Source organism: Heterodontus francisci, unplaced genomic scaffold, assembly GCF_036365525.1.
Source record: "Heterodontus francisci isolate sHetFra1 unplaced genomic scaffold, sHetFra1.hap1 HAP1_SCAFFOLD_683, whole genome shotgun sequence".
Taxonomy (NCBI): domain Eukaryota; kingdom Metazoa; phylum Chordata; class Chondrichthyes; order Heterodontiformes; family Heterodontidae; genus Heterodontus; species Heterodontus francisci.
Genome location: NW_027140515.1, coordinates 78,286 through 222,464, shown reverse-complemented (window position 1 = coordinate 222,464; position 144,179 = coordinate 78,286).

Here is a 144,179-nt window from a genome sequence, read left to right as displayed (position 1 = left end):
AACCTCTGTAAGTATCTGTAAAATCACTAAACACTGTAAGTATCTGTAAAATCACTAACCACTGTAAGTATCTGTAAAATTACTAACCTCTGTAAGTATCTGTAAAATTACTAACCACTGTAAGTATCTGTAAAATCACGAACCTCTGGAAGTATCTGTAAAATCACTAACCTCTTTAAGTATCTGTAAAATCACTAACCTCTGTAAGTATCTGTAAAATCACTAACCACTGTAAGTATCTGTAAAATTACTAACCTCTGTAAGTATCTGTAAAATCACTAACCTCTTTAAGTATCAGTAAAATCACTAACCTCTTGAAGTATCTGTAAAATCACTAACCACTGTAAGTATCTGTAAAATCACTAACCACAGTAAGTATCTGTAAAATCACTAACCTCTGTAAGTATCAGTAAAATCACTAACCTCTGTAAGTATCTGTAAAATCACTAACCTCTGTAAGTATCTGTAAAATTACTAACCTCAGTATGTATCTGTAAAATCACTAACCTCTGTAAGTATCTGTAATATCACTAACATCTGTAAGTATCTGGAAATTTACTAACCTCTGTAAGTATCTGTAAAATCACTAACCTCTGTAAGTATCAGTAAAATCACTAACGTCTGTAAGTATCTGTAAAATTACTAACCTCTGTATGTATCTGGAAAATCACTAACCTCTGTAAGTATCTGTAAAATTACTAACCTCTGTATGTATCTGTAAAATCACTAACCTCTGTAAGTATCTGTAAAATTACTAACCTCTGTATGTATCTGTAAAATCACTAACCTCTGTAAGTATCTGCAAAATTACTAACCTCTTTAAGTATCTGTAAAATCACTAACCTCTGTCAGTATCTGTAAAATTACTAAACTCTTTAAGTATCTGTAAAATTACTAACCTCTTTAAGTATCTGTAAAATCACTAACCTCTGTAAGTATCTGCAAAATTACTAACCTCTTTAAGTATCTGTAAAATCACTAACCTCTGTCAGTATCTGTAAAATTACTAAACTCTTTAAGTATCTGTAAAATTACTAAACTCTTTAAGTATCTGTAAAATTACTAACCTCTTTAAGTATCTGTAAAATCACTAACCTCTGTAAGTATCTGTAAAATTACTAACCTCTGTATGTATCTGTAAAATCACTAACCTCTGTAAGTATCTGCAAAATTACTAACCTCTTTAAGTATCTGTAAAATCACTAACCTCTGTCAGTATCTGTAAAATTACTAAACTCTTTAAGTATCTGTAAAATTACTAACCTCTTTAAGTATCTGTAAAATCACTAACCTCTGTCAGTATCTGTAAAATTACTAAACTCTTTAAGTATCTGTAAAATTACTAACCTCTGTAAGTATCTGTAATATCACTAACCTCTGTAAGTATCTGTAAAATTACTGACCTCTTTAAGTTTCTGTAAAATCACTAACCTCTGTAAGTATCTGTAAAATCACTAACCTCTGTAAGTATCTGTAATATCACTAACCTCTGTAAGTATCTGTAAAATTACTAACCTCTTTAAGTATCTGTAAAATCACTAACCACTGTAAGTATCTGTAAAATCACTAACCTCTTTAAGTATCTGTAAAATCACTAACCTCTTTAAGTATCTGTAAAATCACAAACCACTGTAAGGATCTGTAAAATCACTAACCTATTTAAGTATCTGTAAAACCACTAACCTCTGTAAGTATCTGTAAAATCACTAACCTCTTTAAGTATCTGTAAAATCACTAACCACTGTAAGTATCTGTAAAATCACTAACCTCTTTAAGTATCTGTAAAATCACTAACCACTGTAAGTATCTGTAAAATCACTAACCTCTTTAAGTATCTGTAAAATCACGAACCTCTGTAAGTATCTGTAAAATCACTAACCACTGTAAGTATCTGTAAAATCACTAACCTCTTTAAGTATCTGTAAAATCACTAACCTCTGTAAGTATCTGTAAAATCACAAACCTCTTTAAGTATCTGTAAAATCACTAACCACTGTAAGTATCTGTAAAATCACAACCTCTGTAAGTATCTGTAAAATCACTAACCTCTGTAAGTATCTGTAAAATCACTAACCTCTGTAAGTATCTGTAAAATCACTAACCTCTGTAAGTATCTGTAAAATCACTAACCACTGTAAGTATCTGTAAAATCACTAACCTCTGTAAGTATCTGTAAAATCACTAACCTCTGTAAGTATCTGTAAAATCACTAACCTCTGTAAGTATCTGTAAAATCACTAACCTCTGTATGTATCTGTAAAATCACTAACCTCTTTAAGTATCTGTAAAATCACTAACCTCTGTAAGTATCTGTAAAATCACTAACCTCTGTAAGTATCTGTAAAATCACTAACCACTGTAAGTATCTGTAAAATCACTAACCACTGTAAGTATCTGTAAAATTACTAACCTCTGTAAGTATCTGTAAAATTACTAACCTCTGTAAGTATCTGTAATATCACTAACCTCTGTAAGTATCTGTAAAATTACTAACCTCTTTAAGTATCTGTAAAATCACTAACCTCTGTCAGTATCTGTAAAATTACTAACCTCTTTAAGTATCTGTAAAATCACTAACCTCTGTAAGTATCTGTAAAATTACTAACCTCTTTAAGTATCTGTAAAATCACTAACCTCTGTCAGTATCTGTAAAATTACCAACCTCTTTAAGTATCTGTAAAATTACTAACCTCTTTAAGTATCTGTAAAATCACTAACCTCTGTCAGTATCTGTAAAATTACCAACCTCTTTAAGTATCTGTAAAATTACTAACCTCTTTAAGTATCTGTAAAATTACTAACCTCTGTAAGTATCTGTAAAATCACTAACCTCTGTAAGTATCTGTAATATCACTAACATCTGTAAGTATCTGTAAAATTACTAACCTCTTTAAGTATCTGTAAAATCACTAACCACTGTAAGTATCTGTAAAATCACTAACCTCTGTAAGTATCTGTAAAATCACTAACCTCTGTAAGTATCTGTAAAATCACTAACCTCTTTAAGTATCTGTAAAATCACTAACCTCTGTAAGTATCTGTAATATCACTAACGTCTGTAAGTATCTGTAAAATTACTAACCTCTGCAAGTATCTGTAAAATCACTAACCTCTGTAAGTATCTGTAAAATCACTAACCTCTTTAAGTATCTGTAAAATCACTAACCTCTGTAAGTATCTGTAAAATCACTAACCTCTGTAAGTATCTGTAAAATCACTAACCTCTTTAAGTATCTGTAATATCACTAACCTCTGTAAGTATCTGTAAAATCACTAACCTCTTTAAGTATCTGTAATATCACTAACCTCTGTAAGTATCTGTAAAATCACTAACCTCTTTAAGTATCTGTAAAATCACTAACCTCTTTAAGTATCCGTAAAATCACTAACCTCTTTAAGTATCTGTAAAATCACTAACCTCTTTAAGTATCTGTAAAATCACTAACCTCTTTAAGTATCCGTAAAATCACTAACCTCTTTAAGTATCTGTAATATCACTAACCTCTGTAAGTATCTGTAAAATCACTAACCTCTTTAAGTATCTGTAAAATCACTAACCTCTTTAAGTATCCGTAAAATCACTAACCTCTGTAAGTATCTGTAAAATCACTAACCTCTTTAAGTATCTGTAATATCACTAACCTCTGTAAGTATCTGTAAAATCACTAACCTCTTTAAGTATCTGTAAAATCACTAACCTCTTTAAGTATCCGTAAAATCACTAACCTCTTTAAGTATCTGTAAAATCACTAACCTCTGTAAGTATCTGTAAAATCACTAAACACTGTAAGTATCTGTAAAATCACTAACCACTGTAAGTATCTGTAAAATTACTAACCTCTGTAAGTATCTGTAAAATTACTAACCACTGTAAGTATCTGTAAAATCACGAACCTCTGGAAGTATCTGTAAAATCACTAACCTCTTTAAGTATCTGTAAAATCACTAACCTCTGTAAGTATCTGTAAAATCACTAAACACTGTAAGTATCTGTAAAATCACTAACCACTGTAAGTATCTGTAAAATTACTAACCTCTGTAAGTATCTGTAAAATCACTAACCTCTTTAAGTATCAGTAAAATCACTAACCTCTTTAAGTATCTGTAAAATCACTAACCACTGTAAGTATCTGTAAAATCACTAACCACAGTAAGTATCTGTAAAATCACTAACCTCTGTAAGTATCAGTAAAATCACTAACCTCTGTAAGTATCTGTAAAATCACTAACCTCTGTAAGTATCTGTAAAATTACTAACCTCAGTATGTATCTGTAAAATCACTAACCTCTGTAAGTATCTGTAATATCACTAACATCTGTAAGTATCTGGAAATTTACTAACCTCTGTAAGTATCTGTAAAATCACTAACCTCTGTAAGTATCAGTAAAATCACTAACGTCTGTAAGTATCTGTAAAATTACTAACCTCTGTATGTATCTGGAAAATCACTAACCTCTGTAAGTATCTGTAAAATTACTAACCTCTGTATGTATCTGTAAAATCACTAACCTCTGTAAGTATCTGTAAAATTACTAACCTCTGTATGTATCTGTAAAATCACTAACCTCTGTAAGTATCTGCAAAATTACTAACCTCTTTAAGTATCTGTAAAATCACTAACCTCTGTCAGTATCTGTAAAATTACTAAACTCTTTAAGTATCTGTAAAATTACTAACCTCTTTAAGTATCTGTAAAATCAGTAACCTCTGTAAGTATCTGTAATATCACTAACCTCTGTAAGTATCTGTAAAATTACTGACCTCTTTAAGTTTCTGTAAAATCACTAACCTCTGTAAGTATCTGTAAAATCACTAACCTCTGTAAGTATCTGTAATATCACTAACCTCTGTAAGTATCTGTAAAATTACTAACCTCTTTAAGTATCTGTAAAATCACTAACCACTGTAAGTATCTGTAAAATCACTAACCTCTTTAAGTATCTGTAAAATCACTAACCTCTTTAAGTATCTGTAAAATCACAAACCACTGTAAGGATCTGTAAAATCACTAACCTATTTAAGTATCTGTAAAACCACTAACCTCTGTAAGTATCTGTAAAATCACTAACCTCTTTAAGTATCTGTAAAATCACTAACCACTGTAAGTATCTGTAAAATCACTAACCTCTTTAAGTATCTGTAAAATCACTAACCACTGTAAGTATCTGTAAAATCACTAACCTCTTTAAGTATCTGTAAAATCACGAACCTCTGTAAGTATCTGTAAAATCACTAACCACTGTAAGTATCTGTAAAATCACTAACCTCTTTAAGTATCTGTAAAATCACTAACCTCTGTAAGTATCTGTAAAATCACAAACCTCTTTAAGTATCTGTAAAATCACTAACCACTGTAAGTATCTGTAAAATCACAACCTCTGTAAGTATCTGTAAAATCACTAACCTCTGTAAGTATCTGTAAAATCACTAACCTCTGTAAGTATCTGTAAAATCACTAACCTCTGTAAGTATCTGTAAAATCACTAACCACTGTAAGTATCTGTAAAATCACTAACCTCTGTAAGTATCTGTAAAATCACTAACCTCTGTAAGTATCTGTAAAATCACTAACCTCTGTAAGTATCTGTAAAATCACTAACCTCTGTATGTATCTGTAAAATCACTAACCTCTTTAAGTATCTGTAAAATCACTAACCTCTGTAAGTATCTGTAAAATCACTAACCTCTGTAAGTATCTGTAAAATCACTAACCACTGTAAGTATCTGTAAAATCACTAACCACTGTAAGTATCTGTAAAATTACTAACCTCTGTAAGTATCTGTAAAATTACTAACCACTGTAAGTATCTGTAAAATCACTAACCTCTGGAAGTATCTGTAATATCACTAACCTCTGTAAGTATCTGTAAAATTACTAACCTCTGTAAGTATCTGTAAAATCACTAACCTCTGTAAGTATCTGTAAAATCACTAACCTCTGTAAGTATCTGTAATATCACTAACCTCTGTAAGTATCTGTAAAATTACTAACCTCTGCAAGTATCTGTAAAATCACTAACCTCTGTAAGTATCTGTAAAATCACTAACCTCTTTAAGTATCTGTAAAATCACTAACCTCTGTAAGTATCTGTAAAATCACTAACCTCTGTAAGTATCTGTAATATCACTAACCTCTGTAAGTATCTGTAATATCACTAACCTCTGTAAGTATCTGTAAAATTACTAACCTCTGTAAGTATCTGTAAAATCACTAACCTCTGTAAGTATCTGTAAAATCACTAACCTCTTTAAGTATCTGTAAAATCACTAACCTCTGTCAGTATCTGTAAAATTACCAACCTCTTTAAGTATCTGTAAAATTACTAACCTCTTTAAGTATCTGTAAAATCACTAACCTCTGTAAGTATCTGTAATATCACTAACCTCTGTAAGTATCTGTAAAATTATTAACCTCTTTAAGTTTCTGTAAAATCACTAACCTCTGTAAGTATCTGTAAAATCACTAACCTCTGTAAGTATCTGTAATATCACTAACATCTGTAAGTATCTGTAAAATTACTAACCTCTTTAAGTATCTGTAAAATCACTAACCACTGTAAGTATCTGTAAAATCACTAACCTCTGTAAGTATCTGTAAAATCACTAACCTCTGTAAGTATCTGTAAAATCACTAACCTCTGCAAGTATCTGTAAAATCACTAACCACTGTAAGTATCTGTAAAATCACTAACCTCTTTAAGTCTCTGTAAAATCACTAACCTCTTTAAGTATCTGTAAAATCACTAACCACTGTAAGTATCTGTAAAATCACTAACCTCTGTAAGTATCTGTAATATCACTAACATCTGTAAGTATCTGGAAAATTACTAACCTCTGTAAGTATCTGTAAAATCACTAACCTCTGTAAGTATCAGTAAAATCACTAACGTCTGTAAGTATCTGTCAAATTACTAACCTCTGTATGTATCTGGAAAATCACTAACCTCTGTAAGTATCTGTAAAATTACTAACCTCTGTATGTATCTGTAAAATCACTAACCTCTGTAAGTATCTGTAAAATTACTAACCTCTGTATGTATCTGTAAAATCACTAACCTCTGTAAGTATCTGCAAAATTACTAACCTCTTTAAGTATCTGTAAAATCACTAACCTCTGTCAGTATCTGTAAAATTACTAAACTCTTTAAGTATCTGTAAAATTACTAACCTCTGTAAGTATCTGTAATATCACTAACCTCTGTAAGTATCTGTAATATCACTAACCTCTGTAAGTATCTGTAAAATCACTAACCACTGTTAGTATCTGTAAAATCACTAACCAGTGTAAGTATCTGTAAAATTACTAACCTCTGTAAGTATCTGTAAAATTACTAACCACTGTAAGTATCTGTAAAATCACTAACCTCTGTAAGTATCTGTAATATCACTAACCTCTGTAAGTATCTGTAAAATTACTAACCTCTGTAAGTATCTGTAAAATCACTAACCTCTGTAAGTATCTGTAAAATCACTAACCTCTGTAAGTATCTGTAATATCACTAACGTCTGTAAGTATCTGTAAAATTACTAACCTCTGCAAGTATCTGTAAAATCACTAACCTCTGTAAGTATCTGTAAAATCACTAACCTCTTTAAGTATCTGTAAAATCACTAACCTCTGTAAGTATCTGTAAAATCACTAACCTCTTTCAGTATCCGTAAAATCACTAACCTCTTTAAGTATCTGTAAAATCACTAACCTCTGTAAGTATCTGTAAAATCACTAAACACTGTAAGTATCTGTAAAATCACTAACCACTGTAAGTATCTGTAAAATTACTAACCTCTGTAAGTATCTGTAAAATTACTAACCACTGTAAGTATCTGTAAAATCACGAACCTCTGGAAGTATCTGTAAAATCACTAACCTCTTTAAGTATCTGTAAAATCACTAACCTCTGTAAGTATCTGTAAAATCACTAAACACTGTAAGTATCTGTAAAATCACTAACCACTGTAAGTATCTGTAAAATTACTAACCTCTGTAAGTATCTGTAAAATCACTAACCTCTTTAAGTATCAGTAAAATCACTAACCTCTTTAAGTATCTGTAAAATCACTAACCACTGTAAGTATCTGTAAAATCACTAACCACTGTAAGTATCTGTAAAATCACTAACCTCTGTAAGTATCAGTAAAATCACTAACCTCTGTAAGTATCTGTAAAATCACTAACCTCTGTAAGTATCTGTAAAATTACTAACCTCAGTATGTATCTGTAAAATCACTAACCTCTGTAAGTATCTGTAATATCACTAACATCTGTAAGTATCTGGAAATTTACTAACCTCTGTAAGTATCTGTAAAATCACTAACCTCTGTAAGTATCAGTAAAATCACTAACGTCTGTAAGCATCTGTAAAATTACTAACCTCTGTATGTATCTGGAAAATCACTAACCTCTGTAAGTATCTGTAAAATTACTAACCTCTGTATGTATCTGTAAAATCACTAACCTCTGTAAGTATCTGTAAAATTACTAACCTCTGTATGTATCTGTAAAATCACTAACCTCTGTAAGTATCTGCAAAATTACTAACCTCTTTAAGTATCTGTAAAATCACTAACCTCTGTCAGTATCTGTAAAATTACTAAACTCTTTAAGTATCTGTAAAATTACTAACCTCTTTAAGTATCTGTAAAATCAGTAACCTCTGTAAGTATCTGTAATATCACTAACCTCTGTAAGTATCTGTAAAATTACTGACCTCTTTAAGTTTCTGTAAAATCACTAACCTCTGTAAGTATCTGTAAAATCACTAACCTCTGTAAGTATCTGTAATATCACTAACCTCTGTAAGTATCTGTAAAATTACTAACCTCTTTAAGTATCTGTAAAATCACTAACCACTGTAAGTATCTGTAAAATCACTAACCTCTTTAAGTATCTGTAAAATCACTAACCTCTTTAAGTATCTGTAAAATCACAAACCACTGTAAGGATCTGTAAAATCACTAACCTATTTAAGTATCTGTAAAACCACTAACCTCTGTAAGTATCTGTAAAATCACTAACCTCTTTAAGTATCTGTAAAATCACTAACCACTGTAAGTATCTGTAAAATCACTAACCTCTTTAAGTATCTGTAAAATCACTAACCACTGTAAGTATCTGTAAAATCACTAACCTCTTTAAGTATCTGTAGATTCACGAACCTCTGTAAGTATCTGTAAAATCACTAACCACTGTAAGTATCTGTAAAATCACTAACCTCTTTAAGTATCTGTAAAATCACTAACCTCTGTAAGTATCTGTAAAATCACAAACCTCTTTAAGTATCTGTAAAATCACTAACCACTGTAAGTATCTGTAAAATCACAACCTCTGTAAGTATCTGTAAAATCACTAACCTCTGTAAGTATCTGTAAAATCACTAACCTCTTTAAGTATCTGTAAAATCACTAACCTCTGTAAGTATCTGTAAAATCACTAACCTCTGTAAGTATCTGTAAAATCACTAACCACTGTAAGTATCTGTAAAATCACTAACCACTGTAAGTATCTGTAAAATTACTAACCTCTGTAAGTATCTGTAAAATTACTAACCACTGTAAGTATCTGTAAAATCACTAACCTCTGGAAGTATCTGTAATATCACTAACCTCTGTAAGTATCTGTAAAATTACTAACCTCTGTAAGTATCTGTAAAATCACTAACCTCTGTAAGTATCTGTAATATCACTAACCTCTGTAAGTATCTGTAAAATTACTAACCTCTGCAAGTATCTGTAAAATCACTAACCTCTGTAAGTATCTGTAAAATCACTAACCTCTTTAAGTATCTGTAAAATCACTAACCTCTGTAAGTATCTGTAAAATCACTAACCTCTGTAAGTATCTGTAATATCACTAACCTCTGTAAGTATCTGTAATATCACTAACCTCTGTAAGTATCTGTAAAATCACTAACCTCTGTAAGTATCTGTAAAATTACTAACCTCTTTAAGTATCTGTAAAATCACTAACCTCTGTCAGTATCTGTAAAATTACCAACCTCTTTAAGTATCTGTAAAATTACTAACCTCTTTAAGTATCTGTAAAATCACTAACCTCTGTAAGTATCTGTAAAATCACTAACCTCTGTAAGTATCTGTAAAATTACTAACCTCTTTAAGTATCTGTAAAATCACTAACCTCTGTCAGTATCTGTAAAATCACTAACCTCTGTAAGTATCTGTAAAATTACCAACCTCTTTAAGTATCTGTAAAATTACTAACCTCTTTAAGTATCTGTAAAATCACTAACCTCTGTAAGTATCTGTAATATCACTAACCTCTGTAAGTATCTGTAAAATTACTAACCTCTTTAAGTTTCTGTAAAATCACTAACCTCTGTAAGTATCTGTAAAATCACTAACCTCTGTAAGTATCTGTAATATCACTAACATCTGTAAGTATCTGTAAAATTACTAACCTCTTTAAGTTTCTGTAAAATCACTAACCTCTGTAAGTATCTGTAAAATCACTAACCTCTGTAAGTATCTGTAAAATCACTAACCTCTGTAAGTATCTGTAATATCACTAACCTCTGTAAGTATCTGTAAAATCACTAACCACTGTAAGTATCTGTAAAATCACTAACCTCTGTAAGTATCTGTAAAATCACTAACCTCTGTAAGTATCTGTAAAATCACTAACCTCTTTAAGTATCTGTAAAATCACTAACCTCTGTAAGTATCTGTAATATCACTAACGTCTGTAAGTATCTGTAAAATTACTAACCTCTGCAAGTATCTGTAAAATCACTAACCTCTGTAAGTATCTGTAAAATCACTAACCTCTTTAAGTATCTGTAAAATCACTAACCTCTGTAAGTATCTGTAAAATCACTAACCTCTTTAAGTATCCGTAAAATCACTAACCTCTTTAAGTATCTGTAAAATCACTAACCTCTGTAAGTATCTGTAAAATCACTAAACACTGTAAGTATCTGTAAAATCACTAACCACTGTAAGTATCTGTAAAATTACTAACCTATGTAAGTATCTGTAAAATTACTAACCACTGTAAGTATCTGTAAAATCACGAACCTCTGGAAGTATCTGTAAAATCACTAACCTCTTTAAGTATCTGTAAAATCACTAACCTCTGTAAGTATCTGTAAAATCACTAAACACTGTAAGTATCTGTAAAATCACTAACCACTGTAAGTATCTGTAAAATTACTAACCTCTGTAAGTATCTGTAAAATCACTAACCTCTTTAAGTATCAGTAAAATCACTAACCTCTTTAAGTATCTGTAAAATCACTAACCACTGTAAGTATCTGTAAAATCACTAACCACAGTAAGTATCTGTAAAATCACTAACCTCTGTAAGTATCAGTAAAATCACTAACCTCTGTAAGTATCTGTAAAATCACTAACCTCTGTAAGTATCTGTAAAATTACTAACCTCAGTATGTATCTGTAAAATCACTAACCTCTGTAAGTATCTGTAATATCACTAACATCTGTAAGTATCTGGAAATTTACTAACCTCTGTAAGTATCTGTAAAATCACTAACCTCTGTAAGTATCAGTAAAATCACTAACGTCTGTAAGTATCTGTAAAATTACTAACCTCTGTATGTATCTGGAAAATCACTAACCTCTGTAAGTATCTGTAAAATTACTAACCTCTGTATGTATCTGTAAAATCACTAACCTCTGTAAGTATCTGTAAAATTACTAACCTCTGTATGTATCTGTAAAATCACTAACCTCTGTAAGTATCTGCAAAATTACTAACCTCTTTAAGTATCTGTAAAATCACTAACCTCTGTCAGTATCTGTAAAATTACTAAACTCTTTAAGTATCTGTAAAATTACTAACCTCTTTAAGTATCTGTAAAATCAGTAACCTCTGTAAGTATCTGTAATATCACTAACCTCTGTAAGTATCTGTAAAATTACTGACCTCTTTAAGTTTCTGTAAAATCACTAACCTCTGTAAGTATCTGTAAAATCACTAACCTCTGTAAGTATCTGTAATATCACTAACCTCTGTAAGTATCTGTAAAATTACTAACCTCTTTAAGTATCTGTAAAATCACTAACCACTGTAAGTATCTGTAAAATTACTAACCTCTGTAAGTATCTGTAATATCACTAACCTCTGTAAGTATCTGTAAAATTACTAACCTCTTTAAGTATCTGTAAAATCACTAACCACTGTAAGTATCTGTAAAATTACTAACCTCTTTAAGTATCTGTAAAATTACTAACCTCTGTAAGTATCTGTAAAATCACAAACCACTGTAAGGATCTGTAAAATCACTAACCTATTTAAGTATCTGTAAAACCACTAACCACTGTAAGGATCTGTAAAATCACTAACCTATTTAAGTATCTGTAAAACCACTAACCTCTGTAAGTATCTGTAAAATCACTAACCTCTTTAAGTATCTGTAAAATCACTAACCACTGTAAGTATCTGTAAAATCACTAACCTCTTTAAGTATCTGTAAAATCACTAACCACTGTAAGTATCTGTAAAATTACTAACCTCTTTAAGTATCTGTAAAATCACTAACCTCTTTAAGTATCTGTAAAATCACAAACCACTGTAAGGATCTGTAAAATCACTAACCTATTTAAGTATCTGTAAAACCACTAACCTCTGTAAGTATCTGTAAAATCACTAACCTCTTTAAGTATCTGTAAAATCACTAACCACTGTAAGTATCTGTAAAATCACTAACCTCTTTAAGTATCTGTAAAATCACTAACCACTGTAAGTATCTGTAAAATCACTAACCTCTTTAAGTATCTGTAAAATCACGAACCTCTGTAAGTATCTGTAAAATCACTAACCACTGTAAGTATCTGTAAAATCACTAACCTCTTTAAGTATCTGTAAAATCACGAACCTCTGTAAGTATCTGTAAAATTACTAACCTCTGTAAGTATCTGTAAAATCACTAACCTCTTTAAGTATCTGTAAAATCACGAACCTCTGTAAGTATCTGTAAAATCACTAACCACTGTAAGTATCTGTAAAATCACTAACCTCTTTAAGTATCTGTAAAATCACTAACCTCTGTAAGTATCTGTAAAATCACAAACCTCTTTAAGTATCTGTAAAATCAATAACCACTGTAAGTATCTGTAAAATCACAACCTCTGTAAGTATCTTTAAAATCAGTAACCTCTGTAAGTATCTGTAAAATCACTAACCTCTTTAAGTATCTGTAAAATCACTAACCTCTGTAAGTATCTGTAAAATCACTAACCTCTGTAAGTATCTGTAAAATCACTAACCACTGTAAGTATCTGTAAAATCACAAACCACTGTAAGTATCTGTAAAATTACTAACCTCTGTAAGTATCTGTAAAATTACTAACCACTGTAAGTATCTGTAAAATCACTAACCTCTGGAAGTATCTGTAATATCACTAACCTCTGTAAGTATCTGTAAAATTACTAACCTCTGTAAGTATCTGTAAAATCACTAACCTCTGTAAGTATCTGTAAAATCACTAACCTCTGTAAGTATCTGTAATATCACTAACCTCTGTAAGTATCTGTAAAATTACTAACCTCTGCAAGTATCTGTAAAATCACTAACCTCTGTAAGTATCTGTAAAATCACTAACCTCTTTAAGTATCTGTAAAATCACTAACCTCTGTAAGTATCTGTAAAATCACTAACCTCTGTAAGTATCTGTAATATCACTAACCTCTGTAAGTATCTGTAATATCACTAACCTCTGTAAGTATCTGTAAAATTACTAACCTCTTTAAGTATCTGTAAAATCACTAACCTCTGTAAGTATCTGTAAAATCACTAACCTCTGTAAGTATCTGTAATATCACTAACCTCTGTAAGTATCTGTAAAATTACTAAACTCTTTAAGTTTCTGTAAAATCACTAACCTCTGTAAGTATCTGTAAAATCACTAACCTCTGTAAGTATCTGTAATATCACTAACATCTGTAAGTATCTGTAAAATTACTAACCTCTTTAAGTATCTGTAAAATCACTAACCACTGTAAGTATCTGTAAAATCACTAACCTCTTTAAGTATCTGTAAAATTACCAACCTCTTTAAGTATCTGTAAAATTACTAACCTCTTTAAGTATCTGTAAAATCACTAACCTCTGTAAGTATCTGTAATATCACTAACCTCTGTAAGTATCTGTAAAATTACTAAACTCTTTAAGTTTCTGTAAAATCACTAACCTCTGTAAGTATCTGTAAAATCACTAACCTCTGTAAGTATCTGTAATATCACTAACATCTGTAAGTATCTGTAAAATTACTAACCTCTTTAAGTATCTGTAAAATCACTAACCACTGTAAGTATCTGTAAAATCACTAACCTCTGTAAGTATCTGTAAAATCACTAACCTCTGTAAGTATCTGTAAAATCACTAACCTCTTTAAGTATCTGTAAAATCACTAACCACTGTAAGTATCTGTAAAATCACTAACCTCTGTAAGTATCTGTAAAATCACTAACCACTGTAAGTATCTGTAAAATCACTAACCTCTTTAAGTCTCTGTAAAATCACTAACCTCTTTAAGTATCTGTAAAATCACTAACCACTGTAAGTATCTGTAAAATCACTAACCTCTGTAAGTATCTGTAATATCACTAACATCTGTAAGTATCTGGAAAATTACTAACCTCTGTAAGTATCTGTAAAATCACTAACCTCTGTAAGTATCAGTAAAATCACTAACGTCTGTAAGTATCTGTCAAATTACTAACCTCTGTATGTATCTGGAAAATCACTAACCTCTGTAAGTATCTGTAAAATTACTAACCTCTGTATGTATCTGTAAAATCACTAACCTCTGTAAGTATCTGTAAAATTACTAACCTCTGTATGTATCTGTAAAATCACTAACCTCTGTAAGTATCTGCAAAATTACTAACCTCTTTAAGTATCTGTAAAATCACTAACCTCTGTAAGTATCTGTAATATCACTAACCTCTGTAAGTATCTGTAATATCACTAACCTCTGTAAGTATCTGTAATATCACTAACCTCTGTAAGTATCTGTAAAATTACTGACCTCTTTAAGTTTCTGTAAAATCACTAACCTCTGTAAGTATCTGTAAAATCACTAACCTCTGTAAGTATCTGTAATATCACTAACCTCTGTAAGTATCTGTAAAATTACTAACCTCTTTAAGTATCTGTAAAATCACTAACCACTGTAAGTATCTGTAAAATCACTAACCTCTTTAAGTATCTGTAAAATAACTAACCTCTTTAAGTATCTGTAAAATCACAAACCACTGTAAGGATCTGTAAAATCACTAACCTATTTAAGTATCTGTAAAACCACTAACCTCTGTAAGTATCTGTAAAATCACTAACCTCTTTAAGTATCTGTAAAATCACTAACCACTGTAAGTATCTGTAAAATCACTAACCTCTTTAAGTATCTGTAAAATCACTAACCTCTGTAAGTATCTGTAAAATCACTAACCTCTTTAAGTATCTGTAAAATCACTAACCACTGTAAGTATCTGTAAAATCACTAACCTCTTTAAGTATCTGTAAAATCACTAACCACTGTAAGTATCTGTAAAATCACTAACCTCTTTAAGTATCTGTAAAATCACGAACCTCTGTAAGTATCTGTAAAATCACTAACCACTGTAAGTATCTGTAAAATCACTAACCACTTTAAGTATCTGTAAAATCACTAACCTCTGTAAGTATCTGTAAAATCACAAACCTCTTTAAGTATCTGTAAAATCACTAACCACTGTAAGTATCTGTAAAATCACTAACCTCTGTAAGTATCTGTAAAATCACTAACCTCTGTAAGTATCTGTAAAATCACTAACCTCTTTAAGTATCTGTAAAATCACTAACCTCTGTAAGTATCTGTAAAATCACTAACCTCTGTAAGTATCTGTAAAATTACTAACCTCTGTAAGTATCTGCAAAATCACTAACCACTGTAAGTATCTGTAAAATCACTAACCTCTGGAAGTATCTGTAATATCACTAACCTCTGTAAGTATCTGTAAAATTACTAACCACTGTAAGTATCTGTAAAATTACTAACCTCTGTAAGTATCTGTAAAATTACTAACCACTGTAAGTATCTGTAAAATCACTAACCTCTGTAAGTATCTGTAAAATTACTAACCACTGTAAGTATCTGTAAAATCACTAACCACTGTAAGTATCTGTAAAATCACTAACCACTGTAAGTATCTGTAAAATTACTAACCTCTGTAAGTATCTGTAAAATTACTAACCACTGTAAGTATCTGTAAAATCACTAACCTCTGTAAGTATCTGTAAAATTACTAACCACTGTAAGTATCTGTAAAATTACTAACCTCTGTAAGTATCTGTAAAATTACTAACCACTGTAAGTATCTGTAAAATCACTAACCACTGTAAGTATCTGTAAAATCACTAACCACTGTAAGTATCTGTAAAATTACTAACCTCTGTAAGTATCTGTAAAATTACTAACCACTGTAAGTATCTGTAAAATCACTAACCTCTGGAAGTATCTGTAATATCACTAACCTCTGTAAGTATCTGTAAAATTACTAACCTCTGTAAGTATCTGTAAAATCACTAACCTCTGTAAGTATCTGTAAAATCACTAACCTCTGTAAGTATCTGTAATATCACTAACCTCTGTAAGTATCTGTAAAATTACTAACCTCTGCAAGTATCTGTAAAATCACTAACCTCTGTAAGTATCTGTAAAATCACTAACCTCTTTAAGTATCTGTAAAATCACTAACCTCTGTAAGTATCTGTAAAATCACTAACCTCTGTAAGTATCTGTAATATCACTAACCTCTGTAAGTATCTGTAATATCACTAACCTCTGTAAGTATCTGTAAAATTACTAACCTCTTTAAGTATCTGTAAAATCACTAACCTCTGACAGTATCTCTAAAATTACCAACCTCTTTAAGTATCTGTAAAATTACTAACCTCTTTAAGTATCTGTAAAATCACTAACCTCTGTAAGTATCTGTAATATCACTAACCTCTGTAAGTATCTGTAAAATTACTAACCTCTTTAAGTTTCTGTAAAATCACTAACCTCTGCAAGTATCTGTAAAATCACTAACCTCTGTAAGTATCTGTAATATCACTAACCTCTGTAAGTATCTGTAAAATTACTAACCTCTTTAAGTATCTGTAAAATCACTAACCACTGTAAGTATCTGTAAAATCACTAACCTCTGTAAGTATCTGTAAAATCACTAACCTCTGTAAGTATCTGTAAAATCACTAACCTCTTTAAGTATCTGTAAAATCACTAACCACTGTAAGTATCTGTAAAATCACTAACCTCTTTAAGTCTCTGTAAAATCACTAACCTCTTTAAGTATCTGTAAAATCACTAACCACTGTAAATATCTGTAAAATCACTAACCTCTTTAAGTATCTGTAAAATCACTAACCTCTTTAAGTATCTGTAAAATCAGTAACCTCTGTAAGTATCTGTAAAATCACTAAACACTGTAAGTATCTGTAAAATCACTAACCACTGTAAGTATCTGTAAAATTACTAACCTCTGTAAGTATCTGTAATATCACTAACCTCTGTAAGTATCTGTAAAATCACTAACCTCTGTAGGTATCTGTAAAATCACTAACCTCTGTAAGTATCTGTAAAATCACTAACCACTGTAAGTATCTGTAAAATCACTAACCTCTTTAAGTATCTGTAAAATCACTAACCTCTGTAAGTATCTGTAAAATCACTAACCACTGTAAGTATCTGTAAAATCACTAACCTCTTTAAGTATCTGTAAAATCACTAACCTCATTAAGTATCTGTAAAATCACTAACCTCTGTAAGTATCTGTAAAATCACTAACCTCTTTAAGTATCTGTAAAATCACTAACCACTGTAAGTATCTGTAAAATCACTAACCTCTTTAAGTATCCGTAAAATCACTAACCTCTTTAAGTATCTGTAAAATCACTAACCTCTGTAAGTATCTGTAAAATCACTAAACACTGTAAGTATCTGTAAAATCACTAACCACTGTAAGTATCTGTAAAATTACTAACCTCTGTAAGTATCTGTAAAATTACTAACCACTGTAAGTATCTGTAAAATCACGAACCTCTGGAAGTATCTGTAAAATCACTAACCTCTTTAAGTATCTGTAAAATCACTAACCTCTGTAAGTATCTGTAAAATCATTAAACACTGTAAGTATCTGTAAAATCACTAACCACTGTAAGTATCTGTAAAATTACTTACCTCTGTAAGTATCTGTAAAATCACTAACCTCTTTAAGTATCAGTAAAATCACTAACCTCTTTAAGTATCTGTAAAATCACTAACCACTGTAAGTATCTGTAAAATCACTAACCACTGTAAGTATCTGTAAAATCACTAACCTCTGTAAGTATCTGTAAAATCACTAACCTCTGTAAGTATCAGTAAAATCACTAACCTCTGTAAGTATCTGTAAAATCACTAACCTCTGTAAGTATCTGTAAAATTATTAACCTCAGTATGTATCTGTAAAATCACTAACCTCTGTAAGTATCTGTAAAATCACTAACCTCTGTAAGTATCTGTAATATCACTAACATCTGTAAGTATCTGTAAAATTACTAACCTCTGTAAGTATCTGTAAAATCACTAACCTCTGTAAGTATCAGTAAAATCACTAACGTCTGTAAGTATCTGTAAAATTACTAACCTCTGTATGTATCTGGAAAATCACTAACCTCTGTAAGTATCTGTAAAATTACTAACCTCTGTATGTATCTGTAAAATCACTAACCTCTGTAAGTATCTGTAAAATTACTAACCTCTGTATGTATCTGTAAAATCACTAACCTCTGTAAGTATCTGTAAAATTACTAACCTCTGTATGTATCTGTAAAATCACTAACCTCTTTAAGTATCAGTAAAATCACTAACCTCTGTCAGTATCTGTAAAATTACTAACCTCTTTACGTATCTGTAAAATTACTAACCTCTTTAAGTATCTGTAAAATCACTAACCTCTGTAAGTATCTGTAATATCACTAACCTCTGTAAGTATCTGTAAAATTACTAACCTCTTTAAGTTTCTGTAAAATCACTAACCTCTGTAAGTATCTGTAAAATCACTAACCTCTGTAAGTATCTGTAATATCACTAACCTCTGTAAGTATCTGTAAAATTACTAACCTCTTTAAGTATCTGTAAAATCACTAACCACTGTAAGTATCTGTAAAATCACTAACCTCTTTAAGTATCTGTAAAATCACTAACCACTGTAAGTATCTGTAAAATCACTAACCTCTTTAAGTATCTGTAAAATCACTAACCACTGTATGTATCTGTAAAATCACTAACCTCTTTAAGTATCTGTAAAATCACTAACCTCTTTAAGTATCTGTAAAATCACTAACCACTGTAAGTATCTGTAAAATCACTAACCTCTTTAAGTATCTGTAAAATCACTAACCTCTGTAAGTATCTGTAAAATCACTAACCACTGTAAGTATCTGTAAAATTACTAACCTCTGTAAGTATCTGTAATATCACTAACCTCTGTAAGTATCTGTAAAATCACTAACCTCTGTAGGTATCTGTAAAATCACTAACCTCTGTAAGTATCTGTAAAATCACTAACCACTGTAAGTATCTGTAAAATCACTAACCTCTGTAAGTATCTGTAAAATCACTAACCACTGTAAGTATCTGTAAAATCACTAACCTCTTTAAGTATCTGTAAAATCACTAACCTCTTTAAGTATCTGTAAAATCACTAACCTCTGTAAGTATCTGTAAAATCACTAACCTCTTTAAGTATCTGTAAAATCACTAACCACTGTAAGTATCTGTAAAATCACTAACCTCTTTAAGTATCCGTAAAATCACTAACCTCTTTAAGTATCTGTAAAATCACTAACCTTTGTAAGTATCTGTAAAATCACTAAACACTGTAAGTATCTGTAAAATCACTAACCACTGTAAGTATCTGTAAAATTACTAACCTCTGTAAGTATCTGTAAAATTACTAACCACTGTAAGTATCTGTAAAATCACGAACCTCTGGAAGTATCTGTAAAATCACTAACCTCTTTAAGTATCTGTAAAATCACTAACCTCTGTAAGTATCTGTAAAATCATTAAACACTGTAAGTATCTGTAAAATCACTAACCACTGTAAGTATCTGTAAAATTACTTACCTCTGTAAGTATCTGTAAAATCACTAACCTCTTTAAGTATCAGTAAAATCACTAACCTCTTTAAGTATCTGTAAAATCACTAACCACTGTAAGTATCTGTAAAATCACTAACCACTGTAAGTATCTGTAAAATCACTAACCTCTGTAAGTATCTGTAAAATCACTAACCTCTGTAAGTATCAGTAAAATCACTAACCTCTGTAAGTATCTGTAAAATCACTAACCTCTGTAAGTATCTGTAAAATTATTAACCTCAGTATGTATCTGTAAAATCACTAACCTCTGTAAGTATCTGTAAAATCACTAACCTCTGTAAGTATCTGTAATATCACTAACATCTGTAAGTATCTGTAAAATTACTAACCTCTGTAAGTATCTGTAAAATCACTAACCTCTGTAAGTATCAGTAAAATCACTAACGTCTGTAAGTATCTGTAAAATTACTAACCTCTGTATGTATCTGGAAAATCACTAACCTCTGTAAGTATCTGTAAAATTACTAACCTCTGTATGTATCTGTAAAATCACTAACCTCTGTAAGTATCTGTAAAATTACTAACCTCTGTATGTATCTGTAAAATCACTAACCTCTGTAAGTATCTGCAAAATTACTAACCTCTTTAAGTATCTGTAAAATCACTAACCTCTGTAAGTATCTGTAAAATCACTAACATCTGTATGTATCTGTAAAATTACTAACCTCTGTAAGTATCTGTAAAATCACTAACCTCTGTAAGTATCTGAAAAATTACTAACCTCTTTACGTATCTGTAAAATTACTAACCTCTTTAAGTATCTGTAAAATCACTAACCTCTGTAAGTATCTGTAATATCACTAACCTCTGTAAGTATCTGTAAAATTACTAACCTCTTTAAGTTTCTGTAAAATCACTAACCTCTGTAAGTATCTGTAAAATCACTAACCTCTGTAAGTATCTGTAATATCACTAACCTCTGTAAGTATCTGTAAAATTACTAACCTCTTTAAGTATCTGTATAATCACTAACCACTGTAAGTATCTGTAAAATCACTAACCTCTTTAAGTATCTGTAAAATCACTAACCACTGTAAGTATCTGTAAAATCACTAACCTCTTTAAGTATCTGTAAAATCACTAACCTCTGTAAGTATCTGTAAAATCACTAACCTCTTTAAGTATCTGTAAAATCACTAACCACTGTAAGTATCTGTAAAATCACTAACCTCTTTAAGTATCTGTAAAATCACTAACCACTGTAAGTATCTGTAAAATCACTAACCTCTTTAAGTATCTGTAAAATCACTAACCTCTTTAAGTATCTGTAAAATCACTAACCTCTGTAAGTATCTGTAAAATCACTAACCACTGTAAGTATCTGTAAAATCACTAACCTCTGTAAGTATCTGTAAAATTACTAACCTCTGTAAGTATCTGTAAAATTACTAACCACTGTAAGTATCTGTAAAATCACTAACCTCTGGAAGTATCTGTAATATCACTAACCACTGTAAGTATCTGTAAAATTACTAACCTCTGTAAGTATCTGTAAAATTACTAACCTCTGTAAGTATCTGTAAAATCACTAACCTCTTTAAGTATCAGTAAAATCACTAACCTCTGTAAGTATCTGTAAAATCACTAACCACTGTAAGTATCTGTAAAATCACTAACTTCTGTAAGTATCTGTAAAATCACTAACCTCTGTAAGTATCTGTAAAATTAATAACCTCTGTAAGTTTCTGTAAAATCACTAACCTCTGTAAGTATCTGTAATATCACTAACCACTGTAAGTATCTGTAAAATCACTAACCTCTGTAAGTATCAGTAAAATCACTAACGTCTGTAAGTATCTGTAATATCACTAACCACTGTAAGTATCTGTAAAATCACTAACCTCTGTAAGTATCAGTAAAATCACTAACGTCTGTAAGTATCTGTAATATCACTAACCACTGTAAGTATCTGTAAAATCACTAACCTCTGTAAGCATCTGTAAAATTACTAACCTCTGTATGTATCTGTAAAATCACTAACCTCTGTAAGTATCTGTAAAATCACTAACCACTGTAAGTATCTGTAAAATCACTAACCTCTGTAAGTATCAGTAAAATCACTAACGTCTGTAAGTATCTGTAATATCACTAACCACTGTAAGTATCTGTAAAATCACTAACCTCTGTAAGTATCTGTAAAATTACTAACCTCTGTATGTATCTGTAAAATCACTAACCTCTGTAAGTATCAGTAAAATCACTAACCACTGTAAGTATCAGTAAAATCACTAACCTCTGTAAGTATCTGTAAAATTACTAACCTCTGTATGTATCTGTAAAATCACTAACATCTGTAAATATCTGTAAAATCACTAACCTCTGTAAGTATCAGTAAAATCACTAACCTCTGTAAGTATCTGTAATATCACTAACCACTGTAAGTATCTGTAAAATCACTAACCTCTGTAAGTATCTGTAAAATCATTAACATCTGTAAGTATCAGTAAAATCACTAACCTCTGTAAGTATCTGTAAAATCACTAACCTCTGTAAGTATCAGTAAAATCACTAGCCTCTGTAAGTATCTGTAAAATCACTAACCTCTGTAAGTATCTGTAAAATTACTAACCTCTGTAAGTATCTGTAAAATCACTAACCCCTTTAAGTATCTGTAAAATTACTAACATCTGTTTGTATCTGTAAAATCACTAACCTCTTTAAGTATCTGTAAAATTACTAACCTCTGTATGTATCTGTAAAATCACTAACCTCTGTAAGTATCTGTAAAATTACTAACCTCTGTATGTATCTGTAAAATCACTAACCTCTTTAAGTATCTGAAATATCACTAACCACTGTAAGTATCTGTAAAATCACTAACCTCTGTAAGTATCTGTAAAATCACTAACCACTGTAAGTATCTGTAAAATCACTAACCTCTGTAAGTATCTGTAAAATCACTAACCTCTGTAAGTATCTGTAAAATTACTAACCTCTGTAAGTATCTGTAAAATCACTAACCTCTGAAAGTATCTGTAAAATCACTAACCTCTGTAAGTATCTGTAAAATCACTAACCTCTGTAAGTATCTGTAATATCACTAACCTCTGTAAGTATCTGTAAAATTACTAACCTCTGTAAGTATCAGTAAAATCACTAACCTCTGTAAGTATCTGTAAAATTACTAACCGCTGTAAGTATCTGTAAAATCACTAACCTCTGTCAGTATCTGTAAAATCACTAACCTCTGTAAGTATCTGTAATATCACTAACCTCTGTAAGTATCTGTAAAATTACTAACCTCTGTAAGTATCTGTAAAATCACTAACCTCTTTAAGTATCTGTAAAATCACTAACCTCTGTAAGTATCTGTAATATCACTAACCTCTGTAAGTATCTGTAAAATTTCTTACCTCTTTAAGTATCTGTAAAATCACTAACCACTGTAAGTATCTGTAAAATCACTAACCTCTTTAAGTATCTGTAAAATCACTAACCTCTTTAAGTATCTGTAAAATCACTAACCTCTGTAAGTATCTGTAAAATCACTAACCACTGTAAGTATCTGTAAAATCACTAACCTCTGTAAGTATCTGTAAAATTACTAAGCTCTTTAAGTATCTGCAAAATTACTAACCTCTTTAAGTATCTGTAAAATTACTAACCTCTTTAAGTATCTGTAATATCAATAACCTCTTTAAGTATCTGTAAAATCACTAACCTCTGTAAGTATCTGTAAAATCACTAACCTCTTTAAGTATCTGTAAAATCACTAACCACTGTAAGTATCTGTAAAATCACTAACCTCTGTAAGTATCTGTAAAATCACTAACCTCTGTAAGTATCTGTAAAATTACTAACCTCTGTAAGTATCTGTAAAATCACTAACCTCTTTAAGTATCTGTAAAATCACTAACCTCTGTCAGTATCTGTAAAATTACCAACCTCTTTAAGTATCTGTAAAATTACTAACCTCTTTAAGTATCTGTAAAATCACTAACCTCTGTAAGTATCTGTAATATCACTAACCTCTGTAAGTATCTGTAAAATTACTAACGTCTTTAAGTTTCTGTAAAATCACTAACCTCTGTAAGTATCTGTAAAATCACTTATCTCTGTAAGTATCTGTAATATCACTAACCTCTGTAAGTATCTGTAAAATCACTAACCTCTGTCAGTATCTGTAAAATTACCAACCTCTTTAAGTATCTGTAAAATTACTAACCTCTTTAAGTATCTGTAAAATCACTAACCTCTGTAAGTATCTGTAAAATCACTAACCTCTGTAAGTATCTGTAAAATTACTAACCTCTTTAAGTATCTGTAAAATCACTAACCTCTGTCAGTATCTGTAAAATCACTAACCTCTGTAAGTATCTGTAAAATTACCAACCTCTTTAAGTATCTGTAAAATTACTAACCTCTTTAAGTATCTGTAAAATCACTAACCTCTGTAAGTATCTGTAATATCACTAACCTCTGTAAGTATCTGTAAAATTACTAACCTCTTTAAGTTTCTGTAAAATCACTAACCTCTGTAAGTATCTGTAAAATCACTAACCTCTGTAAGTATCTGTAATATCACTAACATCTGTAAGTATCTGTAAAATTACTAACCTCTTTAAGTTTCTGTAAAATCACTAACCTCTGTAAGTATCTGTAAAATCACTAACCTCTGTAAGTATCTGTAAAATCACTAACCTCTGTAAGTATCTGTAATATCACTAACCTCTGTAAGTATCTGTAAAATCACTAACCACTGTAAGTATCTGTAAAATCACTAACCTCTGTAAGTATCTGTAAAATCACTAACCTCTGTAAGTATCTGTAAAATCACTAACCTCTTTAAGTATCTGTAAAATCACTAACCTCTGTAAGTATCTGTAATATCACTAACGTCTGTAAGTATCTGTAAAATTACTAACCTCTGCAAGTATCTGTAAAATCACTAACCTCTGTAAGTATCTGTAAAATCACTAACCTCTTTAAGTATCTGTAAAATCACTAACCTCTGTAAGTATCTGTAAAATCACTAACCTCTTTAAGTATCCGTAAAATCACTAACCTCTTTAAGTATCTGTATAATCACTAACCTCTGTAAGTATCTGTAAAATCACTAAACACTGTAAGTATCTGTAAAATCACTAACCACTGTAAGTATCTGTAAAATTACTAACCTATGTAAGTATCTGTAAAATTACTAACCACTGTAAGTATCTGTAAAATCACGAACCTCTGGAAGTATCTGTAAAATCACTAACCTCTTTAAGTATCTGTAAAATCACTAACCTCTGTAAGTATCTGTAAAATCACTAAACACTGTAAGTATCTGTAAAATCACTAACCACTGTAAGTATCTGTAAAATTACTAACCTCTGTAAGTATCTGTAAAATCACTAACCTCTTTAAGTATCAGTAAAATCACTAACCTCTTTAAGTATCTGTAAAATCACTAACCACTGTAAGTATCTGTAAAATCACTAACCACAGTAAGTATCTGTAAAATCACTAACCTCTGTAAGTATCAGTAAAATCACTAACCTCTGTAAGTATCTGTAAAATCACTAACCTCTGTAAGTATCTGTAAAATTACTAACCTCAGTATGTATCTGTAAAATCACTAACCTCTGTAAGTATCTGTAATATCACTAACATCTGTAAGTATCTGGAAATTTACTAACCTCTGTAAGTATCTGTAAAATCACTAACCTCTGTAAGTATCAGTAAAATCACTAACGTCTGTAAGTATCTGTAAAATTACTAACCTCTGTATGTATCTGGAAAATCACTAACCTCTGTAAGTATCTGTAAAATTACTAACCTCTGTATGTATCTGTAAAATCACTAACCTCTGTAAGTATCTGTAAAATTACTAACCTCTGTATGTATCTGTAAAATCACTAACCTCTGTAAGTATCTGCAAAATTACTAACCTCTTTAAGTATCTGTAAAATCACTAACCTCTGTCAGTATCTGTAAAATTACTAAACTCTTTAAGTATCTGTAAAATTACTAACCTCTTTAAGTATCTGTAAAATCAGTAACCTCTGTAAGTATCTGTAATATCACTAACCTCTGTAAGTATCTGTAAAATTACTGACCTCTTTAAGTTTCTGTAAAATCACTAACCTCTGTAAGTATCTGTAAAATCACTAACCTCTGTAAGTATCTGTAATATCACTAACCTCTGTAAGTATCTGTAAAATTACTAACCTCTTTAAGTATCTGTAAAATCACTAACCACTGTAAGTATCTGTAAAATTACTAACCTCTGTAAGTATCTGTAATATCACTAACCTCTGTAAGTATCTGTAAAATTACTAACCTCTTTAAGTATCTGTAAAATCACTAACCACTGTAAGTATCTGTAAAATTACTAACCTCTTTAAGTATCTGTAAAATTACTAACCTCTGTAAGTATCTGTAAAATCACAAACCACTGTAAGGATCTGTAAAATCACTAACCTATTTAAGTATCTGTAAAACCACTAACCACTGTAAGGATCTGTAAAATCACTAACCTATTTAAGTATCTGTAAAACCACTAACCTCTGTAAGTATCTGTAAAATCACTAACCACTGTAAGTATCTGTAAAATCACTAACCTCTTTAAGTATCTGTAAAATCACTAACCACTGTAAGTATCTGTAAAATCACTAACCTCTTTAAGTATCTGTAAAATCACTAACCACTGTAAGTATCTGTAAAATTACTAACCTCTTTAAGTATCTGTAAAATCACTAACCTCTTTAAGTATCTGTAAAATCACAAACCACTGTAAGGATCTGTAAAATCACTAACCTATTTAAGTATCTGTAAAACCACTAACCTCTGTAAGTATCTGTAAAATCACTAACCTCTTTAAGTATCTGTAAAATCACTAACCACTGTAAGTATCTGTAAAATCACTAACCTCTTTAAGTATCTGTAAAATCACTAACCACTGTAAGTATCTGTAAAATCACTAACCTCTTTAAGTATCTGTAAAATCACGAACCTCTGTAAGTATCTGTAAAATCACTAACCACTGTAAGTATCTGTAAAATCACTAACCTCTTTAAGTATCTGTAAAATCACGAACCTCTGTAAGTATCTGTAAAATTACTAACCTCTGTAAGTATCTGTAAAATCACTAACCTCTTTAAGTATCTGTAAAATCACGAACCTCTGTAAGTATCTGTAAAATCACTAACCACTGTAAGTATCTGTAAAATCACTAACCTCTTTAAGTATCTGTAAAATCACTAACCTCTGTAAGTATCTGTAAAATCACAAACCTCTTTAAGTATCTGTAAAATCAATAACCACTGTAAGTATCTGTAAAATCACAACCTCTGTAAGTATCTTTAAAATCAGTAACCTCTGTAAGTATCTGTAAAATCACTAACCTCTTTAAGTATCTGTAAAATCACTAACCTCTGTAAGTATCTGTAAAATCACTAACCTCTGTAAGTATCTGTAAAATCACTAACCACTGTAAGTATCTGTAAAATCACAAACCACTGTAAGTATCTGTAAAATTACTAACCTCTGTAAGTATCTGTAAAATTACTAACCACTGTAAGTATCTGTAAAATCACTAACCTCTGGAAGTATCTGTAATATCACTAACCTCTGTAAGTATCTGTAAAATTACTAACCTCTGTAAGTATCTGTAAAATCACTAACCTCTGTAAGTATCTGTAAAATCACTAACCTCTGTAAGTATCTGTAATATCACTAACCTCTGTAAGTATCTGTAAAATTACTAACCTCTGCAAGTATCTGTAAAATCACTAACCTCTGTAAGTATCTGTAAAATCACTAACCTCTTTAAGTATCTGTAAAATCACTAACCTCTGTAAGTATCTGTAAAATCACTAACCTCTGTAAGTATCTGTAATATCACTAACCTCTGTAAGTATCTGTAATATCACTAACCTCTGTAAGTATCTGTAAAATTACTAACCTCTTTAAGTATCTGTAAAATCACTAACCTCTGTAAGTATCTGTAAAATCACTAACCTCTGTAAGTATCTGTAATATCACTAACCTCTGTAAGTATCTGTAAAATTACTAAACTCTTTAAGTTTCTGTAAAATCACTAACCTCTGTAAGTATCTGTAAAATCACTAACCTCTGTAAGTATCTGTAATATCACTAACATCTGTAAGTATCTGTAAAATTACTAACCTCTTTAAGTATCTGTAAAATCACTAACCACTGTAAGTATCTGTAAAATCACTAACCTCTTTAAGTATCTGTAAAATTACCAACCTCTTTAAGTATCTGTAAAATTACTAACCTCTTTAAGTATCTGTAAAATCACTAACCTCTGTAAGTATCTGTAATATCACTAACCTCTGTAAGTATCTGTAAAATTACTAAACTCTTTAAGTTTCTGTAAAATCACTAACCTCTGTAAGTATCTGTAAAATCACTAACCTCTGTAAGTATCTGTAATATCACTAACATCTGTAAGTATCTGTAAAATTACTAACCTCTTTAAGTATCTGTAAAATCACTAACCACTGTAAGTATCTGTAAAATCACTAACCTCTGTAAGTATCTGTAAAATCACTAACCTCTGTAAGTATCTGTAAAATCACTAACCTCTTTAAGTATCTGTAAAATCACTAACCACTGTAAGTATCTGTAAAATCACTAACCTCTGTAAGTATCTGTAAAATCACTAACCACTGTAAGTATCTGTAAAATCACTAACCTCTTTAAGTCTCTGTAAAATCACTAACCTCTTTAAGTATCTGTAAAATCACTAACCACTGTAAGTATCTGTAAAATCACTAACCTCTGTAAGTATCTGTAATATCACTAACATCTGTAAGTATCTGGAAAATTACTAACCTCTGTAAGTATCTGTAAAATCACTAACCTCTGTAAGTATCAGTAAAATCACTAACGTCTGTAAGTATCTGTCAAATTACTAACCTCTGTATGTATCTGGAAAATCACTAACCTCTGTAAGTATCTGTAAAATTACTAACCTCTGTATGTATCTGTAAAATCACTAATCTCTGTAAGTATCTGTAAAATTACTAACCTCTGTATGTATCTGTAAAATCACTAACCTCTGTAAGTATCTGCAAAATTACTAACCTCTTTAAGTATCTGTAAAATCACTAACCTCTGTAAGTATCTGTAATATCACTAACCTCTGTAAGTATCTTTAATATCACTAACCTCTGTAAGTATCTGTAATATCACTAACCTCTGTAAGTATCTGTAAAATTACTGACCTCTTTAAGTTTCTGTAAAATCACTAACCTCTGTAAGTATCTGTAAAATCACTAACCTCTGTAAGTATCTGTAATATCACTAACCTCTGTAAGTATCTGTAAAATTACTAACCTCTTTAAGTATCTGTAAAATCACTAACCACTGTAAGTATCTGTAAAATCACTAACCTCTTTAAGTATCTGTAAAATAACTAACCTCTTTAAGTATCTGTAAAATCACAAACCACTGTAAGGATCTGTAAAATCACTAACCTATTTAAGTATCTGTAAAACCACTAACCTCTGTAAGTATCTGTAAAATCACTAACCTCTTTAAGTATCTGTAAAATCACTAACCACTGTAAGTATCTGTAAAATCACTAACCTCTTTAAGTATCTGTAAAATCACTAACCTCTGTAAGTATCTGTAAAATCACTAACCTCTTTAAGTATCTGTAAAATCACTAACCACTGTAAGTATCTGTAAAATCACTAACCTCTTTAAGTATCTGTAAAATCACTAACCACTGTAAGTATCTGTAAAATCACTAACCTCTTTAAGTATCTGTAAAATCACGAACCTCTGTAAGTATCTGTAAAATCACTAACCACTGTAAGTATCTGTAAAATCACTAACCACTTTAAGTATCTGTAAAATCACTAACCTCTGTAAGTATCTGTAAAATCACAAACCTCTTTAAGTATCTGTAAAATCACTAACCACTGTAAGTATCTGTAAAATCACTAACCTCTGTAAGTATCTGTAAAATCACTAACCTCTGTAAGTATCTGTAAAATCACTAACCTCTTTAAGTATCTGTAAAATCACTAACCTCTGTAAGTATCTGTAAAATCACTAACCTCTGTAAGTATCTGTAAAATTACTAACCTCTGTAAGTATCTGCAAAATCACTAACCACTGTAAGTATCTGTAAAATCACTAACCTCTGGAAGTATCTGTAATATCACTAACCTCTGTAAGTATCTGTAAAATTACTAACCACTGTAAGTATCTGTAAAATTACTAACCTCTGTAAGTATCTGTAAAATTACTAACCACTGTAAGTATCTGTAAAATCACTAACCTCTGTAAGTATCTGTAAAATTACTAACCACTGTAAGTATCTGTAAAATCACTAACCACTGTAAGTATCTGTAAAATCACTAACCACTGTAAGTATCTGTAAAATTACTAACCTCTGTAAGTATCTGTAAAATTACTAACCACTGTAAGTATCTGTAAAATCACTAACCTCTGTAAGTATCTGTAAAATTACTAACCACTGTAAGTATCTGTAAAATTACTAACCTCTGTAAGTATCTGTAAAATTACTAACCACTGTAAGTATCTGTAAAATCACTAACCACTGTAAGTATCTGTAAAATCACTAACCACTGTAAGTATCTGTAAAATTACTAACCTCTGTAAGTATCTGTAAAATTACTAACCACTGTAAGTATCTGTAAAATCACTAACCTCTGGAAGTATCTGTAATATCACTAACCTCTGTAAGTATCTGTAAAATCACTAACCTCTGTAAGTATCTGTAAAATCACTAACCTCTGTAAGTATCTGTAATATCACTAACCTCTGTAAGTATCTGTAAAATTACTAACCTCTGCAAGTATCTGTAAAATCACTAACCTCTGTAAGTATCTGTAAAATCACTAACCTCTTTAAGTATCTGTAAAATCACTAACCTCTGTAAGTATCTGTAAAATCACTAACCTCTGTAAGTATCTGTAATATCACTAACCTCTGTAAGTATCTGTAATATCACTAACCTCTGTAAGTATCTGTAAAATTACTAACCTCTTTAAGTATCTGTAAAATCACTAACCTCTGACAGTATCTCTAAAATTACCAACCTCTTTAAGTATCTGTAAAATTACTAACCTCTTTAAGTATCTGTAAAATCACTAACCTCTGTAAGTATCTGTAATATCACTAACCTCTGTAAGTATCTGTAAAATTACTAACCTCTTTAAGTTTCTGTAAAATCACTAACCTCTGCAAGTATCTGTAAAATCACTAACCTCTGTAAGTATCTGTAATATCACTAACCTCTGTAAGTATCTGTAAAATTACTAACCTCTTTAAGTATCTGTAAAATCACTAACCACTGTAAGTATCTGTAAAATCACTAACCTCTGTAAGTATCTGTAAAATCACTAACCTCTGTAAGTATCTGTAAAATCACTAACCTCTTTAAGTATCTGTAAAATCACTAACCACTGTAAGTATCTGTAAAATCACTAACCTCTTTAAGTCTCTGTAAAATCACTAACCTCTTTAAGTATCTGTAAAATCACTAACCACTGTAAATATCTGTAAAATCACTAACCTCTTTAAGTATCTGTAAAATCACTAACCTCTTTAAGTATCTGTAAAATCAGTAACCTCTGTAAGTATCTGTAAAATCACTAAACACTGTAAGTATCTGTAAAATCACTAACCACTGTAAGTATCTGTAAAATTACTAACCTCTGTAAGTATCTGTAATATCACTAACCTCTGTAAGTATCTGTAAAATCACTAACCTCTGTAGGTATCTGTAAAATCACTAACCTCTGTAAGTATCTGTAAAATCACTAACCACTATAAGTATCTGTAAAATCACTAACCTCTTTAAGTATCTGTAAAATCACTAACCTCTGTAAGTATCTGTAAAATCACTAACCACTGTAAGTATCTGTAAAATCACTAACCTCTTTAAGTATCTGTAAAATCACTAACCTCATTAAGTATCTGTAAAATCACTAACCTCTGTAAGTATCTGTAAAATCACTAACCTCTTTAAGTATCTGTAAAATCACTAACCACTGTAAGTATCTGTAAAATCACTAACCTCTTTAAGTATCCGTAAAATCACTAACCTCTTTAAGTATCTGTAAAATCACTAACCTCTGTAAGTATCTGTAAAATCACTAAACACTGTAAGTATCTGTAAAATCACTAACCACTGTAAGTATCTGTAAAATTACTAACCTCTGTAAGTATCTGTAAAATTACTAACCACTGTAAGTATCTGTAAAATCACGAACCTCTGGAAGTATCTGTAAAATCACTAACCTCTTTAAGTATCTGTAAAATCACTAACCTCTGTAAGTATCTGTAAAATCATTAAACACTGTAAGTATCTGTAAAATCACTAACCACTGTAAGTATCTGTAAAATTACTTACCTCTGTAAGTATCTGTAAAATCACTAACCTCTTTAAGTATCAGTAAAATCACTAACCTCTTTAAGTATCTGTAAAATCACTAACCACTGTAAGTATCTGTAAAATCACTAACCACTGTAAGTATCTGTAAAATCACTAACCTCTGTAAGTATCTGTAAAATCACTAACCTCTGTAAGTATCAGTAAAATCACTAACCTCTGTAAGTATCTGTAAAATCACTAACCTCTGTAAGTATCTGTAAAATTATTAACCTCAGTATGTATCTGTAAAATCACTAACCTCTGTAAGTATCTGTAAAATCACTAACCTCTGTAAGTATCTGTAATATCACTAACATCTGTAAGTATCTGTAAAATTACTAACCTCTGTAAGTATCTGTAAAATCACTAACCTCTGTAAGTATCAGTAAAATCACTAACGTCTGTAAGTATCTGTAAAATTACTAACCTCTGTATGTATCTGGAAAATCACTAACCTCTGTAAGTATCTGTAAAATTACTAACCTCTGTATGTATCTGTAAAATCACTAACCTCTGTAAGTATCTGTAAAATTACTAACCTCTGTATGTATCTGTAAAATCACTAACCTCTGTAAGTATCTGTAAAATTACTAACCTCTGTATGTATCTGTAAAATCACTAACCTCTTTAAGTATCAGTAAAATCACTAACCTCTGTCAGTATCTGTAAAATTACTAACCTCTTTACGTATCTGTAAAATTACTAACCTCTTTAAGTATCTGTAAAATCACTAACCTCTGTAAGTATCTGTAATATCACTAACCTCTGTAAGTATCTGTAAAATTACTAACCTCTTTAAGTTTCTGTAAAATCACTAACCTCTGTAAGTATCTGTAAAATCACTAACCTCTGTAAGTATCTGTAATATCACTAACCTCTGTAAGTATCTGTAAAATTACTAACCTCTTTAAGTATCTGTAAAATCACTAACCACTGTAAGTATCTGTAAAATCACTAACCTCTTTAAGTATCTGTAAAATCACTAACCACTGTAAGTATCTGTAAAATCACTAACCTCTTTAAGTATCTGTAAAATCACTAACCACTGTATGTATCTGTAAAATCACTAACCTCTTTAAGTATCTGTAAAATCACTAACCTCTTTAAGTATCTGTAAAATCACTAACCACTGTAAGTATCTGTAAAATCACTAACCTCTTTAAGTATCTGTAAAATCACTAACCTCTGTAAGTATCTGTAAAATCACTAACCACTGTAAGTATCTGTAAAATTACTAACCTCTGTAAGTATCTGTAATATCACTAACCTCTGTAAGTATCTGTAAAATCACTAACCTCTGTAGGTATCTGTAAAATCACTAACCTCTGTAAGTATCTGTAAAATCACTAACCACTGTAAGTATCTGTAAAATCACTAACCTCTGTAAGTATCTGTAAAATCACTAACCACTGTAAGTATCTGTAAAATCACTAACCTCTTTAAGTATCTGTAAAATCACTAACCTCTTTAAGTATCTGTAAAATCACTAACCTCTGTAAGTATCTGTAAAATCACTAACCTCTTTAAGTATCTGTAAAATCACTAACCACTGTAAGTATCTGTAAAATCACTAACCTCTTTAAGTATCCGTAAAATCACTAACCTCTTTAAGTATCTGTAAAATCACTAACCTTTGTAAGTATCTGTAAAATCACTAAACACTGTAAGTATCTGTAAAATCACTAACCACTGTAAGTATCTGTAAAATTACTAACCTCTGTAAGTATCTGTAAAATTACTAACCACTGTAAGTATCTGTAAAATCACGAACCTCTGGAAGTATCTGTAAAATCACTAACCTCTTTAAGTATCTGTAAAATCACTAACCTCTGTAAGTATCTGTAAAATCATTAAACACTGTAAGTATCTGTAAAATCACTAACCACTGTAAGTATCTGTAAAATTACTTACCTCTGTAAGTATCTGTAAAATCACTAACCTCTTTAAGTATCAGTAAAATCACTAACCTCTTTAAGTATCTGTAAAATCACTAACCACTGTAAGTATCTGTAAAATCACTAACCACTGTAAGTATCTGTAAAATCACTAACCTCTGTAAGTATCTGTAAAATCACTAACCTCTGTAAGTATCAGTAAAATCACTAACCTCTGTAAGTATCTGTAAAATCACTAACCTCTGTAAGTATCTGTAAAATTATTAACCTCAGTATGTATCTGTAAAATCACTAACCTCTGTAAGTATCTGTAAAATCACTAACCTCTGTAAGTATCTGTAATATCACTAACATCTGTAAGTATCTGTAAAATTACTAACCTCTGTAAGTATCTGTAAAATCACTAACCTCTGTAAGTATCAGTAAAATCACTAACGTCTGTAAGTATCTGTAAAATTACTAACCTCTGTATGTATCTGGAAAATCACTAACCTCTGTAAGTATCTGTAAAATTACTAACCTCTGTATGTATCTGTAAAATCACTAACCTCTGTAAGTATCTGTAAAATTACTAACCTCTGTATGTATCTGTAAAATCACTAACCTCTGTAAGTATCTGCAAAATTACTAACCTCTTTAAGTATCTGTAAAATCACTAACCTCTGTAAGTATCTGTAAAATCACTAACATCTGTATGTATCTGTAAAATTACTAACCTCTGTAAGTATCTGTAAAATCACTAACCTCTGTAAGTATCTGAAAAATTACTAACCTCTTTACGTATCTGTAAAATTACTAACCTCTTTAAGTATCTGTAAAATCACTAACCTCTGTAAGTATCTGTAATATCACTAACCTCTGTAAGTATCTGTAAAATTACTAACCTCTTTAAGTTTCTGTAAAATCACTAACCTCTGTAAGTATCTGTAAAATCACTAACCTCTGTAAGTATCTGTAATATCACTAACCTCTGTAAGTATCTGTAAAATTACTAACCTCTTTAAGTATCTGTATAATCACTAACCACTGTAAGTATCTGTAAAATCACTAACCTCTTTAAGTATCTGTAAAATCACTAACCACTGTAAGTATCTGTAAAATCACTAACCTCTTTAAGTATCTGTAAAATCACTAACCTCTGTAAGTATCTGTAAAATCACTAACCTCTTTAAGTATCTGTAAAATCACTAACCACTGTAAGTATCTGTAAAATCACTAACCTCTTTAAGTATCTGTAAAATCACTAACCACTGTAAGTATCTGTAAAATCACTAACCTCTTTAAGTATCTGTAAAATCACTAACCTCTTTAAGTATCTGTAAAATCACTAACCTCTGTAAGTATCTGTAAAATCACTAACCACTGTAAGTATCTGTAAAATCACTAACCTCTGTAAGTATCTGTAAAATTACTAACCTCTGTAAGTATCTGTAAAATTACTAACCACTGTAAGTATCTGTAAAATCACTAACCTCTGGAAGTATCTGTAATATCACTAACCACTGTAAGTATCTGTAAAATTACTAACCTCTGTAAGTATCTGTAAAATTACTAACCTCTGTAAGTATCTGTAAAATCACTAACCTCTTTAAGTATCAGTAAAATCACTAACCTCTGTAAGTATCTGTAAAATCACTAACCACTGTAAGTATCTGTAAAATCACTAACTTCTGTAAGTATCTGTAAAATCACTAACCTCTGTAAGTATCTGTAAAATTAATAACCTCTGTAAGTTTCTGTAAAATCACTAACCTCTGTAAGTATCTGTAATATCACTAACCACTGTAAGTATCTGTAAAATCACTAACCTCTGTAAGTATCAGTAAAATCACTAACGTCTGTAAGTATCTGTAATATCACTAACCACTGTAAGTATCTGTAAAATCACTAACCTCTGTAAGTATCAGTAAAATCACTAACGTCTGTAAGTATCTGTAATATCACTAACCACTGTAAGTATCTGTAAAATCACTAACCTCTGTAAGCATCTGTAAAATTACTAACCTCTGTATGTATCTGTAAAATCACTAACCTCTGTAAGTATCTGTAAAATCACTAACCACTGTAAGTATCTGTAAAATCACTAACCTCTGTAAGTATCAGTAAAATCACTAACGTCTGTAAGTATCTGTAATATCACTAACCACTGTAAGTATCTGTAAAATCACTAACCTCTGTAAGTATCTGTAAAATTACTAACCTCTGTATGTATCTGTAAAATCACTAACCTCTGTAAGTATCAGTAAAATCACTAACCACTGTAAGTATCAGTAAAATCACTAACCTCTGTAAGTATCTGTAAAATTACTAACCTCTGTATGTATCTGTAAAATCACTAACATCTGTAAATATCTGTAAAATCACTAACCTCTGTAAGTATCAGTAAAATCACTAACCTCTGTAAGTATCTGTAATATCACTAACCACTGTAAGTATCTGTAAAATCACTAACCTCTGTAAGTATCTGTAAAATCATTAACATCTGTAAGTATCAGTAAAATCACTAACCTCTGTAAGTATCTGTAAAATCACTAACCTCTGTAAGTATCAGTAAAATCACTAGCCTCTGTAAGTATCTGTAAAATCACTAACCTCTGTAAGTATCTGTAAAATTACTAACCTCTGTAAGTATCTGTAAAATCACTAACCCCTTTAAGTATCTGTAAAATTACTAACATCTGTTTGTATCTGTAAAATCACTAACCTCTTTAAGTATCTGTAAAATTACTAACCTCTGTATGTATCTGTAAAATCACTAACCTCTGTAAGTATCTGTAAAATTACTAACCTCTGTATGTATCTGTAAAATCACTAACCTCTTTAAGTATCTGAAATATCACTAACCACTGTAAGTATCTGTAAAATCACTAACCTCTGTAAGTATCTGTAAAATCACTAACCACTGTAAGTATCTGTAAAATCACTAACCTCTGTAAGTATCTGTAAAATCACTAACCTCTGTAAGTATCTGTAAAATTACTAACCTCTGTAAGTATCTGTAAAATCACTAACCTCTGAAAGTATCTGTAAAATCACTAACCTCTGTAAGTATCTGTAAAATCACTAACCTCTGTAAGTATCTGTAATATCACTAACCTCTGTAAGTATCTGTAAAATTACTAACCTCTGTAAGTATCAGTAAAATCACTAACCTCTGTAAGTATCTGTAAAATTACTAACCGCTGTAAGTATCTGTAAAATCACTAACCTCTGTCAGTATCTGTAAAATCACTAACCTCTGTAAGTATCTGTAATATCACTAACCTCTGTAAGTATCTGTAAAATTACTAACCTCTGTAAGTATCTGTAAAATCACTAACCTCTTTAAGTATCTGTAAAATCACTAACCTCTGTAAGTATCTGTAATATCACTAACCTCTGTAAGTATCTGTAAAATTTCTTACCTCTTTAAGTATCTGTAAAATCACTAACCACTGTAAGTATCTGTAAAATCACTAACCTCTTTAAGTATCTGTAAAATCACTAACCTCTTTAAGTATCTGTAAAATCACTAACCTCTGTAAGTATCTGTAAAATCACTAACCACTGTAAGTATCTGTAAAATCACTAACCTCTGTAAGTATCTGTAAAATTACTAAGCTCTTTAAGTATCTGCAAAATTACTAACCTCTTTAAGTATCTGTAAAATTACTAACCTCTTTAAGTATCTGTAAAATCACTAACCTCTGTAAGTATCTGTAATATCACTAACCTCTGTAAGTATCTGTAAAATTACTAACGTCTTTAAGTTTCTGTAAAATCACTAACCTCTGTAAGTATCTGTAAAATTACTAAGCTCTTTAAGTATCTGCAAAATTACTAACCTCTGTAAGTATCTGTAAAATCACTAACCTCTGTAAGTATCTGTAAAATTACTAACCTCTTTAAGTATCTGTAAAATCACTAACCTCTGTAAGTATCTGTAAAATCACTAACCTCTTTAAGTATCTGTAAAATCACTAACCACTGTAAGTATCTGTAAAATCACTAACCTCTGTAAGTATCTGTAAAATCACTAACCTCTGTAAGTATCTGTAAAATTACTAACCTCTGTAAGTATCTGTAAAATCACTAACCTCTTTAAGTATCTGTAAAATCACTAACCTCTGTCAGTATCTGTAAAATTACCAACCTCTTTAAGTATCTGTAAAATTACTAACCTCTTTAAGTATCTGTAAAATCACTAACCTCTGTAAGTATCTGTAATATCACTAACCTCTGTAAGTATCTGTAAAATTACTAACGTCTTTAAGTTTCTGTAAAATCACTAACCTCTGTAAGTATCTGTAAAATCACTTATCTCTGTAAGTATCTGTAATATCACTAACCTCTGTAAGTATCTGTAAAATCACTAACCACTGTAAGTATCTGTAAAATTACTAACCTCTTTAAGTATCTGTAAAATTACTAACATCTGTAAGTATCTGTAAAATTACTAACCTCTTTAAGTATCTGTAAAATTACTAACCTCTTTAAGTATCTGTAAAATTACTAACATCTGTAAGTATCTGTAAAGTCACTAACCTCTGTAAGTATCTGTAAAATTACTAACCTCTTTAAGTATCTGTAAAATCACTAACCACTGTAAGTATCTGTAAAATTACTAACCTCTTTAAGTATCTGTAAAATTACTAACATCTGTAAGTATCTGTAAAATTACTAACCTCTTTAAGTATCTGTAAAATTACTAACATCTGTAAGTATCTGTAAAATTACTAACCTCTGTAAGTATCTGTAAAATTACTAACCTCTTTAAGTATCTGTAAAATCACTAACCACTGTAAGTATCTGTAAAATTACTAACCTCTTTAAGTATCTGTAAAATTACTAACATCTGTAAGTATCTGTAAAATTACTAACCTCTTTAAGTATCTGTAAAATTACTAACCTCTTTAAGTATCTGTAAAATTACTAACATCTGTAAGTATCTGTAAAGTCACTAACCTCTGTAAGTATCTGTAAAATCACTAACCTCTGTAAGTATCAGTAAAATCACTAACCTCTTTAAGTATCTGTAAAATCACTAACCTCTGTAAGTATCTGTAAAATCACTAACCTCTGTAAGTATCTGTAAAATCACTAACCTCTTTAAGTATCTGTAAAATTACTAACATCTGTAAGTATCTGTAAAGTCACTAACCTCTGTAAGTATCTGTAAAATTACTAACCTCTTTAAGTATCTGTAAAATCACTAACCTCTGTAAGTATCTGTAAAGTCACTAACCTCTGTAAGTATCTGTAAAATCACTAACCTCTGTAAGTATCTGTAAAATCACTAACCTCTGTAAGTATCTGTAAAATCACTAACCTCTTTAAGTATCTGTAAAATCGCTAACCACTGTAAGTATCTGTAAAATCACTAACCTCTTTAAGTATCTGTAAAATCACTAACCTCTGTAAGTATCAGTAAAATCACTAACCTCTTTAAGTATCTGTAAAATCACTAACCTCTGTAAGTATCTGTAAAATCACTAACCTCTGTAAGTATCTGTAAAATCACTAACCTCTGTAAGTATCTGTAAAATTACTAAGCTCTTTAAGTATCTGCAAAATTACTAACCTCTGTAAGTATCTGTAAAATCACTAACCTCTTTAAGTATCTGTAAAATCACTAACCTCTGTATGTATCTGTAAAATCACTAACCTCTGTAAGTATCTGTAATATCACTAACCTCTGTAAGTATCTGTAAAATTACTAAGCTCTTTAAGTATCTGCAAAATCACTAACCTCTGTAAGTATCTGTAAAATTACTAACCTCTTTAAGTATCTGTAAAATTACTAAGCTCTTTAAGTATCTGTAAAATCACTAACCTCTGTAAGTATCTGTAAAATCACTAACCTCTGTATGTATCTGTAAAATCACTAACCTCTGTAAGTATCTGTAAAATCACTAACCTCTGTAAGTATCTGTAAAATTACTAAGCTCTTTAAGTATCTGCAAAATTACTAACCTCTTTAAGTATCTGTAAAATTACAAACCTCTGTAAGTATCTGTAAAATCACTAACCTCTGTAAGTATCTGTAAAATTACTAAGCTCTTTAAGTATCTGCAAAATTACTAACCTCTTTAAGTATCTGTAAAATCACTAACCTCTGTATGTATCTGTAATATCACTAACCTCTGTAAGTATCTGTAAAATTACTAACCTCTTTAAGTATCTGTAAAATCACTAACCTCTGTAAGTATCTGTAATATCACTAACCTCTGTAAGTATCTGTAAAATTACTGACCTCTTTAAGTTTCTGTAAAATCACTAACCTCTGTAAGTATCTGTAAAATCACTAACCACTGTAAGTATCTGTAAAATCACTAACCTCTTTAAGTATCTGTAAAATCACTAACCTCTGTAAGTATCTGTAAAATCACTAACCTCTTTAAGTATCTGTAAAATCACTAACCTCTGTAAGTATCTGTAAAATCACTAACCTCTTTAAGTATCTGTAAAATCACTAACCTCTGTAAGTATCTGTAAAATCACTAACCTCTTTAAGTATCTGTAATATCACTAACCTCTGTAAGTATCTGTAAAATCACTAACCTCTGTAAGTATCTGTAAAATCACTAACCTCTTTAAGTATCTGTAAAATCACTAACCTCTGTAAGTATCTGTAAAATCACTAACCTCTGTAAGTATCTGTAAAATCACTAACCTCTTTAAGTATCTGTAAAATCACTAACCTCTGTAAGTATCTGTAAAATCACTAACCTCTTTAAGTATCTGTAAAATCACTAACCTCTTTAAGTATCTGTAAAATCACTAACCTCTGTAAGTATCTGTAAAATCACTAACCTCTTTAAGTATCTGTAAAATCACTAACCTCTGTAAGTATCTGTAAAATCACTAACCTCTTTAAGTATCTGTAAAATCACTAACCTCTGTAAGTATCTGTAAAATCACTAACCTCTTTAAGTATCTGTAAAATCACTAACCTCTGTAAGTATCTGTAAAATCACTAACCTCTTTAAGTATCTGTAAAATCACTAACCTCTGTAAGTATCTGTAAAATCACTAACCTCTTTAAGTATCTGTAAAATCACTAACCTCTGTATGTATCTGTAAAATCACTAACCTCTGTAAGTATCTGTAATATCACTAACCTCTGTAAGTATCTGTAAAATTACTAAGCTCTTTAAGTATCTGCAAAATCACTAACCTCTGTAAGTATCTGTAAAATCACTAACCTCTGTATGTATCTGTAAAATCACTAACCTCTGTAAGTATCTGTAATATCACTAACCTCTGTAAGTATCTGTAAAATCACTAACCTCTTTAAGTATCTGTAAAATCACTAACCTCTGTAAGTATCTGTAAAATCACTAACCTCTGTAAGTATCTGTAAAATCACTAACCTCTTTAAGTATCTGTAAAATCACTAACCTCTGTAAGTATCTGTAAAATCACTAACCTCTTTAAGTATCTGTAAAATCACTAACCTCTGTAAGTATCTGTAAAATCACTAACCTCTGTAAGTATCTGTAAAATCACTAACCTCTTTAAGTATCTGTAAAATCACTAACCTCTGTAAGTATCTGTAAAATCACTAACCTCTTTAAGTATCTGTAAAATCACTAACCTCTGTAAGTATCTGTAAAATCACTAACCTCTGTAAGTATCTGTAAAATCACTAACCTCTTTAAGTATCTGTAAAATCACTAACCTCTGTAAGTATCTGTAAAATCACTAACCTCTTTAAGTATCTGTAAAATCACTAACCTCTGTAAGTATCTGTAAAATCACTAACCTCTGTAAGTATCTGTAAAATCACTAACCTCTTTAAGTATCTGTAAAATCACTAACCTCTGTAAGTATCTGTAAAATCACTAACCTCTGTATGTATCTGTAAAATCACTAACCTCTGTAAGTATCTGTAAAATCACTAACCTCTTTAAGTATCTGTAAAATCACTAACCTCTGTATGTATCTGTAAAATCACTAACCTCTGTAAGTATCTGTAATATCACTAACCTCTGTAAGTATCTGTAAAATCACTAACCTCTTTAAGTATCTGTAAAATCACTAACCTCTGTAAGTATCTGTAAAATCACTAACCTCTTTAAGTATCTGTAAAATCACTAACCTCTGTAAGTATCTGTAAAATCACTAACCTCTGTAAGTATCTGTAAAATCACTAACCTCTGTAAGTATCTGTAAAATCACTAACCTCTTTAAGTATCTGTAAAATCACTAACCTCTGTAAGTATCTGTAAAATCACTAACCTCTGTAAGTATCTGTAATATCACTAACCTCTGTAAGTATCTGTAAAATTACTAAGCTCTTTAAGTATCTGCAAAATCACTAACCTCTGTAAGTATCTGTAAAATTACAAACCTCTTTAAGTATCTGTAAAATCACTAACCTCTGTATGTATCTGTAAAATCACTAACCTCTTTAAGTATCTGTAAAATCACTAACCTCTGTAAGTATCTGTAAAATCACTAACCTCTTTAAGTATCTGTAAAATCACTAACCTCTGTAAGTATCTGTAATATCACTAACCTCTGTAAGTATCTGTAAAATTACTAAGCTCTTTAAGTATCTGCAAAATCACTAACCTCTGTAAGTATCTGTAAAATTACAAACCTCTTTAAGTATCTGTAAAATTACTAACCACTGTAAGTATCTGTAAAATTACTAACCTCTGTAAGTATCTGTAATATCACTAACCTCTGTAAGTATCTGTAAAATTACTAAGCTCTTTAAGTATCTGTAAAATCACTAACCTCTGTAAGTATCTGTAATATCACTAACCTCTGTAAGTATCTGTAAAATTACTAAGCTCTTTAAGTATCTGTAAAATCACTAACCTCTGTAAGTATCTGTAATATCACTAACCTCTGTAAGTATCTGTAAAATTACTAAGCTCTTTAAGTATCTGCAAAATCACTAACCTCTGTAAGTATCTGTAAAATCACTAACCTCTGTAAGTATCTGTAATATCACTAACCTCTGTAAGTATCTGTAAAATTACTAAGCTCTTTAAGTATCTGTAAAATCACTAACCTCTTTAAGTATCTGTAAAATCACTAACCTCTGTAAGTATCTGTAATATCACTAACCTCTGTAAGTATCTGTAAAATTACTAAGCTCTTTAAGTATCTGCAAAATCACTAACCTCTGTAAGTATCTGTAAAATTACAAACCTCTTTAAGTATCTGTAAAATCACTAACCTCTGTATGTATCTGTAAAATCACTAACTTCTGTAAGTATCTGTAAAATCACTAACCTCTTTAAGTATCTGTAAAATCACTAACCTCTGTAAGTATCTGTAAAATCACTAACCTCTTTAAGTATCTGTAAAATCACTAACCTCTGTAAGTATCTGTAAAATCACTAACCTCTGTAAGTATCTGTAAAATCACTAACCTCTGTAAGTATCTGTAAAATCACTAACCTCTGTAAGTATCTGTAAAATCACTAACCTCTGTAAGTATCTGTAAAATCACTAACCTCTTTAAGTATCTGTAAAATCACTAACTTCTGTAAGTATCTGTAAAATCACTAACCTCTTTAAGTATCTGTAAAATCACTAACCTCTGTAAGTATCTGTAATATCACTAACCTCTGTAAGTATCTGTAAAATTACTAAGCTCTTTAAGTATCTGCAAAATCACTAACCTCTGTAAGTATCTGTAAAATTACAAACCTCTTTAAGTATCTGTAAAATCACTAACCTCTGTATGTATCTGTAAAATCACTAACCTCTGTAAGTATCTGTAAAATCACTAACCTCTTTAAGTATCTGTAAAATCACTAACCTCTGTAAGTATCTGTAAAATCACTAACCTCTTTAAGTATCTGTAAAATCACTAACCTCTGTAAGTATCTGTAAAATCACTAACCTCTGTAAGTATCTGTAAAATCACTAACCTCTGTAAGTATCTGTAAAATCACTAACCTCTGTAAGTATCTGTAAAATCACTAACCTCTGTAAGTATCTGTAAAATCACTAACCTCTTTAAGTATCTGTAAAATCACTAACTTCTGTAAGTATCTGTAAAATCACTAACCTCTTTAAGTATCTGTAAAATCACTAACCTCTGTAAGTATCTGTAAAATCACTAACCTCTGTAAGTATCTGTAAAATCACTAACCTCTTTAAGTATCTGTAAAATCACTAACCTCTGTAAGTATCTGTAAAATCACTAACCTCTTTAAGTATCTGTAAAATCACTAACCTCTGTAAGTATCTGTAAAATTACTAACCTCTTTAAGTATCTGTAAAATCACTAACCTCTGTAAGTATCTGTAAAATCACTAACCTCTTTAAGTATCTGTAAAATCACTAACCTCTGTAAGTATCTGTAAAATTACTAACCTCTTTAAGTATCTGTAAAATCACTAACCTCTTTAAGTATCTGTAAAATCACTAACTTCTGTAAGTATCTGTAAAATTACAAACCTCTTTAAGTATCTGTAAAATCACTAACCTCTGTAAGTATCTGTAAAATCACTAACCTCTTTAAGTATCTGTAAAATTACTAACCTCTTTAAGTATCTGTAAAATTACAAACCTCTTTAAGTATCTGTAAAATCACTAACTTCTGTAAGTATCTGTAAAATTACAAACCTCTTTAAGTATCTGTAAAATCACTAACTTCTGTAAGTATCTGTAAAATTACAAACCTCTTTAAGTATCTGTAAAATCACTAACCTCTGTATGTATCTGTAAAATCACTAACCTCTGTAAGTATCTGTAAAATTACAAACCTCTTTAAGTATCTGTAAAATCACTAACCTCTGTAAGTATCTGTAAAATCACTAACCTCTGTATGTATCTGTAAAATCACTAACCTCTTTAAGTATCTGTAAAATCACTAACTTCTGTAAGTATCTGTAAAATCACTAACCTCTTTAAGTATCTGTAAAATCACTAACCTCTGTAAGTATCTGTAATATCACTAACCTCTGTAAGTATCTGTAAAATTACTAAGCTCTTTAAGTATCTGCAAAATCACTAACCTCTGTAAGTATCTGTAAAATTACTAACCTCTTTAAGTATCTGTAAAATTACAAACCTCTTTAAGTATCTGTAAAATCACTAACCTCTTTAAGTATCTGTAAAATCACTAACCTCTGTAAGTATCTGTAATATCACTAACCTCTGTAAGTATCTGTAAAATTACTAAGCTCTTTAAGTATCTGCAAAATCACTAACCTCTGTAAGTATCTGTAAAATTACTAACCTCTTTAAGTATCTGTAAAATTACTAACCTCTGTAAGTATCTGTAAAATCACTAACCTCTGTATGTATCTGTAAAATCACTAACCTCTTTAAGTATCTGTAAAATCACTAACTTCTGTAAGTATCTGTAAAATCACTAACCTCTTTAAGTATCTGTAAAATCACTAACCTCTGTAAGTATCTGTAATATCACTAACCTCTGTAAGTATCTGTAAAATTACTAAGCTCTTTAAGTATCTGCAAAATCACTAACCTCTGTAAGTATCTGTAAAATTACAAACCTCTTTAAGTATCTGTAAAATTACTAACCACTGTAAGTATCTGTAAAATTACTAACCTCTGTAAGTATCTGTAAAATCACTAACCTCTGTAAGTATCTGTAATATCACTAACCTCTGTAAGTATCTGTAAAATTACTAAGCTCTTTAAGTATCTGCAAAATCACTAACCTCTGTAAGTATCTGTAAAATTACAAACCTCTTTAAGTATCTGTAAAATTACTAACCACTGTAAGTATCTGTAAAATTACTAACCTCTTTAAGTATCTGTAAAATTACAAACCTCTTTAAGTATCTGTAAAATCACTAACCTCTTTAAGTATCTGTAAAATCACTAACCTCTGTATGTATCTGTAAAATCACTAACCTCTTTAAGTATCTGTAAAATCACTAACTTCTGTAAGTATCTGTAAAATCACTAACCTCTTTAAGTATCTGTAAAATCACTAACCTCTGTAAGTATCTGTAATATCACTAACCTCTGTAAGTATCTGTAAAATTACAAACCTCTTTAAGTATCTGTAAAATTACTAACCACTGTAAGTATCTGTAAAATTACTAAGCTCTTTAAGTATCTGCAAAATCACTAACCTCTGTAAGTATCTGTAAAATTACAAACCTCTTTAAGTATCTGCAAAATCACTAACCTCTGTAAGTATCTGTAAAATTACTAACCACTGTAAGTATCTGTAAAATTACAAACCTCTTTAAGTATCTGCAAAATCACTAACCTCTGTATGTATCTGTAAAATTACAAACCTCTGTAAGTATCTGTAATATCACTAACCTCTGTAAGTATCTGTAAAATTACTAACCACTGTAAGTATCTGTAAAATTACAAACCTCTTTAAGTATCTGTAATATCACTAACCTCTGTATGTATCTGTAAAATTACAAACCTCTTTAAGTATCTGCAAAATCACTAACCTCTGTATGTATCTGTAAAATTACAAACCTCTGTAAGTATCTGTAATATCACTAACCTCTGTAAGTATCTGTAAAATTACTAACCACTGTAAGTATCTGTAAAATTACAAACCTCTTTAAGTATCTGTAATATCACTAACCTCTGTATGTATCTGTAAAATTACAAACCTCTTTAAGTATCTGTAAAATTACTAACCACTGTAAGTATCTGTAAAATTACTAAGCTCTTTAAGTATCTGCAAAATCACTAACCTCTGTAAGTATCTGTAAAATTACAAACCTCTTTAAGTATCTGTAAAATTACTAACCACTGTAAGTATCTGTAAAATTACTAAGCTCTTTAAGTATCTGCAAAATCACTAACCTCTGTATGTATCTGTAAAATTACAAACCTCTGTAAGTATCTGTAATATCACTAACCTCTGTAAGTATCTGTAAAATTACTAACCACTGTAAGTATCTGTAAAATTACAAACCTCTTTAAGTATCTGTAATATCACTAACCTCTGTATGTATCTGTAAAATTACAAACCTCTTTAAGTATCTGTAAAATTACTAACCACTGTAAGTATCTGTAAAATTACTAAGCTCTTTAAGTATCTGCAAAATCACTAACCTCTGTAAGTATCTGTAAAATTACTAACCACTGTAAGTATCTGTAAAATTACAAACCTCTTTAAGTATCTGTAATATCACTAACCTCTGTAAGTATCTGTAAAATTACTAAGCTCTTTAAGTATCTGCAAAATCACTAACCTCTGTAAGTATCTGTAAAATTACAAACCTCTTTAAGTATCTGCAAAATCACTAACCTCTGTATGTATCTGTAAAATTACAAACCTCTGTAAGTATCTGTAATATCACTAACCTCTGTAAGTATCTGTAAAATTACTAACCACTGTAAGTATCTGTAAAATTACAAACCTCTTTAAGTATCTGTAATATCACTAACCTCTGTATGTATCTGTAAAATTACAAACCTCTTTAAGTATCTGTAAAATTACTAACCACTGTAAGTATCTGTAAAATTACTAAGCTCTTTAAGTATCTGCAAAATCACTAACCTCTGTAAGTATCTGTAAAATTACAAACCTCTTTAAGTATCTGCAAAATCACTAACCTCTGTATGTATCTGTAAAATTACAAACCTCTGTAAGTATCTGTAATATCACTAACCTCTGTAAGTATCTGTAAAATTACTAACCACTGTAAGTATCTGTAAAATTACAAACCTCTTTAAGTATCTGTAATATCACTAACCTCTGTATGTATCTGTAAAATTACAAACCTCTTTAAGTATCTGTAAAATTACTAACCACTGTAAGTATCTGTAAAATTACTAAGCTCTTTAAGTATCTGCAAAATCACTAACCTCTGTAAGTATCTGTAAAATTACAAACCTCTTTAAGTATCTGTAATATCACTAACCTCTGTATGTATCTGTAAAATTACAAACCTCTTTAAGTATCTGTAAAATTACTAACCACTGTAAGTATCTGTAAAATTACTAAGCTCTTTAAGTATCTGCAAAATCACTAACCTCTGTAAGTATCTGTAAAATCACTAACCTCTTTATGTATCTGTAATATCACTAACCTCTGTATGTATCTGTAAAATTACAAACCTCTTTAAGTATCTGTAAAATTACTAACCACTGTAAGTATCTGTAAAATTACTAAGCTCTTTAAGTATCTGCAAAATCACTAACCTCTGTAAGTATCTGTAAAATTACTAACCTCTTTAAGTATCTGTAAAATCACTAACCTCTTTAAGTATCTGTAAAATCACTAACCTCTGTAAGTATCTGTAATATCACTAACCTCTGTAAGTATCTGTAAAATTACTAACCTCTTTAAGTATCTGTAATATCACTAACCTCTTTAAGTATCTGTAAAATCACTAACCTCTGTAAGTATCTGTAAAATCACTAACCACTGTAAGTATCTGTAAAATCACTAACCTCTGTAAGTATCTGTAAAATCACTAACCTATTTAAGTATCTGTAAAACCACTAACCTCTGTAAGTATCTGTAAAATCACTAACCTCTTTAAGTATCTGTAATATCACTAACCTCTGTAAGTATCTGTAAAATTACTAACCTCTTTAAGTATCTGTAAAATCACTAACCTCTTTAAGTATCTGTAAAATCACTAACCTCTGTAAGTATCTGTAATATCACTAACCTCTGTAAGTATCTGTAAAATTACTAACCTCTTTAAGTATCTGTAATATCACTAACCTCTTTAAGTATCTGTAAAATCACTAACCTCTGTAAGTATCTGTAAAATCACTAACCACTGTAAGTATCTGTAAAATCACTAACCTCTGTAAGTATCTGTAAAATCACTAACCTATTTAAGTATCTGTAAAACCACTAACCTCTGTAAGTATCTGTAAAATCACTAACCTCTTTAAGTATCTGTAATATCACTAACCTCTGTAAGTATCTGTAAAATCACTAACCTCTGTAAGTATCTGTAAAATCACTAACCTCTTTAAGTATCTGTAAAATTACTAACCTCTGTAAGTATCTGTAATATCACTAACCACTGTAAGTATCTGTAAAATCACTAACCTCTGTAAGTATCTGTAATATCACTAACCTCTGTAAGTATCTGTAAAATTACTAACCTCTTTAAGTATCTGTAAAATCACTAACCTCTGTAAGTATCTGTAAAATTACTAACCTCTTTAAGTATCTGTAAAATCACTAACCTCTGAAAGTATCTGTAAAATCACTAACCTCTGTAAGTATCTGTAAAATCACTAACCTCTGTAAGTATCTGTAAAATTACTAACCTCTTTAAGTATCTGTAAAGTCACTAACCTCTGAAAGTATCTGTAAAATCACTAACCTCTGTAAGTATCTGTAAAATCACTAACCTCTGTAAGTATCTGTAAAATCACTAACCTCTTTAAGTATCTGTAAAATTACTAACCTCTGTAAGTATCTGTAATATCACTAACCACTGTAAGTATCTGTAAAATCACTAACCTCTGTAAGTATCTGTAATATCACTAACCTCTGTAAGTATCTGTAAAATTACTAACCTCTTTAAGTATCTGTAAAATCACTAACCTCTGTAAGTATCTGTAAAATTACTAACCTCTTTAAGTATCTGTAAAATCACTAACCTCTGTAAGTATCTGTAATATCACTAACCTCTGTAAGTATCTGTAAAATTACTAACCTCTTTAAGTATCTGTAAAATCACTAACCTCTGTAAGTATCTGTAAAATCACTAACCTCTTTAAGTATCTGTAAAATCACTAACCTCTGTAAGTATCTGTAAAATCACTAACCTCTTTAAGTATCTGTAAAATCACTAACCTCTTTAAGTATCTGTAAAATTACTAACCTCTGTAAGTATCTGTAAAATCACTAACCTCTTTAAGTATCTGTAAAATTACTAACCTCTTTAAGTATCTGTAATATCACTAACCTCTGTAAGTATCTGTAAAATCACAACCTCTGTAAGTATCTGTAAAATCACTAACCTCTTTAAGTATCTGTAAAATCACTAACCTCTGTAAGTATCTGTAAAATCACTAACCTCTGTAAGTATCTGTAATATCACTAACCTCTGTAAGTATCTGTAAAATCACAACCTCTGTAAGTATCTGTAAAATCACTAACCTCTTTAAGTATCTGTAAAATCACTAACCTCTGTAAGTATCAGTAAAATCACAACCTCTGTAAGTATCTGTAAAATCACTAACCTCTTTAAGTATCTGTAAAATCACTAACCTCTGTAAGTATCTGTAAAATCACTAACCTCTTTAAGTATCTGTAAAATCACTAACCTCTTTAAGTATCTGTAAAATCACTAACCTCTTTAAGTATCTGTAAAATTACTAACCTCTGTAAGTATCTGTAAAATCACTAACCTCTTTAAGTATCTGTAAAATCACTAACCTCTGTAAGTATCTGTAAAATCACTAACCTCTTTAAGTATCTGTAATATCACTAACCTCTTTAAGTATCTGTAAAATCACTAACCTCTGTAAGTATCTGTAAAATCACAACCTCTGTAAGTATCTGTAAAATCACTAACCTCTTTAAGTATCTGTAAAATCACAACCTCTGTAAGTATCTGTAAAATCACTAACCTCTTTAAGTATCTGTAAAATCACTAACCTCTGTAAGTATCTGTAAAATCACTAACCTCTTTAAGTATCTGTAAAATCACTAACCTCTTTAAGTATCTGTAAAATTACTAACCTCTGTAAGTATCTGTAAAATCACTAACCTCTTTAAGTATCTGTAAAATCACTAACCTCTGTAAGTATCTGTAAAATCACTAACCTCTTTAAGTATCTGTAATATCACTAACCTCTTTAAGTATCTGTAAAATCACTAACCTCTGTAAGTATCTGTAAAATCACTAACCTCTTTAAGTATCTGTAAAATCACTAACCTCTGTAAGTATCTGTAAAATCACTAACCTCTTTAAGTATCTGTAATATCACTAACCTCTTTAAGTATCTGTAAAATCACTAACCTCTGTAAGTATCTGTAAAATCACTAACCTCTGTAAGTATCTGTAAAATCACTAACCTCTTTAAGTATCTGTAAAATCACTAACCTCTGTAAGTATCTGTAAAATCACTAACCTCTGTAAGTATCTGTAAAATTACTAACCTCTTTAAGTATGTGTAAAATCACTAACCTCTGTAAGTATCTGTAAAATCACTAACCTCTGTAAGTATCTGTAAAATTACTAACCTCTTTAAGTATCTGTAAAATCACTAACCTCTGTCAGTATCTGTGAAATTACCAACCTCTTTAAGTATCTGTAAAATCACTAACCTCTGTAAGTATCTGTAAAATTACGAACCTCTTTAAGTATCTGTAATATCACTAACCTCTGTAAGTATCTGTAAAATTACTAACCTCTGTAAGTATCTGTAAAATTACTAACCTCTTTAAGTATCTGTAATATCACTAACCTCTGTAAGTATCTGTAAAATTACTAACCTCTGTAAGTATCTGTAAAATTACTAACCTCTGTAAGTATCTGTAAAATCACTAACCACTGTAAGTATCTGTAAAATCACTAACCTCTTTAAGTATCTGTAAAATCACTAACCACTGTAAGTATCTGTAAAATCACTAACCTCTTTAAGTATCTGTAAAATCACTAACCACTGTAAGTATCTGTAAAATCACTAACCTCTGTAAGTATCTGTAAAATTACTAACCTCTGTAAGTATCTGTAAAATCACTAACCTCTTTAAGTATCTGTAAAATCACTAACCACTGTAAGTATCTGTAAAATCACTAACCTCTGTAAGTATCAGTAAAATCACTAACCTCTTTAAGTATCTGTAAAATCACTAACCTCTGTATGTATCTGTAAAATCACTAACCTCTGTAAGTATCTGTAAAATTACTAACCTCTGCATGTATCTGTAAAATCACTAACCTCTTTAAGTATCTGTAAAATCACTAACCTCTTTAAGTATCTGTAAAATCACTAACCTCTGTAAGTATCTGTAAAATCACTAACCACTGTAAGTATCTGTAAAATCACTAACCTCTGTAAGTATCTGTAAAATCACTAACCTCTGTAAGTATCTGTAAAATCACTAACCTCTTTAAGTATCTGTAAAATCGCTAACCACTGTAAGTAACTGTAAAATCACTAACCTCTGTAAGTATCTGTAAAATCACTAACCTCTGTAAGTATCTGTAAAATCACTAACCTCTGTAAGTATCTGTAAAATCACTAACCACTGTAAGTATCTGTAAAATCACTAACCTCTGTAAGTATCTGTAAAATCACTAACCTCTGTAAGTATCTGTAAAATCACTAACCTCTTTAAGTATCTGTAAAATCGCTAACCACTGTAAGTAACTGTAAAATCACTAACCTCTGTAAGTATCTGTAAAATCACTAACCTCTTTAAGTATCTGTAAAATCGCTAACCACTGTAAGTAACTGTAAAATCACTAACCTCTGTAAGTATCAGTAAAATCACTAACCTCTTTAAGTATCTGTAAAATCACTAACCTCTGTATGTATCTGTAAAATCACTAACCTCTGTAAGTATCTGTAAAATTACTAACCTCTGCATGTATCTGTAAAATCACTAACCTCTTTAAGTATCTGTAAAATCACTAACCTCTTTAAGTATCTGTAAAATCACTAACCTCTGTAAGTATCTGTAAAATCACTAACCACTGTAAGTATCTGTAAAATCACTAACCTCTGTAAGTATCTGTAAAATCACTAACCTCTGTAAGTATCTGTAAAATCACTAACCTCTTTAAGTATCTGTAAAATCGCTAACCACTGTAAGTAACTGTAAAATCACTAACCTCTTTAAGTATCTGTAAAATCACTAACCTCTGTAAGTATCAGTAAAATCACTAACCTCTTTAAGTATCTGTAAAATCACTAACCTCTGTATGTATCTGTAAAATCACTAACCTCTGTAAGTATCTGTAAAATTACTAACCTCTGCATGTATCTGTAAAATCACTAACCTCTGTAAGTAACTGTAAAATTACTAACCTCTGTATGTATCTGTAAAATCACTAACCTCTGTAAGTATCTGCAAAATTACTAACCTCTTTAAGTATCTGTAAAATTACTAACCTCTTTAAGTATCTGTAAAATCACTAACCTCTGTCAGTATCTGTAAAATTACTAACCTCTTTAAGTATCTGTAAAATTACTAACCTCTTTAAGTATCTGTAAAATCACTAACCTCTGTAAGTATCTGTAAAATCACTAACCTCTGTAAGTATCTGTAATATCACTAACCTCTGTAAGTATCTGTAAAATTACTAACCTCTGTAAGTATCTGTAAAATCACTAACCTCTGTCAGTATCTGTAAAATTACTAACCTCTTTAAGTATCTGTAAAATCACTAACCTCTGTCAGTATCTGTAAAATTACTAACCTCTTTAAGTATCTGTAAAATTACTAACCTCTTTAAGTATCTGTAAAATCACTAACCTCTGTCAGTATCTGTAAAATTACTAACCTCTTTAAGTATCTGTAAAATTACTAACCTCTTTAAGTATCTGTAAAATCACTAACCTCTGTAAGTATCTGTAAAATCACTAACCTCTGTAAGTATCTGTAATATCACTAACCTCTGTAAGTATCTGTAAAATTACTAACCTCTGTAAGTATCTGTAAAATCACTTATCTCTGTAAGTATCTGCAAAATTACTAACCTCTTTAAGTATCTGTAAAATTACTAACCTCTTTAAGTATCTGTAAAATCACTAACCTCTGTCAGTATCTGTAAAATTACTAACCTCTTTAAGTATCTGTAAAATTACTAACCTCTTTAAGTAACTGTAAAATCACTAACCTCTGTAAGTATCTGTAATATCACTAACCTCTGTAAGTATCTGTAAAATCACTAACCTCTTTAAGTATCTGTAAAATCACTAACCTCTTTAAGTATCTGTAAAATCACTAACCACTGTAAGTATCTGTAAAATCACTTATCTCTGTAAGTATCTGTAATATCACTAACCTCTGTAAGTATCTGTAAAATCACTTATCTCTGTAAGTATCTGTAATATCACTAACCTCTGTAAGTATCTGTAAAATTACTAACCTCTTTAAGTATCTGTAAAATCACTAACCACTGTAAGTATCTGTAAAATCACTAACCTCTGTAAGTATCTGTAAAATCACTAACCTCTGTAAGTATCTGTAAAATCACTAACCTCTGTAAGTATCTGTAAAATTACTAACCTCTGTAAGTATCTGTAAAATCGCTAACCACTGTAAGTATCTGTAAAATCACTAACCTCTTTAAGTATCTGTAAAATTACTAACCTCTTTAAGTATCTGTAAAATCACTAACCACTGTAAGTATCTGTAAAATCACTAACCTCTGTAAGTATCTGTAAAATCACTAACCTCTGTAAGTATCTGTAAAATCACTAACCTCTGTAAGTATCTGTAAAATTACTAACCTCTGTAAGTATCTGTAAAATCGCTAACCACTGTAAGTATCTGTAAAATCACTAACCTCTTTAAGTATCTGTAAAATCACTAACCTCTTTAAGTATCTGTAAAATCACTAACCTCTTTAAGTATCTGTAAAATCACTAACCTCTGTAAGTATCTGTAAAATCACTAACCTCTTTAAGTATCTGTAAAATCACTAACCACTGTAAGTATCTGTAAAATCACTAACCTCTTTAAGTATCTGTAAAATCACTAACCACTGTAAGTATCAGTAAAATCACTAACCTCTTTAAGTATCTGTAAAATCACTAACCTCTGTATGTATCTGTAAAATCACTAACCTCTGTAAGTATCTGTAAAATTACTAACCTCTGCATGTATCTGTAAAATCACTAACCTCTGTAAGTAACTGTAAAATTACTAACCTGTGTATGTATCTGGAAAAACACTAACCTCTGTAAGTATCTGCAAAATTACTAACCTCTTTAAGTATCTGTAAAATTACTAACCTCTTTAAGTATCTGTAAAATTACTAACCTCTTTAAGTAACTGTAAAATCACTAACCTCTGTAAGTATCTGTAATATCACTAACCTCTGTAAGTATCTGTAATATCACTAACCTCTGTAAGTATCTGTAAAATTACTAACCTCTTTAAGTATCTGTAAAATCGCTAACCACTGTAAGTATCTGTAAAATCACTAACCTCTTTAAGTATCTGTAAAATCACTAACCTCTTTAAGTATCTGTAAAATCACTAACCTCTGTAAGTTTCTGTAAAATCACTAACCACTGTAAGTATCTGTAAAATCACTAACCTCTGTAAGTATCTGTAAAATTACTAACCTCTGTAAGTATCTGTAAAATTACTAACCACTGTAAGTATCTGTAAAATCACTAACCTCTGGAAGTATGTGTAATATCACTAACCTCTGTAAGTATCTGTAAAATTACTAACCACTGTAAGTATCTGTAAAATCACTAACCTCTGGAAGTATCTGTAATATCACTAACCTCTGTAAGTATCTGTAAAATTACTAACCTCTGTAAGTATCAGTAAAATCACTAACCTCTGTAAGTATCTGTAAAATCACTAACCACTGTAAGTATCTGTAAAATCACTAACTTCTGTAAGTATCTGTAAAATCACTAACCTCTGTAAGTATCTGTAAAATTAATAACCTCTGTAAGTTTCTGTAAAATCACTAACCTCTGTAAGTATCAGTAAAATCACTAACGTCTGTAAGTATCTGTAATATCACTAACCACTGTAAGTATCTGTAAAATCACTAACCTCTGTAAGTATCTGTAAAATTACTAACCTCTGTATGTATCTGTAAAATCACTAACCTCTGTAAGTATCAGTAAAATCACTAACCACTGTAAGTATCAGTAAAATCACTAACCTCTGTAAGTATCTGTAAAATTACTAACCTCTGTATGTATCTGTAAAATCACTAACCTCTGTAAGTATCTGTAAAATCACTAACCTCTGTAAGTATCAGTAAAATCACTAACCTCTGTAAGTATCAGTAAAATCACTAACGTCTGTAAGTATCTGTAATATCACTGACCACTGTAAGTATCTGTAAAATCACTAACCTCTGTAAGTATCTGTTAAATCATTAACCTCTTTAAGTATCTGTAAAATTACTAACCACTGTAAGTATCTGTAAAATTACTAAGCTCTTTAAGTATCTGCAAAATCACTAACCTCTGTAAGTATCTGTAAAATTACTAACCTCTTTAAGTATCTGTAAAATCACTAACCTCTTTAAGTATCTGTAAAATCACTAACCTCTGTAAGTATCTGTAATATCACTAACCTCTTTAAGTATCTGTAAAATCACTAACCTCTTTAAGTATCTGTAAAATCACTAACCTCTGTAAGTATCTGTAATATCACTAACCTCTGTAAGTATCTGTAAAATTACTAACCTCTTTAAGTATCTGTAATATCACTAACCTCTTTAAGTATCTGTAAAATCACTAACCTCTGTAAGTATCTGTAAAATCACTAACCACTGTAAGTATCTGTAAAATCACTAACCTCTGTAAGTATCTGTAAAATCACTAACCTATTTAAGTATCTGTAAAACCACTAACCTCTGTAAGTATCTGTAAAATCACTAACCTCTTTAAGTATCTGTAATATCACTAACCTCTGTAAGTATCTGTAAAATTACTAACCTCTTTAAGTATCTGTAAAATCACTAACCTCTTTAAGTATCTGTAAAATCACTAACCTCTGTAAGTATCTGTAATATCACTAACCTCTGTAAGTATCTGTAAAATTACTAACCTCTTTAAGTATCTGTAATATCACTAACCTCTTTAAGTATCTGTAAAATCACTAACCTCTGTAAGTATCTGTAAAATCACTAACCACTGTAAGTATCTGTAAAATCACTAACCTCTGTAAGTATCTGTAAAATCACTAACCTCTGTAAGTATCTGTAAAATCACTAACCACTGTAAGTATCTGTAATATCACTAACCTCTTTAAGTATCTGTAAAATCACTAACCTCTGTAAGTATCTGTAAAATCACTAACCACTGTAAGTATCTGTAATATCACTAACCTCTGTAAGTATCTGTAAAATTACTAACCTCTTTAAGTATCTGTAAAATCACTAACCTCTTTAAGTATCTGTAAAATCACTAACCTCTGTAAGTATCTGTAATATCACTAACCTCTGTAAGTATCTGTAAAATTACTAACCTCTTTAAGTATCTGTAATATCACTAACCTCTTTAAGTATCTGTAAAATCACTAACCTCTGTAAGTATCTGTAAAATCACTAACCACTGTAAGTATCTGTAAAATCACTAACCTCTGTAAGTATCTGTAAAATCACTAACCTCTGTAAGTATCTGTAAAATCACTAACCTCTTTAAGTATCTGTAAAATCACTAACCTCTTTAAGTATCTGTAAAATTACTAACCTCTGTAAGTATCTGTAATATCACTAACCACTGTAAGTATCTGTAAAATCACTAACCTCTGTAAGTATCTGTAATATCACTAACCTCTGTAAGTATCTGTAAAATTACTAACCTCTTTAAGTATCTGTAAAATCACTAACCTCTGTAAGTATCTGTAAAATTACTAACCTCTTTAAGTATCTGTAAAATCACTAACCTCTGTAAGTATCTGTAATATCACTAACCTCTGTAAGTATCTGTAAAATTACTAACCTCTTTAAGTATCTGTAAAATCACTAACCTCTGTAAGTATCTGTAAAATCACTAACCTCTTTAAGTATCTGTAAAATCACTAACCTCTGTAAGTATCTGTAAAATCACTAACCTCTTTAAGTATCTGTAAAATCACTAACCTCTTTAAGTATCTGTAAAATTACTAACCTCTGTAAGTATCTGTAAAATCACTAACCTCTTTAAGTATCTGTAAAATTACTAACCTCTTTAAGTATCTGTAATATCACTAACCTCTGTAAGTATCTGTAAAATCACAACCTCTGTAAGTATCTGTAAAATCACTAACCTCTTTAAGTATCTGTAAAATCACTAACCTCTGTAAGTATCTGTAAAATCACTAACCTCTGTAAGTATCTGTAATATCACTAACCTCTGTAAGTATCTGTAAAATCACAACCTCTGTAAGTATCTGTAAAATCACTAACCTCTTTAAGTATCTGTAAAATCACTAACCTCTGTAAGTATCAGTAAAATCACAACCTCTGTAAGTATCTGTAAAATCACTAACCTCTTTAAGTATCTGTAAAATCACTAACCTCTGTAAGTATCTGTAAAATCACTAACCTCTTTAAGTATCTGTAAAATCACTAACCTCTTTAAGTATCTGTAAAATCACTAACCTCTTTAAGTATCTGTAAAATTACTAACCTCTGTAAGTATCTGTAAAATCACTAACCTCTTTAAGTATCTGTAAAATCACTAACCTCTGTAAGTATCTGTAAAATCACTAACCTCTTTAAGTATCTGTAATATCACTAACCTCTTTAAGTATCTGTAAAATCACTAACCTCTGTAAGTATCTGTAAAATCACTAACCTCTTTAAGTATCTGTAAAATCACTAACCTCTGTAAGTATCTGTAAAATCACTAACCTCTGTAAGTATCTGTAAAATCACTAACCTCTGTAAGTATCTGTAATATCACTAACCTCTGTAAGTATCTGTAAAATCACAACCTCTGTAAGTATCTGTAAAATCACTAACCTCTTTAAGTATCTGTAAAATCACTAACCTCTGTAAGTATCAGTAAAATCACAACCTCTGTAAGTATCTGTAAAATCACTAACCTCTTTAAGTATCTGTAAAATCACTAACCTCTGTAAGTATCTGTAAAATCACTAACCTCTTTAAGTATCTGTAAAATCACTAACCTCTTTAAGTATCTGTAAAATCACTAACCTCTTTAAGTATCTGTAAAATTACTAACCTCTGTAAGTATCTGTAAAATCACTAACCTCTTTAAGTATCTGTAAAATCACTAACCTCTGTAAGTATCTGTAAAATCACTAACCTCTGTAAGTATCTGTAAAATCACAACCTCTGTAAGTATCTGTAAAATCACTAACCTCTTTAAGTATCTGTAAAATCACAACCTCTGTAAGTATCTGTAAAATCACTAACCTCTTTAAGTATCTGTAAAATCACTAACCTCTGTAAGTATCTGTAAAATCACTAACCTCTGTAAGTATCTGTAAAATCACTAACCTCTTTAAGTATCTGTAAAATCACTAACCTCTGTATGTATCTGTAAAATCACTAACCTCTTTAAGTATCTGTAAAATCACTAACCTCTTTAAGTATCTGTAAAATTACTAACCTCTGTAAGTATCTGTAAAATCACTAACCTCTTTAAGTATCTGTAAAATCACTAACCTCTGTAAGTATCTGTAAAATCACTAACCTCTTTAAGTATCTGTAATATCACTAACCTCTTTAAGTATCTGTAAAATCACTAACCTCTGTAAGTATCTGTAAAATCACTAACCTCTTTAAGTATCTGTAAAATCACTAACCTCTGTAAGTATCTGTAAAATCACTAACCTCTTTAAGTATCTGTAATATCACTAACCTCTTTAAGTATCTGTAAAATCACTAACCTCTGTAAGTATCTGTAAAATCACTAACCTCTGTAAGTATCTGTAAAATCACTAACCTCTTTAAGTATCTGTAAAATCACTAACCTCTGTAAGTATCTGTAAAATCACTAACCTCTGTAAGTATCTGTAAAATTACTAACCTCTTTAAGTATGTGTAAAATCACTAACCTCTGTAAGTATCTGTAAAATCACTAACCTCTGTAAGTATCTGTAAAATTACTAACCTCTTTAAGTATCTGTAAAATCACTAACCTCTGTCAGTATCTGTGAAATTACCAACCTCTTTAAGTATCTGTAAAATCACTAACCTCTGTAAGTATCTGTAAAATTACGAACCTCTTTAAGTATCTGTAATATCACTAACCTCTGTAAGTATCTGTAAAATTACTAACCTCTGTAAGTATCTGTAAAATTACTAACCTCTTTAAGTATCTGTAATATCACTAACCTCTGTAAGTATCTGTAAAATTACTAACCTCTGTAAGTATCTGTAAAATTACTAACCTCTGTAAGTATCTGTAAAATCACTAACCACTGTAAGTATCTGTAAAATCACTAACCTCTTTAAGTATCTGTAAAATCACTAACCACTGTAAGTATCTGTAAAATCACTAACCTCTTTAAGTATCTGTAAAATCACTAACCACTGTAAGTATCTGTAAAATCACTAACCTCTGTAAGTATCTGTAAAATTACTAACCTCTGTAAGTATCTGTAAAATCACTAACCTCTTTAAGTATCTGTAAAATCACTAACCACTGTAAGTATCTGTAAAATCACTAACCTCTGTAAGTATCAGTAAAATCACTAACCTCTTTAAGTATCTGTAAAATCACTAACCTCTGTATGTATCTGTAAAATCACTAACCTCTGTAAGTATCTGTAAAATTACTAACCTCTGCATGTATCTGTAAAATCACTAACCTCTTTAAGTATCTGTAAAATCACTAACCTCTTTAAGTATCTGTAAAATCACTAACCTCTGTAAGTATCTGTAAAATCACTAACCACTGTAAGTATCTGTAAAATCACTAACCTCTGTAAGTATCTGTAAAATCACTAACCTCTGTAAGTATCTGTAAAATCACTAACCTCTTTAAGTATCTGTAAAATCGCTAACCACTGTAAGTAACTGTAAAATCACTAACCTCTGTAAGTATCTGTAAAATCACTAACCTCTGTAAGTATCTGTAAAATCACTAACCTCTGTAAGTATCTGTAAAATCACTAACCACTGTAAGTATCTGTAAAATCACTAACCTCTGTAAGTATCTGTAAAATCACTAACCTCTGTAAGTATCTGTAAAATCACTAACCTCTTTAAGTATCTGTAAAATCGCTAACCACTGTAAGTAACTGTAAAATCACTAACCTCTGTAAGTATCTGTAAAATCACTAACCTCTTTAAGTATCTGTAAAATCGCTAACCACTGTAAGTAACTGTAAAATCACTAACCTCTGTAAGTATCAGTAAAATCACTAACCTCTTTAAGTATCTGTAAAATCACTAACCTCTGTATGTATATGTAAAATCACTAACCTCTGTAAGTATCTGTAAAATTACTAACCTCTGCATGTATCTGTAAAATCACTAACCTCTTTAAGTATCTGTAAAATCACTAACCTCTTTAAGTATCTGTAAAATCACTAACCTCTGTAAGTATCTGTAAAATCACTAACCACTGTAAGTATCTGTAAAATCACTAACCTCTGTAAGTATCTGTAAAATCACTAACCTCTGTAAGTATCTGTAAAATCACTAACCTCTTTAAGTATCTGTAAAATCGCTAACCACTGTAAGTAACTGTAAAATCACTAACCTCTTTAAGTATCTGTAAAATCACTAACCTCTGTAAGTATCAGTAAAATCACTAACCTCTTTAAGTATCTGTAAAATCACTAACCTCTGTATGTATCTGTAAAATCACTAACCTCTGTAAGTATCTGTAAAATTACTAACCTCTGCATGTATCTGTAAAATCACTAACCTCTGTAAGTAACTGTAAAATTACTAACCTCTGTATGTATCTGTAAAATCACTAACCTCTGTAAGTATCTGCAAAATTACTAACCTCTTTAAGTATCTGTAAAATTACTAACCTCTTTAAGTATCTGTAAAATCACTAACCTCTGTCAGTATCTGTAAAATTACTAACCTCTTTAAGTATCTGTAAAATTACTAACCTCTTTAAGTATCTGTAAAATCACTAACCTCTGTAAGTATCTGTAAAATCACTAACCTCTGTAAGTATCTGTAATATCACTAACCTCTGTAAGTATCTGTAAAATTACTAACCTCTGTAAGTATCTGTAAAATCACTAACCTCTGTCAGTATCTGTAAAATTACTAACCTCTTTAAGTATCTGTAAAATCACTAACCTCTGTCAGTATCTGTAAAATTACTAACCTCTTTAAGTATCTGTAAAATTACTAACCTCTTTAAGTATCTGTAAAATCACTAACCTCTGTCAGTATCTGTAAAATTACTAACCTCTTTAAGTATCTGTAAAATTACTAACCTCTTTAAGTATCTGTAAAATCACTAACCTCTGTAAGTATCTGTAAAATCACTAACCTCTGTAAGTATCTGTAATATCACTAACCTCTGTAAGTATCTGTAAAATTACTAACCTCTGTAAGTATCTGTAAAATCACTTATCTCTGTAAGTATCTGCAAAATTACTAACCTCTTTAAGTATCTGTAAAATTACTAACCTCTTTAAGTATCTGTAAAATCACTAACCTCTGTCAGTATCTGTAAAATTACTAACCTCTTTAAGTATCTGTAAAATCACTAACCTCTGTAAGTATCTGTAAAATTACTAACCTCTTTAAGTAACTGTAAAATCACTAACCTCTGTAAGTATCTGTAATATCACTAACCTCTGTAAGTATCTGTAAAATCACTAACCTCTTTAAGTATCTGTAAAATCACTAACCTCTTTAAGTATCTGTAAAATCACTAACCACTGTAAGTATCTGTAAAATCACTTATCTCTGTAAGTATCTGTAATATCACTAACCTCTGTAAGTATCTGTAAAATCACTTATCTCTGTAAGTATCTGTAATATCACTAACCTCTGTAAGTATCTGTAAAATTACTAACCTCTTTAAGTATCTGTAAAATCACTAACCACTGTAAGTATCTGTAAAATCACTAACCTCTGTAAGTATCTGTAAAATCACTAACCTCTGTAAGTATCTGTAAAATCACTAACCTCTGTAAGTATCTGTAAAATTACTAACCTCTGTAAGTATCTGTAAAATCGCTAACCACTGTAAGTATCTGTAAAATCACTAACCTCTTTAAGTATCTGTAAAATTACTAACCTCTTTAAGTATCTGTAAAATCACTAACCACTGTAAGTATCTGTAAAATCACTAACCTCTGTAAGTATCTGTAAAATCACTAACCTCTGTAAGTATCTGTAAAATCACTAACCTCTGTAAGTATCTGTAAAATTACTAACCTCTGTAAGTATCTGTAAAATCGCTAACCACTGTAAGTATCTGTAAAATCACTAACCTCTTTAAGTATCTGTAAAATCACTAACCTCTTTAAGTATCTGTAAAATCACTAACCTCTTTAAGTATCTGTAAAATCACTAACCTCTGTAAGTATCTGTAAAATCACTAACCTCTTTAAGTATCTGTAAAATCACTAACCACTGTAAGTATCTGTAAAATCACTAACCTCTTTAAGTATCTGTAAAATCACTAACCACTGTAAGTATCAGTAAAATCACTAACCTCTTTAAGTATCTGTAAAATCACTAACCTCTGTATGTATCTGTAAAATCACTAACCTCTGTAAGTATCTGTAAAATTACTAACCTCTGCATGTATCTGTAAAATCACTAACCTCTGTAAGTAACTGTAAAATTACTAACCTGTGTATGTATCTGGAAAAACACTAACCTCTGTAAGTATCTGCAAAATTACTAACCTCTTTAAGTATCTGTAAAATTACTAACCTCTTTAAGTATCTGTAAAATTACTAACCTCTTTAAGTAACTGTAAAATCACTAACCTCTGTAAGTATCTGTAATATCACTAACCTCTGTAAGTATCTGTAATATCACTAACCTCTGTAAGTATCTGTAAAATTACTAACCTCTTTAAGTATCTGTAAAATCGCTAACCACTGTAAGTATCTGTAAAATCACTAACCTCTTTAAGTATCTGTAAAATCACTAACCTCTTTAAGTATCTGTAAAATCACTAACCTCTGTAAGTTTCTGTAAAATCACTAACCACTGTAAGTATCTGTAAAATCACTAACCTCTGTAAGTATCTGTAAAATTACTAACCTCTGTAAGTATCTGTAAAATTACTAACCACTGTAAGTATCTGTAAAATCACTAACCTCTGGAAGTATGTGTAATATCACTAACCTCTGTAAGTATCTGTAAAATTACTAACCACTGTAAGTATCTGTAAAATCACTAACCTCTGGAAGTATCTGTAATATCACTAACCTCTGTAAGTATCTGTAAAATTACTAACCTCTGTAAGTATCAGTAAAATCACTAACCTCTGTAAGTATCTGTAAAATCACTAACCACTGTAAGTATCTGTAAAATCACTAACTTCTGTAAGTATCTGTAAAATCACTAACCTCTGTAAGTATCTGTAAAATTAATAACCTCTGTAAGTTTCTGTAAAATCACTAACCTCTGTAAGTATCAGTAAAATCACTAACGTCTGTAAGTATCTGTAATATCACTAACCACTGTAAGTATCTGTAAAATCACTAACCTCTGTAAGTATCTGTAAAATTACTAACCTCTGTATGTATCTGTAAAATCACTAACCTCTGTAAGTATCAGTAAAATCACTAACCACTGTAAGTATCAGTAAAATCACTAACCTCTGTAAGTATCTGTAAAATTACTAACCTCTGTATGTATCTGTAAAATCACTAACCTCTGTAAGTATCTGTAAAATCACTAACCTCTGTAAGTATCAGTAAAATCACTAACCTCTGTAAGTATCAGTAAAATCACTAACGTCTGTAAGTATCTGTAATATCACTGACCACTGTAAGTATCTGTAAAATCACTAACCTCTGTAAGTATCTGTTAAATCATTAACCTCTGTAAGTATCAGTAAAATCACTAACCTCTGTAAGTATCTGTAAAATCACTAACCTCTGTAAGTATCAGTAAAATCACTAGCCTCTGTAAGTATCTGTAAAATCACTAACCTCTGTAAGTATCTGTAAAATTACTAACCTCTGTAAGTATCTGTAAAATCACTAACCTCTGTAAGTATCTGTAAAATCACTAACCTCTGTCAGCACCTGTAAAATCACTAACCTCTTTAAGTATCTGTAAAATCACTAACCTCTGTATGTATCTGTAAAATCACTAACCTCTTTAAGTATCTGTAAAATTACTAACCTCTGTATGTATCTGTAAAATCACTAACCTATTTAAGTATCTGTAAAATTACTAACCTCTTTAAGTATCTGTAAAATTACTAACCTCTGTAAGTATCTGTAAAATCACTAACCTCTTTAAGTATCTGTAAAATTACTAACCTCTGTATGTATCTGTAAAATCACTAACCTCTGTAAGTATCTGTAAAATTACAAACCTCTGTATGTATCTGTAATATCACTAACCTCTGTATGTATCTGTAAAATCACTAACCTCTTTAAGTATCTGTAAAATCACTAACCTCTTTAAGTATCTGTAAAATCACTAACCTCTTTAAGTATCTGTAAAATTACTAACCTCTGTATGTATCTGTAAAATCACTAACCTCTTTAAGTATCTGTAAAATCACTAACCTCTTTAAGTATCTGTAAAATTACTAACCTCTGTATGTATCTGTAAAATCACTAACCTCTTTAAGTATCTGTAAAATTACTAACCTCTGTATGTATCTGTAAAATCACTAACCTCTTTAAGTATCTGTAAAATCACTAACCTCTTTAAGTATCTGTAAAATTACTAACCTCTTTAAGTATCTGTAAAATCACTAACCTCTTTAAGTATCTGTAAAATCACTAACCTCTTTAAGTATCTGTAAAATTACTAACCTCTGTATGTATCTGTAAAATCACTAACCTCTTTAAGTATCTGTAAAATTACTAACCTCTGTATGTATCTGTAAAATCACTAACCTCTTTAAGTATCTGTAAAATTACTAACCTCTGTATGTATCTGTAAAATCACTAACCTCTTTAAGTATCTGTAAAATCACTAACCTCTTTAAGTATCTGTAAAATCACTAACCTCTTTAAGTATCTGTAAAATTACTAACCTCTGTATGTATCTGTAAAATCACTAACCTCTTTAAGTATCTGTAAAATTACTAACCTCTGTATGTATCTGTAAAATCACTAACCTCTTTAAGTATCTGTAAAATCACTAACCTCTTTAAGTATCTGTAAAATTACTAACCTCTGTATGTATCTGTAAAATCACTAACCTCTTTAAGTATCTGTAAAATCACTAACCTCTTTAAGTATCTGTAAAATCACTAACCTCTTTAAGTATCTGAAAAATCACTAACCTCTTTAAGTATCTGTAAAATTACTAACCTCTGTATGTATCTGTAAAATCACTAACCTCTTTAAGTATCTGTAAAATCACTAACCTCTTTAAGTATCTGTAAAATTACTAACCTCTGTATGTATCTGTAAAATCACTAACCTATTTAAGTATCTGTAAAATTACAAACCTCTGTAAGTATCTGTAAAATCACTAACCTCTTTAAGTATCTGTAAAATTACTAACCTCTGTATGTATCTGTAAAATCACTAACCTCTGTAAGTATCTGTAAAATTACAAACCTCTGTATGTATCTGTAAAATCACTAACCTCTTTAAGTATCTGTAAAATTACAAACCTCTGTATGTATCTGTAAAATCACTAACCTCTTTAAGTATCTGTAAAATTACTAACCTCTGTATATATCTGTAAAATCACTAACCTCTTTAAGTATCTGTAAAATCACTAACCTCTTTAAGTATCTGTAAAATTGCTAACCTCTGTATGTATCTGTAAAATCACTAACCTCTGTAAGTATCTGTAAAATTACAAACCTCTGTAAGTATCTGTAAAATTACTAACCTCTTTAAGTATCTGTAAAATCACTAACCTCTGTATGTATCTGTAAAATCACTAACCTCTTTAAGTATCTGTAAAATCACTAACCTCTTTAAGTATCTGTAAAATTACTAACCTCTGTATGTATCTGTAAAATCACTAACCTCTTTAAGTATCTGTAAAATTACTAACCTCTGTATGTATCTGTAAAATCACTAACCTCTGTAAGTATCTGTAAAATTACAAACCTCTGTAAGTATCTGTAAAATCACTAACCTCTTTAAGTATCTGTAAAATTACTAACCTCTGTATGTATCTGTAAAATCACTAACCTCTTTAAGTATCTGTAAAATTACTAACCTCTGTATGTATCTGTAAAATCACTAACCTCTGTAAGTATCTGTAAAATTACTAACCTCTGTATGTATCTGTAAAATCACTAACCTCTTTAAGTATCTGTAATATCACTAACCACTGTAAGTATCTGTAAAATCACTAACCTCTGTAAGTATCTGTAAAATCACTAACCTCTGTAAGTATCTGTAAAATCACTAACCACTGTAAGTATCTGTAAAATCACTAACCTCTGTAAGTATCTGTAAAATTACTAACCTCTGTAAGTATCTGTAAAATCAGTAACCTCTGAAAGTATCTGTAAAATCACTAACCTCTGTAAGTATCTGTAAAATCACTAACCTCTGTAAGTATCTGTAATATCACTAACCTCTGTAAGTATCAGTAAAATCACTAACCTCTGTAAGTATCTGTAAAATTACTAACCTCTGTAAGTATCTGTAAAATCACTAACCTCTGTCAGTATCTGTAAAATCACTAACCTCTGTAAGTATCTGTAAAATCACTAACCTCTGTCAGTATCTGTAAAATCACTAACCTCTGTTAGTATCTGTAATATCACTAACCTCTGTAAGTATCTGTAAAATTACTAACCTCTGTAAGTATCTGTAAAATTACTAACCTCTGTATGTATCTGTAAAATCACTAACCTCTTTAAGTATCTGTAAAATCACTAACCTCTTTAAGTATCCGTAAAATTGCTAACCTCTGTCAGTATCTGTAAAATCACTAACCTCTTTAAGTATCTGTAAAATCACTAACCTCTTTAAGTGTCTGTAAAATTACTAACCTCTGTATGTATCTGTAAAATCACTAACCTCTTTAAGTATCTGTAAAATTACTAACCTCTGTATGTATCTGTAAAATCACTAACCTCTGTAAGTATCTGTAAAATTACAAACCTCTGTATGTATCTGTAAAATCACTAACCTCTTTAAGTATCTGTAAAATTACTAACCTCTGTATGTATCTGTAAAATCACTAACCTCTGTAAGTATCTGTAAAATTACAAACCTCTGTATGTATCTGTAAAATCACTAACCTCTTTAAGTATCTGTAAAATTACAAACCTCTGTAAGTATCTGTAAAATCACTAACCTCTTTAAGTATCTGTAAAATTACTAACCTCTGTATGTATCTGTAAAATCACTAACCTCTGTAAGTATCTGTAAAATTACAAACCTCTGTATGTATCTGTAAAATCACTAACCTCTTTAAGTATCTGTAAAATTACTAACCTCTGTATATATCTGTAAAATCACTAACCTCTTTAAGTATCTGTAAAATCACTAACATCTTTAAGTATCTGTAAAATTGCTAACCTCTGTATGTATCTGTAAAATCACTAACCTCTGTAAGTATCTGTAAAATTACAAACCTCTGTATGTATCTGTAAAATTACTAACCTCTTTAAGTATCTGTAAAATCACTAACCTCTGTATGTATCTGTAAAATCACTAACCTCTTTAAGTATCTGTAATATTACAAACCTCTGTATGTATCTGTAAAATCACTAACCTCTTTAAGTATCTGTAAAATTACTAACCTCTGTATATATCTGTAAAATCACTAACCTCTTTAAGTATCTGTAAAATCACTAACATCTTTAAGTATCTGTAAAATTGCTAACCTCTGTATGTATCTGTAAAATCACTAACCTCTGTAAGTATCTGTAAAATTACAAACCTCTGTATGTATCTGTAAAATTACTAACCTCTTTAAGTATCTGTAAAATCACTAACCTCTGTATGTATCTGTAAAATCACTAACCTCTTTAAGTATCTGTAAAATCACTAACCTCTTTAAGTATCTGTAAAATTACTAACCTCTGTATGTATCTGTAAAATCACTAACCTCTGTAAGTATCTGTAAAATTACTAACCTCTGTATGTATCTGTAAAATCACTAACCTCTTTAAGTATCTGTAAAATTACTAACCTCTGTATGTATCTGTAAAATCACTAACCTCTGTAAGTATCTGTAAAATTACTAACCTCTGTATGTATCTGTAAAATCACTAACCTCTTTAAGTATCTGTAAAATTACTAACCTCTGTATGTATCTGTAAAATCACTAACCTCTGTAAGTATCTGTAAAATTACAAACCTCTGTAAGTATCTGTAAAATCACTAACCTCTTTAAGTATCTGTAAAATTACTAACCTCTGTATGTATCTGTAAAATCACTAACCTCTTTAAGTATCTGTAAAATTACTAACCTCTGTATGTATCTGTAAAATCACTAACCTCTGTAAGTATCTGTAAAATTACTAACCTCTGTATGTATCTGTAAAATCACTAACCTCTTTAAGTATCTGTAATATCACTAACCACTGTAAGTATCTGTAAAATCACTAACCTCTGTAAGTATCTGTAAAATCACTAACCACTGTAAGTATCTGTAAAATCACTAACCTCTGTAAGTATCTGTAAAATTACTAACCTCTGTAAGTATCTGTAAAATCAGTAACCTCTGAAAGTATCTGTAAAATCACTAACCTCTGTAAGTATCTGTAAAATCACTAACCTCTGTAAGTATCTGTAATATCACTAACCTCTGTAAGTATCAGTAAAATCACTAACCTCTGTAAGTATCTGTAAAATTACTAACCTCTGTAAGTATCTGTAAAATCACTAACCTCTGTCAGTATCTGTAAAATCACTAACCTCTGTAAGTATCTGTAAAATCACTAACCTCTGTCAGTATCTGTAAAATCACTAACCTCTGTAAGTATCTGTAATATCACTAACCTCTGTAAGTATCTGTAAAATTACTAACCTCTGTAAGTATCTGTAAAATCACTAACCTCTTTAAGTATCTGTAAAATCACTAACCTCTGTAAGTATCTGTAATATCACTAACCTCTGTAAGTATCTGTAAAATTTCTAACCTCTTTAAGTATCTGTAAAATCACTAACCTCTGTAAGTATCTGTAAAATTACTAACCTCTGCATGTATCTGTAAAATCACTAACCTCTGTAAGTAACTGTAAAATTACTAACCTCTGTATGTATCTGGAAAATCACTAACCTCTGTAAGTATCTGCAAAATTACTAACCTCTTTAAGTATCTGTAAAATTACTAACCTCTTTAAGTATCTGTAAAATTACTAACCTCTTTAAGTAACTGTAAAATCACTAACCTCTGTAAGTATCTGTAATATCACTAACCTCTGTAAGTATCTGTAAAATTACTAACCTCTTTAAGTATCTGTAAAATCGCTAACCACTGTAAGTATCTGTAAAATCACTAACCTCTTTAAGTATCTGTAAAATCACTAACCTCTTTAAGTATCTGTAAAATCACTAACCTCTGTAAGTTTCTGTAAAATCACTAACCACTGTAAGTATCTGTAAAATCACTAACCTCTGTAAGTATCTGTAAAATTACTAACCTCTGTAAGTATCTGTAAAATTACTAACCACTGTAAGTATCTGTAAAATCACTAACCTCTGGAAGTATCTGTAATATCACTAACCTCTGTAAGTATCTGTAAAATTACTAACCACTGTAAGTATCTGTAAAATCACTAACCTCTGGAAGTATCTGTAATATCACTAACCTCTGTAAGTATCTGTAAAATTACTAACCTCTGTAAGTATCAGTAAAATCACTAACCTCTGTAAGTATCTGTAAAATCACTAACCACTGTAAGTATCTGTAAAATCACTAACTTCTGTAAGTATCTGTAAAATCACTAACCTCTGTAAGTATCTGTAAAATTAATAACCTCTGTAAGTTTCTGTAAAATCACTAACCTCTGTAAGTATCAGTAAAATCACTAACGTCTGTAAGTATCTGTAATATCACTAACCACTGTAAGTATCTGTAAAATCACTAACCTCTGTAAGTATCTGTAAAATTACTAACCTCTGTATGTATCTGTAAAATCACTAACCTCTGTAAGTATCAGTAAAATCACTAACCACTGTAAGTATCAGTAAAATCACTAACCTCTGTAAGTATCTGTAAAATTACTAACCTCTGTATGTATCTGTAAAATCACTAACCTCTGTAAGTATCTGTAAAATCACTAACCTCTGTAAGTATCAGTAAAATCACTAACGTCTGTAAGTATCTGTAATATCACTGACCACTGTAAGTATCTGTAAAATCACTAACCTCTGTAAGTATCTGTAAAATCATTAACCTCTGTAAGTATCAGTAAAATCACTAACCTCTGTAAGTATCTGTAAAATCACTAACCTCTGTAAGTATCAGTAAAATCACTAGCCTCTGTAAGTATCTGTAAAATCACTAACCTCTGTAAGTATCTGTAAAATTACTAACCTCTGTAAGTATCTGTAAAATCACTAACCTCTGTAAGTATCTGTAAAATCACTAACCTCTGTCAGCACCTGTAAAATCACTAACCTCTGTAAGTATCAGTAAAATCACTAGCCTCTGTAAGTATCTGTAAAATCACTAACCTCTGTAAGTATCTGTAAAATTACTAACCTCTGTAAGTATCTGTAAAATCACTAACCTCTTTAAGTATCTGTAAAATTACTAACCTCTGTATGTATCTGTAAAATCACTAACCTCTTTAAGTATCTGTAAAATTACTAACCTCTGTATGTATCTGTAAAATCACTAACCTATTTAAGTATCTGTAAAATTACTAACCTCTTTAAGTATCTGTAAAATTACTAACCTCTTTAAGTATCTGTAAAATTACTAACCTCTGTATGTATCTGTAAAATCACTAACCTCTGTAAGTATCTGTAAAATTACAAACCTCTGTATGTATCTGTAAAATCACTAACCTCTTTAAGTATCTGTAAAATCACTAACCTCTTTAAGTATCTGTAAAATTACTAACCTCTGTATGTATCTGTAAAATCACTAACCTCTTTAAGTATCTGTAAAATCACTAACCTCTTTAAGTATCTGTAAAATTACTAACCTCTGTATGTATCTGTAAAATCACTAACCTCTTTAAGTATCTGTAAAATTACTAACCTCTGTATGTATCTGTAAAATCACTAACCTCTTTAAGTATCTGTAAAATCACTAACCTCTTTAAGTATCTGTAAAATTACTAACCTCTGTATGTATCTGTAAAATCACTAACCTCTTTAAGTATCTGTAAAATTACTAACCTCTGTATGTATCTGTAAAATCACTAACCTCTTTAAGTATCTGTAAAATCACTAACCTCTTTAAGTATCTGTAAAATTACTAACCTCTGTATGTATCTGTAAAATCACTAACCTCTTTAAGTATCTGTAAAATTACTAACCTCTGTATGTATCTGTAAAATCACTAACCTCTTTAAGTATCTGTAAAATCACTAACCTCTTTAAGTATCTGTAAAATTGCTAACCTCTGTCAGTATCTGTAAAATCACTAACCTCTTTAAGTATCTGTAAAATCACTAACCTCTTTAAGTGTCTGTAAAATTACTAACCTCTGTATGTATCTGTAAAATCACTAACCTCTTTAAGTATCTGTAAAATTACTAACCTCTGTATGTATCTGTAAAATCACTAACCTCTGTAAGTATCTGTAAAATTACAAACCTCTGTATGTATCTGTAAAATCACTAACCTCTGCAAGTATCTGTAAAATTACTAACCTCTGTATGTATCTGTAAAATCACTAACCTCTGTAAGTATCTGTAAAATTACAAACCTCTGTATGTATCTGTAAAATCACTAACCTCTGTAAGTATCTGTAAAATTACAAACCTCTGTAAGTATCTGTAAAATCACTAACCTCTTTAAGTATCTGTAAAATTACAAACCTCTGTAAGTATCTGTAAAATCACTAACCTCTTTAAGTATCTGTAAAATTACTAACCTCTGTATGTATCTGTAAAATCACTAACCTCTGTAAGTATCTGTAAAATTACAAACCTCTGTATGTATCTGTAAAATCACTAACCTCTTTAAGTATCTGTAAAATTACAAACCTCTGTATGTATCTGTAAAATCACTAACCTCTTTAAGTATCTGTAAAACTACTAACCTCTGTATATATCTGTAAAATCACTAACCTCTTTAAGTATCTGTAAAATCACTAACCTCTTTAAGTATCTGTAAAATTGCTAACCTCTGTATGTATCTGTAAAATCACTAACCTCTGTAAGTATCTGTAAAATTACAAACCTCTGTATGTATCTGTAAAATTACTAACCTCTTTAAGTATCTGTAAAATCACTAACCTCTGTATGTATCTGTAAAATCACTAACCTCTTTAAGTATCTGTAAAATCACTAACCTCTTTAAGTATCTGTAAAATTACTAACCTCTGTATGTATCTGTAAAATCACTAACCTCTTTAAGTATCTGTAAAATTACTAACCTCTGTATGTATCTGTAAAATCACTAACCTCTGTAAGTATCTGTAAAATTACAAACCTCTGTAAGTATCTGTAAAATCACTAACCTCTTTAAGTATCTGTAAAATTACTAACCTCTGTATGTATCTGTAAAATCACTAACCTCTTTAAGTATCTGTAAAATTACTAACCTCTGTATGTATCTGTAAAATCACTAACCTCTGTAAGTATCTGTAAAATTACTAACCTCTGTATGTATCTGTAAAATCACTAACCTCTTTAAGTATCTGTAATATCACTAACCACTGTAAGTATCTGTAAAATCACTAACCTCTGTAAGTATCTGTAAAATCACTAACCTCTGTAAGTATCTGTAAAATCACTAACCACTGTAAGTATCTGTAAAATCACTAACCTCTGTAAGTATCTGTAAAATTACTAACCTCTGTAAGTATCTGTAAAATCAGTAACCTCTGAAAGTATCTGTAAAATCACTAACCTCTGTAAGTATCTGTAAAATCACTAACCTCTGTAACTATCTGTAATATCACTAACCTCTGTAAGTATCAGTAAAATCACTAACCTCTGTAAGTATCTGTAAAATTACTAACCTCTGTAAGTATCTGTAAAATCACTAACCTCTGTCAGTATCTGTAAAATCACTAACCTCTGTAAGTATCTGTAAAATCACTAACCTCTGTCAGTATCTGTAAAATCACTAACCTCTGTTAGTATCTGTAATATCACTAACCTCTGTAAGTATCTGTAAAATTACTAACCTCTGTAAGTATCTGTAAAATCACTAACCTCTGTCAGTATCTGTAAAATCACTAACCTCTGTAAGTATCTGTAATATCACTAACCTCTGTAAGTATCTGTAAAATTACTAACCTCTGTAAGTATCTGTAAAATCACTAACCTCTGTTAGTATCTGTAAAATCACTAACCTCTGTAAGTATATGTAAAATCACTAACCTCTGTAAGTATCTGTAAAATCACTAACCTCTGTAAGTATCTGTAAAATCACTAACCTCTGTAAGTATCTGTAAAATCACTAACCTCTTTAAGTATCTGTAAAATCACTAACCTCTGTAAGTATCTGTAATATCACTAACCTCTGTAAGTATCTGTAAAATTTCTAACCTCTTTAAGTATCTGTAAAATCACTAACCTCTGTAAGTATCTGTAAAATTACTAACCTCTGCATGTATCTGTAAAATCACTAACCTCTGTAAGTAACTGTAAAATTACTAACCTCTGTATGTATCTGGAAAATCACTAACCTCTGTAAGTATCTGCAAAATTACTAACCTCTTTAAGTATCTGTAAAATTACTAACCTCTTTAAGTATCTGTAAAATTACTAACCTCTTTAAGTAACTGTAAAATCACTAACCTCTGTAAGTATCTGTAATATCACTAACCTCTGTAAGTATCTGTAAAATTACTAACCTCTTTAAGTATCTGTAAAATCGCTAACCACTGTAAGTATCTGTAAAATCACTAACCTCTTTAAGTATCTGTAAAATCACTAACCTCTTTAAGTATCTGTAAAATCACTAACCTCTGTAAGTTTCTGTAAAATCACTAACCACTGTAAGTATCTGTAAAATCACTAACCTCTGTAAGTATCTGTAAAATTACTAACCTCTGTAAGTATCTGTAAAATTACTAACCACTGTAAGTATCTGTAAAATCACTAACCTCTGGAAGTATCTGTAATATCACTAACCTCTGTAAGTATCTGTAAAATTACTAACCACTGTAAGTATCTGTAAAATCACTAACCTCTGGAAGTATCAGTAAAATCACTAACGTCTGTAAGTATCTGTAATATCACTGACCACTGTAAGTATCTGTAAAATCACTAACCTCTGTAAGTATCTGTAAAATCATTAACCTCTGTAAGTATCAGTAAAATCACTAACCTCTGTAAGTATCTGTAAAATCACTAACCTCTGTAAGTATCAGTAAAATCACTAGCCTCTGTAAGTATCTGTAAAATCACTAACCTCTGTAAGTATCTGTAAAATTACTAACCTCTGTAAGTATCTGTAAAATCACTAACCTCTGTAAGTATCTGTAAAATCACTAACCTCTGTCAGCACCTGTAAAATCACTAACCTCTGTAAGTATCAGTAAAATCACTAGCCTCTGTAAGTATCTGTAAAATCACTAACCTCTGTAAGTATCTGTAAAATTACTAACCTCTGTAAGTATCTGTAAAATCACTAACCTCTTTAAGTATCTGTAAAATTACTAACCTCTGTATGTATCTGTAAAATCACTAACCTCTTTAAGTATCTGTAAAATTACTAACCTCTGTATGTATCTGTAAAATCACTAACCTATTTAAGTATCTGTAAAATTACTAACCTCTTTAAGTATCTGTAAAATTACTAACCTCTGTAAGTATCTGTAAAATCACTAACCTCTTTAAGTATCTGTAAAATTACTAACCTCTGTATGTATCTGTAAAATCACTAACCTCTGTAAGTATCTGTAAAATTACAAACCTCTGTATGTATCTGTAAAATCACTAACCTCTTTAAGTATCTGTAAAATCACTAACCTCTTTAAGTATCTGTAAAATTACTAACCTCTGTATGTATCTGTAAAATCACTAACCTCTTTAAGTATCTGTAAAATCACTAACCTCTTTAAGTATCTGTAAAATTACTAACCTCTGTATGTATCTGTAAAATCACTAACCTCTTTAAGTATCTGTAAAATTACTAACCTCTGTATGTATCTGTAAAATCACTAACCTCTTTAAGTATCTGTAAAATCACTAACCTCTTTAAGTATCTGTAAAATTACTAACCTCTGTATGTATCTGTAAAATCACTAACCTCTTTAAGTATCTGTAAAATTACTAACCTCTGTATGTATCTGTAAAATCACTAACCTCTTTAAGTATCTGTAAAATCACTAACCTCTTTAAGTATCTGTAAAATTGCTAACCTCTGTCAGTATCTGTAAAATCACTAACCTCTTTAAGTATCTGTAAAATCACTAACCTCTTTAAGTGTCTGTAAAATTACTAACCTCTGTATGTATCTGTAAAATCACTAACCTCTTTAAGTATCTGTAAAATTACTAACCTCTGTATGTATCTGTAAAATCACTAACCTCTGTAAGTATCTGTAAAATTACAAACCTCTGTATGTATCTGTAAAATCACTAACCTCTGCAAGTATCTGTAAAATTACTAACCTCTGTATGTATCTGTAAAATCACTAACCTCTGTAAGTATCTGTAAAATTACAAACCTCTGTATGTATCTGTAAAATCACTAACCTCTGTAAGTATCTGTAAAATTACAAACCTCTGTAAGTATCTGTAAAATCACTAACCTCTTTAAGTATCTGTAAAATTACAAACCTCTGTAAGTATCTGTAAAATCACTAACCTCTTTAAGTATCTGTAAAATTACTAACCTCTGTATGTATCTGTAAAATCACTAACCTCTGTAAGTATCTGTAAAATTACAAACCTCTGTATGTATCTGTAAAATCACTAACCTCTTTAAGTATCTGTAAAATTACAAACCTCTGTATGTATCTGTAAAATCACTAACCTCTTTAAGTATCTGTAAAACTACTAACCTCTGTATATATCTGTAAAATCACTAACCTCTTTAAGTATCTGTAAAATCACTAACCTCTTTAAGTATCTGTAAAATTGCTAACCTCTGTATGTATCTGTAAAATCACTAACCTCTGTAAGTATCTGTAAAATTACAAACCTCTGTATGTATCTGTAAAATTACTAACCTCTTTAAGTATCTGTAAAATCACTAACCTCTGTATGTATCTGTAAAATCACTAACCTCTTTAAGTATCTGTAAAATCACTAACCTCTTTAAGTATCTGTAAAATTACTAACCTCTGTATGTATCTGTAAAATCACTAACCTCTTTAAGTATCTGTAAAATTACTAACCTCTGTATGTATCTGTAAAATCACTAACCTCTGTAAGTATCTGTAAAATTACAAACCTCTGTAAGTATCTGTAAAATCACTAACCTCTTTAAGTATCTGTAAAATTACTAACCTCTGTATGTATCTGTAAAATCACTAACCTCTTTAAGTATCTGTAAAATTACTAACCTCTGTATGTATCTGTAAAATCACTAACCTCTGTAAGTATCTGTAAAATTACTAACCTCTGTATGTATCTGTAAAATCACTAACCTCTTTAAGTATCTGTAATATCACTAACCACTGTAAGTATCTGTAAAATCACTAACCTCTGTAAGTATCTGTAAAATCACTAACCTCTGTAAGTATCTGTAAAATCACTAACCACTGTAAGTATCTGTAAAATCACTAACCTCTGTAAGTATCTGTAAAATTACTAACCTCTGTAAGTATCTGTAAAATCAGTAACCTCTGAAAGTATCTGTAAAATCACTAACCTCTGTAAGTATCTGTAAAATCACTAACCTCTGTAACTATCTGTAATATCACTAACCTCTGTAAGTATCAGTAAAATCACTAACCTCTGTAAGTATCTGTAAAATTACTAACCTCTGTAAGTATCTGTAAAATCACTAACCTCTGTCAGTATCTGTAAAATCACTAACCTCTGTAAGTATCTGTAAAATCACTAACCTCTGTCAGTATCTGTAAAATCACTAACCTCTGTTAGTATCTGTAATATCACTAACCTCTGTAAGTATCTGTAAAATTACTAACCTCTGTAAGTATCTGTAAAATCACTAACCTCTGTCAGTATCTGTAAAATCACTAACCTCTGTAAGTATCTGTAATATCACTAACCTCTGTAAGTATCTGTAAAATTACTAACCTCTGTAAGTATCTGTAAAATCACTAACCTCTGTTAGTATCTGTAAAATCACTAACCTCTGTAAGTATCTGTAAAATCACTAACCTCTGTAAGTATCTGTAAAATCACTAACCTCTGTAAGTATCTGTAAAATCACTAACCTCTTTAAGTATCTGTAAAATCACTAACCTCTGTAAGTATCTGTAATATCACTAACCTCTGTAAGTATCTGTAAAATTTCTAACCTCTTTAAGTATCTGTAAAATCACTAACCTCTGTAAGTATCTGTAAAATTACTAACCTCTGCATGTATCTGTAAAATCACTAACCTCTGTAAGTAACTGTAAAATTACTAACCTCTGTATGTATCTGGAAAATCACTAACCTCTGTAAGTATCTGCAAAATTACTAACCTCTTTAAGTATCTGTAAAATTACTAACCTCTTTAAGTATCTGTAAAATTACTAACCTCTTTAAGTAACTGTAAAATCACTAACCTCTGTAAGTATCTGTAATATCACTAACCTCTGTAAGTATCTGTAAAATTACTAACCTCTTTAAGTATCTGTAAAATCGCTAACCACTGTAAGTATCTGTAAAATCACTAACCTCTTTAAGTATCTGTAAAATCACTAACCTCTTTAAGTATCTGTAAAATCACTAACCTCTGTAAGTTTCTGTAAAATCACTAACCACTGTAAGTATCTGTAAAATCACTAACCTCTGTAAGTATCTGTAAAATTACTAACCTCTGTAAGTATCTGTAAAATTACTAACCACTGTAAGTATCTGTAAAATCACTAACCTCTGGAAGTATCTGTAATATCACTAACCTCTGTAAGTATCTGTAAAATTACTAACCACTGTAAGTATCTGTAAAATCACTAACCTCTGGAAGTATCTGTAATATCACTAACCTCTGTAAGTATCTGTAAAATTACTAACCTCTGTAAGTATCAGTAAAATCACTAACCTCTGTAAGTATCTGTAAAATCACTAACCACTGTAAGTATCTGTAAAATCACTAACTTCTGTAAGTATCTGTAAAATCACTAACCTCTGTAAGTATCTGTAAAATTATAAAACCTCTGTAAGTTTCTGTAAAATCACTAACCTCTGTAAGTATCAGTAAAATCACTAACGTCTGTAAGTATCTGTAATATCACTAACCACTGTAAGTATCTGTAAAATCACTAACCTCTGTAAGTATCTGTAAAATTACTAACCTCTGTATGTATCTGTAAAATCACTAACCTCTGTAAGTATCAGTAAAATCACTAACCACTGTAAGTATCAGTAAAATCACTAACCTCTGTAAGTATCTGTAAAATTACTAACCTCTGTATGTATCTGTAAAATCACTAACCTCTGTAAGTATCTGTAAAATCACTAACCTCTGTAAGTATCAGTAAAATCACTAACCTCTGTAAGTATCAGTAAAATCACTAACGTCTGTAAGTATCTGTAATATCACTGACCACTGTAAGTATCTGTAAAATCACTAACCTCTGTAAGTATCTGTAAAATCATTAACCTCTGTAAGTATCAGTAAAATCACTAACCTCTGTAAGTATCTGTAAAATCACTAACCTCTGTAAGTATCAGTAAAATCACTAGCCTCTGTAAGTATCTGTAAAATCACTAACCTCTGTAAGTATCTGTAAAATTACTAACCTCTGTAAGTATCTGTAAAATCACTAACCTCTGTAAGTATCTGTAAAATCACTAACCTCTGTCAGCACCTGTAAAATCACTAACCTCTTTAAGTATCTGTAAAATTACTAACCTCTGTATGTATCTGTAAAATCACTAACCTCTTTAAGTATCTGTAAAATTACTAACCTCTGTATGTATCTGTAAAATCACTAACCTATTTAAGTATCTGTAAAATTACTAACCTCTTTAAGTATCTGTAAAATTACTAACCTCTGTAAGTATCTGTAAAATCACTAACCTCTTTAAGTATCTGTAAAATTACTAACCTCTGTATGTATCTGTAAAATCACTAACCTCTGTAAGTATCTGTAAAATTACAAACCTCTGTATGTATCTGTAAAATCACTAACCTCTTTAAGTATCTGTAAAATTACTAACCTCTGTATGTATCTGTAAAATCACTAACCTCTTTAAGTATCTGTAAAATCACTAACCTCTTTAAGTATCTGTAAAATTACTAACCTCTGTATGTATCTGTAAAATCACTAACCTCTTTAAGTATCTGTAAAATTACTAACCTCTGTATGTATCTGTAAAATCACTAACCTCTTTAAGTATCTGTAAAATCACTAACCTCTTTAAGTATCTGTAAAATTACTAACCTCTGTATGTATCTGTAAAATCACTAACCTCTTTAAGTATCTGTAAAATTACTAACCTCTGTAAGTATCTGTAAAATCACTAACCTCTGTAAGTATCTGTAAAATCACTAACCTCTTTAAGTATCTGAAAAATCACTAACCTCTTTAAGTATCTGTAAAATTACTAACCTCTGTATGTATCTGTAAAATCACTAACCTCTTTAAGTATCTGTAAAATCACTAACCTCTTTAAGTATCTGTAAAATTACTAACCTCTGTATGTATCTGTAAAATCACTAACCTCTTTAAGTATCTGTAAAATTACTAACCTCTGTATGTATCTGTAAAATCACTAACCTCTTTAAGTATCTGTAAAATCACTAACCTCTTTAAGTATCTGTAAAATTGCTAACCTCTGTAAGTATCTGTAAAATTACTAACCTCTTTAAGTATCTGTAAAATTACTAACCTCTGTATGTATCTGTAAAATCACTAACCTCTTTAAGTATCTGTAATATCACTAACCTCTGTAAGTATCTGTAAAATTGCTAACCTCTGTCAGTATCTGTAAAATTACTAACCTCTTTAAGTATCTGTAAAATTACTAACCTCTGTATGTATCTGTAAAATCACTAACCTCTTTAAGTATCTGTAATATCACTAACCTCTGTAAGTATCTGTAAAATTACTAACCTCTGTATGTATCTGTAAAATCACTAACCTCTTTAAGTGTCTGTAAAATTACTAACCTCTTTAAGTATCTGTAAAATCACTAACCTCTTTAAGTGTCTGTAAAATTACTAACCTCTGTATGTATCTGTAAAATCACTAACCTCTTTAAGTATCTGTAAAATCACTAACCTCTTTAAGTATCTGTAAAATTACTAACCTCTGTATGTATCTGTAAAATCACTAACCTCTGTAAGTGTCTGTAAAATTACTAACCTCTGCAAGTATCTGTAAAATCACTAACCTCTGTAAGTATCTGTAAAATCACTAACCTCTTTAAGTATCTGTAAAATCACTAACCTCTTTAAGTGTCTGTAAAATTACTAACCTCTTTAAGTGTCTGTAAAATTACTAACCTCTTTAAGTATCTGTAAAATCACTAACCTCTTTAAGTGTCTGTAAAATTACTAACCTCTGTCAGTATCTGTAAAATTACTAACCTCTTTAAGTATCTGTAAAATTACTAACCTCTGTATGTATCTGTAAAATCACTAACCTCTTTAAGTATCTGTAAAATTGCTAACCTCTGTCAGTATCTGTAAAATTACTAACCTCTTTAAGTATCTGTAAAATTACTAACCTCTGTATGTATCTGTAAAATCACTAACCTCTTTAAGTGTCTGTAAAATTACTAACCTCTGTATGTATCTGTAAAATCACTAACCTCTTTAAGTATCTGTAAAATCACTAACCTCTTTAAGTATCTGTAAAATTACTAACCTCTGTATGTATCTGTAAAATCACTAACCTCTTTAAGTATCTGTAAAATTACTAACCTCTGTATGTATCTGTAAAATCACGAACCTCTTTAAGTATCTGTAAAATCACTAACCTCTTTAAGTATCTGTAAAATTGCTAACCTCTGTCAGTATCTGTAAAATTACTAACCTCTTTAAGTATCTGTAAAATTACTAACCTCTGTATGTATCTGTAAAATCACTAACCTCTTTAAGTATCTGTAAAATTACTAACCTCTTTAAGTATCTGTAAAATCACTAACCTCTGTAAGTATCTGTAAAATCACTAACCTCTTTAAGTGTCTGTAAAATTACTAACCTCTTTAAGTATCTGTAAAATCACTAACCTCTTTAAGTGTCTGTAAAATTACTAACCTCTGTATGTATCTGTAAAATCACTAACCTCTTTAAGTGTCTGTAAAATTACTAACCTCTTTAAGTGTCTGTAAAATTACTAACCTCTTTAAGTATCTGTAAAATCACTAACCTCTGTAAGTATCTGTAAAATTACTAACCTCTTTAAGTGTCTGTAAAATTACTAACCTCTTTAAGTATCTGTAAAATCACTAACCTCTGTAAGTATCTGTAAAATTACTAACCTCTTTAAGTATCTGTAAAATCACTAACCTCTGTAAGTATCTGTAAAATTACTAACCTCTTTAAGTGTCTGTAAAATTACTAACCTCTGTATGTATCTGTAAAATCACTAACCTCTTTAAGTATCTGTAAAATCACTAACCTCTTTAAGTATCTGTAAAATTACTAACCTCTTTAAGTATCTGTAAAATCACTAACCTCTGTATGTATCTGTAAAATCACTAACCTCTTTAAGTATCTGTAAAATTACTAACCTCTGTATGTATCTGTAAAATCACTAACCTCTGTAAGTATCTGTAAAATTACAAACCTCTGTAAGTATCTGTAAAATCACTAACCTCTTTAAGTATCTGTAAAATTACTAACCTCTGTATGTATCTGTAAAATCACTAACCTCTTTAAGTATCTGTAAAATTACTAACCTCTGTATGTATCTGTAAAATCACTAACCTCTGTAAGTATCTGTAAAATTACTAACCTCTGTATGTATCTGTAAAATCACTAACCTCTTTAAGTATCTGTAATATCACTAACCACTGTAAGTATCTGTAAAATCACTAACCTCTGTAAGTATCTGTAAAATCACTAACCTCTGTAAGTATCTGTAAAATCACTAACCACTGTAAGTATCTGTAAAATCACTAACCTCTGTAAGTATCTGTAAAATTACTAACCTCTGTAAGTATCTGTAAAATCAGTAACCTCTGAAAGTATCTGTAAAATCACTAACCTCTGTAAGTATCTGTAAAATCACTAACCTCTGTAAGTATCTGTAATATCACTAACCTCTGTAAGTATCAGTAAAATCACTAACCTCTGTAAGTATCTGTAAAATTACTAACCTCTGTAAGTATCTGTAAAATCACTAACCTCTGTCAGTATCTGTAAAATCACTAACCTCTGTAAGTATCTGTAAAATCACTAACCTCTGTCAGTATCTGTAAAATCACTAACCTCTGTTAGTATCTGTAATATCACTAACCTCTGTAAGTATCTGTAAAATTACTAACCTCTGTAAGTATCTGTAAAATTACTAACCTCTGTATGTATCTGTAAAATCACTAACCTCTTTAAGTATCTGTAAAATCACTAACCTCTTTAAGTATCCGTAAAATTGCTAACCTCTGTCAGTATCTGTAAAATCACTAACCTCTTTAAGTATCTGTAAAATCACTAACCTCTTTAAGTATCTGTAAAATTACAAACCTCTGTAAGTATCTGTAAAATCACTAACCTCTTTAAGTATCTGTAAAATTACTAACCTCTGTATGTATCTGTAAAATCACTAACCTCTGTAAGTATCTGTAAAATTACAAACCTCTGTATGTATCTGTAAAATCACTAACCTCTTTAAGTATCTGTAATATTACAAACCTCTGTATGTATCTGTAAAATCACTAACCTCTTTAAGTATCTGTAAAATTACTAACCTCTGTATATATCTGTAAAATCACTAACCTCTTTAAGTATCTGTAAAATCACTAACCTCTTTAAGTATCTGTAAAATTGCTAACCTCTGTATGTATCTGTAAAATCACTAACCTCTGTAAGTATCTGTAAAATTACTAACCTCTTTAAGTATCTGTAAAATCACTAACCTCTGTATGTATCTGTAAAATCACTAACCTCTTTAAGTATCTGTAAAATCACTAACCTCTTTAAGTATCTGTAAAATTACTAACCTCTGTATGTATCTGTAAAATCACTAACCTCTTTAAGTATCTGTAAAATTACAAACCTCTGTAAGTATCTGTAAAATCACTAACCTCTTTAAGTATCTGTAAAATTACTAACCTCTGTATGTATCTGTAAAATCACTAACCTCTTTAAGTATCTGTAAAATCACTAACCTCTTTAAGTATCTGTAAAATTACTAACCTCTGTATGTATCTGTAAAATCACTAACCTCTGTATGTATCTGTAAAATCACTAACCTCTTTAAGTATCTGTAAAATCACTAACCTCTTTAAGTATCTGTAAAATTACTAACCTCTGTATGTATCTGTAAAATCACTAACCTCTGTAAGTATCTGTAAAATTACTAACCTCTGTATGTATCTGTAAAATCACTAACCTCTGTAAGTATCTGTAAAATTACTAACCTCTGTATGTATCTGTAAAATCACTAACCTCTTTAAGTATCTGTAATATCACTAACCACTGTAAGTATCTGTAAAATCACTAACCTCTGTAAGTATCTGTAAAATCACTAACCTCTGTAAGTATCTGTAAAATCACTAACCACTGTAAGTATCTGTAAAATCACTAACCTCTGTAAGTATCTGTAAAATTACTAACCTCTGTAAGTATCTGTAAAATCAGTAACCTCTGAAAGTATCTGTAAAATCACTAACCTCTGTAAGTATCTGTAAAATCACTAACCTCTGTAAGTATCTGTAATATCACTAACCTCTGTAAGTATCAGTAAAATCACTAACCTCTGTAAGTATCTGTAAAATTACTAACCTCTGTAAGTATCTGTAAAATCACTAACCTCTGTCAGTATCTGTAAAATCACTAACCTCTGTAAGTATCTGTAAAATCACTAACCTCTGTCAGTATCTGTAAAATCACTAACCTCTGTAAGTATCTGTAATATCACTAACCTCTGTAAGTATCTGTAAAATTACTAACCTCTGTAAGTATCTGTAAAATCACTAACCTCTTTAAGTATCTGTAAAATCACTAACCTCTGTAAGTATCTGTAATATCACTAACCTCTGTAAGTATCTGTAAAATTTCTAACCTCTTTAAGTATCTGTAAAATCACTAACCACTGTAAGTATCTGTAAAATCACTAACCTCTTTAAGTATCTGTAAAATCACTAACCTCTGTAAGTATCTGTAAAATCACTAACCTCTTTAAGTATCTGTAAAATCACTAACCTCTGTAAGTATATCTGTAAAATCACTAACCTCTTTAAGTATCTGTAAAATCACTAACCTCTGTAAGTATCTGTAATATCACTAACCTCTGTAAGTATCTGTAAAATTTCTAACCTCTTTAAGTATCTGTAAAATCACTAAACACTGTAAGTATCTGTAAAATCACTAACCTCTGTAAGTATCTGTAAAATCACTAACTTCTGTAAGTATCTGTAATATCACTAACCACTGTAAGTATCTGTAAAATCACTAACCTCTTTAAGTATCTGTAAAATCACTAACCTCTGTAAGTATCTGTAAAATCAATAACCTCTTTAAGTATCTGTAAAATCACTAACCACTGTAAGTATCTGTAAAATCACTAACCTCTTTAAGTATCTGTAAAATCACTAACCACTGTAAGTATCTGTAAAATCACTAACCTATTTAAGTATCTGTAAAATCACAAACCTCTGTAAGTATCTGTAAAATCACTAACCACTGTAAGTATCTGTAAAATCACTAACCTCTGTAAGTATCTGTAAAATTACTAACCACTGTAAGTATCTGTAAAATCACTAACCTCTGGAAGTATCTGTAATATCACTAACCACTGTAAGTATCTGTAAAATTACTAACCTCTGTAAGTATCTGTAAAATTACTAACCTCTGTAAGTATCTGTAAAATCACTAACCTCTTTAAGTATCAGTAAAATCACTAACCTCTGTAAGTATCTGTAAAATCACTAACCACTGTAAGTATCTGTAAAATCACTAACTTCTGTAAGTATCTGTAAAATCACTAACCTCTGTAAGTATCTGTAAAATTAATAACCTCTGTAAGTTTCTGTAAAATCACTAACCTCTGTAAGTATCTGTAATATCACTAACCACTGTAAGTATCTGTAAAATCACTAACCTCTGCAAGTATCAGTAAAATCACTAACCTCTGTAAGTATCAGTAAAATCACTAACGTCTGTAAGTATCTGTAATATCACTAACCACTGTAAGTATCTGTAAAATCACTAACCTCTGTAAGTATCTGTAAAATTACTAACCTCTGTATGTATCTGTAAAATCACTAACCTCTGTAAGTATCAGTAAAATCACTAACCTCTGTAAGTATCAGTAAAATCACTAACCTGTGTAAGTAACTGTAAAATTACTAACCTCTGTATGTATCTGTAAAATCACTAACCTCTGTAAGTATCATTAAAATCACTAACCTCTGTAAGTATCTGTAATATCACTAACCACTGTAAGTATCTGTAAAATCACTAACCTCTGTAAGTATCTGTAAAATCATTAACCTCTGTAAGTATCAGTAAAATCACTAACCTCTGTAAGTATCTGTAAAATCACTAACCTCTGTAAGTATCAGTAAAATCACTAGCCTCTGTAAGTATCTGTAAAATCACTAACCTCTGTAAGTATCTGTAAAATTACTAACCTCTGTAAGTATCTGTAAAATTACTAACCTCTGTATGTATCTGTAAAATCACTAACCTCTTTAAGTATCTGTAAAATTACTAACCTCTGTATGTATCTGTAAAATCACTAACGTCTGTAAGTATCTGTAAAATTACTAACCTCTGTATGTATCTGTAAAATCACTAACCTCTTTAAGTATCTGTAATATCACTAACCACTGTAAGTATCCGTAAAATCACTAACCTCTGTAAGTATCTGTAAAATCACTAACCACTGTAAGTATCTGTAAATCACTAACCTCTGTAAGTATCTGTAAAATCACTAACCTCTGTAAGTATCTGTAAAATTACTAACCTCTGTAAGTATCTGTAAAAACACTAACCTCTGAAAGTATCTGTAAAATCACTAACCTCTGTAAGTATCTGTAAAATCACTAACCTCTGTAAGTATCTGTAATATCACTAACCTCTGTAAGTATCTGTAAAATTACTAACCTCTGTAAGTATCAGTAAAATCACTAACCTCTGTAAGTATCTGTAAAATTACTAACCTCTGTAAGTATCTGTAAAATCACTAACCTCTGTCAGTATCTGTAAAATCACTAACCTCTGTAAGTATCTGTGAAATCACTAACCTCTGTAAGTATCTGTAAAATTACTAACCTCTGTAAGTATCTGTAATATCACTAACCTCTGTAAGTATCTGTAAAATTGCTAACCTCTTTAAGTATCTGTAAAATCACTAACCTCTGTAAGTATCTGTAATATCACTAACCTCTGTAAGTATCTGTAAAATCACTAACCACTGTAAGTATCTGTAAAATCACTAACCACTGTAAGTATCTGTAAAATCACTAACCTCTGTAAGTATCTGTAATATCACTAACCTCTGTAAGTATCTGTAAAATCACTAACCACTGTAAGTATCTGTAAAATCACTAACCACTGTAAGTATCTGTAAAATCACTAACCACTGTAAGTATCTGTAATATCACTAACCTCTGTAAGTATCTGTAAAATTGCTAACCTCTTTAAGTATCTGTAAAATCACTAACCACTGTAAGTATCTGTAAAATCACTAACCTCTGTAAGTATTTGTAAAATCACTAACCTCTGTAAGTATCTGTAAAATTGCTAACCTCTTTAAGTATCTGTAAAATCACTAACCACTGTAAGTATCTGTAAAATCACTAACCACTGTAAGTATCTGTAATATCACTAACCTCTGTAAGTATCTGTAAAATTGCTAACCTCTTTAAGTATCTGTAAAATCACTAACCACTGTAAGTATCTGTAATATCACTAACCTCTGTAAGTATCTGTAAAATCACTAACCACTGTAAGTATCTGTAAAATCACTAACCACTGTAAGTATCTGTAAAATCACTAACCACTGTAAGTATCTGTAATATCACTAACCTCTGTAAGTATCTGTAAAATTGCTAACCTCTTTAAGTATCTGTAAAATCACTAACCACTGTAAGTATCTGTAATATCACTAACCTCTGCAAGTATCTGTAAAATCACTAACCTCTGTAAGTATCTGTAATATCACTAACCTCTGTAAGTATCTGTAAAATCGCTAACCTCTTTAAGTATCTGTAAAATCACTAACCTCTGTAAGTATCTGTAATATCACTAACCTCTGTAAGTATCTGTAAAATCACTAACCTCTGTAAGTATCTGTAAAATCACTAACCTCTTTAAGTATCTGTAAAATCACTAACCTCTTTAAGTATCTGCAATATCACTAACCTCTTTAAGTATCTGTTAGATCACTAACCTCTGTACGCTCCCTTCTTTTGCTCTTGTTCCTTACCAGAATTTCTTTCAAAACAATCCGGATCTATAGACAGAGATTAACGATTTAACCACAGATGTTGTGATAACCTTTCATTATAAGATCTCTCTGTGTCATAAACAATATCAGTCATGCCTTTGAAACTGAAATGAAAGCGGAAACAGAGCCTCTCTATATTGATGCCCTTTGCGGTTGTCTTGTCGAGGCTTGGGGCTTTTCAATCTTTGGTTTATAAAAACTAACTCAGTAACATTTCACATATCATGTCCACACAGTTCATGTAGATACACTCACAGACCCACACACACACACACACACACACGCACAGACATAGGCTTATACACGTACTGCACACACTGGTGGACGCAGAGACGTGCGCTGTCACACCCACTTCGACTGGCCTCGTGGTAACATTCCTGGACTCATTCTCCAGTGATCTGAGCTCCCATCCCAACAGCACAGCCTTACGAATTTCCATTCAGTTAATTCCAAAAAATCTTGGAATTCAAAAGCTCCTCTCAGTAATAGCAGCCGTGAACCGACCGTTTTATCATAAAACCCATCTGTTTCACTCATGTCCTTTCGGGAAGGAAATCTGCTGTCCTTACCTGGTCTGGCCTACATGTGACTCCAGACCCACAGCAAAGTTGGGAGAGCTGTCCCACAGACTGGTCAAGCAACAGCCTGACACAGTCATACTCACGGAATCGTACCTTACAGACAATGTCCCAGACACTGCCATCACCATCCCCGGGTATGTCCTGTCCCACCAGCAGGACAGACCCAGCTGAGGTGGGGGCACAGTGGTATACAGTCGGGAGGGACTAGGCCATTCAGCCCTTTTATCTATGGAGAAAGAGCTGGGAGGGAGTGGGATTAATTGGATAACTCTTTCAAGGAGCAGGTTGGGCTTAATGGGCTCCTCTGTCGTACCATTCAATAATTCTATGCTTTCGGCCCTTGGCCCTGTTCCGCCTGTGTCCGTATTACTGTCACAAGTGGTTGACATTCAGTTGATGTTCTGAGATGAAGCCCTCCAATTTTGGATGTTCGCAAATGTCGAAAAGGTAAGCTGAAGCCCACCACCACTCTTTTTTTTTTGAAAGAATGAACATCTTTTTATTTTTCAGCATCCACCTCCACTGGAAGCAAGGCAGATGAATGGACTTGATTTGCTGCACTAGAGCCAGGCAATGACCATCTCCAACAGGAGAGAATCCAACCATCTCCCCTCGACATCCGACGGCAGTACAATCGCTGATTCCCCCACTATCTACATCCTGGGGGTTACCAATGACCAGAAACTGAACTGGAGTAGCCATATAAATACCGTGGCTACAAGAGCAGGTCAGAGGTTGGGAATCCTGAGGCGAGTAACTCACCTCCTGACTCCCCAAAGCCTGTCCACCATCTACAAGGCACAAGTCAGGAGTGTGATGGAATACTCTCCACTTGCCTGGATGGGTGCAGCTCCAACTACACTCAAGAAGCTCGACACCATCCAGGACAAAGCAGCCCGCTTGATTGGCACCCCATCCACAAACATTCACTCCCTCCACCACCGACGCACAGTGGCAGCAGTGTGTACCATCTACAAGATGCACTGCAGCAACGCACCAAGGCTCCTTAGACAGCACCTTCCAAACCCGCGGCCTCTACCAACTCAAAGGACAAGGGCAGCAGACGCATGGGAACACCACCACCTGCAAGTTCCCCTCCGAGTCACACACCATCCTGACTTGGAACTATATCGGCCGTTCCTTCACTGTCGCTGGGTCAAAATCCTGGAACTCCCTTCCTAACAGCACTGTGGGTGTACCTACCCCACACGGACTGCAGCGGTTCAAGAAGGCAGCTCACCACCACCTTCTCAAGGGGCAATTCGGGATGGGCAATAAATGCTGGCCTGGCCAGCGCCGCCCACATCCCATGAAGGAATTGAGAGCAAAGGAGTCAATCAGCCAGATTATAACAGGATGGTCACAAGGCTCAAAGCTAATCAGTGAGGTAGACAAGGACCTGTTGTGAGCAATGATCAACTCCAGCCATGATCCCAGTCCCTTGGCCGATGAGCAGTTTATCCCCTCTTGAATTAGCAACATCGGGCACCTATTTAAATGGATATTTAGTGCCGGCCATTTAGTTTGTAACATAGGAAATAAACTGCGGCATCATAGATTGTGTTTGATACCATCGCGCTCAAATCTGATCAAATTGAGTGGGTGAGCTTTTGAATTAATAACTTTACACAATTGCCAGACGACCCCAGACAATTCAGAGAGGTGGCAATGAGTCCAGTTCGTTTTGTGCAGACGCTTCAGTGAAAGCCAATTAATCCCACTCTCCTCTGCTCTCTCCCCAGAGCCCCACAAATTTTCCCCCTTCATGCTTTTATCCAGTTGCCCTTCGGACAATTCCTTTCAGGCAGTGCCTTCCAGATCACAACACACTGTGCAAAAAAAAAGAAGAAACTGAAAGACAGAATGTCATAAAATGATATTTGAAATGTAAAACCTGATAATGGCTTTCAAACAAAGGTAAAGGTCAAGAGAGGAAAAAAAAAAACTGTTCTGGTTTCCTGATTCAGTTCTTACTGAAATAAGCGAGATCGTCAATTAAAGGACATCCTCAGCCTTTCTGAGAATCTCTGTTCTCGGATTATTCTGTGAAACCACATTCCACCAATAAAGCCAGCACCACGGAAAAAGAACACATTGCACCAACATATACCACACCACTGAGTCTTGTACACTTCACTGCACCAACATCATTACACACAGCCTCATTACATACTGCACCATGACATACTGCACCATTACACACTGCACCATTACACACAGCCTCATTACATACTGCATCATTACATACGGCATCATTACACACTGCATCATTACACACTGCATCATTACACACTGCATCATTACATACTGCACCATGACATACTGCACCATTACACACTGCACCATTACACACAGCCTCATTACATACTGCATCATTACACAGTGCATCATTACACACTGCATCATTACACACTGCATCATTACATACTGCAGGATTACATACTGCACCATTACACACTGCATCATTACACACTGCATCATTACATACTGCACCATTACATACTGCACCATTACACACTGCATCATTACACACTGCATCATTACACACTGCATCATTACATACTGCACCATTACATACTGCACCATTACATACTGCACCATTACATAATGCTCCATTACATACTGCATCATTACCCACTGCATCATTACATGCTGCACCATTACACACTGCATCATTACATACTGCACCATTACATACGGCATCATTACACACTGTATCATTACACACTGCATCATTACACACTGCACCATTACACACTGCACCATTACATATGGCATCATTACACACTGCATCATTACACACTGCATCATTACACACTGCATCATTACATACTGCAACATTACATACTGCACCATTACATACGGCATCATTACGCACAGCACCATTACATACTGCATCATTACACAATGCACCATTACATACTGCACCATTACACACTGCACCATTACACACTGCATCAATACACACTGCATCATTACACACTGCAACATTACACACTGCACCATTACATACTGCATCATTACACACTGCATCATTACACACTGCAACATTTCACACTGCATCAGTACACACTGCATCATTACACACTGCATCATTACATACTGCATCATTACACACTGCATCATTACACACTGCATCATTACATGCTGCATCATTACACACTGCATCATTACATACTGCATCATTACACACTGCACCATTACATACTGCATCATTACACACTGCACCGTTACATACTTCAACATTACACACTGCATCATTACACACTGCATCATTACATACTGCATCATTACACACTGCATCATTACATACTGCATCATTACACACTGCATCATTACACACTGCATCATTACACACTGCATCATTACACACTGCACCATTACATACTGCATCATTACACACTGCATCATTACACACTGCACCATTACATACTGCATCATTACACACTGCATCATTACATACTGCATCATTACATACTGCATCATTACACACTGCATCATTACACACTGCATCATTACATGCTGCATCATTACACGCTGCATCATTACACGCTGCATCATTACACACTGCATCATTACACACTGCATCATTACATACTGCATCATTACACACTGCATCATTACATACTGCATCATTACACACTGCATCATTATACACTGCATCATTACACACTGCATCATGACACGCTGAATCATTACATGCTTCATCATTACACACTGCATCATTACACACGGCAACATTACACACTGCACCAGTACACACTGCATCATTACACACTGCATCATTACACACTGCATCATTACACACTGCATCATTACACACTGCATCATTACACACTGCATCATTTGACACTGCAACATTACATACTGCATCATTACATACTGCATCATTACATACTGCATCATTACACACTGCATCATTACATACTGCATCATTACACACTGCGTCATTACACACTGCGTCATTACACACTGCGTCATTACACAATGCATCATTACACACTGCATCATTACATACTGCATCATTACACACTGCATCATTACATACTGCATCATTACACACTGCATCATTACACACTGCATCATTACATACTGCATCATTACACACTGCATCATTACACACTGCACCATTACATACTGCATCATTACACACTGCATCATTACACACTGCATCATTACACACTGCAACATTACATACTGCATCATTACATACTGCATCATTACACACTGCACCATTACATACTGCATCATTACACACTGCATCATTACATGCTGCACCATTACATACTGCATCATTACATACAGCATCATTACACACTGCACCATTACATACTGCATCATTACACACTGCATCATTACACACTGCATCATTACATACTGCATCATTACATACAGCATCATTACACACTGCATTATTACACACTGCATCATTACATGCTGCACCATTACATACTGCATCATTACATACAGCTTCATTACACACTGCATCATTACATACTGCATCATTACACACTGCATCATTACACACTGCATCATTACACACTGCATCATTACATACTGCAACATTACATACTGCATCATTACACACTGCATCATTACACACTGCATCATTACACACTGCATCATTACACACTGCATCATTACACACTGCAACATTACACACTGCATCATTACATACTGCAACATTACACACTGCATCATTACATACTGCATCATTACACACTGCATCATTACACACTGCATCATTACACACTGCATCACTACATACTGCATCATTACACACTGCAACATTACATACTGCATCATTACATACTGCATCATTACACACTGCAACATTACATACTGCATCATTACACACTGCATCATTACATGCTGCACCATTACATACTGCATCATTACATACAGCATCATTACACACTGCATCGTTAAAAACTGCATCATTACATGCTGCACCATTACATACTGCATCATTACATACAGCTTCATTACACACTGCATCATTACATACTTCATCATTACACACTGCATCATTACATACTGCATCATTACACACTGCACCATTACATACTGCATCATTACACACTGCACCGTTACATACTTCATCATTACACACTGCATCATTACACACTGCATCATTACATACTGCATCATTACACACTGCATCATTACACACTGCATCATTACATACTGCATCATTACACACTGCATCATTACACACTGCATCATTACACACTGCATCATTACACACTGCACCATTACATACTGCATCATTACACACTGCATCATTACACACTGCACCATTACATACTGCATCATTACACACTGCATCATTACATACTGCATCATTACACACTGCATCATTACACACTGCATCATTACACACTGCATCATTACATGCTGCATCATTACACGCTGCATCATTACACGCTGCATCATTACACACTGCATCATTACACACTGCATCATTACACACTGCATCATTACACACTGCATCATGACATGCTTCATCATTACACAATGCATCATTACACACTGCAACATTACACACTGCACCATTACACACTGCATCATTACACACTGCATCATTACACACTGCATCATTACACACTGCACCATTACACACTGCATCATTACACACTGCATCATTACACACTGCATCATTACACACTGCAACATTACATACTGCATCATTACATACTGCATCATTACATACTGCATCATTACACACTGCATCATTACATACTGCATCATTACACACTGCGTCATTACACACTGCGTCATTACACACTGCATCATTACACAATGCATCATTACACACTGCATCATTACATACTGCATCATTACACACTGCATCATTACATACTGCATCATTACACACTGCATCATTACATACTGCATCATTACATACTGCATCATTACACACTGCATCATTACACACTGCACCATTACATACTGCATCATTACACACTGCATCATTACACACTGCATCATTACACACTGCAACATTACATACTGCATCATTACATACTGCATCATTACACACTGCACCATTACATACTGCATCATTACACACTGCATCATTACATGCTGCACCATTACATACTGCATCATTACATACAGCATCATTACACACTGCACCATTACATACTGCATCATTACACACTGCATCATTACACACTGCATCATTACATACTGCATCATTACATACAGCATCATTACACACTGCATCATTACACACTGCATCATTACATGCTGCACCATTACATACTGCATCATTACATACAGCTTCATTACACACTGCATCATTACATACTGCATCATTACACACTGCAACATTACACACTGCATCATTACACACTGCATCATTACACACTGCATCATTACATACTGCAACATTACATACTGCATCATTACACACTGCATCATTACACACTGCATCATTACACACTGCATCATTACACACTGCAACATTACACACTGCATCATTACATACTGCAACATTACACACTGCATCATTACACACTGCATCATTACACACTGCATCATTACACACTGCATCACTACATACTGCATCATTACACACTGCAACATTACATACTGCATCATTACATACTGCATCATTACACACTGCACCATTACATACTGCATCATTACACACTGCATCATTACATGCTGCACCATTACATACTGCATCATTATATACAGCATCATTACACACTGCATCGTTAAACACTGCATCATTACATGCTGCACCATTACATACTGCATCATTACATACAGCTTCATTACACACTGCATCATTACATACTTCATCATTACACACTGCAACATTACACACTGCATCATTACACACTGCATCATTACAGACTGCATCATTACATACTGCATCATTGCACACTGCAGCATTACACACTGCATCATTACATACTGCATCATTACATACTGCATTATTGCACACTGCAGCATTACACACTGCATCATTACACACTGCACCATTACATACTGCATCATTACATACTGCAACATTACATAGGGCATCATTATACACTGCAACATTTCACACTGCATATGACAGACTGCATCATTACACACTGCACCATTACATACTGCATCATTAAACACTGCATCATTACACACTGCATCATTACACACTGCACCATTACACACTGCATCATTACACACTGCATCATTACACACTGCATCATTACACACTGCAACATTACATACTGCATCATTACATACTGCATCATTACATACTGCATCATTACACACTGCATCATTACATACTGCATCATTACACACTGCGTCATTACACACTGCGTCATTACACACTGCATCATTACACAATGCATCATTACACACTGCATCATTACATACTGCATCATTACACACTGCATCATTACATACTGCATCATTACACACTGCATCATTACATACTGCATCATTACACACTGCATCATTACACACTGCACCATTACACACTGCACCATTACACACTGCATCATTACACACTGCATCATTACACACTGCAACATTACATACTGCATGATTACATACTGCATCATTACATGCTGCACCATTACATACTGCATCATTACATACAGCATCATTACACACTGCACCATTACATACTGCATCATTACACACTGCATCATTACACACTGCATCATTACATACTGCATCATTACATACAGCATCATTACACACTGCATCATTACACACTGCATCATTACATGCTGCACCATTACATACTGCATCATTACATACAGCTTCATTACACACTGCATCATTACATACTGCATCATTACACACTGCAACATTACACACTGCATCATTACACACTGCATCATTACACACTGCATCATTACATACTGCAACATTACATACTGCATCATTACACACTGCATCATTACACACTGCATCATTACACACTGCATCATTACACACTGCAACATTACACACTGCATCATTACATACTGCAACATTACACACTGCATCATTACACACTGCATCATTACACACTGCATCATTACACACTGCATCACTACATACTGCATCATTACACACTGCAACATTACATACTGCATCATTACATACTGCATCATTACACACTGCACCATTACATACTGCATCATTACACACTGCATCATTACATGCTGCACCATTACATACTGCATCATTATATACAGCATCATTACACACTGCATCGTTAAACACTGCATCATTACATGCTGCACCATTACATACTGCATCATTACATACAGCTTCATTACACACTGCATCATTACATACTTCATCATTACACACTGCAACATTACACACTGCATCATTACACACTGCATCATTACAGACTGCATCATTACATACTGCATCATTGCACACTGCAGCATTACACACTGCATCATTACATACTGCATCATTACATACTGCATTATTGCACACTGCAGCATTACACACTGCATCATTACACACTGCACCATTACATACTGCATCATTACATACTGCAACATTACATAGGGCATCATTATACACTGCAACATTTCACACTGCATATGACAGACTGCATCATTACACACTGCACCATTACATACTGCATCATTAAACACTGCATCATTACATACTGCATCATTACACACTGACCCATTACGTACTGCATCATTACAAACTGCATCATTACATGCTGCACCATTACATACTGCATCAGTAGCCACAGCACCATTACATACTGCATCATTACACTGCACCATTACACACTGCATCATTATGCACTGCACTGCTACACACTGCATCACTACTCACTGCATCATTACACACTGCATCATTACACACTGCATCATTACACACTGCAACATTACATACTGCATCATTACATACTGCATCATTACAAACTGCAGCAATACACACTGCATCATTACACACTGTAACATTACACACTGCACCATTACGCAATGCATGATTACACAATGCATCATAAAACACTGCATCCCTACACACTGCATCATTACACACTGCATCATTACATACTGCATCATTACACACTGCAACATTACACAGTGCATCATTACACACTGCATCATTACACACTGCATCATTACACACTGCAACATTACATACTGCATCATTACACACTGCATCATTACACACTGCATCATTACACACTGCATCATTACACACTGCAACATTACACACTGCATCATTACATACTGCAACATTACACACTGCATCATTACACACTGCATCATTACACACTGCATCATTACACACTGCAACATTACATACTGCATCATTACATACTGCATCATTACACACTGCACCATTACATACTGCATCATTACACACTGCATCATTACACACTGCATCATTACACAATGCACCATTACACACTGCATCATTACATACTGCATCATTACACACTGCATCATTACACACTGCATCATAACACACTGCATCATAACACACTGCACCATTACACACTGCATCATAACACACTGCACCATTGCACACTGCACCATTACACACTGCATTATAACACACTGCAGCATTACACACTGCATCATAACACACTGCATCATTACACAACGTATCATTACACACTGCACCATTACACACTGCACCATTACACACTACATCATTACACAATGCATCATTACACACTGCATCATTACACACTGCATCATTACATACTGCATCATTACACACTGCATCAGTACACACTGCACCATTACACACTGCATCATTACATACTGCATCATTACACACTGCACCATTACATACTGCACCATTACACACTGCATCATTACATGCTGCACCATTACACACTGCATCATAACACACTGCACCATTATGTACTGCATCATTACACACTGCATAATAACACACTGCACCATTACGCACTGCATCATTACACACTGCATCATTACACAACGTATCATTACACACTGCATCATTACACACTGCACCATTACATACTGCACCATTACACACTGCATCATTACATGCTGCACCATTACACACTGCATCATTACACACTGCACCATTACATACTGCATCATTACACACTGCAACATCACACACTGCATCATTACACACTGCATCATTACATACTGCATCATTACACACTGCATCATTATACACTGCATCATTACACACTGCATCATTACACACTGCAACATTACATACTGCATCATTACATACTGCAACATTACACACTGCATCATTACATACTGCAACATTACACACTGCATCATTACACACTGCATCATTACACACTGCATCATTACACACTGCATCACTACATACTGCATCATTACACACTGCAACATTACATACTGCATCATTACATACTGCATCATTACACACTGCACCATTACATACTGCATCATTACACACTGCATCATTACATGCTGCACCATTACATACTGCATCATTATATACAGCATCATTACACACTGCATCGTTAAACACTGCATCATTACATGCTGCACCATTACATACTGCATCATTACATGCTGCACCATTACACACTGCATCATAACACACTGCACCATTATGTACTGCATCATTACACACTGCATAATAACACACTGCACCATTACGCACTGCATCATTACACACTGCATCATTACACAACGTATCATTACACACTGCACCATTACATACTGCACCATTACACACTGCATCATTACATGCTGCACCATTACACACTGCATCATAACACACTGCACCATTATGTACTGCATCATTACACACTGCATAATAACACACTGCACCATTACGCACTGCATCATTACACACTGCATCATTACACAACGTATCATTACACACTGCATCATTACACACTGCACCATTACATACTGCACCATTACACACTGCATCATTACATGCTGCACCATTACACACTGCATCATTACACACTGCACCATTACATACTGCATCATTACACACTGCAACATCACACACTGCATCATTACACACTGCATCATTACATACTGCATCATTACACACTGCATCATTATACACTGCATCATTACACACTGCATCATTACACACTGCAACATTACATACTGCATCATTACATACTGCAACATTACACACTGCATCATTACATACTGCAACATTACACACTGCATCATTACACACTGCATCATTACACACTGCATCATTACACACTGCATCACTACATACTGCATCATTACACACTGCAACATTACATACTGCATCATTACATACTGCATCATTACACACTGCACCATTACATACTGCATCATTACACACTGCATCATTACATGCTGCACCATTACATACTGCATCATTATATACAGCATCATTACACACTGCATCGTTAAACACTGCATCATTACATGCTGCACCATTACATACTGCATCATTACATACAGCTTCATTACACACTGCATCATTACATACTTCATCATTACACACTGCAACATTACACACTGCATCATTACACACTGCATCATTACAGACTGCATCATTACATACTGCATCATTGCACACTGCAGCATTACACACTGCATCATTACATACTGCATCATTACATACTGCATTATTGCACACTGCAGCATTACACACTGCATCATTACACACTGCACCATTACATACTGCATCATTACATACTGCAACATTACATAGGGCATCATTATACACTGCAACATTTCACACTGCATATGACAGACTGCATCATTACACACTGCACCATTACATACTGCATCATTAAACACTGCATCATTACATACTGCATCATTACACACTGACCCATTACATACTGCATCATTACAAACTGCATCATTACATGCTGCACCATTACATACTGCATCAGTAGCCACAGCACCATTACATACTGCATCATTACACTGCACCATTACACACTGCATCATTATGCACTGCACTGCTACACACTGCATCACTACTCACTGCATCATTACACACTGCATCATTACACACTGCATCATTACACACTGCAACATTACATACTGCATCATTACATACTGCATCATTACAAACTGCAGCAATACACACTGCATCATTACACACTGTAACATTACACACTGCACCATTACGCAATGCATGATTACACAATGCATCATAAAACACTGCATCCCTACACACTGCATCATTACACACTGCATCATTACATACTGCATCATTACACACTGCAACATTACACACTGCATCATTACACACTGCATCATTACACACTGCATCATTACACACTGCAACATTACATACTGCATCATTACACACTGCATCATTACACACTGCATCATTACACACTGCATCATTACACACTGCAACATTACACACTGCATCATTACATACTGCAACATTACACACTGCATCATTACACACTGCATCATTACACACTGCATCATTACACACTGCAACATTACATACTGCATCATTACATACTGCATCATTACACACTGCACCATTACATACTGCATCATTACACACTGCATCATTACACACTGCATCATTACACAATGCACCATTACACACTGCATCATTACATACTGCATCATTACCCACTGCATCATTACACACTGCATCATAACACACTGCATCATAACACACTGCACCATTACACACTGCATCATAACACACTGCACCATTGCACACTGCACCATTACACACTGCATTATAACACACTGCAGCATTACACACTGCATCATAACACACTGCATCATTACACAACGTATCATTACACAACGTATCATTACACACTGCACCATTACACACTGCACCATTACACACTACATCATTACACAATGCATCATTACACACTGCATCATTACACACTGCATCATTACATACTGCATCATTACACACTGCATCAGTACACACTGCACCATTACACACTGCATCATTACATACTGCATCATTACACACTGCACCATTACATACTGCACCATTACACACTGCATCATTACATGCTGCACCATTACACACTGCATCATAACACACTGCACCATTATGTACTGCATCATTACACACTGCATCATAACACACTGCACCATTACGCACTGCATCATTACACACTGCATCATTACACAACGTATCATTACACACTGCATCATTACACACTGCACCATTACATACTGCACCATTACACACTGCATCATTACATGCTGCACCATTACACACTGCATCATTACACACTGCACCATTACATACTGCATCATTACACATTGCAACATCACACACTGCATCATTACACACTGCATCATTACATACTGCATCATTACACACTGCATCATTACACACTGCATCATTACACACTGCATCATTACATACTGCAACATTACATACTGCATCATTACATACTGCATCATTACACACTGCACCATTACATACTGCATCATTACACACTGCATCATTACGCACTGCATCATTACATACTGCATCATTACACACTGCAACATTACATACTGCATCATTACATACTGCATCATTACACACTGCACCATTACATACTGCATCATTACACACTGCATCATTACATGCTACACCGTTACATACTGCATCATTACACACTGCATCATTACACACTGCATCATTACACACTGCATCATTACATGCTGCACCATTACATACTGCATCATTACATTCAGCTTCATTACACACTGCATCATTACACACTGCATCATTGCACACTGCAGCATTACACACTGCATCATTACACACTGCACCTTTACATACTGCATCATTACACACTGCATCATTACACACTGCACCATTAAATACTGCATCATTAAACACTGCATCATTACATACTGCATCATTACACACTGCATCATTACATACTGCATCATTACACACTGCACCATTACATACTGCATCATTACACACTGCAACATTACATACTGCATCATTACATACTGCATCATTAAACACTGCATCATTACATACTGCATCATTACACACTGCATCATTACATACTGCATCATTACACACTGCATCATTACATGCTGCACCATTTCACACTGCATCATTACACACTGCACCATTACATACTGCATCATTACACACTGCAACATTACACACTGCATCATTACACACTGCATCATTACACACTGCATCATTACATACTGCATCATTACACAGTGCATCATTACACACTGCCCCATTACATACTGCATCATTACAAACTGCAGCAATACACACTGCATCATTACACACTGTAACATTACACACTGCACCATTACGCAATGCACCATTACACAATGCATCATAAAACACTGAATCCCTACACACTGCATCATTACACAATGCAGCATTACACACTGCATCATAACACACTGCAACATTACATACTGCACCATTACAAAATGCACCATTACACAATTAATCATTACACACTGCATCAATACACACTGCAACATTACACACTGCACCATTACACAATGCACCATTACACACTGCATCATTACACACTGCATCATAACACACTGCATCATAACACACTGCACCATTACACACTGCACCATTACATACTGCATCATTACACAATGCACCATTACATACTGCACCATTACACACTGCATCATTACATGCTGCACCATTACACACTGCATCATTAGACACTGCACCATTACATACTGCATCATTACACACTGCAACATTACACACTGCATCATTACACACTGCATCATTACATATTGCATCATTACACACTGCATCATTACACACTGCATCATTACACACTGCATCATTACACACTGCAACATTACACACTGCATCATTACATACTGCAACATTACACACTGCATCATTACACACTGCATCATTACACACTGCATCATTACACACTGCATCATTACATACTGCATCATTACACACTGCAACATTACATACTGCATCATTACATACTGCATCATTACACACTGCACCATTACATACTGCATCATTACACACTGCATCATTACATGCTGCACCGTTACATACTGCATCATTACACACTGCATCATTACACACTGCATCGTTACACACTGCATCATTACATGCTGCACCATTACATACTGCATCATTACATTCAGCTTCATTACACACTGCATCATTACATACTGCATCATTGCACACTGCAGCATTACACACTGCTTCATTACACACTGCATCATTACATACTGCATCATTACACACTGCAACGTTACACACTGCATCATTACACACTGCATCATTACACACTGCATCATTACACACTGCATCATTGCACACTGCAGCATTACACACTGCATCATTACATACTGCATCATTACACACTGCATCATTGCACACTGCAGCATTACACACTGCATCATTACACACTGCATCATTGCACACTGCAGCATTACACACTGCATCATTACATACTGCATCATTACACACTGCATCATTGCACACTGCAGCATTACACACTGCATCATTACACACTGCACCATTACATACTGCATCATTACACACTGCATCATTACACACTGCACCATTAAATACTGCATCATTAAACACTGCATCATTACATACTGCATCATTACACACTGCATCATTACATACTGCATCATTACATACTGCATCATTACACACTGCATCATTACACACTGCCCCATTACATACTGCATCATTACAAACTGCAGCAATACACACTGCATCATTACACACTGTAACATTACACACTGCACCATTACGCAATGCACCATTACACACTGCATCATTACACACTGCATCATTACACACTGCATCATAACACACTGCAACATTACATACTGCATCATTGCACACTGCAGCATTACACACTGCTTCATTACACACTGCATCATTACATACTGCATCATTACACACTGCAACGTTACACACTGCATCATTACACACTGCATCATTACACACTGCATCATTACACACTGCATCATTGCACACTGCAGCATTACACACTGCATCATTACATACTGCATCATTACACACTGCATCATTGCACACTGCAGCATTACACACTGCATCATTACACACTGCACCTTTACATACTGCATCATTACACACTGCATCATTACACACTGCACCATTAAATACTGCATCATTAAACACTGCATCATTACACACTGCATCATTACACACTGCATCATTACATACTGCATCATTACATACTGCATCATTACACACTGCACCATTACATACTGCATCATTACACACTGCAACATTACATACTGCATCATTACATACTGCATCATTAAACACTGCATCATTACATACTGCATCATTACACACTGCATCATTACATACTGCATCATTACACACTGCATCATTACATGCTGCACCATTACACACTGCATCATTACACACTGCACCATTACATACTGCATCATTACACACTGCAACATTACACACTGCATCATTACACACTGCATCATTACACACTGCATCATTACATACTGCATCATTACACACTGCATCATTACACACTGCCCCATTACATACTGCATCATTACAAACTGCAGCAATACACACTGCATCATTACACACTGTAACATTACACACTGCACCATTACGCAATGCACCATTACACAATGCATCATAAAACACTGAATCCCTACACACTGCATCATTACACACTGCAGCATTACACACTGCATCATAACACACTGCAACATTACATACTGCACCATTACAAAATGCACCATTACACAATTAATCATTACACACTGCATCAATACACACTGCAACATTACACACTGCACCATTACACAATGCACCATTACACACTGCATCATTACACACTGCATCATAACACACTGCATCATAACACACTGCACCATTACACACTGCACCATTACATACTGCATCATTACACAATGCACCATTACACAATGCATCATTACACACTGCATCATTACACACTGCAACATTACACACTGCACCATTACACACTGCATTATTACACACTGCATCATTACACACTGCATCATTACACACTGCATCATAACACACTGCATCATAACACACTGCACCATTACACACTGCATCATAACACACTGCACCATTACACACTGCACCATTACACACTGCACCATTACACACTGCATTATAACACACTGCAGCATTACATACTGCATCATAACACACTGCATCATTACACAACGTATCATTACACACTGCACCATTACACACTGCACCATTACACACTGCATCATTACACAATGCATCATTACACACTGCATCATTACACAATGCATCATTACACACTGCATCATTACATACTGCATCATTACACACTGCATCATTACACACTGCATCATTACACACTGCACCATTACACACTGCATCATTACATACTGCATCATTACACACTGCACCATTACATACTGCACCATTACACACTGCATCATTACATGCTGCACCATTACACACTGCATCATTACATACTGCATCATTACACAATGCACCATTACACAATGCATCATTACACACTGCATCATTACACACTGCAACATTACACACTGCATCATTACATGCTGCACCATTACACACTGCATCATTAAATACTGCATCATTACACAATGCACCATTACACAATGCATCATTACGCACTGCATCATAACACACTGCACCATTACACACTGCACCATTACACACTGCACCATTACACACTGCATTATAACACACTGCAGCATTACACACTGCATCATAACACACTGCATCATTACACAACGTATCATTACACACTGCACCATTACACACTGCACCATTACACTATGCATCATTACACAATGCATCATTACACACTGCATCATTACAGAATACATCATTACACACTGCATCATTACATACTGCATCATTACACACTGCATCATTACACACTGCATCATAACACACTGCACCATTACACACTGCATCATTACATACTGCATCATAACACACTGCACCATTATGTACTGCATCATTACACACTGCATCATAACACACTGCACCATTACACACTGCACCATTACACACTGCATCATTACATACTGCATCATAACACACTGCACCATTATGCACTGCAACATTACACACTGCATCATTACACACTGCATCATTACATACTGCATCATTACACACTGCATCATTACACACTGCATCATTACACACTGCATCATTACACACTGCAACATTACACACTGCATCATTACATACTGCAACATTACACACTGCATCATTACACACTGCATCATTACACACTGCAACATTACATACTGCATCATTACATACTGCATCATTACACACTGCACCATTACATACTGCATCATTACACACTGCATCATTACGCACTGCATCATTACACACTGCATCATTACACACTGCAACATTACATACTGCATCATTACATACTGCATCATTACACACTGCACCATTACATACTGCATCATTACACACTGCATCATTACATGCTGCACCGTTACATACTGCATCATTACACACTGCATCATTACACACTGCATCATTACACACTGCATCATTACATACTGCATCATTACACACTGCAACGTTACACACTGCATCATTACACACTGCATCATTACACACTGCATCATTACACACTGCATCATTGCACACTGCAGCATTACACACTGCATCATTACATACTGCATCATTACACACTGCATCATTGCACACTGCAGCATTACACACTGCATCATTACACACTGCACCATTACATACTGCATCATTACACACTGCATCATTACACACTGCACCATTAAATACTGCATCATTAAACACTGCATCATTACATACTGCATCATTACACACTGCATCATTACATACTGCATCATTACATACTGCATCATTACACACTGCATCATTACACACTGCCCCATTACATACTGCATCATTACAAACTGCAGCAATACACACTGCATCATTACACACTGTAACATTACACACTGCACCATTACGCAATGCACCATTACACACTGCATCATTACACACTGCATCATTACACACTGCATCATAACACACTGCAACATTACATACTGCATCATTGCTCACTGCAGCATTACACACTGCTTCATTACACACTGCATCATTACATACTGCATCATTACACACTGCAACGTTACACACTGCATCATTACACACTGCATCATTACACACTGCATCATTACACACTGCATCATTGCACACTGCAGCATTACACACTGCATCATTACATACTGCATCATTACACACTGCATCATTGCACACTGCAGCATTACACACTGCATCATTACACACTGCACCTTTACATACTGCATCATTACACACTGCATCATTACACACTGCACCATTACATACTGCATCATTACACACTGCATCATTACGCACTGCATCATTACACACTGCATCATTACACACTGCAACATTACATACTGCATCATTACATACTGCATCATTACACACTGCACCATTACATACTGCATCATTACACACTGCATCATTACATGCTGCACCGTTACATACTGCATCATTACACACTGCATCATTACACACTGCATCATTACACACTGCATCATTACATGCTGCACCATTACATACTGCATCATTACATTCAGCTTCATTACACACTGCATCATTACCTACTGCATCATTACACACTGCAACGTTACACACTGCATCATTACACACTGCATCATTACACACTGCATCATTACACACTGCATCATTGCACACTGCAGCATTACACACTGCATCATTACATACTGCATCATTACACACTGCATCATTGCACACTGCAGCATTACACACTGCATCATTACACACTGCACCATTACATACTGCATCATTACACACTGCATCATTACACACTGCACCATTAAATACTGCATCATTAAACACTGCATCATTACATACTGCATCATTACACACTGCATCATTACATACTGCATCATTACATACTGCATCATTACACACTGCATCATTACACACTGCCCCATTACATACTGCATCATTACAAACTGCAGCAATACACACTGCATCATTACACCCTGTAACATTACACACTGCACCATTACGCAATGCACCATTACACACTGCATCATTACACACTGCATCATTACACACTGCATCATAACACACTGCAACATTACATACTGCATCATTGCACACTGCAGCATTACACACTGCTTCATTACACACTGCATCATTACATACTGCATCATTACACACTGCAACGTTACACACTGCATCATTACACACTGCATCATTACACACTGCATCATTACACACTGCATCATTGCACACTGCAGCATTACACACTGCATCATTACATACTGCATCATTACACACTGCATCATTGCACACTGCAGCATTACACACTGCATCATTACACACTGCACCTTTACATACTGCATCATTACACACTGCATCATTACACACTGCACCATTAAATACTGCATCATTAAACACTGCATCATTACACACTGCATCATTACACACTGCATCATTACATACTGCATCATTACATACTGCATCATTACACACTGCACCATTACATACTGCATCATTACACACTGCAACATTACATACTGCATCATTACATACTGCATCATTAAACACTGCATCATTACATACTGCATCATTACACACTGCATCATTACATACTGCATCATTACACACTGCATCATTACATGCTGCACCATTACACACTGCATCATTACACACTGCACCATTACATACTGCATCATTACACACTGCAACATTACACACTGCATCATTACACACTGCATCATTACACACTGCATCATTACATACTGCATCATTACACACTGCATCATTACACACTGCCCCATTACATACTGCATCATTACAAACTGCAGCATTACACACTGCATCATTACTTACTGCATCATTACACACTGCATCATTACACAACGTATCATTACACACTGCACCATTACATACTGCACCATTACACACTGCATTATTACATGCTGCACCATTACACACTGCATCATTACACACTGTATTATTACACACCACACCATTACACATTGCATCCTTACACATTGCACCATTTAACACTGCAGCACTACACACTGTCTTATTACTCACTGCACCATTACACACTGCACCACACAATCACAGAATCACAGAATTGTTACTGTGCAGTAGGAGGCCATTCGGCCCATCGTGTCTGCACTGACCCTCTGAAAGAGCAATTCCCTCAGTTCCACTCCCCCACCTTCTCCCTGTAACCCTGCACATTCTTCCTTTTCATATAACTGTCTAATTCCCTTTTGAATGCTTCTATTGAACCTGCCTCCACCACGTTCTCAGGCAGTGCATTCCAGACCTTAACCGCTCGCTGTGTGAAAACCTTTTCCCCCCCCATGTCACTTTTACTTCTCTTACCAAATGCTTCAAATCCGTGCCCTCTCGTTGACGATCCTTTCACGAGTGGGAACAGTTTCTCTCTATCCACTCTGTCCAGACCCCTCATGATTTTGAACACCTCTATCAAATCACCTCTCAGCCTTCTCTTCTCCAAGGAAAAGTCCTAACTTCTCCAATCTATCTTCATAACTGAAATTCCTCATCCCTGGAACCATTCTCGGGAATCTTTTCTGTACTCTCTCCAATTACCTCACGTCTTTACTCAAGTGCGGCGCCCAGAATTGGACTCAATACTCCAGCTGAGGCTGAACTAGTGTCTTATACAAGTTCAACATAACTTCCTTGCTCTTGTAATCTACGACCCTATTAATCAAGCCCAGGATATTGTATGCTTTATTAACCGCTCTCTCAACCTATCCTGCCACCTTCAATGACTTATGCACATATACACCCAGGTCCCTCTGCTCCTGCACCCCTTATAGAATTGTACCCTTTATTCTATATTGTCTCTCCATGTCCTTCCCATCAGTTCACACTGCATCACTCACACAAACAGACTTCAACACACACACTAACCCAAATAAATACACACACACACACACGCACACATTTACACACACAGATATACACACACACTTAACACGCATAGACGCACATTTGCACACACATGAAGAACCAACATTTTAAACGCGCAATGATGGGAGGGTCGGTAACCAGAGGGACACAGAATTAAAAGGACCAGAGTGGGGAGATGAGGAGAATGTTTTTTTTCGACGCGCTGAGTTGTTGTGATGTGGAACGCGCTGCCTGAAAGGGCGGTGGAAGCAGATTCAATAGCGACTTTCAAAAGGGGAATTGGATAAATACTGGAAGGGGAGGAATGTGCAGGAGTATGGGGGAAGGAACGGCGGAGGGTGGGGGGGCGTTAGTGGGACTAATCGAGTATCTCTTTCAAAGAGCCGGAATACGCATGATGGGCCGAATGGTTGCAAGATGCGATGAAATCTCAGCCTCTCACAGGCATCAGGTGAGCCCCCACCACACTTCCCAGCATTTAAAATGTTTTTTAGAAAAGCAGTAAATTCAGATACAAGAGCTGAGAACTGGTCAGGAATAACGTGACTGGATGAGGAGACAGCAATGTGAACCCCGGGCAAATCTGAAAACAACTGAACATCAGGACCCCAGAGGGAAGGCCCGAGGCCCCACGGTGCAGGGACACCAGGGGGAAGGGCCGAGGCCCCCACGGTGCAGGGACACCAGGGGGAAGGGCTGAGGCCCCCACGGTGCAGGGACATCAGGGGGAAGGGCAGAGGCCCCCACGGTGCAGGGACACCAGGGGGAAGGGCCGAGGCCCCCACGGTGCAGGGACACCAGGGGGAAGGGCCGAGGCCCCCACGGTGCAGGGACACCAGGGGGAAGGGCCGAGGCCCCACGGTGCATAGACACCAGGGGGAAGGGCCGAGGCCTCACGGTGCAGGAACACCAGGGGGAAGGGCCGAGGCCCCCACGGTGCAGGGACACCAGGGGGAAGGGCCGAGGCCCCACGGTGCATAGACATCAGGGGGAAGGGCCGAGGCCTCACGGTGCAGGGACACCAGGGGGAAGGGCCGAGGCCCCCACGGTGCAGGGACACCAGGGGGAAGGGCCGAGGCCCCCACGGTGCAGGGACACCAGGGGGAAGGGCCGAGGCCCCACGGTGCGTAGACACCAGGGGGAAGGGACAGAATGAGGAGCTCCGTCATGAAGCTAACACATCAATGACTGAACAAGGACTGGGCTGATCTCTCTCTCTGGTGAACTACTTTGAAACAATCACCGGTTGAGTGTGCCACCTTCAGAGTGAGCAGAACACTGCAGGATTTATCATCACAGGGCATGAATTCAGTGTCGGTCATCATCAGCAATCAGAGAATCGACACAGGACAGGAGGAGGCCCATTCAGCCCCTCGCGCCTATTCTGGCTCTTTGAAATCCCACTCCCCCCCCCCGCTCTTTCCCCCATACCCCTGTAAATTCCTCCCCTTCCAGTATTTCTCCGAATCCCCTTTTGAAAGTTACTATTGAATCTGCTTCCACCGCCCTTTCAGGCAGCGCGTTCCACATCACAACAACTCAGCGTGTCGAAAGAAACATTCTCCTCGTCTCCGCCCTCTGGCTTTTTTTCCCTATTACTTAAACCTGTGTCTCTCTGGTTCCCGACCCTCCTGCCGCAGTTTCTCCTGATTTACTCCATCGAAACCCTTCCTGATTTTGAACGCCTTGATTAAATCTCCCCTTAACCTTCTCTGCTCTAAGGAGAACAATCCCAGCTTCTCCCGGTCTCTCCACATTAACTGAAGTCCCGCTTCCCTGGGACCGTTCCAGTAAATCTCCGGAAGGAGTGGTCACCAACGGACATGTCCACCCTCGACTCCCTCAGTCCCTCACACCATCCCTCCCTCCCTGCACTTCCAGCCCGCTTCCCTCGCTCCCTCCACTTCCAGCCCCAACTACCTCAGTCCCTCAATCACTCCCTCCCTCCCTGCACTATTGCCCTCGACTCCCTCCGTCCCTCAGTCCCTCAATCACTCCCTCCCTCCACTTCCACCCTGACTCCCTCAGTTCCTCACTCCCTCAATCACTCCCTTCCTCCACTGCTGCCCCAACGCCCTCAACCCTTCACTCCCTCAATCACTCCCTCCCTCGACTGCTGCCCCTGACATCCTCAGTCCCTCACTCCTTCATTCCCTCAGTCACTCCCTCCCTCCACTGCTGACTCTGATTCCCTCAGTCCCTCAGTCCCCCCTCCCTCACTCTCTCACTCACTCCCTCCCTCAATCACTCCCTCCCTCTACTGTTTCCCCTGACTCCCTCAGCCCCTGAGTCCCTCAGTCCCTAATTCCCTCAATCGCTCCCTCCTTCCACTGCCACCCCAACTTCCTCAGTCCCTCACTCCCTCAATCACTCCCTCCCTCTACGTCTGCCCCAACTCCCTCAGTCCCTCACTTCCTCAGTCCCTCACTCCCTCACTCCCTCGGTCCCTCCCTCTACTGCCACCTCTGACAAAGGAAGATGGTTGTGGTTGTTGGAGGTCAATCATCTGAGCTCCAGGACATCACTGCAGGAGTTCCTCAGGGTAGTGTCCTAGGTCCAACCATCTTCAGCTGCTTCATCAATGACCTTCCGTCAATCATAAGGTCAGAAGTGGGGATGTTCGCTGATGATTACACAATGTTCAGCACCATTCGCGACTCCTCAGATACTGAAGCAGTCCGTGTAGAAATGCAGCAAGACCTGGACAATATCCAGGCTTGGGCTGATAAGTGGCAAATAACATTCGCGCCACACAAGTGCCAGGCAATGACCATCTCCAACAAGAGAGAATCTAACCATCTCCCCTTGACATTCAATGGCATTACCATCGCTGAATCCCCCACTAACAACATCCTGGGGGTTACCATTGACCAGAAACTGAACTGGACCAGCCATATAAATACCACGGCTACAAGAGCAGGTCAGAGGCTGCGAATCCTGCGGCGAGTAACTCACCTCCTGACTCCCCAAAGCCTGTCCACCATCTACAAGGCACAAGTCAGGAGTGTGATGGAATACTCTCCACTTGCCTGGATGGGTGCAGCTCCAACAACACTCAAGAAGCTCGACACCATCCAGGACAAAGCAGCCCGCTTGATTGGCACCCCATCTACAAACATTCACTCCCTCCACCACCGACGCACAGTGGCAGCAGTGTGTACCATCTAAAAGATGCACTGCAGCAATGCACCAAGGCTCCTTAGACAGCACCTTCCAAACACGCGACCTCTACCAACTAGAAGGACAAGGGCAGCAGATGCATGGGAACACCACCACCTGCAAGTTCCCCTCCAAGTCACACACAATCCTGACTTGGAACTATATCGACGTTCCTTCACTGTCGCTGGGTCAAAATCCTGGAACTCCCTTCCTAACAGCGCTGTGGGTGTACGTACCCCACACGGACTGCAGCGGTTCAAGAAGGCAGCTCACCACCACCTTCTCAAGGGGGAATTAGGGATGGGCAATAAATGCTGGCCTGGCCAGTGATGCCCACATCCCATGAATGAATAAATAAACAGATAGGGAGAAACTGTTCCCATTGGTGGAAATATCGAGAACTGGAGGACACAGATTTAAGGTAATTGGCAAAAGGAAGTAATGGCAACATGAGGAAACATTTTTACACAGCGATTAAATAGCAGAACCCTTAGGAGTATTGACAGGCAGAGAGATCTGGGCGTACAGGTCCACAGGTCACTGAAAGTGGCAACGCAGGTGGATAAGGTAGTCAAGAAGGCATACGGCATGCTTGCCTTCATCGGTCGGGGCATAGAGTATAAAAATTGGCAAGTCATGCTGCAGCTGTACAGAACCTTAGTTAGGCCACACTTAGAATATTGCGTGCAATTCTGGTCGCCACACTACCAGAAGGACGTGGGGGCTTTGGAGAGGGTACAGAAGAGGTTTACCAGGATGTTGCCTGGTCAGGAGGGCATTAGCTATGAGGAGAGGTTGGATAAACTCGGATTGTTTTCACTGGAACGACAGAGGTGGAGGGGCGACATGATAGAGGTTTACAAAGTTATAAGCGGCATGGACAGAGTGGATAGTCAGAAGCTTTTTCCCAGGGTGGAAGAGTCAGTTACTAGGGGACATAGGTTTAAGGTGAGAGGGGCAAGGTTTATAGGGGATGTGCGAGGCAAGTTCTTTACACAGAGGGTGGTGAGTGCCTGGAACTTGTTGCCGGGGGAGGTGGTGGAAGCAGGTACCATAGAGAAATTTAAGAGGCATCTTGACAAATACATGAATAGGATGGGAATAGAGGGATACGGACCCCGGAAGTGCAGAAGGTTTTAGTTTAGGTAGGCATCAAGATCGGCGCAGGCTTGGAGGGCCGAATGGCCTGTTACTGTGCTGTACTGTTCTTTGTTCTTTGAGTGTTTAGGATCTGGAATGCACTGCCTGAGAGTGTGGTGGAGGCAGGTTCAGTGAGTGTTTAAGATCTGTAATGCACTGTCTGAGAGTGTGGTGGAGGCAGATTTAATCGAGGCTTTCAAAAGGGAACTGGATAATTATTTGAAGAGTAAAAATTAATAGAGGCCAATTTGAAGATTGTAATATGCAGACTATGATTTGCAGATTGTGATTTTTAGATTGTGATTTCAGACTGTGATTTGCAGACTGTGATTTGCAAACTGTGATTTTCAGATTGTGATTTACAGACTGTGATTTTCAGACTGTGATTTGAAGATTGCGATTTGCTGACTGTGATTTTTAGATGTGATTTGCAGACTGTGATTTGCAGAGTGTGATTTTTAGATTGTGATTTTTAGATTGTGGTTTGCAGATTGTGGTTTTTAGATTGTGATTTGTAGACTGTGATTTGCAGACTGTGATTTGAAGATTGTGATCTGCAGACTGTGATTTTTAGATGTGATTTGCAAACTGTGATTTTTAGATTTTGGTTTGTACTTGTGGTTTGTAGACTGTCATTTTCAGATTGTGATATCCAGATTGTGATATGCAGACTGTAATTTTCAGACTGTGATTTATATATTGTTATTTTTAGTTTGTGATTTGCAGCCTGTGATTTGTAGACTGGGATTTGTAGATTGTGGTTTGTAGACGGTGATCTGCAAGCTCTGATTTGCAGATTGTGATTTGCAGACTGTGATCTGCAAGCTCTGATTTGCAGATTGTGATCTGCAGACTGTGATCTGCAAGTTCTGATTTGCAGATTGTGATCTGCAGACTGTGGTCTGCAAGTTCTGATTTGCAGATTGTGATCTGCAGACTGTGATTTCCAGATTGTGATTTGTAGATTGTGATTTGTAGACTGTGATTTCCAGATTGTGATTTGCAGACTGTGATTTCCAGATTGTGATTTGTAGATTGTGATTTGCAGCCTGTGATTTGTGGACTGGGATTTGTACATTGTGATTTTTAGACGGCGATCTGCAAGCTCTGATTTGCAGATTGTGATCTGCAGACTGTGATCTGCAAGTTCTGATTTGCAGATTGTAATCTGCAGACTGTGATTTCCAGATTGTGATTTGTAGATTGTGATTTGTAGACTGTGATTTCCAGATTGTGATCTGTGGACTGTGATTTGTAGATTGTGATTTGCGGACTGGGATTTGGGGATTGTGATTTTCAGACTGTGATTTCCAGATTGTCATTTGTAGATTGTGATTTGTGGATTGTGATTTGTGGATTGTGATTTGCAGACTGTGATCGGCAGATTGTGATTTGTAGACAGTGCTTTGCAGATTATGATTTGTAGACTGGGATTTGTAGATTGTGATTTGTGGACTGTGATTTCCAGATTGTGATTTGTAGATTGTGATTCGAAGATTGTGATTTGTAGACTGGGATTTGTGGAATGTGATTTGTAGATTGTGATTTGCAGACAGTAATTGGCGGATTGTGATTTGTAGACAGTGCTTTGCAGATTATGATTTGTAGCTTGGGATTTGTAGATTGTGATTTGCAGACTGGGATCTGCAAGCTCTGATTTGCAGATTGTGATTTGCAGCCTGTGATTTGTAGACAGGGATTTGTAGATTGTGATTTGTAGACTGTGATCTGCAAGCTCTGATTTGCAGATTGTGATTTGCAGACTGTGATCTGCAAGCTCTGATTTGCAGACTGGGATCTGCAAGCTCTGATTTGCAGATTGTGATTTGCAGACTGGGATCTGCAAGCTCTGATTTGCAGACTGTGATTTGCAGCCTGTGATTTGTAGACTGGGATTTGTAGATTGTGATTTGTAGACTGTGATCTGCAAACTCTGATTTGCAGATTGTGATCTGCAGACTGTGATCTGCAAGCTCTGATTTGCAGATTGTGATTTGCAGACTGTGATCTGCAAGCTCTGATTTGCAGACTGGGATCTGCAAGCTCTGATTGCAGATTGTGATTTGCAGACTGGGATCTGCAAGCTCTGATTTGCAGATTGTGATTTGCAGCCTGTGATTTGCAGACTGGGATTTGTAGATTGTGATTTGTAGACTGTGATCTGCAAACTCTGATTTGCAGATTGTGATTTGCAGACTGTGATCTGCAAGCTCTGATTTGCAGACTGTGATTTGCGGGCTGTGAGTTGTAGATTGTGATTTGCAGACTGTGATTGGCAGCTTGTGATTTATAGATTGTGATTTGCAGACTGTGATTTCCAGACTGGGATTTGTAGATTGTGATTTGCAGACTTGATTTCCAGATTGTGATTTGTAGATTGTGATTTGTGGACTGTGATTTGTAGACTGTAATTTGCGGACTGTGATTTCCATATTGTGATTTGTAGATTGTGATTTGCATTTTGTGATTTGTAGAGAGTGCGTTGCAGATTGTGATTTGCAGACTGGGATTTGCAGATGGTGAGTTGCAGACTGTGAGTTGCAGATTATGGTCTGCAGATTGTGATTTGCAGACTGTGATCTGCAAGCTCTGATTTGCAGATTGTGATTTGCAGACTGTGATTTGCAGGCTGGAATCTGCAAGCTCTGATTTGCAGATTGTGATTTGCAGACTGGGATTTGCAGATTGTGATCTGCAAGCTCTGATTTGCAGACTGTGATTTGCAGATTGTGATTTGCAGACTGGGATCTGCAAGCTCTGATTTGCAGGTTGTGATTTGCAGATTGTGATTTGCAGACTGTGATTTGCAGACTGGGATCTGCAAGCTCTGATTTGCAGACTGTGATTTGCAGATTGTGATTTGCAGACTGGGATCTGCAAGCTCTGATTTGCAGGTCATGATTTGCAGATTGTGATTTACAGACTGGGATTTGCAGACAGGGATCTGCAAACTCTGATTTGCAGATTGTGTTTTGCAGACTGGGATCTGCAAGCTCTGATTTGCAGACTGTGATTTGCAGACTGGGATTTGCAGACTGGGATTCTGCAAGCTCTGATTTGCAGACTGTGATCTGCAGACTGGGATCTGCAAGCTCTGATTTGCTGACTGTGATTTGCAGACTGGGGTCTGCAAGCTCTGATTTGCAGATTGTGATTTGGAGATTGTGATTTGTGGACTGGGATTTGTAGATTGTGATTTGCAGACTGTGATTTCCAGATTGTGATTTGTGGACTGTGATTTGTGGACTGTGATTTCTAGGTTGCGATTTGCAGACTGTAATTTGCATTTTGTGATTTGTAGAGAGTGCGTTGCAGATTGTGATTTGCAGACTGGGATTTGCAGATAGTGAGTTGCAGACTGTGAGTTGCAGTTTATGTTCTGCAGATTGTGATTTGCAGACTGTGAGTTGCAGATTATGGTCTGCAGATTGTGATTTGCAGACTGTGATCTGCAAGCTCTGATTTGCAGATTGTGATTTGCAGACTGTGATTTGCAGGCTGGAATCTGCAATGTCTGATTTGCAGATTGTGATTTGCAGACTGGGATTTGCAGACTGGGATTTGCAGACTGTGATCTGCAAGCTCTGATTTGCAGGTCGTGATTTGCAGATTGTGATTTGCAGACTGGGATCTGCAAGCTCTGATTTGCAGGTCGTGATTTGCAGATTGTGATTTGCAGACTGGGATTTGCAGACTGGGATCTGCTTGCTCTGATTTGCAGACTGTGATTTGCAGATTGTGATTTGCAGACTGGGATCTGCAAGCTCTGATTTGCAGGTCGTGATTTGCAGATTGTGATTTGCAGACTGGATTTGCAGACTGGGATCTGCAAGCTCTGATTTGCAGACTGTAATCTGCAGACTGGGATCTGATTTGCAGACCGTGATTTGCAGACTGGGGTCTGCAAGCTCTGATTTGCAGATTGTGATTTGCAGATTGTGATTTGCAGACTGTGATTAGCAGGCTGGGATTTGCAGGCTGGGATTCTGCAAGCTCTGATTTGCAGACTGTGATCTGCAGATTGTGATTTGCAGATTGTGATTTGCAGACTGGGATTTGCAGACTGGGATCTGCAAACTCTGATTTGCAGATTGTGTTTTGCAGACTGGGATCTGCAAGCTCTGATTTGCAGACTGTGATTTGCAGACTGGGATCTGCAAGCTCTGATTTGCAGACTGTGATTTGCAGACTGGGATTTGCAGACTGGGATTCTGCAAGCTCTGATTTGCAGACTGTGATCTGCAGACTGGGATCTGCAAGCTCTGATTTGCAGACTGTGATTTGCAGACTGTAATTGGCGGATTGTGATTTGTAGACAGTGCTTTGCAGATTATGATTTGTAGCTTGGGATTTGTAGATTGTGATTTGCAGACTGGGATCTGCAAGCTCTGATTTGCAGATTGTGATTTGCAGCCTGTAATTTGTAGACTGGGATTTGTAGATTGTGATTTGTAGACTGTGATCTGCAAACTCTGATTTGCAGACTGTGATCTGCAGACTGGGATCTGCAAGCTCTGATTTGCAGACTGTGATTTGCAGACTGTAATTGGCGGATTGTGATTTGTAGACAGTGCTTTGCAGATTATGATTTGTAGCTTGGGATTTGTAGATTGTGATTTGCAGACTGGGATCTGCAAGCTCTGATTTGCAGATTGTGATTTGCAGCCTGTGATTTGTAGACTGGGATTTGTAGATTGTGATTTGTAGACTGTGAACTGCAAACTCTGATTTGCAGATTGTGATCTGCAGACTGTGATCTGCAAGCTCTGACTTGCAGATTGTTGTTTGCAGACTGTGATTTGCAGGCTGGAATCTGCAAGCTCTGATTTGCAGATTGTGATTTGCAGACTGGGATTTGCAGACTGTGATCTGCAAGCTCTGATTTGCAGACTGTGATTTGCAGATTGTGATTTGCAGACTGGGATCTGCAAGCTCTGATTTGCAGGTCGTGATTTGCAGATTGTGATTTGCAGACTGTGATTTGCAGACTGGGATCTGCAAGCTCTGATTTGCAGACTGTGATTTGCAGATTGTGATTTGCAGACTGGGATCTGTAAGCTCTGATTTGCAGGTCGTGATTTGCAGATTGTGATTTGCAGACTGGGATTTGCAGACTGGGATCTGCAAACTCTGATTTGCAGATTGTGTTTTGCAGACTGGGATCTGCAAGCTCTGATTTGCAGACTGTGATTTGCAGACTGGGATTTGCAGACTGGGATTCTGCAAGCTCTGATTTGCAGACTGTGATCTGCAGACTGGGATCTGCAAGCTCTGATTTGCTGACTGTGATTTGCAGACTGGGGTTGCAAGCTCTGATTTGCAGATTGTGATTTGCAGACTGGGATTTGCAGACTGTGATCTGCAAGCTCTGATTTGCAGATTGTGATCTGCAGACTGTGATCTGCAAGCTCTGATTTGCAGATTGTGATTTGCATTTTGTGATTTGCAGGCTGGAATCTGCAAGCTCTGATTTGCAGATTGTGATTTGCAGACTGGGATTTGCAGACTGTGATCTGCAAGCTCTGATTTGCAGACTGTGATTTGCAGACTGTGATTTGCAGGCTGGAATCTGCAAGCTCTGATTTGCAGATTGTGATTTGCAGACTGGGATTTGCAGACTGTGATCTGCAAGCTCTGATTTGCAGACTGTGATTTGCAGATTGTGATTTGCAGACTGGGATCTGCAAGCTCTGATTTGCAGGTCGTGATTTGCAGATTGTGATTTGCAGACTGGGATCTGCAAACTCTGATTTGCAGATTGTGTTTTGCAGACTGGGATCTGCAAGCTCTGATTTGCAGACTGTGATTTGCAGACTGGGATTTGCAGACTGGGATTCTGCAAGCTCTGATTTGCAGACTGTGATCTGCAGACTGGGATCTGCAAGCTCTGATTTACTGACTGTGATTTGCAGACTGGGGTCTGCAAGCTCTGATTTGCAGATTGTGATTTGGAGATTGTGATTTGTGGACTGGGATTTGTAGATTGTGATTTGCAGACTGTGATTTCCAGATTGTGATTTGTGGACTGTGATTTATGGACTGTGATTTCTAGGTTGCGATTTGCAGACTGTGATTTGCATTTTGTGATTTGTAGAGAGTGTGTTGCAGATTGTGATTTGCAGACTGGGATTTGCAGATAGTGAGTTGCAGACTGTGAGTTGCAGTTTATGTTCTGCAGATTGTGATTTGCAGACTGTGAGTTGCAGATTATGGTCTGCAGATTGTGATTTGCAGACTGTGATCTGCAAGCTCTGATTTGCAGATTGTGATTTGCAGACTGTGATTTGCAGGCTGGAATCTGCAAGCTCTGATTTGCAGATTGTGATTTGCAGACTGGGATTTGCAGACTGTGATTTGCAGACTGTGATCTGCAAGCTCTGATTTGCAGGTCGTGATTTGCAGATTGTGATTTGCAGACTGGGATCTGCAAGCTCTGATTTGCAGGTCGTGATTTGCAGATTGTTGTTTGCAGACTGGGATCTGCTTGCTCTGATTTGCAGACTGTGATTTGCAGATTGTGATTTGCAGACTGGGATCTGCAAGCTCTGATTTGCAGGTCGTGATTTGCAGATTGTGATTTGCAGACTGGTTTTGCAGACTGGGATCTGCAAGCTCTGATTTGCAGACTGTGATCTGCAGACTGGGATCTGATTTGCAGACCGTGATTTGCAGACTGGGGTCTGCAAGCTCTGATTTGCAGATTGTGATTTGCAGATTGTGATTTGCAGACTGTGATTAGCAGGCTGGGATTTGCAGGCTGGGATTCTGCAAGCTCTGATTTGCAGACTGTGATCTGCAGATTGTGATTTGCAGATTGTGATTTGCAGACTGGGATTTGCAGACTGGGATCTGCAAACTCTGATTTGCAGATTGTGTTTTGCAGACTGGGATCTGCAAGCTCTGATTTGCAGACTGTGATTTGCAGACTGGGATTTGCAGACTGGGATTCTGCAAGCTCTGATTTGCAGACTGTGATCTGCAGACTGGGATCTGCAAGCTCTGATTTGCAGACTGTGATTTGCAGACTGTAATTGGCGGATTGTGATTTGTAGACAGTGCTTTGCAGATTATGATTTGTAGCTTGGGATTTGTAGATTGTGATTTGCAGACTGGGATCTGCAAGCTCTGATTTGCAGATTGTGATTTGCAGCCTGTAATTTGTAGACTGGGATTTGTAGATTGCGATTTGTAGACTGTGATCTGCAAACTCTGATTTGCAGACTGTGATCTGCAGACTGGGATCTGCAAGCTCTGATTTGCAGACTGTGATTTGCAGACTGTAATTGGCGGATTGTGATTTGTAGACAGTGCTTTGCAGATTATGATTTGTAGCTTGGGATTTGTAGATTGTGATTTGCAGACTGGGATCTGCAAGCTCTGATTTGCAGATTGTGATTTGCAGCCTGTGATTTGTAGACTGGGATTTGTAGATTGTGATTTGTAGACTGTGAACTGCAAACTCTGATTTGCAGATTGTGATCTGCAGACTGTGATCTGCAAGCTCTGACTTGCAGATTGTTGTTTGCAGACTGTGATTTGCAGGCTGGAATCTGCAAGCTCTGATTTGCAGATTGTGATTTGCAGACTGGGATTTGCAGACTGTGATCTGCAAGCTCTGATTTGCAGACTGTGATTTGCAGATTGTGATTTGCAGACTGGGATCTGCAAGCTCTGATTTGCAGGTCGTGATTTGCAGATTGTGATTTGCAGACTGTGATTTGCAGACTGGGATCTGCAAGCTCTGATTTGCAGACTGTGATTTGCAGATTGTGATTTGCAGACTGGGATCTGTAAGCTCTGATTTGCAGGTCGTGATTTGCAGATTGTGATTTGCAGACTGGGATTTGCAGACTGGGATCTGCAAACTCTGATTTGCAGATTGTGTTTTGCAGACTGGGATCTGCAAGCTCTGATTTGCAGACTGTGATTTGCAGACTGGGATTTGCAGACTGGGATTCTGCAAGCTCTGATTTGCAGACTGTGATCTGCAGACTGGGATCTGCAAGCTCTGATTTGCTGACTGTGATTTGCAGACTGGGGTTGCAAGCTCTGATTTGCAGATTGTGATTTGCAGACTGGGATTTGCAGACTGTGATCTGCAAGCTCTGATTTGCAGATTGTGATCTGCAGACTGTGATCTGCAAGCTCTGATTTGCAGATTGTGATTTGCATTTTGTGATTTGCAGGCTGGAATCTGCAAGCTCTGATTTGCAGATTGTGATTTGCAGACTGGGATTTGCAGACTGTGATCTGCAAGCTCTGATTTGCAGACTGTGATTTGCAGACTGTGATTTGCAGGCTGGAATCTGCAAGCTCTGATTTGCAGATTGTGATTTGCAGACTGGGATTTGCAGACTGTGATCTGCAAGCTCTGATTTGCAGACTGTGATTTGCAGATTGTGATTTGCAGACTGGGATCTGCAAGCTCTGATTTGCAGGTCGTGATTTGCAGATTGTGATTTGCAGACTGGGATCTGCAAACTCTGATTTGCAGATTGTGTTTTGCAGACTGGGATCTGCAAGCTCTGATTTGCAGACTGTGATTTGCAGACTGGGATTTGCAGACTGGGATTCTGCAAGCTCTGATTTGCAGACTGTGATCTGCAGACTGGGATCTGCAAGCTCTGATTTACTGACTGTGATTTGCAGACTGGGGTCTGCAAGCTCTGATTTGCAGATTGTGATTTGGAGATTGTGATTTGTGGACTGGGATTTGTAGATTGTGATTTGCAGACTGTGATTTCCAGATTGTGATTTGTGGACTGTGATTTGTGGACTGTGATTTCTAGGTTGCGATTTGCAGACTGTGATTTGCATTTTGTGATTTGTAGAGAGTGTGTTGCAGATTGTGATTTGCAGACTGGGATTTGCAGATAGTGAGTTGCAGACTGTGAGTTGCAGTTTATGTTCTGCAGATTGTGATTTGCAGACTGTGAGTTGCAGATTATGGTCTGCAGATTGTGATTTGCAGACTGTGATCTGCAAGCTCTGATTTGCAGATTGTGATTTGCAGACTGTGATTTGCAGGCTGGAATCTGCAAGCTCTGATTTGCAGATTGTGATTTGCAGACTGGGATTTGCAGACTGTGATTTGCAGACTGTGATCTGCAAGCTCTGATTTGCAGGTCGTGATTTGCAGATTGTGATTTGCAGACTGGGATCTGCAAGCTCTGATTTGCAGGTCGTGATTTGCAGATTGTTGTTTGCAGACTGGGATCTGCTTGCTCTGATTTGCAGACTGTGATTTGCAGATTGTGATTTGCAGACTGGGATCTGCAAGCTCTGATTTGCAGGTCGTGATTTGCAGATTGTGATTTGCAGACTGGTTTTGCAGACTGGGATCTGCAAGCTCTGATTTGCAGACTGTGATCTGCAGACTGGGATCTGATTTGCAGACCGTGATTTGCAGACTGGGGTCTGCAAGCTCTGATTTGCAGATTGTGATTTGCAGATTGTGATTTGCAGACTGTGATTAGCAGGCTGGGATTTGCAGGCTGGGATTCTGCAAGCTCTGATTTGCAGACTGTGATCTGCAGATTGTGATTTGCAGATTGTGATTTGCAGACTGGGATTTGCAGACTGGGATCTGCAAACTCTGATTTGCAGATTGTGTTTTGCAGACTGGGATCTGCAAGCTCTGATTTGCAGACTGTGATTTGCAGACTGGGATTTGCAGACTGGGATTCTGCAAACTCTGATTTGCAGACTGTGATCTGCAGACTGTGACATGCAGACTGTGATCTGCAGACTGTGATCTGCAGGCTGGGATTTGCAGACTGGGATTCTGCAAGCTCTGATTTGCAGACTGTGATCTGCAGACTGGGATCTGCAAGCTCTGATTTGCAGACTGTGATTTGCAGACTGTAATTGGCGGATTGTGATTTGTAGACAGTGCTTTGCAGATTATGATTTGTAGCTTGGGATTTGTAGATTGTGATTTGCAGACTGGGATCTGCAAGCTCAGATTTGCAGATTGTGATTTGCAGCCTGTGATCTGCAAGCTCTGATTTGCAGATTGTGATTTGCAGACTGTGATCTGCAAGCTCTGATTTGCAGACTGGGATCTGCAAGCTCTGATTTGCAGATTGTGATTTGCAGACTGGGATCTGCAAGCTCTGATTTGCAGACTGTGATTTGCAGCCTGTGATTTGTAGACTGGGATTTGTAGATTGTGATTTGTAGACTGTGATCTGCAAACTCTGATTTGCAGATTGTGATCTGCAGACTGTGATCTGCAAGCTCTGATTTGCAGATTGTGATTTGCAGACTGTGATCTGCATGCTCTGATTTGCAGACTGGGATCTGCAAGCTCTGATTTGCAGATTGTGATTTGCAGCCTGTGATCTGCAAGCTCTGATTTGCAGACTGTGATTTGCGGGCTGTGAGTTGTAGATTGTGATTTGCAAACTCTGATTTGCAGATTGTGATCTGCAAACTGTGATCTGCAAGCTCTGATTTGCAGACTGTGATTTGCGGGCTGTGAGTTGTAGATTGTGATTTGCAGACTGTGATTGGCAGCTTGTGATTTATAGATTGTGATTTGCAGACTGTGATTTCCAGACTGGGATTTGTAGATTGTGATTTGCAGACTTGATTTCCAGATTGTGATTTGTAGATTGTGATTTGTGGACTGTGATTTGTAGATTGTAATTTGCGGACTGTGATTTCCATATTGTGATTTGTAGATTGTGATTTGCATTTTGTGATTTGTAGAGAGTGCGTTGCAGATTGTGATTTGCAGACTGGGATTTGCAGATGGTGAGTTGCAGACTGTGAGTTGCAGATTATGGTCTGCAGATTGTGATTTGCAGACTGTGATCTGCAAGCTCTGATTTGCAGATTGTGATTTGCAGATTGTGATTTGCAGGCTGGAATCTGCAAGCTCTGATTTGCAGATTGTGATTTGCAGCCTGTGATTTGTAGACTGGGATTTGTAGATTGTGATTTGTAGACTGTGATCTGCAAACTCTGATTTGCAGATTGTGATTTGCAGACTGTGATCTGCAAGCTCTGATTTGCAGACTGTGATTTGCGGGCTGTGAGTTGTAGATTGTGATTTGCAGACTGTGATTGGCAGCTTGTGATTTATAGATTGTGATTTGCAGACTGTGATTTCCAGACTGGGATTTGTAGATTGTGATTTGCAGACTTGATTTCCAGATTGTGATTTGTAGATTGTAATTTGCGGACTGTGATTTCCATATTGTGATTTGTAGATTGTGATTTGCATTTTGTGATTTGTAGAGAGTGCGTTGCAGATTGTGATTTGCAGACTGGGATTTGCAGATGGTGAGTTGCAGACTGTGAGTTGCAGATTATGGTCTGCAGATTGTGATTTGCAGACTGTGATCTGCAAGCTCTGATTTGCAGATTGTGATTTGCAGACTGTGATTTGCAGGCTGGAATCTGCAAGCTCTGATTTGCAGATTGTGATTTGCAGACTGGGATTTGCAGACTGCGATCTGCAAGCTCTGATTTGCAGACTGTGATTTGCAGATTGTGATTTGCAGACTGGGATCTGCAAGCTCTGATTTGCAGATCGTGATTTGCAGATTGTGATTTGCAGACTGTGATTTGCAGACTGGGATCTGCAAGCTCTGATTTGCAGACTGTGATTTGCAGATTGTGATTTGCAGACTGGGATCTGCAAGCTCTGATTTGCAGGTCGTGATTTGCAGATTGTGATTTGCAGACTGGGATCTGCAAACTCTGATTTGCAGATTGTGTTTTGCAGACTGGGATCTGCAAGCTCTGATTTGCAGATTGTGATTTGCAGACTGGGATTTGCAGACTGGGATTCTGCAAGCTCTGATTTGCAGACTGTGATCTGCAGACTGGGATCTGCAAGCTCTGATTTGCTGACTGTGATTTGCAGACTGGGGTCTGCAAGCTCTGATTTGCAGATTGTGATTTGGAGATTGTGATTTGTGGACTGGGATTTGTAGATTGTGATTTGCAGACTGTGATTTCCAGATTGTGATTTGTGGACTGTGATTTGTGGACTGTGATTTCTAGGTTGCGATTTGCAGACTGTGATTTGCATTTTGTGATTTGTAGAGAGTGCGTTGCAGATTGTGATTTGCAGACTGGGATTTGCAGATAGTGAGTTGCAGACTGTGAGTTGCAGTTTATGTTCTGCAGATTGTGATTTGCAGACTGTGAGTTGCAGATTATGGTCTGCAGATTGTGATTTGCAGACTGTGATCTGCAAGCTCTGATTTGCAGATTGTGATTTGCAGACTGTGATTTGCAGGCTGGAATCTGCAAGCTCTGATTTGCAGATTGTGATTTGCAGACTGGGATTTGCAGACTGGGATTTGCAGACTGTGATCTGCAGGCTGGGATTTGCAGGCTGGGATTCTGCAAGCTCTGATTTGCAGACTGTGATCTGCAGGCTGTGATCTGCAGGCTGGGATTTGCAGGCTGGGATTCTGCAAGCTCTGATTTGCAGACTGTGATTTGCAGACCGGGATTTGCAGGCTGGGATTCTGCAAGCTCTGATTTGCAGACTGTGATTTGCAGACCGGGATTTGCAGGCTGGGATTCTGCAAGCTCTGATTTGCAGACTGTGATCTGGAGACTGGGATCTGTAAGCTCTGATTTGCAGACTGTGATTTGCAGACTGGGGTCTGCAAGCTCTGATTTGCAGATTGTGATTTGCAGACTGGGATTTGCAGACTGTGATCTGCAGGCTGGGATTTGCAGGCTGGGATTCTGCAAGCTCTGATTTGCAGACTGTGATCTGCAGGCTGTGATCTGCAGGCTGGGATTTGCAGGCTGGGATTCTGCAAGCTCTGATTTGCAGACTGTGATTTGCAGACCGGGATTTGCAGGCTGGGATTCTGCAAGCTCTGATTTGCAGACTGTGATTTGCAGACCGGGATTTGCAGGCTGGGATTCTGCAAGCTCTGATTTGCAGACTGTGATCTGCAGACTGGGATCTGTAAGCTCTGATTTGCAGACTGTGATTTGCAGACTGGGGTCTGCAAGCTCTGATTTGCAGATTGTGATTTGCAGACTGGGATTTGCAGACTGGGATTTGCAGACTGTGATCTGCAGGCTGGGATTTGCAGGCTGGGATTCTGCAAGCTCTGATTTGCAGACTGTGATCTGCAGGCTGTGATCTGCAGGCTGGGATTTGCAGGCTGGGATTCTGCAAGCTCTGATTTGCAGACTGTGATTTGCAGACCGGGATTTGCAGGCTGGGATTCTGCAAGCTCTGATTTGCAGACTGTGATCTGCAGACTGGGATTCTGCAAGCTCTGATTTGCAGACTGTGATCTGCAGACTGGGATCTGTAAGCTCTGATTTGCAGACTGTGATTTGCAGACTGGGGTCTGCAAGCTCTGATTTGCAGACTGTGATCTGCAGGCTGTGATCTGCAGGCTGGGATTTGCAGGCTGGGATTCTGCAAGCTCTGATTTGCAGACTGTGATTTGCAGACCGGGATTTGCAGGCTGGGATTCTGCAAGCTCTGATTTGCAGACTGTGATCTGCAGACTGGGATTCTGCAAGCTCTGATTTGCAGACTGTGATCTGCAGACTGGGATCTGTAAGCTCTGATTTGCAGACTGTGATTTGCAGACTGGGGTCTGCAAGCTCTGATTTGCAGATTGTGATTTGCAGGCTGGGATTCTGCAGGCTGGGATTTGCAGGCTGGGATTCTGCAAGCTCTGATTTGCAGACTGTGATCTGCAGACTGGGATCTGCAAACTCTGATTTGCAGACTGTGATTTGCAGACTGGGGTCTGCAAGCTCTGATTTGCAGACTGTGATTTGCAGACTGGGGTCTGCAAGCTCTGATTTGCAGACTGTGATTTGCAGACCGGGATTTGCAGGCTGGGATTCTGCAAGCTCTGATTTGCAGACTGTGATCTGCAGACTGGGATTCTGCAAGCTCTGATTTGCAGACTGTGATCTGCAGACTGGGATCTGTAAGCTCTGATTTGCAGACTGTGATTTGCAGACTGGGGTCTGCAAGCTCTGATTTGCAGACTGTGATCTGCAGGCTGTGATCTGCAGGCTGGGATTTGCAGGCTGGGATTCTGCAAGCTCTGATTTGCAGACTGTGATTTGCAGACCGGGATTTGCAGGCTGGGATTCTGCAAGCTCTGATTTGCAGACTGTGATCTGCAGACTGGGATTCTGCAAGCTCTGATTTGCAGACTGTGATCTGCAGACTGGGATCTGTAAGCTCTGATTTGCAGACTGTGATTTGCAGACTGGGGTCTGCAAGCTCTGATTTGCAGATTGTGATTTGCAGGCTGGGATTCTGCAGGCTGGGATTTGCAGGCTGGGATTCTGCAAGCTCTGATTTGCAGACTGTGATCTGCAGACTGGGATCTGTAAACTCTGATTTGCAGACTGTGATTTGCAGACTGGGGTCTGCAAGCTCTGATTTGCAGACTGTGATTTGCAGACTGGGGTCTGCAAGCTCTGATTTGCAGACTGTGATCTGCAGGCTGTGATCTGCAGGCTGGGATTTGCAGGCTGGGATTCTGCAAGCTCTGATTTGCAGACTGTGATCTGCAGACTGTGATTTGCAGACTGGGGTCTGCAAGCTCTGATTTGCAGATCGTGATTTGCAGATTGCGATCTGCGGATTGTGATTGGCAGGCTGGGATTCTGCAAGCTGCTGATGCCGAGCCTGTGACCCTGCAGACTCTGCTCCGCTGTGTCGAAGTGCCGGCTGCCCCAGATGCTTGCTGTCTTGGCCGGTGTCCGGTGTCTGCCGCAGGAGCAGCAGCTGCTGCCGGACGCACCGAGGCTGCGGGTGGTGGTGGTGGTGGAGGTGGTGGTGGAGGTGACACAGCGAGACTGCCAGTCCGGCACCATGAGCGGAGGGGAAGCAGCTTACCTGCGAGTGCCCGTGCTGGTGGGCGAAGTGGGGACAGGTGGTGGTGCAGGAGGAGGAGGAAGAGGAGAGTTGGAGGAGGAGGAGGAGGAGGAGGAGGAGGATGCCTTCAAGGTGCATCTGATCCCCAGGTCCTCCCCTACCCCGAGGAGGAGGTTGGGCAGCTGGGAGGAGGCGGAGGAGCCCTCCCTCACCCGCAAGGTCTGGTTCGCTGACACTCGGGGACTGGACCTGCTGCAGGTGAAATATTACCAGGAGTTCAGTTTCCCCGAGTCCCCGGAGCCGGTGGAGATGGACGCCCCCGAGCGGGCGGGCCGGTGCCCCTTCTACGTCTTCCCGGCCTTCGTGCCGCCCGCCACCCCGTGCCAGCTGCTGGAGCGGGTGCGGCAGGCCAAGGTGGAGGTGGAGAGCGTGCAGCCGGTGGAGGGCGACCCGCTGGCGGTCGGGGGGCTGGTGCGGGTCCACAACCTGGCCTTCCAGAAGGAGGTGCACGTGCGGGCCACCCTGGACGGCTGGGCCAGCCACTACGACCACCCGGCCCAGCACGTGGCCGGCTCGACCGACGGCGACACCGACCAGTTCCGCTTCCGCCTCTCCTTCCCGGGGCCCCGGGTGCCGGACGGCGCCCGCCTGGAGTTCGTGGTGCGCTACGAGACCCCCGCCGGCGTCTACTGGGCCAACAACGGCGGCGCCAACTACTCGGTGGTCTGCAAGGCCGGGGAGCAGGCCGCCCCGACCCCCAAGGCGTTTGGCGGGGCTGAGGTGGAGGCCCGGCCCCTGAAGAGCTGTTTGAAGACCACGACCAAGAGGTAGGAAGACACTGGTGGGTTAACACGGCTGGGGGGGGGCGGCTACGATGCTGGGGGAAGTGGGGTCTCCAATGAGCACATGCTGCCCCCTTATTAAGCAGTGGGGGAGAGGGTGCTCAGTGCCTAACATATTGGGGGGGGGGGAACGGGGGCGGTTCAGTTCGAACGTCCCTTTACAATGTTAACTGTTTGTTACCACAAGGCACATGCTCTGTAAATGTGATATATGGCCATAGATCAGGAGCGGGAAGCGAAGGGTCTAACAGCAATTCAATCAGCACCCAGCCACTGCCCGGTGACAAATTTTACTCCAAATCAATTCACGGGATGTGGGCGTCGCTGGCTGGGCCCTAATTGCCCCTTGAGAAGGTGGTGGTGAGCTGCCTTCTTGAACCGCTGCAGTCCGCGAGGGGCGGGTACGCCCACAGTTAAGGAGGGAGTTCCAGGATTTTTCACCACGCCTCCTTAAGACAGCACCTTCCAAACCCGCGACCTCTACCAACTAGAAGGACGAGGGCAGCAGACGCATGGGAACACCACCACCTGCAAGTTCCCCTCCGAGTCACACACCATCCTGACTTGGAACGATGTCGGCCGTTCCTTCACTGTCGCTGGGTCAAAATCCTGGAACTCCCTCCCTAACAGCACTGTGGGTGTACCTACGCCCACACGGACTGCAGCGGTTCAAGAAGGCAGCTCACCACCACCTTCTCAAGGGGGAATTAGGGATGGACAATAAATGCCGGCCTGGCCCACATCATGTGATTTTTAAAAAATTTATTCATTCAGATGGTAATGCCGTTGAATGTCAAGGGGAGATGGTTAGATTCTCTCTTGTTGGAGATGGTCATTGCCTGGCACTTGTGTGGCGCGAATATTACTTGCCACTTATCAGCCCAAGCCTGGATATTGTCCAGGTCTTGCTGCATATCTACACAGAGTTCTTCAGTGTCTGAAGAGTCATGAATGGTGCTGAACATTGTGCAATCATCAGCGAACATCCCCACTTCTGACCTTATGATTGAAGGAAGGTCATTGATGAAGCAGCTGAAGATGGTTGGGTCTGGGACACTACCCTGAGGAACTCCTGCAGTGATGTCCTGGAGCTCAGTTGATTGACCTCCAACAACCACAACCATCTTCCTTTGCGCTCGGTATAACTCCAACCAGCGGAGGGTTTTCCCCCCGATTCCCATTGACCTCAGTTTTGCTGGGGCTCCTTGATGCCATACTCGGTCAAATGCTGCTTTGATGTCAAGGGCCCCACGTGCAAGTGAGCATAGGAATAGGGGAATCGAGCGATTGAACACCTGGCTGAAGAACTGGTGTAGGAGGGAGAACATCGGGGTTTTGAGACATTGGGACCGGTTCTGGGGCAGGTGGGACCTGTACAAGATGGAGGGGTTGCATCTTAGCAGGACTGGGAGGAGTCTCCTCACAGGGAGATTTGCCAGTGCTGTTGGGGAGGGTTTAAACTAAATTGGCAGGGGGGGGGGGGGTGGAGGGGGAGGGTGTGGGAACCTGAGAGGGAGCTCAGATTGGAGGGAAGCAAAACTGTAAACTTGTCAGGGGTGTGGGAACCAGGAGCAAATATTAGGGAGGAATACCAAGGTGCTTAGAATACCGGGGGAGATAGATGGCACTAGAGTAGGGAATAGTACGTTATTGGGTGGGAGCAGGGGTGGTGATATTGATTCAGGAGAGCGTTGCAGTGCTGGAGAACAAGGATGTCCCAGGGGGGTCGAGGACAGAATCAATCTGGCGAGAGGCTAAGGAACAAAAAGGGTGCAGTTACATTGCTCAGTGTTGTCTACAGGCCACCAGCTAGTGGGAAGGACATGGAGGAACAAATTTGCAAGGAAACTACAGAGGTACAAAAATTATAGGGTCGTTATAATGGGAGACTTTAATTATCCAGACACAGACTGGAATAGTAGTAGTATAAAGGGCAGTGAGGGACAAGAGTTCCTAGAGTGTGCTCAGGAAAAGTTTCTACAACAGTATGTTGCTAGTCCAACGAGAAAGGAGGCACTGCTAGACCCGGTTCTTGGGAATGAGGTGGGCCAAGTGGATCAAGTATCCGTAGCAGAGCATTTAGGGGAGAGTGATCATTGTATCATAAGGTTTAGGCTGATTATAGAGAAGGACAAAGAGCAATCCAGAGTAAGAATAATTAACTGGGGGAAAGGCAACTTCAATGGGGTAAGAATGTAGCTGAAGTGAATAAATTGGAGTCAAAAGTTTGCCGGAAAGCCGGTGTCTGAATAATGGGCTCCCTTCAAAGAAGAGATATTTCAGGCACAGTCAAGCTACGTTCCCTCTAAGGGGAAAGTTGGGCAAACAAATCCAGAGCTCCCTGGCTGACAAAAGAGGTAGAGATTACGATAAAGAAGAAAAGTGTGCTCATGACAGAGACCATGTGGAAAATACTGTTGAGAACCAGGCTGAATACAGAAGATTCAGAGGGGAAGTGAAAAATCAAATAAGAGAAGCAAAGAGAGAGCATGAAAAGAGACTGGCAGCTAACATTAAAGGAAATCCCAAAGTTTCTATAGGCGTATGAATAGTAAAAGGGTGGTAAAAGGGGGAGTGGGGCCGATTAAAGACCAACAAGGGGATTTACACATGGAGGTGGTGGGCGTAGCTGAGGTATTAACTGAATACTTTGCATCTGTCTTTACCAAGGAAGAAGATGCAATCCAGGCCATGGTGAAAGAAGAGTTGAGTCAGACACTAGAGGGGTTTAAAATTGATAAAGAGGAAGTATTAGATAGGCTGTCTGTACTTAAAGTGGATAAAGCACCAGGACCAGATGAGATGCATTCAAGGATACTGCGGGAAGTGAGGGTGGAAGTTGCAGAGGCAATGGCCAGAATTTTTCAGTCTTCCTTAGACTCGGGGGTGGTGCCAGAGGACTGGAGAATTGCAAATGTTGCACCCTTGTTCAAAAAAGGGTGTAAAAATAAGCCCAGCAACTACAGGCCAGTCAGTTTAATTTCAGTGGTAGGAAAACTTCCAGAAAAAATAATTCGAAACAAAATTAATAGTCACATGGACAAATGTGGGTTAATTAAGGAAAGCCAGCATGGATTTGTTAAGGGAAAATCATGTTTTATTAATTTGCTGGAGTTTTTTGAGGAGGTCACAGAGAGTGTTGATGAGGGCAATGCTGTTGATGTGGTGTACATGGACTTTCAAAAGGGGTTTGATACAGTGTCACACAACAGACTTGTGAGCAAACTCGTAGCTAATGGAATAAAAGGGATGGTAGCAACATGGATATAAAACTGGCTGAGTGACAGGAAACACAGAGTAGTGGTTAATGGATGTTTTTCGGGTTTGGAGGAAGGTTTGTAGTGGAGTGCCCCAGGGATCAGTGTTGGGACCCTTGCGTTTCCTGATATATATTAATGTCCTAGACCTCGGTGTAAAGGGCACAATTTCAAAGTTTGCAGATGATACGAAGCTTGGAAGCCTTGTTAACTGTGAGGAGGATAGTGTAGAACTTCAAAGGGACATAAACAAGTTGGTGGAATGGGCAGACAGGTGGCAGATGAAGTTCAATGCAGAGAAATGTGAAGTGATTCATTTTGGTAGGAAGAACATGGAGAGACAATATAGAATAAAGGGTACAATTCTAAAGAGGGTGCAGGAGCAGAGGGACCTGGGTGTATATGTGCATAAGTCATTGAAGGTGGCAGGATAGGTTGAGAGAGCGGTTAATAAAGCATACAGTATCCTGGGCTTTATTAATAGGGGCGTAGATTACAAGAGCAAGGAAGTTATGTTGAACTTGTATAAGACACTAGTTTGGCCTCAGCTGGAGTATTGCGCCCAATTCTGGGCGCCACACTTGAGTAAAGACGTGAGGTAATTGGAGAGAGTACAGAAAAGATTCCTGAGAATGGTTCGGGGATGAGGAATTTCAGTTATGAAGATAGATTGGAGAAGTTAGGACTGTTTTCCTTGGAGAAGAGAAGGCTGAGAGGTGATTTGATAGAGGTGTTCAAAATCATGAGGGGTCTGGACAGAGTAGATAGAGAGAAACTGTTCCCACTCGTGAAAGGATCGGGAATGAGAGGGCACGGATTTAAAGTATTTGGTAAGAGAAGCAAAAGCGACACGGGGGGAGAAACATTTTCACACAGCGAGTGGTTAAGGTCTGGAATGCACTGCCTGAGAATGTGGTGGAGGCAGGTTCGATTGGAGCATTCAAAAGGGAATTAGACAGTTATATGAAAAGGAAGAATGTGCAGGGTTACAGGGAGAAGGTGGGGGAGTGGAACTGAGGGAATTGCTCTTTCAGAGGGCCAATGCAGATACGGTGGGCCGAATGGCCTCCTTCTACACTGTGACAATTCTGTGATTCTGTGAAGGGCAGTCACTCTCACCTCACTTCTTGAGTTCAGCTCTTTTGTCCATGTTTGAACCAAGGCTGTAATGAGGTCAGGAGCTGAGTGGCCCTGGCGGAACCCAAACTGAGCGTCACTGAGCAGGTTATTGCTAAGCAAGTGCTGCTTGATGGCACTGTTGATGACACCTTCTTTTACTTTACTGATGATTGAGAGTAGACTAATGGGGCGGTAATTGGCCAGATTGGATTTGTCCTGCTTTCTGTGTACGGGACATACCTGGGCAAATTTCCACATTGCCGGGTAGATGCCAGTGTTGTAGCTGTACTGGAACAGCTTGGCTAGGGACGTGGCAAGTTCTGGAGCACAGGTCTTCAGTACTATTGCCGGAATATTGTCAGGACCCATAGCCTTTGCAGTATCCAGTGCCTTCAGTCGTTTCTTGATATCACGCGGAGTGAATCGAATTGGCTGAAGTCTGGCATCTGTGATGCTGGGGACTTCAGGAGGAGGCCGAGATGGATCATCAACTCAGCTCTTCTGGCTGAGGATTGTTGCAAATGCTTCAGCCTTATCTTTCGCACTGATGTGCTGGGCTCCCCCATCGTTGAGGATGGGGATAGTTGTGGAGCCTCCTTCTGCTTAGTTAAGAAATAGCAGCAGGAATAGGCCATTCAACCCTTCGAGCCCACTCCGCCATTCAATGGGACCAAGGCTGATCTATGTCAAAACCATTTTCCTGCAATATGCCCCTATCCCTTGATGTTTTTAATAGATATCGATCGATCTCAATCTTGAACAAACTCAACAACTGAGCTTCCGCAGCCCTCTGGGGTAGAGAATTCCAAACATTCACCACCCTCTGAGTGAAGAAATTCCTCCTCTTCTCAGTCCTAACGGCCGACCCCTTATTCTGAGACTGTGTCCCCTTGTCACCAGCCAGGGGAAACATCCTATCCGCATCCACCCTGTCACGCCCTGTAAGAATTTTCGAAGTTTCAATGAGGTCACCTCATTTCTCGAAACTCCAGAGAATCGAGGCCCAGTCTATTTAATCCTACCTCTTGGACAATCCTGCCATCCCAGGGATTAGTCTGGTGAAGCTCCGTTGCACTCCCTCAATAGCAAGTATATCCTTTCTTAGGTAAGGAGACCAAAACTGCACATAATAATCCCGGGGCAGTCTGATCCGTTGGTTGTGGGATCGCTGAGCGCTGTCTATTGCGTGCTGCGTCCGCTGATTGTTTAGTTTAGTTTAGTTTAGAGATACAGCACTGAAACAGGCCCTTCGGCCCACCGAGTCTGTGCCGGCCATCAACCACCCATTTATACTAATCCTACACTAATCCCGTATTCCTACCACATCCCCACCTGTCCCTATATTTCCCTACCACCTACCTATACTGGGGGCAATTTATAATGGCCAATTTACCGATCACCCTGCAAGTCTTTGGCATGTGGGAGGAAACCGGAGCACCCGGAGGAAACCCACGCAGACACAGGGAGAACTTGCAAACTCCGCACAGGCAGTACCCGGAATTGAACCCGGGTCGCTGGAGCTGTGAGGCTGCGGTGCGAACCACTGCGCCGCTGCGCCGCCCCAGATTGGCACGCAGCCCTGGGCTGTGGCTTCACCCGGTTGGCACCTCATTTGGAGGCATGCCAGTGTCGGCTCCCCGGCACGCCCTCCTGCACGGCTCATTCAACCAGGGTCGGTCCCCCGGCTTGCTGGCGATGGTAGCGGGGGATATAGGCAGTTACAGCTTTGTGGGCGCGTCCGACTGGAGGGCGGGGTGTCGGGCCTACTACTCTCGGATGTCGGGTGGGATTATCGGAGTCCGCCCAGGCTGTCTTTCTGATCACTGTCTGTCGTATTCTAGGTACGGTGAGCTGGACAAGGACGCAAATCACGCTGATGGGGAAGGACACGGTAAGAATTGTATTAACTGGTGTTCTGAGTGCGGAGTGCTCTCTGGGAGGCTCTTCCTGTTGCATTGATAGGAAAACAACAACAGTGAAAATCCTTGCACTTCTACATTGCTCAGTGACACACCACAGAAGTCCACTTAAGGTTCTTATTCAATATTTTTCTCTACCCCCAGACTGGATCAAGGAAGCTAATGACCGTGTCAGTTCCATTCACTCCAATGATTGGATAGCGCAGGTAAGGGTCAAAGTCAATGGTGATCTATTGGCTGATGTTTACTCCTCGCTGCTTATTTTGAGAGGGCATCTTTGCTGTGTTTTTTTTAACTGGTCCATTTTCTCCCTCCGGTATCTTTCCTAATCCCTTTACCTCGTGTTCTTGGACTTCTGCTATCCCGCCTTTTAAGCCTCATCCGGTCACATCTTACATCGCTGTACTTGTCCCATTACCACTCCCTTTGGCTTTGTACCATGAAACCTCGTGCTGTTTAATCTCTCCTATCACTGACCTTCCCTTGCTTTCGACTGCTTCAAAAACCTGTCACACTTCTGACTGCTGCCAGCTCCGACGAACGGGGACAGACCTGAAACGTTAACTCTGCTTCCCTCTCCACCAGGCCTGCTGCGTAATTCCAGCATGTGCTGTTTTTGTATGTAAACGTAGAACCGGGATAGATGTCAGGAAGCTGCATTCTGCTTATCCCGGAGGGTCATTAAACTTTGGGAATGTTACTGCCTCGTGCAGATTCAGTGCAAACATTCAGTCGGGAGATAGACAAGTCCCCGCAGGCGGCTGATCTCGCTGTGAAGGCCAACAAACCATTTGCCTTTTTTACCGCCTGTTGCACCTGCGTGCTTACCTTCAGCGAATGGTGTACGAGAACCCCCAGGTCTCGCTGCATATTCCCCTCTCTCAGTTTATAGCCGTTCAGATAATAATCTGCCTTCCTGTTTTTTGCTACCAGAGTGGATAACCTCACATTTATCCATTTTTCACTGGGGAGCATTTGGAGAACAGCGATCACAACTGTTTAGAACAGTTATGGAAAAGGACAAGAAGGGGAAAAAAGAAAAGCCAAATTTGAAAATACGTAACTGGTGGAGGGCTAACGCAGGAAAGTGGAGTTGAGGCCGAGGTGAGATCAGCCATGATCGTATTGAATGGCGGAGCAGGCTCGAGGGGCTGAATGGCCTACTCCTGCTCTTAGTTCTTATGTTCTAGGCGGGTTGAAATGGAAGACTGAGAAGTGAAACAGCAAATGAAGGATAGGAGGCCTTCAAGGAAGAAATGGTTGGGTGATCGAGTAGGCACATTCCCGCGAGAGGAAAAGGAAGGCCTTCTCAAGCGAGCGACCCCGGGATCCCTAAAGATATAGAGATTAAAGTGAGACAGGGCAAGGGAAAAATGTAGGAAGGATGGTGGGAGAAGATTCACTTTTATCGTTCTTTCAAAGGGCTGACATGAGCACAATAGGCCGAAAGGCCTGCGGATATGCCATATTGTTCCATGTATTTGTTCGGAAGGGAACGTGCCTCGGAGCCCCTGCCTGAGTGAGAGTCGGTGTGAAGGGTTGAGGGACCAGGAAGCAGAAATGGCAGTTGGTGGGGTGCATGCGGGCACTTACCGCGGGCATCGCGAGAAGCTGTGGCACCAACCTAGGCTGGGCTGCGTCCTCACTGCCACGCCTCTTGTTTCGCTGCAGGTTCCCAGGGTGCAGATGATGGCACAGTCCAATCCCGAGGGCCCCACCTCCGCCTTGGACCGGACACAGTCAGCTCTGGAGAGTCACATCCAGCGGAGCACGTTCATCCCCATTGAGCAGGCCCAGGGCACCGGGATACAGGGCAACCCAGCGGAGAGTGCCTCCACCCCGGAGTCCCGGAGCTATCCAGAGCCGAGCGCCGACACCTCCGAGCAACAAGAGCCGGCGCGCGTCTCCTCACTCGGCCCCCGAGAGCAGGGGGGAGGCGAAGGTGCAGAGGCCCGAGGCGAGAACAAGGCCCCGGGGGGCGAAGAGAGGCCCGCCGCTCCGTGGGACGCCGAAGCTGAGGGAACACGGTCGGTGGAGGGGGAGGCCCTGCGACCGGAAATGCTCCCGGTGACCGAAGGGGAGTGCAGGGCGGGAGAGGACTCAGAGCTAACCGCTGAAGGACGTCCCTGTCAAAGGTCAAGCCGACAGGAAGTCGGGGCGTGGGACACAGGAAGTGAACTGTGGGGGGCCAACCTGGGCCAATGGAACCAGGCCGAGCAGGAGACAATAGGAGCGGCGGACTGGGACGAGGCCCGAGAACAACAGGCCTCAACTCCAGTCGACGTGGGAACTCCTGAGGTTTGCCAACCGGAAGCAACCGCCCGCCTGTACCTTGCAGCCAGTCTCCATGCTGTGGGAGCCTATCACGAGGAGGCTGGCGCGGAGGGAGGGTGCGACCCAGTGCCGCCGCCCGGGGTAGCCTCGCCGTTAACCGCCGTCCCCTGGCGCATCGCCCCGTCCGAGGGGCCCCCTCTGACAGCCGGGGCGGAGCAGGAGGTCCCCCAGGAAGGGGCGGCGGCCTCCGGCTCCCGTTTCCTTCCGGGGGAAGCGGGCGCGACGCGCGGACGGGCCGTCGGCCTCGGCGCCCCGCCCCCTGGAGGGCAAACGGAGGGCGCTGCCCCTCGGCTGGGGGTCGGGCAGCCGGCCCCGGGGGAGCGCCGAGCAGGCACCGGCGAAAGGAACGTCGCGGAGGGCGCGGCTGCCGGCGCACGGCCCGAAGGCGCCGGCGGCGGACAGGAGACGACGGGCAAGGCGGAGCCGCCCCATGCCGCGCCCTTGGCCCCCCTGGAAGCTGGCCGGGCCGAGGGCGAGGAGCGGGGGACCTGTGCTAACGTGAAGGTGGCGGGGGCTGTGCCGGAGAACTCGCTCACTGCCCTCGTGCTCGGAGACGAACCCGACCTGGAGTCCTTGGCAACGTTGAAGGACGCGCTCATCAAGGCCTCGATATTTATGCAGCTACTCGTCTTCCTCTTTGTAGCTTTCAGCGATCCTGGCTCAGTCCTGTGGTGTACCTTGTACCTGATCTCCGTGTTCCTGCTATAGAGGGGGGGGCGGATGTTGGACTGTTAACTGTTTGTGGGGAGCTATGTGTTCCCTGACTGTCAGTGCACAGGGTTGGTGATCCTGTGATCAGCCTGCGGAACTGGAGCTCTTGCAAGTTTGGACTCCTGCCTCTAATTCGCAAATCCGTCCTCCCTTTCCGCACCTGGTACCCGCCAAAGCGGTCACTCCATCGATCCCCGAGGATAGATTTGCAGTAACCTGCTACACGGCACAGCTATAGTTAGCTGGTTTTCGCTCTCCCGCCCTTCGTAACCAAAGCGAGTGACGTTTTCGGATTTTCCAGTTCCGGATGCGTACTTCACAGATCTGGAGAACTTTGGAAATTATGATGAACCCATGTGCACTGTCTGTCACCTTATAACACCCAGGGGGAAGCAACCATCAGCTCTTGGAGATTTCTCTATCTTAAGTCCTGCTATTTTCTCCATCTCTGCTTTCTTTTCGATGAAATGCACTCAGCTCCCCTCCCCCCCCCCCCACCCCAGCATCTCCCCCCTGCCCCTGATTTATTTTTGTTCCCTCGTACCTGTGACATTTCATTCCCATCCCGCATTGTGTAAACTAATGCCAAACGCTCAGTGAACAAGTCGTTTATCGCGAGGGGAATTGAATATAAAAGTAGGGAGGTTATGCTTCATTTATACAGGGCACTGGTGAGACCACATCTAGAGTACTGTGTACAGTACTGGTCTCCTTATTTAAGGAAGGATGTAAAGGCGTTGGAGGCAGTTCAGAGAAAGTTTACTAGACTGATACCTGGAGTGGGCGGGCTATCTTACGAGGAAAGATTGGACAGGTTAGGCTTGTAAACGCTGGAGTTTTGAAGAGTAAGAGGCAACCTGATTGAAACATATAAGATCCTGAGGGGTCTTGACAGGGTGGATGTGGAAAGGATGTTTCCCCTTGTGGGAGAATCTCGAACTAGGGGTCACTGTTTAAAAATAAGGGGTCGCCCATTTAAGACAGAGATGAGGAGAAATGTTTTCTCTCTGAGGGTCGTGAGTCTTTGGAGTTCTCTTCCTCAAAAGGCAGTGGAAGCAGTGTCATTGAATATTTTTAAGGCAGAGATAGATAGATAGATAGATAGATAGACAGATAGATAGATTCCCGCCTTCAACAGCCACCAGATTCTTCCTCACTGTTCATGTATATTGAAAAGCTTTTGCATTTGATTTTGATAACCCTTGCAGGTTTTGGTTCAAACTCAGTTTTGTTTTTTTTTTGCACCTCCTCAGGGCTTCTTGATATTCTTTATCCGTTTTGTAGAGTCCGATATATTTTTCATTTGTGTAGCTTCAGGCTGTCCTTTAGCAAGGCGGGGATCGCCCGGGGAGATGCTGGCATAATGGTAATGGCACTGGACTGGGAATGCAGAGGAGGGGCAGGTTAATGCCCCGGGGACACGGGTTCAAATCCCAACGGCAGCTGGCGGAATTTAAATTCAATGAATAAAAAATTAAAAAAAATCTGGCATTGCAAATCGTCACCGATTGGCGTGAAAACCCCATCTGGGTCACGAACGCCCTCGGGAGAAGGAAATCTGCCAACCTTACCTGGTCTGGCCGACATGTGACTCCAGGTCCAGGCCTTGCCAAGGATGCCCGGTCTAGTAACTTCTCCCTCCTCGTCCCAGTCCCTCGTAGGAAACTGGCCCCTCGGAGGAACCTGGACCGAGCCCAGCGGCTGATGCTGCTTATTTGCTGTAATTGATTGCGTGTGGTTTTTGCCTCGAAACGCCTGTAAAGTTTGAAAGGATCATGAATAAAGTCTGGACAGCGTTTCATCCTCTTGGTGGGTCGGTCAGTCAGCCATGGGCGCTACACATTGTCCATGCCCTTCAACGCACCAGCTCCTTACGTCTCGGTTCCCCTTTCGATCTCATGCAGTTGGGCTGCAATCAGATCTGAAACCTGTGCCGTCCGCAACTGGAGAATTTTCACAGCACAGAAGAGGGACATTGAGCCCGTCAACTTAATGCCCCTCTCCCTGAACCAGCTCTCCCCTCACTCCCACTCTCCCATTGCCCCTAACCCTCTTCCCCATACCCCTGTAAATTCCTCCCCTTCCAGTATTTCTCCGATTCCCCTTTTGAAAGTTACTATTGAATCTGCTTCCACCGCCCTTTCAGGCAGCGCGTCCCACATCACAACAACTCAGCGCGTCGAAAAAATTCTCCTCCTCTCCGCCCTCTGGTTCTTTTCCCGATTATCTTAAACCTGTGTCTCTCTGGTTACCGACCCTCCTGCCGCAGTTTCTCCTGATTTACTCCATCGAAACCCTTCCTGATTTTGAACGCCCCGATTAAATCTCCCCTTAACCTTCTCTGCTCTAAGGAGAGCAATCCCAGCTTCTCCCGGTCTCTCCACGTTAACTGAAGTCCCTCATCCCTGTAATGCACCCCCAGGTCTCTCTGTCCCTGCACCCACTTTAACATTCGACCATTTAATGTGTTATTCCTCTCGCTGTCTTCCCAACAAAAATGAATCACTTCCCATTTCTCCGTGTTAAACTGCACCTGCCGTGTCTTTGCCCATCTCACTGTCCTGCCCATGACCTCCTGACCTCTGTCACGCCCACTCCTCACTGTTTATTACATTTCCCGGTTTCCTGTCAGCTGCAAACTTGGGAAATATTCCCTGGAATCCCAAATACATCTCAAAAAGAGCAGTGGCCCCAATACCGACCCCTAGGGAAGCTCACTGTTCCTGTCCTCCAGTCTGATAAACAACCATTCACCAACACTCCCTGTCCCTCAGAGAATAGTATTCCCCCCCTCCCCCACGGCCCCCCTCCCCCACTCCCACTGCTCTCCCCCTCCCCCACTCCTCTTCTCCCTCTCCCCCACTCCCACTGCTCTCCCCCTCCCCCACGCCTCTTCTCCCCCTCCCCCACTCCCACTGCTCTCCACCTCATCCACTTCCACTGCTCTCTCCCTCCCCCACTCCCACTGCTCTCGCGCTCCCCCAATCTCACTGCTCTTGCGCTCCCCCACTCACACTGCTCTCCCCCTCCCCCGCTCCCACTGCTCTCCCCTCCCCCACTCCCACTGCTCCCCCCTCCCCCACTCCCACTGCTCCCCCCTCCCCTCCCCCACTCCCACTGCTCTCTCCCTCCCCCACTCCCACTGCTCTCGCGCTCCCCCAATCTCACTGCTCTTGCGCTCCCCCACTCACACTGCTCTCCCCCTCCCCCGCTCCCACTGCTCTCCCCTCCCCCACTCCCACTGCTCTCCCCTCCCCCACTCCCACTGCTCCCCCCTCCCCCACTCCCACTGCTCCCCCCTCCCCTCCCCCACTCCCACTGCTCCCCCCTCCCCCACTCCCACTGCCCTCCCCTCCCCCACTCCCACTGCTCTCCCCCCTCCCCCACTCCCACTGCTCCCCCACTCCCAGTGCCCTCCCCTCCACCACTCCCACAGCTCTCCCCCTCCCCCACTCCCACAGCTCTCCCCCTCCCCCACTCCCACTGCTCTCCCCTCCCCCACTCCCACTGCTCTCCCCTCTCCCACTGCCCTCCCCTCC